This window comes from Lepisosteus oculatus, chromosome 5 (genome assembly GCF_040954835.1).
Source record: "Lepisosteus oculatus isolate fLepOcu1 chromosome 5, fLepOcu1.hap2, whole genome shotgun sequence".
Classification (NCBI taxonomy): domain Eukaryota; kingdom Metazoa; phylum Chordata; class Actinopteri; order Semionotiformes; family Lepisosteidae; genus Lepisosteus; species Lepisosteus oculatus.
Genome location: NC_090700.1, coordinates 36,876,214 through 36,993,700, shown reverse-complemented (window position 1 = coordinate 36,993,700; position 117,487 = coordinate 36,876,214). Strand labels below are relative to the sequence as shown.

Below are 117,487 nucleotides of genomic sequence, written 5' to 3'. Positions count from 1 at the left end.
CCCAGCTCCACTTCCTCCCCCCTCGCCCTCCCGGCTCTGCTCCGAGAGCTCGGAGCTACAAGTGGGATGAGCCGACGACAGCTGCACTTCTTTTTCCTACTTTTCTGCTGCCTCAGGGCCCACAGGCTATTCGGCGGCCCCTGCGCCTCTCTGCCTCCCTGCTCTGCTTACGCTGCCCCATCGCCACCCCACCCACCCCCCACTGCCGAGACATCGCTCACAGTCTATATTTAAACCATGCTGGCCCGGCTCAGGCCGCAGAGGCAACTGCTCCTCCTGCTGCTTTCTGCCTGGTGTAGTTTTACCCTCTGAGAAACCCAGCTCAGCAGAAAGGCACTCCACTCTCCGCTGAGCGAGAGAGAGTGAGAGGGAGAGCAGGCGGAGGCGAGGGGGGGTGTGTGTGTGAGTGTGTGCCTGCTGGTCCCGGGAAGGAAGGAGAAAAATAAAGGAGTGAGGGGGAACAGGCGAACCCGGGCTTACCAGGATTACAGCGGGAAGGATTACTGGGTCCTCGCCTCACACACCGTCACCGTCGGGACACGGCTCTTGGTCTGCCCCCAGGATGGCTACGGCGGAGTCCAACGCGGTGGGACCTGCCGCCTCCATCATCATGGACAGCGAGACCCTGAGGAGAAAGCAGAAGGAGAAACTGAAGAAACTTCAAGCCACCGGCGGCAACCCCCGGCCCCCGCGCTCGCTGTGCTGCCTGACCCTGAAGAACCCCTTCCGCAAAGCCTGCATCAGCATCGTGGAGTGGAAGTATCCTTCGGGGCTCGAGCTCGGCGAGGCGCGTGGACGGCCAGCTCGGGGGCCAGCTGAGCAAAAGAGAGGCCAGCGGCTAAGAGCATGGCCAGCCCTCAAACCGGAATGAAAAGTCAGTAAGTCACTCTGAGGGCAGGAAGCTACAGATTGTTGGTAGTTGGGACTGCTGTCTTTGTCATGTCTTCATTTATGCAACGGGAAACTTTGTGTTTGGCTAGTCAAAGAAAGCAGGGCTGGCTCTCTCTAGCTGTGTTTATGAGGAGCCCTACACCCTTGGATTTAAAAGGGTTGATCAGTTTCTTCACATGGTCATGAGTTGTTTATATGGCGTTGCGCAGATTCAACTTCCCAATAATCTTACAGCAAAGGGCTTTTGTATTAAAGAGAAAAAATAACATGAGACAACGCTGGCTTTTGAATAGTTCATAGTCTATACCTGTATTCCAAGTGCAGTTCATAGACAATTGTTCATATTTTTCCATCTTTAAATGGCTGGATTTGGAACTGTGACCAAAAGAAAGATTCTTCTGTTAAGTAGCTTTTTCCGAAATTTGGTTTGGAAAGTTCGCGATTAATCATGGGACAGGACACCGGCGTTCTCAGTGGAGTTGCTTCTCATTTCTAGATGCAGAGATATTTCTGGATACATTACGACCTACAAGTGTGAGCAGTTTAAAACCAGTCAGGCACAAGGATTATTCATTTGTTAGCACAGGCTTAAGAAAGCAGTTTTGGTTCTGAGAGGTTTTCAGTTTGGCAGTGGGACATGTTTACTGCTTCAAGAGTCTTATGTTAGCGAAGGCGCATAATGTTCCTAAAATGTGAATCGAGACTTGAGACCTTTCTTCTTGTTGGTAAAGATGAAAATTCTAGTTCTTACTCCTGGGTTCACTGATTAATGTCAAAACTTAAAAAAAAAACAATTATATTCACCCTGGGTCAAAGGTTAGGTTAACCCATAGGCACTTCCAGAAACTGAATAATTTTCTAGAAACATCAGAGGAGAGAGCCTTTTGAAAACAGCATTTTTCCAAGATGGGATAATGCGCTTGGCAGCTAGTCAAGGAGCCAAATACGGGAGAAACGTGCTCCCAATGATCGAAGCTGATGATAGAAATTTAGGTGTTTTTTTAATGCATATATATTTAAACGACACAATGATATTCTGGGGCACTGCAGCTGTTGGCTCGCGTCACAGGCTAAAAACAGACACCACTCTCTGCTGGCAGGGGGAATTTTAATTCCAGCACCCCCTTCTGGCTGAAAGGGAGACCAGTTGAGCGGCCCCTGTAGTATGAAAACACTGACACCTGTAGTGGTCCAAATGACTGAGTAACTTGGGAGAGGGCCAAGGTTCCACTACCAAAGCCTTGCAGCGGCAAGGTGTCTTGAACTGTAAATCAGGCGTGATCAAGGTGTCGGCCTCAAAGTGATTCATGGAGCTCCTGCATCCTGCGCATTTGTGCATGTCAGGATGCCTTCAATAGACATCAATTTGGATGGCACAGTTTCACAAAGCATCGTTCCCTATAGTTTACATTGAAATGAAAGTTCAAGACCTTCTGAGTTTGCTTAAGAAAAGCCCCTCTTGTGGCACCGCAGAGATTCGATAGTCATGCCACAAGACAACGACCCATCTCCCCATTACATAATGACTGAAATAGTAGAAATGTCTAAACATCCACCAACAAGAGAACATAAGAAAAGTTACAAATGACGGTTAATCAATTCCACACAATTGACTTAAGAGGTATTGAGTCATAGTCCCACAGACGACAGCACTGCACCAAAGTCAAACACCTTGCAATACAACACAGTAAGCTTGAAGCACCACAGTGATGTGATGGTAAAACCTGCTGCCTCACAGATCTTTGTTCTTTGTTCTTTGTTGGCTTCATTGTTGCCTGGGGGGCTTTTTGTGTGGAGTTCATATGTTCCATCCATGTCCACACAGGTTTTCTCCCACAATCCAAAGCCATGATATTGAGGTTACTATCTCTAACTTTCTCACTTGCTCACATGTGTGTGAGCCTTGCCCCTTGTACCTGCCCTCAGCACAAAGCAGTTACTCATAATGGATGGATAAACTATGTGTCTCAATGCTTAAACTTGTAATGCTATTTAACACTTAACCTCAATGTCTTTAGTAAGTGTTAAGATGTTCTAGAGCTGGGGTCTCAAACTCAATACCTGGAGAGTCTAGTGTCTTCTGGATTTTGTCCCACCCATGTTCTCGGTTACATAATTGGTGTAATTGTTGTATTAGCTACAAAAATGTAATGCTTTTCAACCAGGGTAGGAAGTGTTTTATAAGTAACCTTTAAGCAAAGTGATTGGAGAATTGATAGCTTGCGTAATCAACTGTAAAACACTCTATGAAAAATTTGTATAGGTCCAATTTAGAAATAATTAGGTTAATTGTTTGAATGACTAATTAGATTGGAAAAATCAGAGACCTGAGTTCTAGAGAATCGTCTAGTTTAAGGCAAAAGGCAAACATTTATGTCAGGACACATGACTATCAGCCCTCTAGAAGAGAAAGTGCATCGAGCCTGTTTTGATGTACAAGCTGCCACATCTCGCTGATGTCTGCTTTGTTTTTGTGCTTGGTCTTGTGTCTGTTGCACTAACAGTGTGTGAAAGGTCACTCAGTTGAGCCCTGCTCTCTGAGGCTCTGTGGCATTCTGAGGTTTCCAGGTGGGCTAATTCACACACACATTCCCGCCAAACTTCTGTCGCTCCCAAGCTTTTCCTGAGCTAGCCCCTCCACCACTGCCAGGCCGTTTGAGATCATAATCCTGCTGACGATCTTCGCCAACTGTGTGGCCCTCGCCGTGTTCCTGCCCATGCCCGAAGACGACACGAACTCTGCCAACTCCAGCCTGGTGAGTAACATCTATCCTGCCATCAGGGTGAGAGAGGAGATGAGATGCACACTCAACCGTTCTAAATTAGATGTTCCTGTGGCATGCTCAGAGACTGCCTAGGATTTAGTGGGAAAAGACAAATAACCAGGAAAATGCGCCATTGACACATAATATAGGCTACATGTACAGTACATTATGTTTCAGTGGAACAGAGAAGGTTATCTGACTCAATGCTTAAGAAACACAACTTGCAACCAGGACGTTCCCAAAGTATCCTGCAGCAGCAGTCATTCATGCAAAGTCTCTCTTTGTCATTTATATTTCTGGCACACGGAATTAATTTTATCATTGTCCTGAGAGCTGATTGATAAGACGGGCTCCTTATGTCACTTTCCAAACAAAAAGGAAGTTAGCGGACACAGCTGAACCTGGCACTGACCGTCCTTGTGCTTAGATACACAGCTTGCGGGCTGCGCGTCATTCTCATGGCCAGCAGATTGAGGAGGGTGGAGGCTCTCAGTCTTTTTAGATCACACGCCAGGGGTCCTTAACTGTCTCATCCAGCATCAGCTGTTTATGAAGGCACTAGTTCATCAGTCAAGAGGACTGGGCAAGGTCCAGAGTATAGAACCGAGAACTGAGACAGCAATGCACCCTGAGTCTGAAGAGCACACCAGCCCTCTTTGGCAGCTAGGAGTCCGGTTCTCATACTGTTTCCTGAGGTTTTCGTTAACTGGGCCCAAGCAGACCGCGCAGCAGAAGTGACCCCATGACCCAGATCTATTGACTACTGTGCGGTATAAGTACATTAAAATCTCCAGCTTTGGAGCAGAACATTTAAGAGGTTCCAACGAAGCAACACATTTGTCCAATTAAAGAATTAAGCCCACAGTGCAGAGCAGAGGTACTCAGTCCTGGTCCTGGAGGCTCACACACCTGCTGGTTTTCACCCCAGTCCAGCATCATCACCTAACTGAAGCTGAACTTGAAGTTTGAAGCTGCTTGATTGAAATATTTGCAAATCATATTATTCTACTCGGTTGTTTGGGACATTACTTTACTTATGAAATGTGACCATGAAAAGGTGACCTCCAACATGTTCAAGAGCTGAAAACTGTCAATGTGTTCCAATGAATCCTGTTATTAAGTCAATGAAGGTTTTGGTTGTGCAACCAGACCCTCGGCTGCAACACAACCCCGCAGGTATGTGGGTCTCCAGCACCAGAATAGGGATCCCCTGGTCCAGATCAGGGGTCTTCAGCCCTGGGTTGGAAGCTCCTTGGAAGCCCCAGTCCAGCAGATTCTATTTAGGTCAGCATTAGATCAGCAATTTATAAAGACCTGGAAGAGTTTCAGTGTGATCAATTCAGCAGGTGTTTTGTTCCTTTGAGTACAGAGATCATTTAGGATTAAAAGCTAAGTACCCTTCTGCTCTCAGGGACCGCAGTTCTCTTAATTAATGGGAGGAGTTGCGTAATTCCAGTAGTCAAGAACCTATAGGTATTGACAATCTTTGAAAGCGGGCGACCAGTAAGCCTAACAGGGCCAGCGTTATTAGAGACACCCTGGTCTGGAGCATTCAGGAGACCTCACCTTTCAGAGGCTGTAGGCTGCATTTGTGAAAGTGTGCACGTCATTCTGGATACTTTTATCTACTGACATGCATCCTGATTTTCAAAAGGGGCACAATAAAGGCATAGAACTAGAGGTGATTTCTAAGCCAAATTATTACTTTTCAAATGGTTTATATAAAATGCATTACATGTCTTTTTTAATAACGAGAGACTGTAAAATAAAGCGATTTACTTTAATAAGGCTTAAAAATACCCCTTTGCACATCAAAACTCAGAAAATATTACTGTTTCCTTTAATACACATTTCATTTCAACCACTTGTTAATAAAACCACCTTCATAAACATATAACGGCGAAATTCTGCTCAGATCGGAAAATGTACCTTTAAAGTATTTTAAATTCTTCAATGTCGTTTAAAATCCTACATGTAGATAAGAATCTTAGGGATAACAAACGTCTAAAAAAACTATCATTTTTCTAGTTTTGGTGTCTGAAGAACTCCAAACCTAAGTCTTTTCTTTTTGAAACGCCTTTAAGCTTGTTCTTTTTTTACCTTTGCGTCTCTAACGCAAGGTGACTCGACGTTTTCATTAAATGTATTTCTAATCTGTTTACTTTTATCTATCCCTTGTCACATTTCAAAACTAGTTTTCACAGTGTTTAGTTATTCCAGAAACATGAGAGACATACCTGAGGCTTTTTTCTTCGCTATCAAGTGAAAATGAAAAAGCCCTATGTGAATTGACATTGTTTACTTGGAAAGGTCCCAAGCGTGAAAGGGTACCCCAATATCAGCCTGAAAAATAGTCATTATAAAAATGTTTTGCATCTTTTTTGGCTAGTTGGCAGGTTTTCAAAAATGCAAAATATTTCAATACTTCCTTACACTTCCCCCTTTTAAACACTGAAATTACAGGTTAGACACGTGTACATTTGGGAGACCTCCCTGCCACTCGTTGGGTGTGAAGCGTAAGAGTCTTAAAAATGTACCGTCGCCTTGGTCGTTTTACTTTAGCGCAACAAAAGTTCGTCGACGGAAATTTAGACATGAGCATAAAAGATAATAAAATCAGCGTCGTGTAGGAAATGATTCTGTGTGAAGAATTCTGTGCTCACCAGTAGGATTATGTGTTAAAATCATGGATGCAGCCCTGTTTTCGTACCGTACCTTTGAGCACAAATGCATCGCGCAAATTGCTCCAGTAAAACATACAGATAAATAAATAGCCTCTATTGTACTTCACTTTGTATTATAATGAAGTGACTTGTCGTAACACAAATAAAGAGATCTGAAAAATGCGACCTAGTCACGTTGTTGAAGATGATCTTATAGATATTCCAGACTCTGTCCAAACATGTGAGTCTGAACTAATGGGCTCCTATTGTTTGTAATAATTCTTTTCATGTGATTCAGCATTTTATAATCTACAAAGCTGCATGACATAAAGACTGTGTATTAAATTAAAAAGCTAATACTGTAGTTAACCTTATGATCTTCTGAACCTCGGCGAATGTGGCATGCCCTATATCCCGTTGTTATTGTTGAGCTGAAACGAAAAGGGCATTTTTAAGATACTTCAGGAATTGGAAAAGAGCCTATTTCCCTGCCCGCGAGCTCTTTATTGAGAGGAACTAAATGTAACTGCTGCCGGAGTGACCCGCTTTCAGGTGATGACAGGGGACAGGTGGTCTGGCCTCTTCTGTTTTGCGTTTCAATGGTTTATTTTTAGTCGCTCCCTGGATGTTAGAGTAAATCGGAATTAATGCAAAGTTTGTGTGATGCCACTGCCAGCAAAGTAGGTAATCCACACGCAAGAATGCATGAATCAACAATCCCCCACCTGTTGTTATTGGTAGTTTTTAAAGCTTCTGCGACACTGAAGCTAAACGGTATTTTTACAATTCATAGCTATTGGCTCGGTTGTGGTTGGAAATACTCCCTCTCTGCTAGGTGTTATAACACTGTCTCACTATCGCTGACAACATACATTACGAATATGAACGGCAGAAAAAATGTAGTGTAGGTTTATGGAGCCACTGATTGCCGCCTTAAGAAGAAGCTGAGCAGTGTTATAAACAAGCGCGTTCAACGAACGATGACAATGATAACTGGACACATTTTTTAGTTTGGAATGCAGTTATTGTACTGTCATGTTTCAGATAACGGGGAGCTGATCTTTATCTTTAGAGCTGTCGGCACCCTTACGGACAACTGAAGAAACATCATCATTGTTTTCAAATCATTGATCTTAGATTTGATCTTAGATCTGTAGTGAATTTTTCTCTAATATATGATTCAGGATCTGGACCGCGTACTACACGTTCTGTATGGTTTTCTACTGCTGTGTGGTTTCCACAAACCACTGAGCGATCCGCGCATCCGGAGTCCTGCGTGCGCGCAGTCTCTCTGCTTGAGCCCTGACTCCTGCCCGACACTCCCACCACAGGGACACGCCATTCCCCGCATTCCGACCCCGCTGCGCATCTGAAAGTCGAGCTGACTGTCTTGCTCGCCGGGGTCACCGCTGATCCCAGGCGCGAAGACGGCTGGATCTGTGTGCTCTGACCGTACAGTACATTGCCCCTTAACGGGCAAACACACAGATGTCTTCTGTAAAATCCCGGAACCGCTGGCACCGCGACTGTACCAAGTTTACTTCATATTCTTTGACGGCCTAAGTTTGTTTTACTTAAAAGTACTTGGCATTTTTTGTGACAATTAAACATGGCGCCGTTAAAGTAGCGCTTTAGTCGTAAAAAGATAAAACACTGTCACATAATACAGTCTCCTCCTAATTTATGGAGAGTTACTGAGGATGCTGAAGTGTTTCTGTGTTCAGTTTACACACTGGCAGAGCCGGGAGACCATACATGGTGTTGTTTAGCGCAGTGTGAGGCGCTTCTCTCAGCGACGAAGCTTTTTTACCGAAACTCCAGACAGAGGAGTGCGAAGGGCAAGAAAGACTGATTAGGAAAAATACCGAAAATTCATACCCACCAAGCCCATTGAAAACCAAAACAAAACGTTTTGGAAAAAAAGAGCAGGCTGACGTGGTAAACGGGATCGCATAGAGCGGATGGCATTAAATGTGTCTGTTCTCACTCGTTGTAAATCAATTACACTATTTTTTAGTGTAAATTTTAGTCGTTTCATCAGACGTCCCCTCTGTTTAATGGTATGATACTTAAGGATCACTATAGAGATAATATAGTGAGTTCTGTTTTTGACAAAGCTTACAACTAATAGCTTACAACATCGCTACTGTCGTACTACTGTAGATTATCAATGCAATCATTATAATGTCAGACCTTCTGCTTGTATTGCTCTAAGACTAAATGTAGTGCAATGTTGCTCCCAGTTTTCCATGCTGTTTGAATACCAATTAAACTAAAAAGACCATACTGTAGACAGGAAGGAAATTCTGTACTGTATAGTGAAGGAAATCTTTTAATCTAATGAAGATGATCTTTCCTCACATTTTGTATTTATTCTTTTAAAAACTGCATGTTTACTGCACAAGATTTCTTTCTTTTCCCTAAGGAAGGTACAGCACCTTCTAGCCCTAGCAAGGGCCACCCTGTATGGGTGTGCAAGATTGCCATCCCTCGTGGATGGGCAGGAGTGTAGTTTGCCCCACTTTCAAACTACTGTATGCTTGTTTTCACCATATCTTTCACAGGAGAAAGTTGAGTACATCTTCCTGATCGTATTCACCATCGAGGCATTCCTAAAGATAGTGGCGTATGGTTTTCTGTTCCACCCGGATGCCTATCTACGGAATGGCTGGAACATCTTGGATTTCGTGATTGTGTTTGTTGGGTAAGGAGAGCTGGCTTGCTGGGAGTTCCCACATGAGACAGGATGGCTGGTGGGGTGGGCTGCTTGACATCATAGCAGTTTCTCTTCTGTGTCATCTCTTCAATACTTGGGCTTTCAGGGCCTGTTTGTTAGGCTCCTACAGTACGCCCCAGTGTTTGGAAAGAAAGAAGCAGAAAAACCTGCATACATCTCTACCCATCCATGCATATCTTAATGCAGAAGTCACCTGCCATGATGCTAGCTAGACCCAGTCCAGTTGTTCTTATGGGTCATCTCGGTCAGAAGACAACATCTGTAAGTTACTGGCAAATTAAGAATGTTAACTGTTCAACTAAGAGAACTCTTAGTGGGCGGAGTGGTGACTCTGTGCCTGCGACTGGAAGGTTGCTGGTTCAAATCCCGCAGTCAGCAGAGGAATCCTACTCCGCTGGGCCCCTGAGCAAGGCCCTTAACCCCAACTGCTCCAGGGGAGCTGTACAACGACTGACCCTGCGCTCTGACCCCAAGCTTCTCTCCCTGTCTGTGTCTCATGAAGAGCAGGCTGGGGTATGCAAAAAGTCGAATTCCTAATGCATGAAATTGTATAAGGCTAATAAAGCAACATTACATTACATTAACATTAACTCTGATCCTTGTGAGCTGAAGACTACGAATAGTAAACTCTGCTGGACTGAGGCTCTCCCAGACCAGGGCTGGAGACCTCTGTTTCTTAATGCACACACCTCCTAAGGACTAAGGAACAAGCAATAGGTTTATTCCATGCTCAAGTAACAAGTAACCTATTACTTGTTCCTTTGCAGCCTACACATGCTGATGCAGCTACCCACCTGAACTACTCTCTAAAGGACTATGCAGGTCCCTCAGTCAATGAGCAACCACAGTAGCAAAATGAGCTTAATAGACTCCCCTCTTCTGTATTCTTCTTTGGTTCATACCAGTACCTCTTCCCACAACGACTTTGACTAAAGCCAACCATTCTGTGTCTGAGTCTCTCTGCGGACAGCGACCATGCTGGGGGGCCCCGGGTCTTGACGGTGCCTGTACTCTTCCTTTAGGCTCTTCACTGTTGCCTTGGAGACCATCAACCGCATCGAGGGGATAGAGACCCCAGTGGGGGGGAAGGGGGCGGGCTTTGACGTGAAGGCTCTGCGAGCGTTCCGAGTTCTGCGGCCCCTGCGCCTGGTGTCCGGCGTTCCAAGTACGGCCCTCTGGAGCTGACCGAGAACTGGTGACAGTGGGAGGCGTGACAACATGAAGTGTGCTTTGGCTCTTGTGCAGTGGTGTTGTTGTGAGGTTCAAGAGAGAAAACTAGATATCTGGGGGATTGTATGTTTTTAAAAAAATCTGTAACCAATAGGAGTTAGTTATCAAGGCTGAAAACGTTTATAAAGATTTCAATCATAATTTTGGGGCAGTATATCCTAGTATTATACCTTCCAAATCACTTAAAATATTCTGAGTTTAGATTATTTTAATGTGTAATTGAAATTAAGATGCAGTACCAAAGTTAGAAAGATATACCACTTTCATCCCAAGACATGTTATCGATGACGATCAAGCCATCATGACTCATGGGACTGTTTCTCCTCCAGGCCTGCAGGTGGTGCTGAACTCCATCATCAAGGCCATGGTCCCACTGCTGCACATCGCCCTGCTGGTCCTCTTTATGATCATCATCTACGCCATCATTGGCCTGGAGCTCTTCAAGTGCAAGATGCACAAGACCTGCTACTATACCGGCACACGTCAGTGAGCAGGGGACACATATGCTGATTGTAATATGAGCAAATCAGTCCAGTAGCTAACTATTCAAAAATACATTTCAAACAATTGTTTCCACCCCACTAATATATCACTAGATATAGACTTGTCACATTAGGTGTTATATACACTTTCCTCCCGCAGTCCAGAGACATACTGGTAGTGTAACTGGCTTCTGGGAAAACAGGCCCTGGTGTGAGTGTGTGTCTGCCCTGTGATGGACTGTCCTGCCTTGTGCCCGTTGCTTGCTGGGATAGGCTCCGGCTCCCCTGCAACCCCGTACTGGATAAAGCAGTTTAGAAAATGAACAGTTGATTTTATGATCCCATTGTATGTCTCTGAGGAGAAAATGCATTTTGGACTTTTCATATTCATTAAGTGGTTGTTTCTAAATCACTCCTGCAGGCGGGTCACCTGTTATTTTTGGGTTGGTTTTCACAGCCAGGCACTTGACAGTGTTAGTCAGCACAACAGTATGAACTGCAGTGTTCAGCTGTTCAGCAGGTGACAGACGACCCAGACTGGCCAGGAACACTCGCGTGGTCCTGTAACCGCACAACTGACGTGCTATACAAAAGTCACGCTTGTTTCGCCGTCATGAGTGAGGTGTAAAAAGCAGCGCCTGTATTTGCCCTTCCTCCTCCCCCTCCTCGTCCTCTCCACGCGTCTCACCTCTCCCGTTCCTGTGCAGGCATCGTGGCGATGGTGGAGAACGAGAAGCCGGCGCCCTGTGCGACCGGGGGCCACGGCCGGGAGTGCTCCCTCAACGGCACGGAGTGCAAGAGCGGCTGGGCGGGGCCCAACAACGGCATCACACACTTCGACAACTTCGGCTTCGCCATGCTCACCGTGTACCAGTGCATCACCATGGAGGGCTGGACCGACGTGCTCTACTGGGTAAACTGGGCACGATCGCGGCAGGAAGCAGAAGTAAACCACAGGCTCGTTACAGCGGGACACGTACAATTAAGTTGCCACTAACTAATCAATATCCAAATCTCAGTCAGCTGTTCCTGCAAGGATCATGCTACAGTAGACAGATCTTCAACCGCATGGCAGACCAGAAACCCCTATTCTCACTATAGTTGGAGCCTTCTGCTTCCTCTAGTTTATTCCTGTCGTTTTAATGTTTTGCTTGTAAGCCTGCGTCTTTATTCTTTGTGGAGCTTAAAGGTGAAGTTGTCAACACCTTGAAGGTTGTGGGATGTCACGCTTTGGTAATATAATTTGCAGTTCTTTGACTAATCGGAGCTAGTACCTACAGTAAGGAAGACTGCTTCCGCATGTACAGAATCCAGTGCTGTTCTGTTGCCTTATTCTCTTGCTGACCCCAGCGTGACCCTTCACCCCCAGGTGAATGATGCCATCGGGAACGAATGGCCCTGGATCTACTTCGTCAGCCTCATACTCCTGGGATCCTTCTTTGTGCTCAACCTGGTACTGGGTGTGCTCAGCGGGTACGTTCCCCACTCAGTAAGGACAGCTCCGTTTCACCATTGGATCTTTGGAGAACTAAACCAAGCTGATGATCACTGAAATTATTATTTCCACTGGAATGGAACAGGACTCCATGCACAGGCATTCTGGAACCAGAGCTGATTTTGAAACTAGCACAATTCACAAAGAAGCCCCCCTAGTTTTCTGCTTAAAATGTCTTTTGTCAAACAGTATACCTGGTGCAAAATGTAAGTCATTTCACTTATTAAAGTTTGCTTTGTCCTAAATGTGTCATAGCAATAAAGTGTAGTACAATGAGTTAAGGAAAGGTCAAGCAAACAGCTTTCTTGTACTGGATAGTGCAAACCACTAGAAAGCCAGACAAGTATGTGGCTAGTTGTGGTAAAAACTGTAGGAAAAACAAGTTTCTGTGGTAAACTCTCACACAGTGCTTCTGCACTGAAGTGTAATTGTAGTTTATCGCTTTTCCTATCTTTGTTTCTGTATCTACTTCCTTCTTGCTCCGCCCCCTCCGCTCCCCTTCCGCCGCACAGCGAGTTCACGAAGGAACGAGAGAAGGCCAAGTCTCGGGGGGAGTTTCAGAAGCTGCGGGAGAGGCAGCAGCTGGAGGAGGACCTGAAGGGATACCTGGACTGGATCACACATGCCGAAGTCATGGACAATGACCAGGAGCACCGGGAAGGTATGGGACACACCCTGCCACACACTCAAGCTTCTGGCTTACTTCTTGTTTCCTAACAATCCAGTCATTCCCAGAGTTTGGAAATCTAAACCCACCGGAGCAGGCTGCCTCATGAAAGGCCTGGGATGACCAAGGGTTGGGTAGGGCTGGGCAGTTAGAGTAGTTGAGATGGTCTACCACCCCCCTCTAAGACTTCTGTTGTTTATTTTGTGGAAGTTTGTTTAAATTAGTCAAGCCAGTAACCCATCTGGGCTTTCAAATCCCATCTGTCTTGGGAGCGTTTTATGTGCAAAGGTCCTTAGAGCCACACGAGCCACACAGGCGAGGATCTTTCCTCCACACAATTCAGATTCACTTCCTGAGTCACCCTCACCTCCCTGACTGCAACCCTCAGTCTCCCACAGAGAGAATTAGGCCCTGCTCTGACTCAGCCACTTGACCCGCCCACACGCCACTCTCACCAACTTGCTCACAAACCACACCCGCTGCCCATGCCCACAAGCCCACACTGGCACAAAAACACAGCTTTGCAGTGTGTCTCCTACCCCAATCAGGTCTCTTCAAACTCTTTAGCTTTTTAGCTTTCTTATGTATGTAGTTTGAAAACTGTAGATGCAGTTTAGGTGTTTAGCTTTAAGAGAGTTTCAATATTCAAGCATGATTTTTTAGAATGTTTTACGCTTAGTTTTGTGTCATTTGTCTGCCGCACCTTGTGGTGGTGACACTCCTTGTGAACATACCATTATGAGTAAACTAAAGCAGTTTTGATACAAATGGGTGCCTAGTGCCTTTAATTGGCCTGTAAGGACACTCCCTCTAGCCCATTTTTGTGGCCATGAAAATTAATTCCTGGGTAGCTCCTTTCCAGAGTTTACCACATTCAATTAATATGCTTTTATACCCTGGGTCCCCTTTGCCTTGCTGTTGTTTCCTCCAGTTTTTGTGCTTTGTCATGCACATACTTTAAGATGTGAGTTTACAGTGTTCTGCTCCACTGACAGCTGATGAAAACCTTTGAGGGCTGTTCTGACTCTCTTGTTTGTGGGTGTCAGGACTCCTCCCCTTGGACGAGGGCGGTTCGGACACAGAGAGCCTGTTCGAGATGGAGGGAATGAACCGCTTCATCCTCTTCTTGTGAGTAAGGGAGCCAGGCAGTGCGCTCTCTTTTCTGGCCTGTCAAGTCAGATATGACACAGAGCCTGCCACTTTAAATAATCAAATAAATTAGTTAAATTAACACTTTCATCCAAACTGGCTCACGGTTATCTGCTGTATATTTTACTCACATATCTGTTGTTGCTCATTTATACTGTTGGGTTTGCTGGAACAATGTGTGTAAACTACCTTGTTCAGGGGTACAATAGTCACCATTTGGGATTTGAGCTGATGACCCTCCAGTCATTCAGGAGTCCAGGGTCCTAACCATTACATTGCTAAGCACTGATTACAACAAACAGCTTTGGCTTGAATACGTTGTGCACAGTATGCATATTCAAAACAGAAAAGACCATAGGCCAAGAGCAGTGTCTCGCTGCAGGGACTGACAAAGATGCTCATGTATTTATACATTAGTCAAAACAATGCTATGAACATACCAGACAATTCTGACAGATCTTTTTACTGTGGCATAGTTTGGTGTTGCCATATTTTAATCTATGGATATTTTGTTTGCTAAAAAGTGTGCGTGTGAATAAAGGACGAGGGAAGGAGTCGAGGAGTATAGTGTCTCTCTCGACGGGAGGAGAATAAAACGAGCTTGTTCGCTCTCTCGCCCCTATCTAGCCGTCGCTGGAGACGCTGGAACCGCTGGTTCCGCCGCAAGTGCCGAACCTGGGTGAAGTCCAACTTCTTCTACTGGCTGGTGATCCTGCTGGTGTTCCTCAACACGCTCGCCATCGCCACTGAGCACCACAACCAGGCGGACTGGCTCACCAAGGTGCAAGGTCAGGCTCTCCGGCCAGCCACGTCCATCAGGCGCTGCGGCCACATCTTCTATTCCCACCCACTTTGAACGGTTTTGTACACCTTAATATCATCTTAATTGGTTAAAACCCCTACTTCCCAGGTCCTCGTTAGCTGGTAATTAAACTCACTGGCTTTGGTCACCCCAATGATGCCTGTTAAAGATGACACCGGTCTCATTTCCTGAAGCTTGTGTTTTATAGTTGCATAAAATCTAGGTGTATCTGAAGTGATCAGTGTTTCTTTCTGTTGGTTTTAGTATATTATTCCTTATTTTGCAAAGGGATAATGAGCACAGTGTGGGGCATGCCAAATTGTTTTAGCCTCTAGCTTTCACAGTTACAATAGGTAGAATTATGGGTTTCTTAAATCTTCAAGAAGATGGTACCTTAGTGTAACAGTGCTGGTGCCTAACAGCTCTCGGATCTTGGCATCACTTCTGAGTCAGAGTGCTTTCTGGGTGGAGCTGACGTTCTCCTGTAATGAGCATCCAATTTAGAGTGCAGTTCCTCTTTTTGCCCTGTGTCTGCCAGGTTAGGCTCTGGCTCTCAGTGATACTCTATAAGATGAAAGCAATGAATAATAGATAATCTTCTGGAATCCTCAAATCACAAAAGGCAAAATGACAGAAATCCACAAAGAAATAACCCCAGGACAGGCAGTTTTGGCTCTTTCTTACCTCCATTGTACTGATCTGTACTGAAGAGATTTCAGCATGGATCACTTCTTTGTCATGTTGTGATTTTGTGCTTCTCTCTGCTTCCTTTCCTTGGCACCAGACACTGCGAACAAGGTGCTTCTCTCTCTGTTCACGGCGGAGATGCTCCTCAAGATGTATGCCCTGGGCTTCCAGTCCTACTTCATGTCCTTGTTCAACCGCTTCGACTGCTTCGTGGTGTGCGCAGGCATCATCGAGCTCATCCTGGTGGAGCTCGGCGTGATGTCGCCCCTGGGCATCTCTGTGCTGAGGTGTATCCGCCTGCTCCGTATCTTCAAAATCACCAAGTAAGGAGCACAGGGGAAGGCAGGGGAGGGAGCAGGGGCAAATGAGAAGTAGGAAGCTATAAAAAGCGTGGTATTTTCCGAGCAGTGCGAACTCAAACTGCATAGTCTTTGACTTTGTGGGTCTTTTTAAGGAAACTTCTGCAGCTTGTTGGAGAATTTCATTTTATATCTCACGAGGGAAATGTGCAATATAGGCAGTGAATGTAACGAACAGTTCTTTCCGGACCCTATGCGGATGACACAGTCCGACGGAGTGGGGAAACACTAGGGAAACGTCATGCAGGAAAACGGGGCTGAAGACAAGGGGGCGTGTCCAAGGTGCGCTGGTGCACGGGGGAGGTGTGGCCGAGGCGAACAATCCGAGAGAGTAGTCCTTAGGGAATATCCAAAACACAAGGGTAAGTCCAAAACCAGAAGATCCATCAGAACAGAGAATTAAAAACCACGAAGGCCGTGTCGGAACCGGCGGACAGGGAACAGGAACGGGAACGGGAACGGGAACGGGAACAGAGGTTAAAACCTTAACGGGACCAGGCGCTTCCAGGTCCTGGACTCGCACGATATGGAAATCAGATGCAGAGCCCGGATGAGCGTCAGCGCCTGGCTTTTAAGGTGGGCTGGGAAAGGGAAACAGGTGCACCGAATAAAGTCTTGAGTGAAAGGGCTGGAGCACTCTTAAGGAGGGGGGACTAATATCGTGACAGTGAATTGTACACGTTTATTAGTCCTTTGGAGACAGCTCCTGAAATCCAGGTGCACTTGGATGCCAAGTGGAATGTGGAAAGCCAAGTGCAACGGAGGAGTCCTGTCTCAGGTGTCCACTCTCTCTACCTCCCAGGTACTGGACGTCTCTCAGTAACCTGGTGGCCTCCCTCCTGAACTCCGTGCGCTCCATCGCCTCGCTGCTCCTCCTGCTCTTCCTCTTCATCATCATCTTCTCCCTCTTGGGCATGCAGGTGTTCGGGGGCAAGTACAACTTCCCCGACATGGAAGTGCGGCGCAGCACTTTCGACAACTTCCCCCAGGCCCTCATCAGCGTCTTCCAGGTGCTGTGGGTTTGTCTGTGTTGGTCTCAGTCTCATTCCGAACTAAAGCCTGGGATAATCTCTTGCCCAGAATCAAGACTCCTAGGCTCACAGTCACTACCCTCGCGAGAACTATACTGGAGTCCTGTTTGTTTTAATTTTGAGAAATCACACTGAAAACTCTCTTCATCACTAACATTCAAAAAGATAGGAGTGACCTCTGATTTCAGAACCAATCTGAAACCTCAGTCCTCACATTTCCTTCCTAAGCTCACAATCACTAAATAATTATGCAATCCAATTGTGCATCAGAGAAACTTCTCCAACAGGCTTTAACACTCCTTAGAGGCACTGTTGAGCTTGTAGCACATCCCAGATGAGCAAGTTTAGTCATCTTTCCCACGTGGTACCCAGATTGGAACTGTAAACCTAAGAGGATAAGCAATTGGCAATTCCCAGTGTTACAGCAGTAAAAAATATCTGTCCGTTTCCATTTTTTGAAAAACATAAACAGCAGTAAACTAGAGTAAAAGGGTCTTTCCAGTGACCTCCTTAAAGTGCTATGAAACTGAATGACTGTGGTCATATTTAAAGCAATGTGTGGTCTAGAGGTGCCATTCTCTTCTGTCCACTCAGATCCTCACTGGAGAAGACTGGAACTCTGTCATGTACAATGGCATCATGGCATACGGGGGGCCCTCCTTACCTGGAGTTCTCGTCTGCATCTACTTCATCATTCTTTTCGTCTGTGGCAACTGTATCCCCCTTGACTTCCACTGTGGAGAAGTGCTGTTCCATTTTTTCCTGTGTGGGTGATGGAGAGCACTTTTGATTCGGTTACTGGGGAGCCTGCTGAGAGTTGCTTCCAGTCATATTTAGCATACCAGTGATTTTGTGTATGCCAAAACACTGAGAGGCTGCTTTGTCAGAGAGTACCGGGCTCTGTGTTGATGATTCATGACCTGAGCCCTCCCAGTCATTTAATCCTCTAAGCCAGTACAAGAAATAAGAACGGGAGCAAATGCATTGCCCTACATCACTTTTAGAATATGAAGTATTACAGACCCTTAATTGCACAGAGCTATTCACAAACCTCAGAATTATTGAGAGTAGCTCATGAATGATGGTGTAAAAGGGCTCATTTTGGTGTGAGATTCTTGCATGATATGATGAAACTTTGAAAGGTGTAAATAAACTCACTGGGTCACATAATTGGTCTTTTGGCTCAGTGGATTTGTTCACCTATTGTGGGGGGGTTGTGCAGCTTCTAGGAAGCCAGAGGAGGTGCCTAGACAGAGGGTGTCCAGATCCTGGCTACAACCAAACAACACAAGTGATGCAGTGGGGCCAAAAGTTTCATTAAAAGGATTGCATTGTTGTTACAAGTTCAGACCAAACAGATCCCGTCACATTCACAGTGCCCTCAGTGAGCAGTAAGCATGAGTCTCAGTGGAGTGGGACACTATACCTGTGTTGCCTGTGATGTTCATTTCTAGACAGGATTCAAAGCAATATTTCCCAGGCTCTCCTAAACCACTCTGCATCTGGTGAGCTAGAAGACCAGTCATGTGCCCCAGTGGAAGTCCACAGCTGTTCCTTAAGCCCTCTGTGCAGATATCCTCCTGAATGTTTTCTTGGCCATTGCGGTGGATAACCTGGCAGAGGCAGAAAGCCTGACCTCAGCGCAGAAGGAGAAAGCGGAGGAAAAGAAACGGAAGAAGTTGGCCAGGTAAGAAATCTCAAATCAGAAGCATCTCTTCAAAAGAGAGTTCTCCATCCTGGGTTATGGAGCGACTGATCGATCGATCGCTCAATCGATCAAATTGGTCAGCCGATTAAAACCTCTAATTGACATATACACGTTTTTTAAATGAACAGTTGTCATGAAAACTTAAATGCTCAGGCTGAACACTTTAATGGGTGAAAGTCAGCAAAAACAAATCAAAAACTAAAATATCTTGGATGTATAAGTATGAACCATCCCCCCTCTTCAGAAAGGAAGCAGTTTATTTCCAGAGCACCGTCAGCCACCATCATCAGCTCTCTTTGTCTCCCTCTTATCCCTGGTTCTTGCTGTCTTTAACTCTGTCTCCATCTCTCAGATCAAATAAGCCGGAGAAATCTGAGGAGGAAAAGCTTCTCTTGGCCAAGAAGCTGGAGCAGAAGGCCAAGGGAGAGAGCATCCCTACTACAGCCAAGGTCTGTCTGGGGTCTGGATCAGCTATAGGGCATCACCTGCACCACACAGCAGAACAGAACGCCCGTGAGCCTAGGGGGGTCTTTTAGATTTTGACTTAAAGGGAAACCTAGCGCAGGTAAAGTTCACTCCAGTGGGGCCTGTAGCAATGCAGGGGCCACTGAGCGAGGCACCTCCCTGAGGGACCCCCACCCGCAGCATTGACAAGTTCTTGATTTGGGGAGATAAGAAGCCGTGATACCACACCAATACCACCACCATCACAAAAGAGGAAAACAAGGAGAAGGGGAGGATGCCCACACTTCCTCCCAAGGAGACTGGAAAAGGTTCACAAATCATTCGAGGATCCTGCCATACCCAGTGATATGAAAATATTCATTGCAGAACCTGATGCTGAAACACTCTCCCCAAAAAAACATAGAGCCAGCCCTGCACTACCCCAAGACTCACAAACATCTGTCCCAGTGTAGCACCTCCTGCTCACATCTTGAGAGGGTCTGTAACACTGTAAACATAAGAAAGGGTACAAACAGAGGCCATTTATCACTTCTATCTAGTTTGGTTTCTAGTCTTTAATTGATCTCAGGAATCCCATCCAATGATTTCTTGTAGCAAAGACCACAAAGAAAGGTGGACATTTGGATCTTATAATCTTTTGTTGCTAGAATCTCACTGATCTTTGAAGAATCTCATTGTTCTTGAACACAAGAGATGTCTATGAAAAGGGAATGTTTAAGCCCCAATTTAAGGGGCTCAACATTACTGTTCTATCGTCGCTGGAGTTTTTGGTCGGCAACAACATCCCCTGTCTTTTATTTTCCAGCTCAAAGTGGACGAGTTTGAGTCGAATGTCAATGAAATTAAGGACCCATATCCCTCTGCTGATTTCCCAGGTACTCTGCTCTTACTGTATTTCATTAATGTTTTAGTTACAGTAATTGATTGGCAAGGCTTGAGTCATATTAAACTGAAAAAGACAACATCTAACAATTAAAAAAACAGGAACAAATAGAGGTTAATTCCACACTAAAAAGTAAAAAGCAAGAGTAAAATACAGAGTAAAATATTAACAGTGTCGTCTGCTTCTAACCTCATTAATTAGGGTCAGGTTAATAGCTAGTAAATACATTTGCATGTTCAGTAATATTACAGGTCCCAGTAAATACATATGCCATCACCATAACTGTAAATAATATCAAGAGGAGGTGGTTAGTTTCAGTGCTTTCTTCTTCCTCGTTTATTTAAACTCGACAAGGTGACTTAGTATTACAGAGTGATTTAGAGATTAAAAATAATCTCTTTTTAAACATTTTATTTGTAACTGAAACAGTTTACATAAATTGACATTACCAGTTACACTGCTACATTAGACTAACTTTACACATATCCCTAGAAAATACTAAGAAACTCACACAGTACATCACATACAGTTTATATTATAGTTAAATGAACTGTGAAGATTTTAGAAGAATTTAATGTTATTTACAGCAAATACGTTATTACCAATCTGTAAATAAAGAATACTGAGTGGAAACAGTTAGTTTCAGTGCTTTCATTATCCTTTACCTGCTGACCTTTTCTCTGTTCACTTTCCTTACCGAAAGCTTCCAGTCTCTTGCCACACTGTAGCAAATGAAATGAAGAACTGGGCACAGTCAGCATTACCATACCATGAATCAAGTCTTATCTATCTACACCACTGGCTCCCAGCTCTGGTCTGGAGAAACACTGTCTTCTGGTTTACATTCCAGCTGAGCTCTACATCTCCAGCATAATTGATGACTTAACTGATCGGCTTGCTTGTTTAGACTTTTATTTGCAGTAACTTGTTTCTTTGGATAGTCCTGAGTGTCCCAAATTCAAGGGACAGCTTCAGCATTTAGAACTTTACTCAGCTTGCTAGCTCTTATTTCTGATGGGACAGCTTTTACTAGTGGATGAAGAGCAGACGCAGGTGGGAGTAACAGTGCACCAGACATGCCCACAGGAGATGTGACACTACAACAGGAGGTGTTGCACTGGATCAGACATGCTCACTGGAGATGTGGCACTGGATCAGACACGCCTTGATATGAATTTTGAATCCAATTTGACCATTTAAGAGCTGAAAGCAAATTTACAGATGTGCCCCCAGTAAAACTAAATCCATTAGCCTGTTATGAAGATCTCAATTGGAGCAAAAAACAGAGGACAGAGTGTTTCTTCAGGACCAAGGTTGGGAACCACTGATATACACAAGAGTAAATACACTCCCAAATATGGAACTTTATATTAATGTTGTAACAGAAAGAATAAGGTTCTGGATCCCAAGATGAAGTAAAACAGATGAGTTTATTGCATGCAAGGAACAATAAAGCCGAAGTCTTGTTTCCCGCAAGAAACAACAAAACCGAAGTATTGTTCAATGTGCCGGTACAAACTTTTGGGTTATATAGTGTTTTCTTCTCCGTTTCTGACGTCACTCAGTCTGATTGTAAAGAGGGGGGGTCATGGTATTTGGCCAGTTAAGAGATCCTGGCCAAATGGTCAGTTTAAGATTACACCCAGGGGGGTTCCTAGCTTGCATCTGGAATCCTTATCAGTTAACCCCTTTCCTGCCATAAACTCCAGCTTATGATTTAGAAGTCTAAGCCTCATACAGAAAGGATTTAATTTAAACCCCCGTCTTCACATCTTTCTTCATTAATAAACTGTCTTATTATAGTGGGATAGCACACTAAAAATAATAAATCAACAGACATTGATAATTGGATGATCCTAGACTTAAAATAATAAATAGTAAAATTATCAATGTCTGTTGATACTCACTGCCAGTGCTGAAGCAACCCTTCTGTCTTTAAAGGAAGAGCCACAGTATTTATTATCCTCATGGATCTTCTCCATGTTGTTTCCTAGGAGACGACGAGGAGGAGGAGCCTGAGATCCCACTGAGCCCCAGGCCCCGCCCCCTGGCCGAACTCCAGCTGAAGGAGAAGGCGGTGCCAATGCCCGAGGCCAGCGCTTTCTTCATCTTCGGACCTCAGAACAAGTTGGTACCGTCGTGCCTGTCTGTATCATCTCTGACAGCAATCTATAGGGAACAAATTTCAGGGATCTGTGGAGAGGGGCCAAATCACAAAGAAGGGATGGAGCAAAGTTCTTACATAGCGGAGCTTGAACTTGGGTTTGCTGCCCTGCACATAAGCACATTTCCTCCTTCATGAAATAGGTTAGACCACGCTTGAGTGGGTTTCTGTGTGTTCATTTGTCTCACTTATGCTCCGGCTCAACCTGGTTGTTGCCTTGTTTCACCTGCTGTGGATGTCATGTAACTGTCATGTAGTGTTGTAAAATGTGGGCAGTCTAAGTTAAGGTGTCCCATTGTCGTGTCCTCACAGGATTCGGAAGTTATGCCACCGGATTGTGAATGCCACCACCTTCACCAACTTCATCCTCCTCTTCATCCTCCTCAGCAGTATCTCGCTGGCTGCTGAGGACCCTATTGACCCTGAGTCTTTCAGGAACAAGGTACCCTTCCCTTCCCCCCAGGCAGCTGGCTGGTGACTGATGCCAACTTCATTTTCAGGGCACTAGGTCATTGCCTGCCTGCAAGGCCAGGTTCTGACCACTAGGATCTACTATTGCACATATGAATTAACTCATTATCTGTACTTGGATAATACTCCTACACTCCAAATAAGTACACACACAGACTGCACTTCTGCTAACAGCGCTTGTTTCCTTCCTGTTGTTCTAGATCTTGGGTTACTTTGACATTGTCTTCACAGTGGTCTTCACAGCTGAAATTGTGCTCAAGGTAATTCATACTGGTCATGCTTTAAAAATGGGCATCGCTATAAAAAACTGTGGTGGTTGAAATCCCAGTGCTACAGTATTTAATTGTTGGGTTGCTCTGAAATGGATTCTGAAATCTCAGCCCTGTAGACTTTGATTACTGCAAGGCATCCACCTAAACCTTGCATGGTGGATTCTGTACAGTACAGATGTTCAGTGTTCTCAATAACAGTGACATTACCCAGCTATTGCCTAACTGGTGAAATGAGGACAATGTAGTATACAGTAAGTAAAGGGCTATCATGCTTGACCTAAACCTGCCAAGTTTCAGCTTTTTTGGCATAAAGGAGGATAAGGATAATTCAATGTTTGTTGAATCAGTAGTAAATTATTACAGAATACAGAGCTGACCACATTTTTACCTTAGGATTTACTGTACACAGCTGAGCAAAACTGCAACCTCTTAGCCCTGCACTTCACAGTTTGGAGTGTTGACTGTAGGTCTTTTTTCTGTTCTAGATGACAACATATGGTGCCTTTCTGCACAAGGGCTCCTTCTGTCGGAACTATTTTAACATCCTGGACTTGCTGGTGGTGGGCGTATCCCTCATCTCCTTCGTAATTCAGTGAGTATAGCTCTGACCGGGGCTGCGACGGGACTCCTGGTATTTCCCAATTTTGTTACCCATTGCTGGCTATTTTGTTTTCTTTAAAAACTAATGATCCTAAAATAAAAAACACATACCTACATGCACAAATATGCATGGTTAAAATTTTGCTGATGTGTAGAAAATGTGTATGTTTACAGTATACTATGACAATAACAACTATCTTTCTGTTAAGTTGTCATGAAAGATTAAGTCATGAAAGTACTGTGCACTAGTAAAGACTCTATGTCTCTGAACAAGCATTCAAGGAGATACTGGAAAGTGTTCTACAGTGCTATTAATACCTGCCTGTAAAAGTTTCACAAAACACAAGATTTAATTCAAGTGAGAAACAAAATCTGGTGTTTTGACTGTGGTGGGTTCTCCTCCACAGGTCCAGCGCTATTTCTGTGGTCAAGATTCTGAGGGTGTTGAGGGTCCTCAGACCCCTGCGAGCCATCAACCGAGCAAAAGGCCTTAAGGTAGAGCTGTCCTTCTCTACTCCCATGTCTGTGTGTTCTACCATGTAGATTATGTACTGTTTTATACTGCCATCAACTTACCTTCATAGCAAAGCTAGAGCACAGGGTGCCGTCTGAGCTGTTCTGTCTCTGAGCTCCATGGTTATGTTCTGTTGCAATAGCATGTGGTGCAGTGCGTCTTCGTGGCCATCAAGACCATCGGCAACATCGTCATCGTCACCATGCTGCTGGACTTCATGTTCGCCTGCATAGGAGTCCAGCTCTTCAAGGTGAGATCTTGGCTCCCACCTGTCTTGCTGTGGATTATATGAACGAGCCCTGAGAAGTCGCACAGCAAAAATGGAAGTGAAATAGTGGAAGGACATTAAATGATGTCACACACCTAGTGCGTCTGTGCACTTTGAAAGTTTGCACACAAAAAAAACATGGCTTCTAATGTGACAAACAGTTCAGGTGGCAGGATGGCCAATGCCCCAGAAAGCATGGAAAAGCAATTATTTTTTCATTTTGTATCCCACCCAATTTGAAATCACCAAGTGCAGTTTGAAGTCTCGGTTTTGTCGGCTAGAATCCCCTTCCACACAATAGATAGAATGAGCACTGCGATACACTCCCCCGGACACGCCCACCTCTCGAAGCCATTCCTCTTTCGACTGCTGGCCGCCATACCCAGCGCTGCCAATGAGCACTAGATCATGTTTAAAATAATACACCTGCATATTGTCTATCTGAACGACTGTATATTCATATAGTAATACAATACTGCTATACAGTGGGTGATAGGTGATATAATAATACTGCTGTGTACCTGCTGGAAATCGTGGTCATGTTTGGACAGAAATGTATTACAGAAAACTACATTTATTGCCATATCTTTCTAATGTATCTCACAACCTCCTGAGAGTATCACACACTTGTGGCTTTTCCTTTTGAAGGGCAAATTCCACATGTGTACTGATCCTTCCAAAATGACTGAAGAGGAGTGCAGGTAAGATGTGTGTGTGTGGGGGGGCATTGTCAGAGGGATTGTCAGGACCCTCAATACCTCAGTAAATCTTTTGATGACCTGGGGATCGCTATGTGCATCTAGTTTAGCTGGCAGTGATAACATCAACCAGCATCTATTCAGAAGAATGTGCCAAAGGTTAACATGCAATGGGCTCTCCTGGAACATTTTTAGTGACTGCGGGTATTTCACATATTTTTAACTTTAAACACTGGACTAAAATGGATACATACATTTTTTAAAACAATTTAACCAAATACACGTCCTCACGTCCTCTCAGAAGTAGTCAGGCGGTTGACCATCTCTTTTATGCTTCTTCTATTTCCCCCAGACTCCCATCACCTCTCCCCTCCTCCTTCCCCCTCACCCCCCGGTTTGCTGTGTTTCCAGCTCCCATCCCATCGCACTGCCCTTTCTTCCCATGGTCCAGTCTCACCCTGTTTCCGCCTCTTCCCCCTCTCTCTGTCGCGTCTCAGAGGCGAGTTCTTCCTGTTCAAGGAGAACGACCTTCACGGGTTGGAGGTCCACAAGCGCATATGGGTCAACAGCGACTTCAACTTTGACAACGTGCTGTCAGGCATGATGGCGCTCTTCACCGTCTCCACGTTTGAGGGCTGGCCGCAGTGAGTACCGTACTGTGCATGAGCAGGATACCCTGCCGCGTCGGACTGGGGAAAAAACCCTCCTGCCAGACCTGCAGTATGAAGCTGTTCAGTGTTTTTATTTCCTTTAACTGTTTGTCTGATCTTTTTTCATTCTTCTTTTGTCACTGTGAGAAGGCCCAGTCAAAATGGAGGTTCTGGACCTGCTGCGCTCAGTCACCTGATCAGTTTCGGGAAGACCGTGGGTCATGTGACTGAGGGCAGCAGCTCATTCCCCACAGCATGCTGGGGAGTATTGCTGGGCCACAGGTAAGAGAAGGAGGTTAAAGGAAAAATAATTTCACCTTCAGATCTTAATTAACACTCCACTTACTGGAATTGTTTTCTGCTGTAATGAAATGTTAACAGTCTTTACAACCCCAAAGATGAATCAGCAAATGGACAAAAGCTGAATTTGAGGGAGAAGGAGAACAAAGAAAAAGTCAACCATTGTAGGGATCCGGACAACACAAAACAAAATGTTCCAGTCCATGCAAAAGTATATTCTTTGTAGTGTAGTTTGTCACTTGTGCTTCTGCAGGTGCTGTGTGCCATCCCTCATCTGCAGGTCAGGTGGAGGTGTGAACAGACGGTACACTCTCCCTTCTCTCCCTCTCCGACAGACTGCTGTACAAAGCCATCGACTCGCACACCGAAGACATGGGCCCCATCTACAACAACCGCGTGGAGATCTCCATCTTCTTCATCGTCTACATCATCCTCATCGCCTTCTTCATGATGAACATCTTCGTCGGCTTCGTTATTGTCACCTTCCAGGAGCAGGGCGAGCAGGAGTATAAGAACTGCGAACTGGACAAGAACCAGGTATGGAGCCTGAAGCTCCGGCTCTCTTTCAGGCACAGGACTGTTGAAACCAGGGCTGCGTGATGGCTAGCAGTGCTGCCTCACTTCTCTTGGGGTTTGGAATCAAGTACACCCAAGGGAGCTTTCTAAGCACGTTCTCCCCATGACCGCAGCGCTCTTGTTTCCTTCAACAGCTCCAAAGATGTGCATGTTGAGTTCACAGGGGCTTCTCACCCCTGAAAGGTGAAACATTGGTCGGTTTAAATTGTATGTGTGTATGCACCCTTCAATGGGGCTGGCATCCTGTTCAGGGGTGAACTGAGTGGTGCAGTGAGGGGGGCAGTGCCTCTTGCAGAGAATAAGCAGCATTCAGATAAGGGTTTTTTTATTTTTTGGCCGCAAACATGATTAATTATTAATAGAATTAGTTATTAATGATGACAGTGAAGTAATTCTACTCCCTTGGTGTCATCCTGTTCCCTCTCAGCGCCAGTGCGTGCAGTATGCCCTCAAGGCTCGGCCTCTCAGGCGCTACATTCCCAAGAACCCCTATCAGTACCAGATATGGTACGTGGTGACCTCTTCCTACTTTGAGTACCTGATGTTCATGCTCATCCTGCTCAACACCATCTGCCTGGGCATGCAGGTGAGTGCACTACCCTCTCATAGGAGAATACTGGGGGGCTCATGTATTGCAGCATACAAAATAGACCAAGAGCTGTTTTTTAGCTTTGGTCTGATAAACCCCAAATCCTGTCCTTCGGGGTGCAAAGTTCAGTTTTCAATCCAAACCATAACAAACCAGTGGTTTTCAGATGCTGTTCCTGTGCATACATGCTGTAAAGCTAGTTAGATCCATTGCAATGAAACTAAATGGAAACTGCAGTACACAATTGAAGACTCTGAAGACTGCAAGTCAAATACTCCATAAATACTCCATAACCTATAATGGTTTTAAATAAGGCTTGATAGGAACTGATCTCACCAGTCATTAATTACATTTTTACTAATATATAAAGTTCTGTAAAGTCACCTGGTGAGTAAAATAACTTAATTTGATGTGCTTTTATAAAGTGACATTCGTAGCACTTGAATTATAGTGCTCGTGTGTCTCTATTCCTCTCTCCAGCACTGTGGCCAGTCTGAGGAGCTCAACTCCATCTCAGATATGCTGAATGTGGTCTTTACTGGCCTCTTCACCCTGGAGATGGTCTTGAAACTCATGGCCTTCAAAGCTAAGGTAACCAGCTCCTCCTCTTTCTGCATGCTCTCCATATTTCTGATGTAATTCCATGTGAAATAGTCCAGAATTACCAATGATGTTAATATGACATGCGACAATGCATTTACAGGCTAGTCGTGTGATATCCCCCATTACTCACATGAACAGTCACTGAATGTAAATCATGACCATTATTTAACATTATTTAAGATCTTTTTTTAATGATCTGTGAAACATTCAGTTTTCCTTGTTTGCTTCCAGATCAGCAAGACTCCATATTGTGTCTTTCATAAGATTAGTAGCTGTTGTTAACAATAGGATCCTATCAAAAAGTCTTTTTGACTCTTAAGTCAACAAAATTGCCTGTGACAACGGTCAGGAGGTGCAGTGGAGCAAGAGAAGAGAAACAAATGCATGCAAGTTGGAGAGAATGTTTTTCTTAATGAAAAGGCTTAGACATAAACCTTTATTCAACATACCCCTACCCTGGGGCTTCTACTACCATTTTTGAACCAAGCCATTTCAGACTAGTAGTAATAAGGTACTGTAATATTAACATACCTACTGTACCTCATGTCTACTGCTTCCTGTCACTTCCTGTCCCTGGTTCTGAAACTGCCCTCCACTTCCTGCCTGCAGGGCTACTTCGGAGACCCCTGGAACGTGTTTGACTTCCTCATCGTAATTGGCAGCATCATAGACGTCATCCTAAGTGAGATCGATGTGAGTTCTGACTGGTTTCTCCTTCAAATGCCATTTTTTGTTTGAGATGCACATTTAGCTGAGTACAGATATGGGTTTTACCGATTGGAATCTGAACATATCTTAAAGGCATTTAGAATTAACCAGACATGTACAGTACGAGTAAGAGTCAGTGCTGGCTACGTTATTTAAAAAAGTAAGACATTACAATTGCAGGGGATTACTTTTTAAAATAAATAGCAAGTTAGTGGCTTTTAAGAGGCAATCTGTTACTGTACATAGTAAAAGTATGCATACTAAACAGAGATTTGCAACTATTTATCTTGTAAAATTGTTCCCCCTGATTTAAGAAGAAAATGTAATCACTTATGCAAACAACATGTAACCTAAGTGCATTTTTCCTAAGTATTTTTTCCCAGCACCGACTGATGTCCTGCTTTGGAAACGTCAGGACTTCAGACAAGCACAGGGGTCTCCAGGACAGGAGCTGTCCAGTTTGTGTGTTCTCTCTGTCACTGTACTCTGCTGTTATGCCTTTGTGCATATTCTTGGGGTTTCCCAGTTGTGGTCCTGGTGACCCCTCTGTCTGCTGATTTTGATTCCAGTGGGACTGTCAGCAGTTTAATTAAATCTTAATTGATTTTTTTGCCAGCACTTAGATGTTGGGTTTTCTGCTGAATATTTAGGGGAAATTGGAGAGCTCTGACCATTGCAGATCTGAAATCTGAGTGGAAAAATGTCCAATTGTTAAACGATGAGTTAAATATAGGATTTTCGCTGCCTCTCCTCCCACGTACAACACAAGGCTGCTCACTCGAGACATATTCTTTGAATCCAGTTTTTATACAGTTTTTACTCCTTCTCTTCCCAGAATTTCTGCTTTTCTTTCACCATCCTAAAATCCCTTTCCTTTTACAGATAATCACATTTCTCTCTCTCCTCTACTGGCTCCTCAAGAGTTCCGCCCACTCATACTCCCTCCCCTACACTCCCAAGCCACACCCCTCCATCATTCCCTCAGTCCCCGCCTCCATCTTCCTCCACCCTGCCCCTTCCTCCCTCTCACCCTGTGTCTGACTCTGCTTGTGTCTCTCTCCTCGACAGACCGCTCTTTCTTCCAGTGGCGGACTGTACTGCCTAAGTGGTGGCTGTGCTGTAAATATCTGTCACAGTTGCATGAGGCTTGCTGTGTGACTGCTCTGTGCAGCCAGCGTCTCGTTTTTGTTACCTGCCTTCTTCAGTGACTACGAGATAGATCACTAGCTAAAGAGAAAGTGTACACCAGCTATGACTGGTGTAACAATACTGTAAACTTACTTGGAATGATCATTATAGTTGATTATCTTCACACAGTGGGAACTCGTTCTTGTTATCTTGACCACTTGAATGAGAAGGACAGTTTTAAATTGTAGACTGTAGTACTGGTAAATGGACTGCCTTTCTCACAGTGACAGACTGCAAAGGAAAAGAGAACTAATCATTGCATGCTTAGAAACTAGCACAGTCTTTTACCATTTGCAATGGGCAGTCTGCAACTGAGTTCCTCTTACCAGTAACCCGAGAAGACACACAAAAATGTTATCATTCTCCGAGTGTTAGCCCAAAATTAACAAGGGTCTGTGTTTTGTGTAATAGATCTCTTTCATTTGATTTACAGTCTGTTTCCCAACTTCAGCAGACACAATAGTGGAGAGGTCAAGTTTGCAACCCCAGATCTATGCTCTTTGATCAAAAGAGGTGTCACCCTGACTATACTGTGTAACCCTTTGGATTACAGTAATGGAATCAAGCCATATATAAGTCCATTATTTTATCACCTTATAAAGTGAAGAAGGCAGAGTTTGTCTTGTGTAGCATGCTGTCTGTCTGTGTGCAGTGTTGTAGAGTTCTCATTGTCTTTCTTACCTAACTGATATCCTGGACTGGGAGAATGAGCTCTCTAAACCTACACAGCGCTCCTCTTCGCCCTGCAGCCTGTGATAACCTTCACAATGTCTCCACCCACACTGACAATCGAAGATGCCACACCTCCTTTCTAGGTGTTAGCCGTACATTTGGCTTACTTTTGCAACACATGATGGTATCAAGACAAGGTCTGTAGCAGGGAGAATATTTGATGGGTTCAGCAGGTGAACCCTGGACCATCAAGGTGTTGCTGTTGCAGTGGATGAACGTGACTATCGTGGGCCCCAGTGCAGTTATTTTAGTGAGCCCCTCTTCCTCGCCACCTTCCCCTCCCTTGACACACCCTTCACACTAGAAGCACCATAATAAAACAAAGTACGATTGTCTTGGTCACCCAAGAAAGGCCCAAGGATTTTACAAGGGCTCTTTACTTTTTATCACCCAACAGTCTAATTTATTGTCCAACTGTCATTTTCAGTAAAATGTCTAAAGTCTCCTGACTCCTGCTCTCTGCCCGTGCAGTTTCTGGAGGTCTCTGATGTGGTGAATTCCTTATCATCGCTGTTGCACTGTTTCCTCCCCAACCCCCACAGGAGAGCTGCACAGTGTTACTCTAAAGTGGTGAACCAAAGCTGCTTTATAAACGCTACCGATAATAGAGACTATAAATGTAGCACAGAGCTCTTTGATGAACCGATGCAATGTTGTCTCTTTCCACTGTGCCAGGACTTCAGGCAGCAGCAGCAGCACAGACGCAGTATTTCCAGTGTTCCTTGGGCACTGTCCTGCAGTTCTTATCTTCCTGTTGGATCTCTTGCCCTTTTCTGACATTCCCCTCTTTTTCCCTGACACCCTTCTTTTTGAGGGGGGGCCTGCAGAGCACAGTTTGATTCTGCAGTGAATTGCTCAGAGAACAGCCCAGGGACATAAGCAGAAACACCCTGTCATCTCTTACCTGTTATACCTTCGCATTCTTTGAGCAGAGAATTTTTTTAACGACTTTCAGTGCACGTTACCGGTCCTACATGACAAGCGAACAGCAACGTGAGAATCTAATGAAAGTGACTTTTTACAATTATTTTGATGTTTCAGTTCATAATATTCATTTTCCTATTTCTTGAAGTGCTAAAATACATTTATTCTAAAAAAAAAACATTAAAAGGGTGTCCTGAGTATTTGAGGCGCACCAAGCTGTCAGTAGACATTTCCAGCTCCCAGTAACTAACTATATATTATTACTTTTAGGGGGACAGTAATGACATTCCAGCGGCAGTAAGTTTTATGCAATCCAATACTTTTTTGCTTTTTAAAGTCACCTGTCGTTTACAGTTGTCTTGCAAGTGTCTCCAGAATGAACTTCGCATTTCTGCACATGAGAAAACCACAGGAAAAAAAAACATTAAGGGGAATTATTTTAATTTTGTTTTCCATCCCAGCGGGTATGGTACCTCTCTTTGTTTAACTTTCTCAGGCTACGGAAATCTGATTTGTCTGATATTAACCAAATTATTAAAGCAAAGCCTTTCCATAAACCAAGGCTAAAACAGCAACTAGATCTTTCTCACATTCCTCTTAATATTAATAATTATTAATCAGAGAATGCTGAAACACGGCAGAACATCAGTGACGTTTACAGCTCATTCTGTCCTTCTGTCAGATGAATACGTGACTGAAATTGCTCTTAGTGATGGACATCACTTACAAAATTATATTCCGGCATTCATTTGTTTGTATTTTTTCCCTGTCTGGTTTTTAAAATGAAACTGACTTTTTAATTCTTCCTTAATTTAAAAGCAGAAATTGAAGCAAAGGCCAAAGTTTATTTTGTCACCAACAGGTTCACCAATAATATATTTAACAAATACCTTTGCATTTGAGCCACAGTTGTATCTACTCTCAACTGTGTTGACTGTAGACATCCTGCCAGTAGGACATTCTTCAAGTTACTTGGTCAATTTCCATCTTGTTGAAGGGACTACAGGGATGTACTGGTCATGCTCTCATTAAGCCTGGAGTTGAAAGGGATTAGATATTCACCTGCATTTATGCAGAAGCAATCATTTAGGACATCGGCATTTCTTTGTAAAGTTCAAGGAGAAAACACACATTCACAGGTAGCATAGGAAATGCAACAGCCAGGGAGGATTGAGAATCCCAGGAAGAATGTCTGGAAAAGCCTACGGATGTTCTGTGGTGTTTCTGATCAGTAGGGACTTGTCACAGCTTGGACAGCTCAGCGAGTCCTCCAGGTGGTTCTGAAGTGCAGACGGTCAGCAGATGGCGGTGTCACTCACCACGGCCAGAAAACTGGAACTGTCTTGCATTACAGACCTTAATGCAGAAATTCTCTACTGCTGGAGCACTGGAGAATGAATTGGACATACTGTAGTGAGGTGCTGTACACAACCTTAAAAATATTTAGAAGACAAGAAACGCTTACATTGTAATTGATTGCGGGGCAGTGCCCAAGCTGTGACTTGCCAAGTCAATGCCAATGTCAGTGCTGATCGTTTTTGTACTAATACATTTGGGAGTGAACAGCACTTTTAAAGTTATTTTCCTCTGAAGAATGTCCACAGATTGCCAGTTGTGTCTTTGTGGTAGAATCCTGCACCAATCTTTGATTTCCTTGGGCATCTGTGATAAGTCTGTGAGCTTTGCTGCGAGTTTTCCATTAAGCAGGATGCAGGTCCTGATTGGCAGTGGAAGAGCCACACATGTCCTCAGGATATCTGCTGCAGAACCCCAGTGTTCTCCATTTTCAAGTAATTGACAGCATTACTGGATTTACAACAAAATTCAGTTGGGCTTTCTACAGTTAATTTCCTCCACTGAAAATTCCTAAAATCTTATTCCAAAATAAAATAGCTGTCTCAGAACCCAGCATCAATCACACAGACAATGTGATCCCTCGCCTAATTCACAGACCTGGACAATGCTTACAGGCAAAGGTCAGGCAAGTTAAATATAAAGAGTTTTTTCCATAGTAGTGGACAACATACAAATGGGTTTTGAAAACGCAAGCCAAGAAAATTGGCTTGATTTTTTCTATTGCATTATCATCAATTAGACTGTCTAAATAATAGCAAATAATAAGCAGAAACTCATCTCTGCAGTATTGAACTAGTCACACTCGTGGTGACTTTTTGATGGCTCAGATATCCTAATACAGTACATGCCCGCTCTAACTGGCTCAGGCCTTCCGGTGTGCCTCTGTGTCTCTCTTGATTTATTTTGGCAGGACATGCAGCCCCCTCCCATCCCAATCCACTGCAGGACTTCTTCTTAGCTAGCTCCTAGATTGGCTCAGATTGTGGATGGATCTTCTCTCAAGCTCAATTCAGTAACCAAGGAGCTGAGAGCACACCCAAGTCCTGTACTGGTGGGGACCGGCAGGGGCTGCACGTTGAGAGGTGCTGATCTCAGTTCTGCTGGGTCTTCTCTCCACCTACCCTTCTCCACCCCTCCCCATCCGCAAGGACACGGAGGAGCACGCACGCATCTCCATCACTTTCTTCCGGCTCTTCCGAGTGATGCGTCTGGTGAAGCTGCTGAGCCGCGGAGAGGGTGTGAGGACTCTCCTCTGGACCTTCATCAAGTCTTTCCAGGTGAGCCTGGCCTCCTCCTTCTATCTTTCTCTCCTCCACAGCCCCCCTGAGCTGGTGCTTCATCTCTGGAGCAGAAGGTGCTGTGCGACCATCACAGTGAGATGCGAATCAAGAACAGTATAAAAATATTTGAACGAAGCGAGACTAGACAAAATTATGTTTTAAATAAAAGCCACTGGATAAATGGTGAAGCACGTACAGTGATGCTCACATCCTCTCGAAATCATGATACCTCTCTGAGAGGCAGTAACCCAGGTGGGACTCTGCTGATGTACCCTCGAGCAAGCTAGAAGGCCTAACTCCCCTTGAACCCTGTTCTAACGCAAAATGGAACAAAATGTTGGGATTTAAAAGACCTTTCTATGTACCGAGGAACTTTTGTAAAGAATCCAAAACACTCACTAGGAATATGTGTCACTTATAACAGGCAACAATTAGGAATAAGTTATGAGATCAATTTACCTCAGTAGGTAATTGAGATTTGACTTGGGCCGCGTATCTCTGCTGTTTTCCAGGCCCTACCCTACGTTGCACTTCTCATTGTCATGCTGTTCTTCATCTACGCCGTCATCGGGATGCAGGTAGGCACCTCTCTCTTGGTTTGGTTGGGCTGGGTGGGTGTGACCCGGGCCCTCTTCTAACCGGCTTCCTGAATAATCCCGAGTTTCTGCTCTCCAGGTCTTTGGGAAAATCGCCCTCGTGGACGGCACGCAGATCAACCGCAACAATAACTTCCAGATGTTCCCGCAGGCGGTGCTGTTACTCTTCCGGTAGGTTGGGAGCTTCAGAGGAGCTGAAGCAGCAATCCCAGAGCCCCTTCCTGATCACCTGGCACAGATATCGCGCCCAGGAGAAGATCAGCAGTCTCCACTGGTCCTCGTACTGCTGTGGTCTTGTCCCTGTGCTCGCAGCAAATCCACTCGACAAACACTTTGACCATGAGAACGGAAAGCCGTCTCCCGAGCATTGGAGGATTTCAAGTTACTTATACTGTAGATTCTGATTTTGAGGTTTTGTGTTTTTTTTTCTGGTGTTTGATTGTCTCGGCCCTGCCAGGTGTGCCACGGGAGAGGCCTGGCAGGAGATCATGCTGGCCTGCATGTACGGGAAGCTGTGCGACCCCAACTCGGACTTCCTGCCTGGAGAGGAGTACACCTGCGGCTCCAGCTTCGCTGTCTTTTACTTCATCAGCTTCTACATGCTCTGTGCCTTCCTGGTGCGTACGAGAACTTGGGTTTTATGGAGCTTCTCCTTTCTGTCTTCCAATAGGATTGGATTGTTACATTCTTCTTGTATTCATGTCATTAAGAGACATGCCTCCAAGAGCTCATGTATGATGTAAGCTCATGTAATCTGCATAGAGCAGCAGGTTATTTATTTATCAATGTTCAGTCATATAGAGAAGCACCCTTGTATCACTTTGTGCTAGAATGTAAAAGGAATGGATCCCTCTGACAACAGTTCAATGTTCCCATTAGCTTCTGGATGCAAACAGCACTGTTTGCACTCTGGCCTAAGTGCACAAGAGTGTTGTTTCTTGCCTAGCTGGGGTAACACCTAGGTGCTCTCTCTCCTCAGATCATCAACCTGTTTGTGGCAGTCATCATGGACAACTTTGATTACCTGACTCGTGATTGGTCCATCTTGGGCCCACACCATCTGGATGAATTCAAGAGGATCTGGGCAGAATATGACCCTGAAGCCAAGTGAGCCCACAGCTATTATCTAAATGTCCTATGAGAGCGCTACCAAAGGAACCTAGATCCAAATCCTCCATTACAAAGATCGGGAGGCTTTTGTAAAGTTTTAACAATTCCAGTAGTTTAAACAGTTGAACATTTCAAGGTTTAGCCTTATAATAATTCATTTTGAGTATACACTATATTTATAGATAACAGACTGAGAAAAATGCAAATAGACTGTGAACTGAGAAAAATGCAAATTGCCTCATCTATTTAACCTTGCATATTTCACCTACTCTATTCTGCCATTCTTTGTGAAACTACATGCCTCCGAATGTCTGTGCCAAGGTTCTGAATGTCACAATGATCCTGACAAATACTCTTAGAATCCAAAAGTAATGGCAGTTTATCCTCCTTACCTGCAGGGGGCGCATCAAGCATCTAGATGTAGTGACTCTGCTACGGAGGATTCAGCCGCCTCTGGGTTTTGGCAAATTCTGTCCTCACCGTGTTGCTTGTAAGGTGAGCTCAGCTTTGTAAAGAGTCTGTCTCCAAGAGGACACCTGGTAATTGATAATGACATTTTAGTCTAAAGGAAAAAATACTATACAATAAAGAAACAAATTATATGGTAAAGACATGAGAATAATTTGTGTTATTCTTCAAGGATAAATTCACTGGGGTGTTATTATTAAGTGCCCGCCAGAGGGAGAAAAAACATTTTTATTTTATTATAATTTAACATTTTCAGTTTTGAATAAATAGCACTTAGAGTATACTTCACTGCACAAAGCCAGTAAGACAGTATGATTCCCACTTGGTGAACACCCCCCAAAAAAGGAATATTCCATTGTTTCTTGTACATTCACTTCTTTATCTTGGGAAGGGGGCAACTTTTTATCCATTTTTGAACACAGTTTGGAACTGAAGTTTGTCAAAAAGGGAGTCCAAGAAGGAGTTTGTTTAAACTAAAAGCAGCTGAAGTCAGTCTGTTATGATGCAGGACCCCTGTACAAGACCCTTCAATAAGCATTGTACAATCTTTCCTGAATCCATGTGAGATCCTTGAGATTTGGATAATTTGGATTTCATACCTTGTTTTGTTACATGAGAGCTCATCCACATTCATCAAAATTTCTGGAATTAAGGTAAAGTAAAGTAAAAGTCAGGTAAAGGTTTATTCCGTGCTGAAAAGAGAAGAAAAGAAACATAACGTTTCGGCTGTTAAATAAATCATTGCTGGAATTATTTGGGCAGGTTAACAACCTGTACTAGCTTGTTGAAAGCAAATGTACAATATTGTAAAGCTAAAACCTCTGGTCAGAAAAGAATTATCTTATTGAACTACAGAGAAGATCCAGATAGAAACCAGGCACACAATATATAGTATTTAACCAAAGCGTGAAATTTCTGGGATTAATACATTCATAAATTGATAATAAAGTTTGTATCTGTACACTATTCCCCTGCAGCGCCTGGTGTCTATGAACATGCCCCTCAACAGCGATGGCACGGTCACTTTCAATGCCACCCTGTTTGCCCTGGTGAGGACCGCCCTCAAGATCAAGACAGAAGGTATGAGCACCTGCAAGACGAACCACTACAGAACTTAGCTGAGGATCAGAAGCTACTTTTACAATGTAGCAGATATGAGTGACTGTGCTGCCCTGTCCTCTTGGGAAGCTCTTCAGTGCTTCACTTTATCACCCCAGGATGAGCTGCAGTGAAGAAAACGTGCTGTGGGAGACTTTGCTTTCTCAGCAGAGGGTGGACAATTTGTGTCCACCTCTGAAAATGTTCCTAGCCTTCAGTATAGTCTTCTTTGTCTAGTGAACTTTACTTCTACATTTAGCCTACACTTTTACATTTCAGCCAGCTGTGTCAGCCATGTTTTATGTGACTGCAGAGGGCTGCTGTGCTAACGGGGGCTTCCTGGTGTGTTCTGGGCAGGTAACTTTGAGCAGTCCAATGAGGAGCTGAGAGCCATCATCAAGAAGATCTGGAAACGCACCAGTATGAAGCTGCTAGACCAGGTCATCCCCCCCATTGGTGGTGAGTGCAGAGAGCCATCAAAATGCAGCAGACTACAGACAAGCAGCAATAGAGATGTGCTCAGTGAAGTGCAAGCAAAATTAGACAAGAATGATTACATGCAGCACAGGGAATCTGAGATCCTGGTACAAGGAAGGTTTAATCTTGGTAAAATCAGGGTGAGATCTACATCAGCTATGTCACAACTTCTAAATGTTATAATTTTATTGCATCTCTTAGCAAGATTGTTGGGTCACAAAGTGATTTAGTGTATCACAAATGTATCTAAAGAAACATTCACACTTGTCTCTCCTGGGAAAAACTCAAAGCATAAGCCCAAAGCACTTGCCCACCCAAGTGTAGCCTTGGGTCTTCCGATGACATGTGTCTCTGTGGCTTGCAGATGACGAGGTGACTGTGGGGAAGTTTTACGCCACCTTCCTGATCCAGGATCATTTCCGGAAGTTCATGAAGCGCCAGGAGGAGTACTATGGTTACCGGCCCACCAGGAAGAATGCTGTGGAGATACAGGTGGGAAATACAGAGAGAACCCGACCTTGCAGACCCTCATTTCTGTGGTGCTTTGATATAGTATATGGATGCCGCCTTGATTTTCCAATTTCTCATTTGTGTCTTCTCCCCATTCCCACCACTCTCCCCCTTTCATTCTCTTCCCCTCCTCTCTCCTCTTTCACCTCTGCCCTCCCACTCCCCCCACAATACCCTCCTGCACCCCTCTGTCCTCCCCCAGGCTGGTCTGCGCAGTATTGAGGAGGAGGTGGCCCCAGAGCTCAAGCGGGCCATCTCAGGAGACCTCACAGCTGAAGAGGAAATGGACAGAGCCATGGAGGATGCAGCCATGGAGGAGGGCATCTACAGGGTGAGCACCAGGGAGTGCTGATAAACTACAGGACACTGCTGATTATCTACAGGGCACCTACAGTCCATCTACAGTGTGTATTCTTTGCACAGGGCATTGCTGATAAACTTCATGGCTTCTACAGGGTGAGCCGTGGAATAGACAAGGAAACTCCTACAATTCCACAGACTGTTACAGACAAATCTTACCTGTGCCAGAAATGAAAATGAACAAGTTACTGGTATCAATATTCATTAACCATCGACTGACAGATCATCATACAAACCACAGAAGGACTAGATGCTGTCCACATGATGGCTGTAAGACCTGTGTTTTGGAATTGAGCACAGGGAGGAAGCATGACACCTGTAGACTTACAGTGTAGGGTGAAGCATATTTTACACAACTCTTCTTAAATCGTATCAGCTCACTTATGATTTAAATGTCTTGATGCATTTTCTGGCTATTAATAAAAGTCCACCTTTCCTTAAAGTCTGGTTCCACTCTTAAGAAATCACTTCTTCATGATTGATATCCTAAACAGTTTTTGTCTAATTTTTTATATAGTACCTCATTAGGGTATCATGAAAACTCACGGAAAGCACCATTTTATCAAATAATACTAAAAGATGTGAAAAAAAAGGAAGGAATGGACAAAGCCATTTCCTAACATGGCATGTTAATACTGAAATCCATGAAGTCATTTTAAGTAAACCTCTGCCCTTTGCCCTTTCCTCCAGCGGTCAGGTGGGCTGTTTGGCAACCATGTGGACCACTTTCCCCTAGAGAGGAGCAGCCCGCTCCCTACCAATGTCACCAGCCACCGGCCCCTACAGCTGGCTGACAACCGCCCAGAGGACATCGAGTCACCCCCTGACTCTGTCTTCCTGCCCAACACAGAGTTCTTCCCCCAGGGAAATACCAACAACGCCAACAGCAACACCAACAACAACGCTGCAGAAAAGTGAGTCCTCTGACCCAGCTCCCTTAGAGATATTCTTCCACTACCCGCTGGACTGTAAGGCTCTAAATCCTCTGCAACAATGGCTCTTCACTCACCCTTAGGTTATGTGTCTCTTTGTGTATCCTTTGCACAAAGCACATTATTGAACAAAATGCCTAGGCAAGTCATACACAGACTTGTCAATGTGATTTACAGTAGGTCTTTCCATCCCTTGTATATCCTATGGAAATGTTAGAGAATTAATTGTGTTCAACCTGGACTGCTATGCATCTTTTTATTTTACATTTTACATTAACATTTTACAGCAATGTTAACCAATGTGCCGTTGTGCAGAGAACACATTCCAAAATGCACTTCAGGCAGAACAGTCCAGTGGATTCTGTGATTCCTCCTGCAGGTTTGCGGTCGAGAATGAGATGACCAAGGAGCTCCCTTTGACAGCGGAGACGGACAAGAGTAAAACAGACACCCGACAGAAAAGACAAGCACAACCAGGTCAGCTTTCTGTCAATATTTAAAAATGGAAATCTCATAACCTAAGCATCCTCTACTCCAACAGTTTAAATTGACCTTGGCACTCTGCAATGGGCTTTCCCAGTTCTGTGATTATAGAGTAAGGGCTGCAAGAATCTGGAACAAACTATCCCATCATGCTGCTTGAGGTGATAACCTGATAACCTTGTGAAATCCCTGGATCAATTATTTACAGGTAACCAAGCCAGTAAGGTGGGTCAAATGGCATTCTTTCATTTGTAAATGTTATTGTGTCTCTGTAACTTTATCACCTCATACTGTAGATATTATTCATCAAGCTGGCTATAGTCAAAATACACTGACCATGCTCAGGATCTTTAGGCTGCTTAATATAGCAAACTGTTCCAACTGTGCCAACAGGTCCAGTGAATTAATGCTTTTTAAGCAGCACGTTTTCCTATCATCGGTGTCCAGTATTGTTAAAGTTGTGGTGCCTAATTTGAACTGTGTGGGGAACTGTCGTACTCAATCAGGCTTCATTTTGTATCTGGTGCAGCAAGAGAGCCGAGACTCAAGAGGAGCTGTGCAGACCAACAGGAGGACAAAGACAACCTCTTCTCCCAGATCCCAAAGGAGAGCATCACAGAGCAGGTGCCAACAAACACAGCACTTGTCTCACTGATCCCGAAACACTGCTTCTGCTTACTGGACTGGACCAGACACCCTTCATACAAGTTCATAGTGAACTCTTATGAATACAAGTGTGCTGATCTATATCTCCACCTAGCTCAGCAAAATATATATGTTGGATGCAATAAGACCTACTGTACCAATAAAAGATGTTGTTTCTGTGGACTGACAGAAGGCTGCTAATTGTCATTAAACAAGAGCATTCTGGGGCGCATTGTTACAGTCCATTGATCCATTGTTACAGGTGGATCACTTCCATCCAAAGGTCCACCTGTTATGTACAAAATGCTCTATAGCTGGACTTTCCGAATACATCTGCAAGTAGGTGCTAGTCACACCTATTGACAGAGAGGGTAGGGAGCAATCCTTATATGGAATCAGGTATGGCATCCTATACAGTCCATGGAATCAAGAGAGACAGTACTTCCAGAAAACAATGCAGAAAAGCCAGGATTGTAATATCCTACCTGTATTTCTGTGTGCAGATTCCTCACCATCCTTCAGAGAGCAGGAGCGAGCTCATGTCTGTTGGCACCTGCAGCCGCAGCTCTGAGCATGCAACAGGGGATCGCGGCCGTCCAGTGTCGGCCACTGACCAGCTCATTCAGGAGGTCAGTGCAAAGTTATGCATAGCCGTAAGGGTCACATGACTGAACAGCCAAACAACACTTGCTCTTTAACCGTTACGGTATGTTAACTATCGCATGCTGTTGCATAGCAGATGAGCACTCTCAGGTCGATGAGAATATTAATGCACCTAATGCCACTGTATGAGCTAAGGTGACATTTTGTAAAGGTTTGTTGGGTTTTTCTTGTGTGCAAAGGTTTTATAAAACCAGTTGAACTCAAAAGAGGGAGCCTTAGCCTTTGCCAGAACCTGACCTTTTTCGGTAGGGGTGCAGTGTGAGTATGATGCAAGTTTTTCCATTTTCAGCAGGCACCCTTTGAGTTACCTTGTATGTCCCAACTACAGGTCCTCATTGAGGGAGGCCTGGAGGTCCTTGCGCGAGACCCAAAGTTTGTTGCTGTGACGAAGCGGGAGATGGCAGAGGCCATTCACATCGACTTGGAGGAAATGGAGGGCGCTGCCATGGTGATTCTCAATGGCCGCAGGGGGCGTGTGGTCAAGCACAGAGCCAGCACTACTCCTGCCCTCAAACACCACCGAGAGCCACAGGACACAACCCTGGCTGATAGTTGTCTCTAAGCACCATCACAGCTCTGAATGTGACTTCTCATTGTGGCATCATATTCACTTGCCTTGATGGTGACATCACAGGATTGTAGTACCAGCCAGCACAGCTACAGGAAGTGAGGGGGCTGGTTGCCATGGAAAACAAAATGAGGCCTGATTGTTTGACAGGCAGATCTGCAGTTGGACCCAATTATGGTGGCCGTGACTGTGGTTATTTAAGCAAATCTAAAAAAAAAACAGGCTCCACCATAAACCTCCTGAGAATATATATAATTTTTTCTTTTCCCCCTTAATTTAATCAAATAAAAAAGTAATTAAGAACAAAAAAATGTTTGAAGAGCTTTTGTCTGTTTTGGTTTTCCTGTCAGCCCCAAGTCATGACTAAGAAACAAAATGTGTTGGACAGTACTTACAGTAACTCTCAGAATGAATTGACATCATAGAATAAATCTTATTCTGCTTCTGAAAACACTCTGCTGTGTTCCATTGCAGAGGCAATCACAGCCATACTGTAACTGTGTTTTCACATTGGGAACTTCAAGATGAAATATATGTACGTAATTTCAATCCATACAGAAGAACATAACATTGGGGCTTGAATTCGAGTCAGGGAGAGGTATGTAGAAAAAAAGGCTGATTTTTAAAATATCTGAATGTGATTCAGTGTTTGGGAGCCTTGGTGGAACTAATTTGTCCAGTAAAGTTGGTTCCAAAGCCAGTGAAGTGTGGGTTCAGTCTGAGCACACTGAAACCTCATCTGTGGACACTGGATCTGAAATTGCCTCAAAGGAGGTAAATAAAGGGGCAAGATCTTGTGTTTTTACACTAGCATTATGGTCTGACCTAACTTTAAATTTTTTTGTGACAAGTCTACTGTTAGAACATTTTTTCAATGTCCTTTCTGGAAGTGAGGAGATTCTTGCTGAAGGGCAGTTTATTTAAAAACTGTATATCTTAGGTCTGTATTGGTGTGTTTTCTGCATAGTGTGGAATTTTTTCCAAGATTGCGGGCCTCAGGCCTGGCTGTGCAGATATCTTGTAAGAGTACTGTTTATATATCCTAACAAAGACGCTTTATGTGAACTGATTATGTGGACTAATCAATTTTAGCACCTGTAATCAAGTGGCACGTAGATGTTTGATGCAATCAGTGAATTACGGTGTAGTTTAACTGTTAATTAGCAGACTCAACAGAATAGCTAAGCCACTGGTTGTATTAAAGTACTACAAGAGAGTTGGCTTTGGAAAGGTACATAGATCTGCTATAGGATTTTAAGTTGGCTGAATAGTGTATTTTGGGAGCTCAAAGAAATAAATTGCAACATGCTTGAAAATATCTCCATCAAGATGCTTTTTTTTTCCTGGAATTACAAAAGGATTCCAAACAGCCTTTTAGATAAGAAATGAAAATGAAAAAGACATCTCGAACGGGAAATGCATGTTTGCCGGACGGTCTTCGTCTAGTTTATCCAGGGAGCAGTGTAAATTCAGTGTAGAACAGAGACGTGCTGGGTCACATGTAGCTGCCAGGGTTGACCTGTGAATGGATGGCTTGCTGTCTTAACAACTGAGTAGCACATTATGAATTAGACCCTTTTTATACAAATCAAGTCCTTTCTGCCAGAAGACAAGCTGATGCTGATGTTCTCACTTGAAAACAGGAGGTAGTAGTGCAGGTTGTTTGTTCAGCATGTGGAAGAGTTTTGCTTTTGTCTTTGGCACAGCCATTGTGCTTCAGTTGACCTGATTGGTCTCTGCTTGGGTTAAGCCATCATGCTTTGTGCAACAGCCTGGCCTTGGCAGTTTGACTTGGGCTTTGTCCTGGGGCTCACTGCTTGTTTCTTTTAGCACTGTTATGTCGACTGGATATCAATGTACATTGAATAAAGGTTATGCACTAATGGTTAACATAAATAAAAATATAAAAATTAAAAAAATTAAAGAACATTCTCTGTCTACGAAATCTTGTTCTTAAAGATATGCCTTCACAGATGTAATACAAAGGGGTTCACCATGGATAGAAGAATTAGGTTTTTCAAAGACCCTAAAGGTGACGTAGTACACTGCTAAGGGCTCTGAACAGCTGAACACCTGACCTTGCAACCATATAAAAAGCTGAAAAAAGCTTTAAGAGGAAAGTAGATTGTAAAAAAAATAAGATAGGGAAACTTAAATAAGATTAATAAATAATTCTGGTTAAAACCAGAAGAGGCTCCCTAGGACACTATGTCCAGCACAGATGGGCCAAAGACCTTGCCAAAAAATATTTTTACCAATGATGCCTTCAAGCAGGCATCCTGATAAGACATCTTTGCTCTCCAGGACTCTGTATTGGATACAAACTTGGACTCCACTCAGTGGAAGTCTGAATTTTTACTGGAATATAAAGAACAATAAAATGGCCATTTTCTTAGTCTTTCATTTACCATACCTGTTTGACTGTTTGAAACATTTAATCGTTTAAATAAATTGTACATATTAGCTTCAGTTCCTAAAGAGTACATTTTTGTCTGGTGCACATAGGATTTCTTATTCTTATGACTTATTTTTAACGATATGCCACTTCTTTTAAACTGACCATAAACCACAACACAAAATGCTGTTTATTATAAAACAAGGTAAGCTGCCTTTTCCTTGACATCACAGCCACTGCATGGACTGCCTCACCAGTTAGAGTTTAGAAGTGTCAGCAATCACTTTTTAAATGAGACTAAGAGGACATAGATGGTTGTTGTGTGCAATTAAACGGTACGGCAATGTGTAAAGCAACTATACAGAGGACATCACTCATTTGGGATCTAGGGAACTGTTGGACAGGAAATTTCACAGGCTGGGCAACTCTAACCTAGATACTTTTTATTGTAATGGAGCTTGGAAAGGTATCTTAATGTCTTAGGTAAGGGGGAACTTAATCATGTTTAATGCTTATGACATTTCATGAAGCCAGCAGAATAGGGATGTGGCTAGAGTTCTATCACAGCACCATGATTTTTTATTACTTTTAAATGCCACAGAAAAACCAAACATTGCACCGCCGCACAGTATGTTAAAAATACAATGTGGGTGTTTAAGCTGATAACTCAGAAATCTATAGATGCAAATACAACTTTGCTGTCCAATGACCTTGTCCAAGAGGGAGGGGAAGGGAAACCCACTTTTTGTTTATGATGGCCTCCGTCTCATCTCAACAGAAGTGGTTCTGCAAAATACGAATCCCTCTTCCTCTTGCCAAAAGTTACGTTCTGAGTAAGGCAAGTAGTATTATTTCATTCTTTAAAATCAAACGTATATATTTACACTTTGCCTCAGCTGAAAACTGGAAAGGGGAAATGTTTTTTGCAAAGGCCAAAGCTCAAGACTGCACAGAATATAATTTTGTCATGCCTGAAAGTCACAGTACAGTACGCGTGGTGGAGACTGATCGAGATGTACTGTCTGCTCTATCAATACACTTGGATAAAGTACCCCAGTAAAACTAAGAGCACCTGGCTTGTTCAGCTCATCTTGCTCAGGGAGTCCATCTCCAGACCTGGAGGGTGTATCTGTAGGCTTTCATTCCTGTGCAGCTTTAAATGGCCTTAATCAGCTTGTTACTGGCTAAATTGTACCAATTTGTCAATTTCGTGCAGCTCTTTGGGTGCTGCTGATTTAAAGACACAGGCGCTCTCAGGACTGAAGTGGGATCACCCTCAGCTAGCTCACTGTCAAATAATGAAGGACATGGAAATAAATACAGTAACGGACCAGACAGAAAGAAGTTTGATTAGTTAAGCAATCTAGGCCGTCGACAGAGAGATACCGGGGCAGTCTATACTTTTAGCCACTGAAAAAAGCCTGTGATTGCAAAGGGAAGATTAAATAGTACCAGCTGTGATACATTCAAATTTGATTCAGTAAACATGTCAGCTAAACTTACAAGATTCCACAGGAGCAAGGAATACATCTTTAATATTGTCTAATCAAGCAATTTTGTTGACTTGATATCTCTGCATTTCCAGTTCCCTGTGTTATTAGGGCCCCCGGAGCTTCTGGATCCGTATTTTTTTGCTATTGTTTTTACTGATTTGCTAATCATGCACTAAACAATCACAGGCTCTAGAACTCGCTTGCTGATGTCAGCTAATGAACAAAGGGGTTGAGGAGTTTTTGCAATTTAATGTCTGTCCCCATTTAACAAGCAGAGTCTCTTTTCCTGAAATAATGACTTTGGTCTCAACATCATAGCAACAAATCTCACAAATTGTATGAAAAAAGTATTACATGGCCAAGTTTTAATCAGCATTTGCCCTGACTCAGCATAACTCAAACTTTTTTTCCATCCAAAAGGGACATCACATAGAACTGTCCACCCATCATCAGAAAGCTGTTTACTCCTAGTAAGGAAACCTGGAGAATCAAGCACAAAGCAGGGCTACTCTCTGGATGGGACTCCAGTCCACTGCAGGGCATGGACACACAACCACACAGGGGCAATGCACACAGACAGAATTTCCACGCTCATGCCAAACATATTTGATCGGGTCTCTGAGCAGGTTAGTCATGTAAAGGTTACCAATCCAACAATATGATAAGAGTCAATCAACACATGGTTTTGGAGGTGTGCAGCTTAATCATCCTCTTGCCAGGGCTCCTCACCACTGGCCACTTGGTTGATAATCTCGACCCATCTGTCTCTCTGTTCCTCTGATTCGGCCACAAAGGTAAAGACTTGCTTTGATTGGCTGAGCTGGAAGGTGCACTTGTTGCTGCCTGGCAACTGCTCCTTCACCTGGTATCCCAGCAACGGGATGGTGGTCTGAGCTTTCACGTCCTGAAACAAGAGGAAGGGAATATTTCAGACACTGCAGTGGAAGGGCACTTTTTTTTTTAATTTGGGAAAGGTCAGTTTAGGAAAGAACAATAGGAAGGTTACAAATGTGAGGAGGACATTCAGGACATTGATTTTGAGGTTTTCATGCAGCCAGTTTTTCAGGATGTCCAGGGTATCAGTATTAATATAATGGGCAAATTACTTCCTTTGTGCAGAGAAGTGACTCCTGTTCTCCTTAGTAATAGTTCAATGTTGATCCTGAAAAAGAACCCCTTTATAATTTATGATCTAGGTTCTAGTACAGTTAGGAAACTATTCATGTTAGCAGATTATTTTGAACAGGAGAACTAGTAAATATTTTCCAATTAAAATTATCGTCCAATTAAAATTAGGTGAACACCTGGCATATGACAATGAGATATAGACAAGTGTATATAGTTTAATGCAGGTAACAAGAAAAAACATTAAACAGACAAAACCCGCAAAGACAGACCAAGTCAACCTGACAGACATCTTCAGAATCAACACTGCAACACACACCACAGGGCATGAGTGAACACTAACGGGAAGTGCACTGAAATCTGAGGACAGGAGGTGTTTTACACAAAGGGTTATAGCAATCAGGAACTTTACCCAGCCATGCTAACAAGGCAGTTACCTTGACTTAATCAAAGACATGGTGGATGAGATCCTCTGGTCAATTAATTAGTAGGAGGCTAACAAGCTAGATAACACGAATGGCCTCCTCTTTGCAACCTTTCTCACATTTTTAACTACACTAATTAGCAGTTAATGCCATGGTCCCAGTTTCAGTCAGTGATGTCTGGGCAATCTGAATGAGAAGCTCTACTGTCTGAGCCATTCAGGAGCTGCAATGTGTCTCATTTTGAAAACCCAAAGCAGAAACATGATAAAGCTGAGCTAACTCCGAACCACAAGCTGTTAACCATAAGGGGCAAAAAAAACTCAGATCTTTCTAACAATGACAAATAAGTATGTTTGGGTGCTTCAATATTTGCATGTTCCATTTCCTTTCACATCTGATCTGGTTATGTGGCTTTTCATTTTGCAGCAGGTATCCGGTACCAAAATGTAGATCTAGAGATTATGTTATCTGAGGACTATCACAGGGTCACCTGTTCTCTTTGGGTTTTTAGGCATGTTGGGTGTGATGGTGGTCAGTACTGCTGGCTCACAGTTCCTGGGAACAATTCCTGACACAAGTGTCCATTTGTGCAGAGTTTGCACATTATCCTCATGTTGGCGTGGTCTTTCTCGGGGTGTGCTGGTTTCCTCCCACCTCAGAGAGGCATGCAGAACAGATTAATTGGGTCTTTTAAGAGAAGGCCCCAGTGTTTGATTCCTGATCTCATAAGGAAGGGAGATGGGTATCATCTCAGCCTTGCAATGGACTGATGTCTAATTCAGGCCGTAGTCCTGCCTTGTGCCCTGTGTGTTCAGGATAAGCTCCAGGCTGCTGTGTCCTTCACCAGGGATAAACAATTTGCCAACAATGGATGGGTGAAAGTTCTATATAAAATAACTGGTTTTGTTGGGTTTCAAGGGTTCTGAAGAATAATTCAATTCTCTATGTCAATCAAAACCTTGGAGCATCTGTGTGTGTATGCATGCTCAAGCAACACCATTTGAACAGAAAATAAAATGTGAAAGTAGGGCAGTCCTGGTCTGGAAATGAGAGAATAAATTGTTACCTCCTTTTGAATCAAAAGGAGTTTCTTGTGAATGCAGTTTAGAAATGTAAATTGACATAATACCAATGGGAATGTTGTCCCACATGTGTTTGTGTGCATGTCTTCTCACACATACCTGTGGTGCTGCATACATGTACAGGATCAGAGGCTCATCCCTGGGGATGACGAACCAGCCTCTGGTCCCGCCCTTCCCCTGCCTGTCCATTATCGTCAGGAAGCTGCACATCAGGCTCCGCTCTGACACCTCCGCAGCCTCTTTCTGAGGGAAGGGACAAAAATCCAGAGGTGAAAGCATTGTATTCCTAATATCACCCAGATTATGGCTGCCTGCTTTGAGACATCACCCAGGTATTGCCAACTTACTGAAGCTAAGCAGGTGTGAGTCTGGCCAGTACCTGGATAGGAGATCTCCTGGGAAAAACGAAAGTTGCTGCTGGATGTGGTGTTAGTGAGGCCAGTAGGGGGTGCTCACCCTGTGGTCTGTGTGGGTCCTAATGCTTCACTATACAGGGACACTATACTGTAAAAAGGCGCTGTCCTTCAGATGAGACATAAAACCCTCTGGCCTTTTCCAATCATGGCCTACTAATAATCCCCATCTATGAATTGGCTTCATTACTCTGTTCTCCTCCCCACTAATAGCTGATGTGTGGTGGGCGTTCTGGCGCACTATGGCTGCCGTCGCATCATCCAGGTGGGTGCTGCACATTGGTGGTGGTGAAGGGGAGTCCCCATTACCTGTAAAGCGCTTTGAGTGGAGTGCTATATACAGTAAGTGTAAGGAATTATTATTATGCTTTGTGAAAACACCCAGGTGATGGCAGGCTAAATCTGACTTCATCCAGATGATGACTGGCTAAATTAAATCCCATAATCTCCCCTCTGCATGATAAACAGGTCCAGATAAAAACATTTCTGCCAGTTCCCAATTTGCATCACCTTCACTGTATCCTTTCCAGCACTCTGACCAAGGGTCAAAGGCAACAGTCAGGTTTCTTAGCTTTTCTCTTCAGAGTGGAGATGGGGCAAAGGGGCAAGCTGGCCCACACACAGGTTTTAATGAGTCTTTGCTCCTTTCTTACCTCTAGTATTCCTCGCTTCTTATCTTCTCTCTCTCTGCTGTCAGCCTGGCCTTCCAGGGCGCTGTAGCATTCTCTGCACACCCGGTTCATCCTGTTGGCGTCATACAGAAGTGCTGCCTTGTAGTCTGAGCATTTCCAGCACACCACCTGGCCAGCAGAGAGGGATGCAATGCAAAGAGAGTCAGCATTACATTGGCTGCACTCTAATACTTAAATAATACTTCAACATAGAACAGCATGATGTCATTGTACATGGGTCTGACCTTTGCCAGTAATCTCTTCTTTTTTTATTCCTGTCTTCTTAATGCATAAATGAACAGATCACTTAATTATATCAATTAAATCCTTTTTCTGAGTTCAGATCTGGGGACAGTTGAAAGAGAGCATAATTCTATGGTGACCCCCAACTGAAATTTTGACCAATTTGTTTTCACCTAATAGCTGAGATCCCAAATATATTGACATCCTAATATAACAGATGATATTCAGAACAGACTAATATTCACTGATGTGTAGAGCAAACAGATCACTGTAATCATGAGACATACCTGAAAATGAGATTAGATTTAATTAATTGGGTGGATTAGCCACTATAACACTGCATATTCTTTGCACTCATGTAGTTTACCTTGAGCTGTCATGATCAGGTTTTTGAAGATTCTGATCAATGTGGTTTAACGTGCACTAAATCACAACCTTAGATCACCCAAACTAAACTGAATTAATAGCAGCAATTACAATAGCAAAAAAAACACCAGGGCAGGCTAAAATAAATTGTTGACTCCCATAACGTGAGTTGTAATTTAATATAACTGTATATTAAGATTCTAACACTGGTGCATAGCAGTGTATTGTGTAGAACATCTGCAAGAATGTTTCCTTCAAAATTTATAATATAATCATTCTGCTTATCAGCTTTCCTCCGCCTTACTGCTCATAGTTTGATTGCCATCTGGTCGTGCTCAAGAACTGTTCCTGTAGAGACTGCATTTAAGAGCTTTACAAAGCTGAACGACGGGAAAAGTAGAGAAGTATCAGAGGCGTGACATGCTATGCTCTTTGTGGCGCCACAGTGATATACAGTACTACCCCATGGTTTTCCCTTTCCTCAAGAATATTGTGGATGTGTAGTTAAAACTGAGAACAGGAGGGACTTCCTTTTACAAAGGGAAGGATTATGGAACAAGCTACCCTACCTTGTTCTTGAAGCCAGTATCCTAGGTTCTTTGAAGAGACGGGTGGATGAGACCCAGGGGTCAATTAATAACCAACTGTCAAATGGGCTAGATGGGCCACATGGTCTCCTATCGCTAGTAATTTCCAGTGGTGTCTCAGTGGCATTGGTCTGTGTTTCACAGTTCATTCTGAAGAAATCTGTCGGGTCGACCTCAGCAATGGAATCTGAGTACATTTTGTACATTGGCCAGTAGGGGGCCCTTGCCCTGTGGTCTGTGTGGGTCCTAATGCCTCAGTATATGGGGACACTATACTGTAAAAAGGCACCGTGCTTCGGATGAGATATAAAACCTAGGTCCTGACTCTCTGTGGTCATTAAAAATCCCAGGGCAGTGTTCTCCTCCCCACTGTCAGTTGTATGGTGAGCGTACTGGTACACTATGTCTGTATGTGCGCACATTGGTAGTGGTGGAGGGGAGTTCCCATTGCCTGAAAAGCGCTTTGAGTGAAGTGTCCAGAAAAGTTATACAAGTGTAAGGAATTATTTTTAATAATAAGAATATTACTTGTATCACATCCCCTTGTATTCTTCTCTCTCCAAGGCTAAAAAGGTCAGTTTCTTCAGCCTATCAGTGTGTGATCTTCCCAGAAGTTCCAGACTTAAGTCTCTCAATTGTCCATTTGCCTGTGTGTGGTCTGTGAACGGACTGGTGATCTGTCTGTAGTGTAGTACCACTTTGTTCCTCGTGCCTTCCATCTTCCACCATAAACTTCAGGTTTCCACAACCCTTACCAGGAATTATCATCATTATCATCATTTGCTATGAGATATCACCCCTCCAGCGTGTCCTGCGTCTGCCCTGGGGTCTCTTCCCACTGGGTCTTGCAAGTACACCTTCAACGGGAGGTGCATGGGAGGCATCCTCACCCAATGCCCAAACCACCCAAGCTGGCTCTTCTCAGTCTGCAGGGGCAGTGACTCTACTCCAGGGTGCTCCCTATGCAGTTTTCTAATAACTGATGGATGTCGCAAGACGGTTTTTGGGCTTGTTTCCACTAGGAGGAGCTGTCGAGCACTTACATAGCCACAGGCACGGCAGTGGTGCCGGCGCCTGATGATGGCATTGAAGGGCTCGCTGCAGCGCATGCACATGGACACCAGGTTGTCTCGGATCCACTGGGGGGCACGCTTTCCCAGTTCCTGCCTATCCACCTGGGGGGGGGCAAGGGAACACCCATTTAATACCCACCCTGGAAGAGAGCCCATAGGTGTGTGTAAATGACAGGCTGAAAGTGTTTGCATTAATGATCAGGTTTGTGTATTATTTGCTTCTTTCAGCATACAAAAGCTGCATGAACTTGTTTCGAGGTAAAAATGCACATACTTTTTTTTAAACTCCATAAATGACATGGGAGATTCTTCCTTGAGCAACACTACAATGGCTCTACGTACCGTGAGTTCCTGTAGGTCCTGACTCAGGCTGCTTATGGCATGTTTGAAACTCTCCGTTTTCTTCTCGTTCTGGTCGATGGCCTGCTGACAAGCCTGGGTCATGGAGAGTAAAGAGTTAGATCTTCATCCCACAGCACTAGTCCAACACAGGACCACACAGCACTGGAAAGACTCTCAAAGCTGGACGGAATGCATAACTGTAAAGATCCTGCAAGTCATTTTAAAAATACACAGAACAAAGAAAGATAAATATGAAAAGCATGCCAACGTAAGCACAAAGTCACTTCCACAATTTATTTTTCTACGTCTTAAAAAAAAAGTATGTATATAACATTTAAAAATATGCAAACATGTTGTGTGCTTGCTTGCATTCTCTAAGGCAAGCTTCTCTTTTTCAGAGCGCGAGGTCAACATCTGCCAATGCATAAAATACAGTAAGTGAGCAGAATAATCCTTTTATTTTATAAAGGGGCATGTGAGAATTAGCATTGGTCAACCTGAAAACTGGGAAAGAAATCTGCATTGTCTATGAAACTACTGTACCTTAATCCAGGCCTCCATATCTTCTTGAGATCTGATGTGGGAAAAAATAACTTTTCAGAAAGCAAAGACAACAAAAATCTTAAGAAAACAGCACCAAACAAGAAATGTGTTGATAAAAAAATTAAATATACAATGTTTTGAAGGGACACACTTATAAACCCCTTTTTTCCCTAATATGACCTTTCATGGATCACTTAGAATGAAATGTGAATGAAAACAAGTGCTCTTTGGCTCTTGTGGAAATACAGAATGTCCAAAGAAATGTTAAAAGCCATAATCTGGTCTGCAAATATCTGACGTGAACTCAGGAGGGCCACAGAATATAAGATCACCTTGACATCTCGCAGTAAGCCTTCTGGATAAACAACCTTCCTGTATTGAAAAGCTACCAGATATGGCTAAAACCTACTCTTCTGGCTTTCCTGTAAATAATTACCTTATACAATAACCACATTGGGATGATTATTACTACTTCTTCTTTTTAGCAGTATTTTCACTTCCTGGAAACCAGCCTCTTTTTAACTTTTCTTGACTTTCTGATTAAGTCTGAGGCTTTGCAAACTCTAAAGTTTCTTATGAACTTCATAAATATAGAGTGCTTGGGATTGACAACTGGAACAATTACATTTAGCTGTTTTTTTCATTTTAAGGACTGGGATCAAGTGGATAAAACTTGTAAAACACAAGTTTACAACACAGTGGATTTGACTGTATGTGTATGTGTGTGCGCATTAAACAGAACCCAAAAATAAAAAAACATCAAAATTAACTAGAATTCCAAGTCAACCCTAAAAAACCCACAACAAAAGGATTAATTTAAGTGAACATAATTTGGCAGAGACCTCCCTTCCTGTATTGACTCCCATAATGAATGGATTCTAAGAGCTGCCTTGGGCACACTGCTGCAGTCTCACCTAGCCTGAAACTCCAGGGTGCGTAATTTCCCAGACACCAGGAAGGAGTGAGGGAACTCCACATCGTTCAGCTCCTTCACCTGTGCAGGGAAGGGGAGACAGTGAGGACACCTTCTCTTTCCCTTAGCATTGCCTGACATGTGAAAAAGAAAAACAACTGCTGTATGCAGAAAGAACGGCCCTCCCTCATTTAAACTCCTCTGGAGCGTTGCTCTTTGCCTATTCCCTCTGTAACATCAGGCACACTGCGTATTCTAAAACCCACAGCTACATTTTATTTTCCTCCCTTGTACTTGTAAAACACATGGTTGAGTTTAGTCTGTCAGGGTCATCCTTGGGGCTCCCTGGGCCTCCAAGTGGCTACAGATGGCTGGTAGTGAAGTGAGGGTGAGAGATGTGCCACTCCTCTCCTCGGCGCAGAGTATTGACTTGCATTGAGAAGCTGGCAGTGAGTCAAGTAATAAATTGCATTGCATGTGAACACATCAGATGTGCCCGTCTAACAGTCTCATTTCCTCCTAAAGCTGTGCAGAGAGTACAGGCTTCAAACCACTTCTGAGTCTTTACCGATTGGGTAAAGACTAAAAAATGACAAGACTGTAAGGACTAAGCGTGGGATAATATCTGCACAGTATTTTTGTTTCTCCTTTTTCAAAACTTCGTGGTAAGGGTAGGGTGGTGGTAATAATACGCTAGAGGCCTAGCGGCCCCTGACTCTTTGTGGGCCAGTGTGAAGAGGTGGTCTGTAACAGCCGAGTCACCTGCATGCAATCCATGTCCACCCGCGCCCGAATCATGTACCTGCGATCCCCCAGACTGAATTTGGGAACGCAGTAGAGGAGCATGTTGTTAAACTGCAAGAACACAGACACAATCAAGACGTTAGAGAAGGGACCAGAGGTGGTTCCTGACTTTTGTCTACATTCATACAAAGAGACATTAACAGGTGTTAGACCATGTTGTTGGATGGTGGAGGAAAGGTGCAGCTCTCACCAGGAAGAGGTGGCTATCCTTCAAGGTGTTCCTGCGGAAGGAGATCTTCTGCACAGGACCCTCTTGGAGGAGCTTGTTGGAGGGGTCCACCATTTCCTCATCCATCCCCAGCATCTCATACACCTCCCACAGCTTCTCCAGGCGCTCCTGCCCCAGGCGCGCACACACAGAGGGGAGAGAGTCACAGGCTCCTTCCACAGGATGGCACTGTACCAACCACTTCCAACAACACTGACCGACAGAGGAGCGTGTCTGTGCTGAGCAAGTTGTCACATTACAAGTTATATAATTCAGAGGACTGCCTTTTCCTCTTGGGTTGTATTTTTAAGTTGAGAGCTGACATGAGGCACAGAACAGTCCCTCAAGCTGCAGCAGGAGACGGAGGACCCCCATCAACACATGTGCACACTCACACACACGTATACATGCGCACACACGTAAAGCAGAAGCTCTGATTTCCAATTTCTGACCCAGCTGCAACCTGCTTAGTTCCTTTTTGAGGTGTTTTGGAGGCAGAGTTGAACTTCTGTCGACTTCCCCAAAATGGCCTTTTCTTCACTTTCCATTAATAATCATCGATCACAGAATGACCAACAGATGAATTCCCAGTCTAAATGCTATGTCACGTACAGAGGTTTAAAGATGTCAATACCTTTGTGAGCAAAGAGAATAAATGCATTCAAATACTTAAAAGTACTTTTTCCAAAACACCTTTTCCAGATCAATACTGAAACAAGGGTACAAGTAGAAATTAAGAGATACAAGTAAGAATTAAGAGCGTGTACATTTAGAACTGACAGTGATGGGTGTCCGGAATAAGCTGTATTGGGGAAGCTGATTCCACTGCATGTTTCAAGAATGACTGGGTGAGATCCTCCGCAGAAGTAACTACTGTACTAGTAAATAAGCAAGCTAGGCAGAAAGGCCCCCTCTTATCTGTAGCCTTTACAGTCTTATGTCCAATTCTTCTTGTGTCTTTAAGTCTACTTTCTAAAAACTGTCAATTAACAGAAAGCTGTTTAATCTGATGAAGGTTGTGGCAAGTTAGGTTTTAAATCCTACAAAGACAAACAAATTCTGCTGTTCTTTGCTGTAACATCCAGTGATACTCCAGTGTTCTTTTACAACCACAACTGAGCAATCCTGGGTGTCAATATTTTTTTACAAGATTGCTTCATCATTATATGTTCATAACGGCATGAAAAAGGATTTCAAATATATTTTTCTTCTGTATTAACATTCACAATATAGAACTATAAAGTTCTAGACTTCAGGGTCTAGAAAATCAAAGGTATCTTTTTGTCAAAAAGAAATCAAGACAGAAATCAAAGACAGAAATTGCATTGCTGATATATTCAGCACTTTTCCAAAAAAAGCAGCTGATACTCTAAGAACAGCAGCAAATGCTATGAATTAGGAACTGACTGGGTCTGATGCAAAATGCAAAATACAAAGGTTGCATTGCATATTAACTTATCTAACCTTCAATATTTTATTTAATTCAGGATACCGCAGTTCTGTTGGGGTACAAACAAATGTCTTCCTTTCTTGTAAAAACTTCAGACTTTATTCTCCTACCACACTGATCATGTTAGAGAAGTGGTGCTGGCACTGAACCACTTAATCACGACAGCTGAACGATCATGGGCAAACCTCAGTACCGCTTTCAACCCTGTTGCATAGTAACAAAACACAAATACATTAGCTAAGGGCTTTTTTTAACTGCACAGAAAGTTTCATTATATCCCATGTGGTGGAACGCAGTATGGATAGAGACCCAGAAACCACTTAATAGACATTTCCGAAAGGCAAGAGTGACCAAGAATTACCATGTCGGCAATAGCAGAGTTTGAGTGCTTCGCCGCTTCAAAAATGATTTCCAGGGACTCTGAAAAAAAAAGGGGAGAAGGAGTAGCACCATGACTGCCAAAAAACTGAATTCTTTTTATTTATCCTTTGAAAAGTAGTGTCATCTTATTAGGTATTGAGGAGGTGTAAAATAACACAAAAATAAAAAAAACTGCTTGATCATTAAAACTGGAAAAGCAGGGATTAGAATCAGCATCTGAGACAGAGGATGTGTACACTGTGAACAGCAGTATTTTCCTTTTAGCTGATCAGACCTCAAAATAGTCCCTTATAATCCAATAACATTGTTTTACAGATGTTTAGGGTGTGTAATCTGCCTAAACTGTCCATCATCCTACGAGCAATGCTTGAATATTTGACAACACTAGATCAATGCTACTGCACCTACTTAACACCACTGTGCAACACAACTGTTGTACAGTAATTTGTGGCTTGAACCAATTCTGCCAAGTCTGGAAACCAAGTCTGGATACATTCGAGGTAAATGTGTTATGAGAAATGTTCATTATGGGAGAGGTTTGCACTGAAAATAGAAAATAAATGTGTGCAGATTCACCCTATGGCTGAATGAAAATATGCTCACACGTTATTGCGACATTATTGGCCTTTTTTATCCAGTTGTTCAGACCAATTTTGATAATTGCCTGGGGGTGGTGCGCAATTCCATCGTGAAGCCCGGATCTTGGAAAACCTAGATTTCTGTCTGGATTGCAGCACAAAGCGAGTCTGCATGGTGAAAGGACTGATTACGCTCTGGCTTTGGTATCAGGGCCGAGCAGGGAAGAGAGCGTTAAAGACGATGAAGTGGTGAAGGCCGGGGTGGGCTAGCCACTGGAGCAGATGGCCGCTCTTACTCTCTGCGTCTGCTCTGTCCGGCGACCCCTCGGGCAGTTTCTTCAGGTAGTCCTTGAGCAGCATCTCGTACCGGGGGACCCTCTGCACCGGCTCCAGCATGTGGTGCTGGAGAGCCAGGTTCCCGCTGATCTCCCGCTTCTGCAGGGACAGAGCACAGGACGACCAACCACAGTGTAGGAATCCATCCATCCATTTTCTAACTGCTTCTTCCAATTCAGAGTCACACAATACTTGGAGCTTATTCTTGCAAGCAATGGGCACAAGGTGGGATACATTCTGGTTGGCACGCCAGTCCACTGTAGGGCAGACACACACAGAAATGGACATACTGTATGCGTACCAGGGCCAAATCCCCTAGCAGCATGTCTTTGGACTGTGGGAGGAAATCGGAGCTATGTGGGAACATGCACACTCCACACAGATAGCACCCCAGGTCCAGAACTGAACAGGGCCCCAACACTACAAGGCAGCACTTCTAACTATTGTGCCACTGTGCTGGGTTGTGGAATTCAACACTATTTATAAACATCATTATCACATTAGCAGTATTAACCAAAATAATCTCATTATTGCATGACAAGTACTTTAATTTTATTGTAATATCAGATGGGCAAAGCTGAAAATAGAAAGAGAAATAAGAGTTTGTTCTCAGGAAGCTTATCTGGTTAAGTGGTGATTTGATTTGACAAGTAAAAAGAGGAGAGGGGTTTGTGTAATTTATTTCTGTTTCAAATCCTACACTTTAACTGTTACTAACAGTATGATGATTGATGATGGATCATTATCAATTGTAATCCATCAATCCCTCAGCTAATGTTATAGAGCTACATATTCCATCTGAGCATTATATGACTAACACTTGAATACCTCTGACTCCCTTTTGGGTTTTGAAGGCATTCACAATAAAAATATGTAGATCGTTCACTCTCCCAAAACCATGAGTACGTAAGGTAAATAGGATGTAAATATCACGGATTATAACAACGCAATGATGGGTTTTTTTGGGGGAAAAACCGTAACTTGAAATAAACTGCAATCAAAGGTGGAGTCCGAGTTAAAATATTTTTAGTATTAGGAATGGTGCGTCTGTTTATTGTTCCATTCACAGGATGCCCATCACGTTATGTCAGGCTTCACCACTGGGTGCTTGTGCCTTGTAAAACGCGCAGGAGTGAATCAGTAAGCAGCAGTCGCACACTGATGTTGCTTGTGCCACTCTACCTGTATGTCAAGGATGATCTCTTCGAAACGTGTGCTCTTCTCCATCCAGGTGCTGATGAGGTGCATGGCTTTGTCGAAGGACATGACATACTGGCCGTACATCTTGAGGAAAGGAGCCACTTTCTGCAGCACATCCCCGATCCGGGGATTCTTACACCTGCAAACCCACAGAATTCACAGTCATTGGCATCGCAGCTCACACTGCAGGAGGAAAGGCCATGATAATGAGAGACCTCAGTTTCCCTTGAATGAGGTGTGAAAGGCAGATCGGGAGTATAGATGCAGATGACTAAATTGTAGAAACACATGGAATGATTGCTTTCTAACCCACCCACAAGAGGAGCTATTTGAGCTGATCTAGTTTTATAGCCCAGCGCTCATAAACACAGAGGGGATCACTACAACAGGATGCCATCAGGAAATTTGCAATGCAGGACATTTTCAACAGATCCTAATCAAAACAGACAAGGTAAAAATAATGTAAATGCATAGCACACTATATAAGTGTTAAGCACATCTTATATAATGAACCATTGCTACAGAATGTTATTTTTTTTTTTACCTTTGACCAGAGATGATGCTGGTCAGCATTTCTGTATGGTCATCTAGATAAAGAGTATATACCTTCCTCCTGGATGGGACAGTTGGCCATTGTATATAGATCACCAAAACGTATATTACAAGAAGAATGCTGCAACCTGACCTCAAAAGCCAACAAATCAAACAGGAGGAAAATCAAGGACCTAAATTTATTTTCCAATACTGTGAAAAGACAGGAGTGTCTGAAACATAATTCATTTTCATCCTCAAAAATTAGGCCATTATTATCTAATGTACATGCATAACCCCAGCAACAGTGGAGGCCAAAATATTTTCAAAAACGAAAAATGCTGAACGCAAGTAGTGAGGCCTGACCCCTCGGGGATCAAGGAAGCGAAACGGGACATTAAGGAAACCCTGTCTCACCACTCGTCCATGCGCCTCTGCAGCTCAGGCAGCAGGAAGAGGCCGTGGAACTGGTAGATAGAAGAGATGTTGGAGAAGATCTGCTTCACGACGTCTTCGGGGAAGGAGCCGGCGGTCCTGGCTTCGTTCAGCAGCTCGGCGTAGAACACCTGCAGGACAGCAGACCCTTGAGCCCACGACACTCCTACCACCATGAGCGGTCAGAGTGAAGCTTAGTGGGTAAAGAGCATGCAGGGTCACAATAGAAATTAAAGACATTTAAAACTGGAAATAGGATGTGCTTCTTACACAAAGGGCTTGTAGGTAGCTAAAACGCTGACATCCACACAGTTATCCATCAAAGAAGCAACTAGATAGGATATGGGGAATTGACTAGCTAATAGCAAACCAAACAAGAAAAGTTGGAGACTCTGTTCTATTTTAAGTCTTAATTTGTTTGTATATTTCCATGTCCTACTTTATTACAGAAAGAATGAATTTTTAAAAAAGAAAACTAAACAGTTACTCCATGATTTCTATTAGTTGTGTCTCTCAATCTGGAACACATTTTGGGGTTCATTACAGCAGGGGTTCTAGAGCCCGATCCATAAAAACTGGGAACCCCGATATAGAACTGGGCTTTCAAAGCTGGTCCTGAGGGACCGCTGTGCCTTTTTGTTTTCACGGGGCTCTTACATCTCTGGCGCTAACTGGTGCGTGTTATTGAACTGGTTGTTTGAGGACATTTTTCTTTGGTTTCAAAAATACTCTAAAGTACAATATTTACAACCACAGCACCTGGGTTGGAGCTGTGCACCACTGATACGTAAAGATCTCTTCAGAAACAGCCCAATACCATCTACCGACTCCGACCTGATCTAGCAGATGCAGTCGGCTAACGTAAGCCTCCTCAGTCTCCAAGAGCTCTTTAGCGATCTTGAAGAGCTTCTCCTCATTGGTCTCCTGCCAGGAAGAGAACAGGTTCATCAGTGAAAGTAGACAGCTGTAACAGGTCAGGACAGAGCCTCTGCCGAAACTCTGAGCCCAAAAAGCCCAGAGGATGCTACCTACCCAACTTCATTGCTTGCATCCAAAAACAAATGAACAGAACAGAAATATTTCAAACCCTCACAGTCACATATATGTAAAACACTGTCATATAATTTTACAGAAGGAATAAAAATATCCTGTCATTAGGATAACAAACAAGTGACAAACAATACTTATCCGACTGTTTGTGTTTCTATACTTGGAAGGACTTCCCTTTGACCCTTGTTCCATATCCGTTTACTATTCTTTAATCCAAGACAAAAATGAACTCAACACAGAGGCTGAGATAAATAGTTTGGCTTGTAGATTTCGAAGACGCTGCCATTTGATGTATTCGGTGTAGGAAGAAATGTTACTTCCCCTCCTCACCAGTCTTTACAACATCCTTTTCTCAGGAGTGGCTGTCCTCACACATTTTACACGTTTTCTCGAGCGTAGTAACATCTCGCGCACACACACATGCACACAGAAACCATGGAGGTGTTGCGGGGAGTCTGTGTGCCCCTCTATAGAGTTGTCTGCTTTCTGCTTCCTGTTTTGGGTCTAGGCTGGATGGAAGGGGAGGAGGGCACTCACTCTCTTTCCCTGCTCCGCTGTCTCCTCCGCCAGGGCCGGCGGGCCGCTCCTCTGGATCAGGCGCGTGCTGGGGAGGTGTTTGCGGAAAGACTGCAGTCCCCCCCACCTGTGTCGGGAGCTCGCCGCCGGCTGGCCGTCCCCTGCGGGCAGACTCTCCCCCTTCCTTCTCGGCGCTCCAGGAGACCTGGCCTGCTCCGAGGTGCCACTGTCGGCTGTCCTGAAGTAAGACAGCCCGTTTCAATCTCTACTGTACTTTGTCTTCTGTTCCGTTTTGCAGTTTAGAACAAAACCTAACATACTGTATACGCGGAAGCTGCCTGCCGTATGCATGTAGTTTTTCCACAAAAACTAAACAAAAAAAAAAGACAAAAACAGTGGCTTAGCATTTCAGCCATGCACACCTGAGAGTGACTAACCTAAGGTAACCCCCATTCTCACACTGTGAGAGTATTCCCTTGGTACTTCTTGCATGGGTTATGTACGCGCAATAGGTGTGATGTTTAATGTTTCGGGATGTTTTGACATCTACAGAAGCGCTGTGTGTCCATACAGTACCAATTTTCCCCTAGTGGATAATAAAGTTTATTTTATCTTATCTTCCTACTTCAACAGGCTTAGGACGATTAGTTTTTGATGATCACCAGTGGGATTCCTCTGTACTACAGATTTAGGGCAATGCTGTTGACCTCACTTTTCATTTGAGCATCTATCCATGCTCTTAAACCTGCTTGTCCTGGTCAGGGTAGTGGTAACCTAAATCCCATCACAGGGCGGGAGGGTGGAGCTCACAACTGCCCTTTAAATAAAATTAACCTGAAAAAACTCCAGGAGATTTCTACACATCCAATCCATTGTAGAACCGCAGAGGAAGGGACAAGTTGAAGTAGACAATAAAATCTGGCCAGCATGTCTCAGGGAGGTGGGACACAAACTAAGGTACCAGAGGAAGATCCACACAAACCTCTGGAGAGCATGCAGACTCCACACAGTGTGGTATCATACCCGGTATCGAACCCAGGACCCAGGAGCTGTGAGGCAGCTGCACAAACCACCACGTCACATGCTGCTCAGGAGGGCAATTTTGAAACCACGCTGTCATCCCCTTTCCACGGGGTACCTGCAGCTAGATTCTCACACGCCTCTTTTTCATGAGAACTTCTCTGGGCTATCCAAGTTCAGCAGGGCCACTCTAAAATAGCTACTCTACCCGGAGGTCTTACAAATTGGCGTATATTGTAAAGGAGTCACTTATGCCAACTCAATCCTGCAGGGGCCACATTTCTTGCCTCATCTCTGGACCCATGTATGCTCTTGGTGACTTACTCTTCACTTTAGAAGCGAGTGATTCCCAGGAAAAATGCAGGCTTCTGTAAAATGGATGCAAGATGAAAAATGACGGAGACGAAAAGAGATTAGAAAGGGAGGAAAAATGAGGGCTTGTTTTGACAGAAAATGAAAGCTAACGCAGAAGCCTCCATGGAGGGTTGTCACCATGCATAACAGACTGATATAAGAGATATTTATTACTACTAATAAAAGAGAACTGCAATAAAGAGCAGCTGTCTTTAATCTTCGCAACTTTTTTTTATCAAAAGGTAAATTTGTTTCCTGTTAGTTGTCTTGGGAAGTGGCAGGAACTTTGTAAACACCAGCTAGCTTTTGCACGCACAGTTCTAGTGTGTTAAGTGTGTTTCTAGCACACAGTGAACTGAAACTTTGTTTCACCTCAATCCCCCATGGTTTCAGTCTGCGTACAGACGGGTTTTACTTCAGCTTTCTTCTAAACGGCTCATGGAAATCAAAACAGAGGTCCTCTGTGCTGGAATTAGGGATAGACTGGGGCCAGTTCAATGCCAACTACTCCTCTTATTGAGAATCATTGCACTCATCTTAGTTCCTGGAACCAAGATGGCTCCAGCAGAGCAAAATTCATGACTAACGTTTGAAATCAACTGAGCAAAAAATCTTCTTGTTTCAAAATACAAACGAAAAACAAATGGTTTAGAAAGTGAGCAGTTTCATTATTTTTATTGCACAGTTTGCAGATGATGTCTTGAAGGCTGTTCACTAGATCTTGCAGAGACCCCATTATGAAACAAAGTTTGTCAAGGTCCATCATAACAGCCCTGTTTTATATGTGCAAAGTCATTCAGAAGTTAAGAACACAAAACAGTAGGAACTTGAGAATCATGTACTGTGTTTACTCCTACTGTAAATAAGCACTTGCTTAAATTAATCACTAGCGGGATGCTCGAATTTAAACAGATGGTGCATATTTTCCTCTAGGTTTTTTTTTCTATATTTATAAACATTAACCTCAGAAATTAAAGAGTCCTATTACCACCTCTGTTGAGATCTCGCTTGTGAGTCATCCTTACTTATTGACTTTTCCCTTGCAAAGTGTTAGACAGAAAAACTGAATATCAGTGTTTAAATCCTGGAAGATCTTTTAAAAAATGTTTAACTTCTATATTGGCTAAGGGAAAACACTTGTTAAAATTACTTTTACATTCTATATCTAGCAAAAGGTCTGGCATCTTATCCATATTGTAATCACTGCTGCATGTTAGCAAGTCTTCTTACCGGGAATAAGTGACTTTCTGAAGATTAATAGATTAAAAATCTAATGGTGTATTGTTATTAGTAGGGCTCACACTTGTGCTAATTCAGTATATCTAGTTTTTGCTACTCCTTTTTCTGCACTTCTAGGTCTTCATATGTTATTCTTTATGTTGTATTATACTGTATGAGCACAATTTTCATAATGGCTGGTCAATAAAATCACGCCTGACAGGCTATATAAATGAGCGATTCACAAGACTAAACAACAAAAAAAGGTGCAGTCTATTTATTTGCTTCCAAGTGTAAAATACAAGCATTCAGCCTCAGGTGGAAACTGCAATTAGGGTTCTCCTAAAACTTTGCAGAAATTGATACACACCTCCTGCTCTGCGTTCATCAAATGATTTTTCAAGAGTATCACCGGGGCCAGTGCATACTGTAAGTGCACAAGCTTTGTTTAAAAAAAAACAGCTTTATTTTAGAAAGACAAGTTTTTAGTCATTTACTACGATGCTATACAACGAGTGCTGTAAAAGACTGTCCATGTGTCATTAACGTAAGCAAGTACTGCACCACATACAAATCACGGGAAAGCAGAGAGAAAATCTGTGCCAGTGGTACTCACACAACTTCCATTGCGCACTTGTAAGGTGAGAAGGGCAGACCCTCTCCAGGCTGACGTTTAAGCAGAAACTCTAAAAAGAAATTGAACACGAAAATATCACGCACCTTCCACCTTCAAATTTGGAGACCATATCAATGACGCTAACTTTCCAGGTCTTCTCCATCGTCAGCTTTGAAACCGGCCAACCCAGGGTATATGAATTATTACACGTACAGACAACGTTACAGTACCGGCAAGTAAAACTCTGAAGCTGGCTCTAGTATGGAATCTAGTATATACTGTAGATCCACGTTCTGGGTCTGCGCAGGTGCCCTGTACCAGCAGCTAGAGCGGTGAAGAACTGTGTTGAAAACCCCTGCGAGTCTCTTATCAGCAGATAACTTCCCAACCGAGAAAAGAGGAAGACGACGAGAGGGAGGGTCAGTGCTGACTACTGATGGGGAACGGAGAGTGGGGAAGGTCAAACTAGCTTTAATTCTGTTTTTTGTTTTATAAAAATACTGAATAGGAAGGTCTTGGTTCGACAATTGAAAAGTAATAATATGTTCATTGGCGCTCTGTGCGTGGGGGTTTACTTGTTTAAAATAACACACTTGCATAGGCATATGTATGCAAGTGTGATCTCACACCCGAAGAAGGCTCCACAGCCGAAACGTTGTTTCATTTTAATCAAGCTTTTACGTGTTCCTCTGCGGCCTACGCATGCTGACGCAGCTACAGTACCTACTTGAACTACTTAAGCATATCTTTTGCAGTAACTCTGCATATTGATTAGTATTCACAAATCTAGTTAAGATAACTTTCTTTAGTTTTTAGCCTCCTTTTCTAAGCGCTGTCACGGCTTTATTTAACCTTTGAGCACACCTATGGGGTCCTCATTGTTTATTTTAAGGTTATGTAAGACTTTCGCTTCCCAACTTTACAATGATGCAGTGAGAAGCTTTGAAGCAAATTCAGTAAAATAAATACTTTAGAATAAATGTTAAACTAATAACAAAATTATATTACTACTTGCATGCTTACTAAAAATCACCGTGGGTTGTAATTAAGAATTAATCATACACTTAAAGAAGAAGGGCAAACATTAAACGTCTTTGCTGCGGTTAAGCTCAAATCTTTCACTTGGGCAAAAATTAAAACGTTTGTAGCATGAATTGAATTAAATGCCACTTCCAAAACCGGAAGCTAAACAAAGCTGAAATAATTATTTCTTAGTTTGTTGAGTTTCCGTCGACGTCTCAGAACAGCCTGCAATATTTAAGAAAATACCATTCCAATGCTGACATCTACTCCACCGTAACCGGACGGCTCTTAGGTTTCTCTACAGTTTTAGATATTTTGGCGAAACCACTCACCGTCTGTGGCAGCAAAACTAGGTGCAGTAACACAGCGCCATCTAGCAGTTATTTCTGGCACATGCGTTGTGCAGGTTGCAGATCTGCCTGTAGTAAGGCTGAAGAGCAGCGATCACGTGATCGACCGTCGAGTCCCCTCCTTTCGCCTCATCTGGCGATCACGTGACATGGGTTTGTTTTTCTCCCCACCCCTTTCCCCAAGACAGCCCGGTCGTGGCGATTCGTCTCGGCGTCCACTGGAGATGGTGACCCCTGAGAACTTGACCGGCGCCGGGGGAGTGCGGAGGGACCCCCGGCCCGACCGGGGAGGGAGCGCTGCGGGCATCGGCGGCACCCCAGCCGAGATAGACACGGCGATCGTGTTGCTGGGGGCCGGGGTGACGGCGATCACTCACCCGCTACTATATGTCAAGCTCCTCATTCAGGTACGGCGGGATACGTTTCGGATGTGTATTGTGTTGTTGTTTTTTTTTGTGGTGTCATGGTGTGCAATTGAATCTCGTAAATCAGAATGTCGGATGTCGGAGAAATGGGGGTGTCAGTTTAGGGAGCATTGGGATACCATGGTCAGAAGGCGGAAGGGACCCTACATTGTGCCGCAGTCGGAGCGAGAGATATCGCGCAACCGAGCTGGTGTGGATGAGCTCTTAGCCACCGGGAGGGGAGTCGCAGCGCTCACGTAGTGTACGAAACGTGAAAACGATTTGTGCCATTAGCGCTTTCCAGTCCACAGCACCGAAAACCGGGTCTGCTGATCTTCACAAGAAGTTGTAGAAATGCAGGATCGAGTACTGTGCTCCGTCTGTGGCTGTCACGGAATTGTAGTTAACTGCCTGGTGTTCATAAATAACGTTTTGATTTCTGTCTACGACGTTTTGAAATGTCACGCCGTCAGCTTGTTTCTAACGTAGTGAACATGCAGTTCACGCTGACACCCAAGTACAACAGGGAGTCGATTACGTTCGTGTCGTAGTTCTGTTTTGTCGCTAATTTATAAACGGCTGCGCTTCGGTTGGAGATCTACCCAAATCTGTACATTGAATCTTAATCCACAGCCCTTCTGGATACTGTTTATTTTATAATAACCCAGGAATGTGTCACGCCCGCCCGCCTACGCTAGTTGCTGTTTCTCGTCTTCTTGCGGAGATTACATACAGATGCTGTCAGCGTTCTCGGTCATAAATTGAACGGGCGATAAAGAGAAGAGATTTCCTTTCAGTTTCCCTGATCTTCATGGAGCTCCACAATCCAGCAAGTGTTCTGGGTCTGTAAATCAACAAAAGGCTGACGAACTTTAGAAAGCAATTAATACATGATTATGATATATGATATGATGGTCTAATGAATGAATGAATGATGATTAGCCAAAAGTCAACAAGAGCAGAGGTGGAAGAACAAAATGAGGTGGATTTGTTCACCTCTGTGTCATGCTCTCAGTTCCTATATGACAGTCATGCAGGCTCTAGTGATTTAATGGGGCCTGAGGTCCATAGCTGGTAGAAATGTTCATAAAAGCTAAATGTAAGGGTCACTTTTCAATCCACAAAATATCTGGGCAACAGCAAACCCCCCCCACCCTGGCAGTATGAAGCTGAATTAAGACTCATCATTAAGATTATAGCAGGGGCTGCCAACCTTGGTCCTGGAGAGCAACAGTCCAGCATGATTTACAGATCACCCTGAAGCCATCAAACAGTAAAGACCTGGAACATGTGAGTTTGCAGTTTCCGCAGTCCAGAATGACCAGCTGTAGTCCTTGAGAGCTACAGGGCGTTGGTGTTTTCATTTCACATAACCTGTAAATGGCTTAATTCATCAAATCCCCTGCATTTTCTAAGTGTTTAGAAATCAGTGAAGTTACAGTGACCCTATAAATCCTTTCTGACTGCAGCTTCTCAAGAGCAAGTTAGGACAGTCCTGCTCTACAGTATAATCTGGGAGATTTACCTCGGTCCTGGAGAGCCAAATTATATGGTTGTTTCTTTTCCAGATAGATTGAATAGTTCAGTTGGATTAATTATTTTGCTAATAAGGAGGTGTAACCGGTTTTCTCTGTCCTTCAGTTATTTAAGGCTGCCTGTCTGTAAAATCCAGGTTGGTTAATCCTGTACTAAACAACAGATGGTAATGGTTAGTTTTAAGCCTGTGAAGAACTGCAGTGTGTCTTCTTCAAAGTACAACTGTCCCAGTAACTTCTAATAATAATTAAAACAATGGCTCTTTGATTAGACAAGTTGTTATGACGGGCTATTTTATTAACCTCAGTGTACTGTAGTTGACATATACCATCTGGAACCTTTTTTATAAGCCTCTAAATACATAGCCAGGTGTTATGTGCATGCAATGATACCATTATCACAGGTAACGTAAACTGTAATTTAAAGATACTAAGATTGGTTATTGTGTGATTACAGTACTGGTGTGTTCTTTATTTTTGCCATTGAAAGTAATAGTCTGCACTATCTGCAATTTGTTGTTTTTTTTCTAATTCATAATTTTTGTGTGTTATGATCCTGTGTTATTTTCGTAGTTATATTTCTTCTGAAAAGAAATGTGGCTAGATTGTGGTTTTAGCAGTGCAGAAATGTGGTAAGATACCTTTTCTTATCTTAGAACCGATGACAGTGTGTATGATTTTTTCTTTGTTGATTTTGTTGTTTTATTTCGATTTTGTGTTTTAAAACATAATTAAAATGTTGCTGTTCCCCAGGCATCTTTTCATGAACTGGCGAGTTAGCAGGGAAAATAATGCACAGCAATCCAGAGCACACTGCCCTGACCTAAGTGTTTAAAAAATAAAAAGAAAACAAAAAAGAGAAAATCTTATGGTGATATGAAGTCATGCACTTCATCTTAATTGCGATCTTTCTCATTGCCTCCTCTTCAGGTTGGGCATGAGCCCCAGCCTCCCAAACTAGGAACCAACCTGTTTGGGAGGAAAGTCCTGTATCTTCCAGGATTCTTCTCTTACGGTAGGTCTGCCTTCCCCATTTCTTTCCTGAGAGATGGGAATCTGATCCCACAGGTGCGACAGGTTTCCTGTATGCTTGCACAACCAGAGTGAAAAGGGCATGGAGAGGGGGGAATCATTGCAGGAGTTCAGAGAGGAGAAGCGGGCGTCTGTGTGTTGATGTGCTGTAGAGTAGGCTCTTGTGGACTACACACACTGGAGGAGAACCTCTGTTGTCAGGCCTGTCAGCAGGCAGCCTGATACATCTGACAGCCACGTGTCCTTCCAAGCTGCACTCACATATGTACCATGATTTGAGAATGACAAGCAACTGAATGCAAGATGTCACTTTGCAGTGATCTAGCATGTATTTTAAGTTTCTGTGTTAATGTCATAGCCAGGCACATTGTCCAGGTGGATGGAAAGAGGGGGCTTTTCCGTGGCCTGTGTCCCAGAATTGTGTCCAGCGCTATATCCACCGTGGTCCGCAGTAAAGTCAAACAGGTGAGCCAGGAGGTTTGCTTTGCTGTTTGTTCTTGGGATGGCGGCAGGGGGTAGCAATATACATTTATAAAACGATACAGTAGTTACAGCATGGATAAGTAACCTGATAACCCAGGTTCATCCTGTCCATGTCAATACAAGACTTTGGTCCTCTCAATACATTAATTACTGAATTAATCCTTAATTGTTTAATTGAACCTTTTGTGACAGAGCCGATTGTTGCTGTGTTGAGGTGACCTACAGGTGCACTACAGCGTTGTTGTGGAAAACCAATTACTCTTTTATCCAAACAAGTTCCTAAAGAGCTGCCATGCCCGGGAGAAAAGTAAGAAAAGTTCTGATGACAGCTATCGGTGTTTTGTTTCATTTTATTTCCTTCTCCGGTGCAGGTGATCCCCATAGAAGACATGGAACATGTGTCCAACAAAGACGACATCAAGACGTCCCTCAGGAAAGTGGTCAAAAAGGTGAGCAGTCTCCAGCAATGGGGGTCACGTGACAGCCTGAGGCGCTCCAGATACCTCAGAAGGGCGAATCAGTAATCCGAGTTGCAATGGGCGATCGTCTCTGTAAATGTTGCTTCCTGTGCTTACATAAAAAATGAGGAGAATCTTGCTGGGGTGGGGGGAGTTTCCAGTTTTCATCTTCTCAAAATTGTTCTGCCAGGACTAACCTGCCATGTGCAAATTTCTTTAAAGAGAATATCCCATCCAAAACTAATGCCAGTCTTCAGCAATGGGGGTGTTGTGACATCCTGCAGTGCCCCAGATACCCCTATCAGGCAAATCAGTAATCAGGCCTTGTTAAACTATGCACTATTTTTAAACCCTTGAAGAAAACCTCAGCTACACCCCTGTTCTAAATTTTTATAGTACAGTAATGCATTTTAGTGTGCAGCAATACGCTAGTGACCTATCTGTAAAATGCCTTTTTATCTATCATTTATGGCGACATCTTTGATTCTTTTTCCTAGCACAGACCTAAGAATTAACGCCTCTAAGATTGCTCTCTCTGAAATTCTGGCAGTTTGTCACTTCACTCTTGTACGTAAGTGAGCAGACTAGGTTTGCTGTGCTGAGTTGTGAGCAGGTTGCCTTGGTTCAGTGCTTGGTGCTTAAAGGAAGCAGTTTCCTTGCTTGCCAGCGTAGGGCGATGTTGTGCAAGATAAAGTGGGCTTGAGCACAAGACTGTGTTTCAAGTCTTTTTCTCTTGTGCTTCCAGACCTCACACGAGATGGTGGTCCAGTGTCTGTCGCGGATTGCTACCCATCCATTCCACGGTAAGAAGGATTTTGTGGTCTTGTTTTGGTCTCTTTTTCTCTACTAACTGTATGAGTAATCCAGCCCTTGTGTGCCAGTGGAGGCTCTTGAGAGAAGGTTAATACTCATTAATTCAGGTTTCCAAATATTCCTGTCTTTAAACACCTTACAGGAGGTCACATCTCCTAACAGGAGGGAAAACATTTTTAAAGTATACAATATGATCTGATAATGATCAGTTTATCAAATCACCTTATGCCATTATCGAGTGGATTGACTCTTTCATTTGTATTGTTCAAGCAATAAAATACATACAAAGCTGTCCTGTAATGCATGCAATTACAAATAAAATGTGTTCCAAGTCAAAGTGACTTGTTTAGGTGCCCATAAATTACTGTTTAAATCTTCATATCACTTTTGCTAGAGGCATGGTACTTTTTAACAGCCCTGCTAAAAGCAGCCCTGATCAGCAAATAGGCCACTCGAATGCACAGAACTTGGAGGGGGAGCAGTGAAGGAATAAACTGCCAATCTTCTCTTCTTGCAATTGGAATCTTGTTTGTACTGTAGGTTTCTCCTGCGTTGCACTGTTTCACGTGACTTTAAACACTTTTAATGTGAGAAAGTATAGGACATCCATTTAAAATTGGATTAGTCTGTCCTCACAAGCTGCTCCTGTGGCAAACCTGGCTGAAGAATCAGGTATGGCACAGGTAACAGCCTTTAAATCCACGAGACTTGTGGTATTTCTCAGTTAAGCGCAGGGTGTGCAGTAAGAGACATTAGTCATCACCACCACATTGCTGTCCTGGGTTTTAATGAAGGCTTTGCTTTGTCAGTCATTTCAGTGCGGTGCATGGCTCAGTTTGTGGGAAGAGAGGTAAAGTACAGGTGAGTCCCACAGATCACTCTGTTTTAAAAGATATTTGATTTTTCTCTGAAGGAGGTTTTTTAAATGAATGCTTTTCGCTCTTTTGTGCCTGGCTTCCTTGCTCTCAGCGGTCTGTTCAGCTCCATTATGAAGATCTTTCAAGAGGAGGGCGTGTCGGGATTCTTTGTGTAAGTCCAGTTTCATCCGATAGGCGATCAATCTATTAGCTGTGATAAATCATCCCGGGGCCTTCTTACCTTCAAAGAAACAACAATTATTCTGTGCTCAAAACTTCATTGATTTTTCATACGTATTCAGCACAGTTGCACATTGCAGCAGTTATCTTTAATATTTTATGGTATTTTTTTAACTTATTTTGATTAGTGAAAAGCAATTGTTGTAATTAATATCAATAGCAGAAAGTGTGCCTGCTCGCTTGGAGCCTTTGTGCTCTGGAGCTGCATATCTCATTGCCATGTTTTATGGAGTAAAGATGTGTTCTTAAAGTCTGTGTGAATCAGTGTATGATGTACGTGTCTTTCGTCTTTGTGTTTGCAGCGGGCTGGTCCCCCATGTTCTTGGGGAGGTCATTTTCTTGTGGTGCTGTAACCTGCTGGCTCACTTCATCAACACTTACGCTGTGGATGACAATGTAAGTTTGCGCCTTTGTCCACTAGGGGTCGCCAGATGCCCTATTTCAGCTCTGCTGTGTAAGAGAGGAGGGACTTGCTACTTCGGTTCTCAGACACTCGGTGGCATTGTGTTCTCATTTCCCATAATGTGTGGAATCCAAAATTAATCTGTACTTAGCGTTGCGGTTTGTAATGTTTTTACGTCACAAAAACAGATTTTCACACCAGTTTTCATACTGCAGATTCCTTTTAGATCGTTTTTGTTGGACTTGGTAAAAGCAAGGCGTTGACTCGAAGGTACTGTGTGTGCAGACTACTGTAATTCCTTTTCTCTCATGCAGTGTTTTTCTTTCCCTTATTTCAGTTCAGCCAGGCCCCAGCAGTCAGGAGCTACACCAAGTTTGTGATGGGGGTAAGTGCAGTGTCACAGGCATCCTTTCCCTGTAGGGATTTCAGTTGAATTACTGCATCGTATATCAAGCAGGGGTTTCTGTGGAAAAGGATACACACTACCAAGCAAAATTCATTTTTCTGTGCAGTTGCCAGATGTTGGTGGAAAAATCTAAAAAGGATGTTCACCGCTGCACCAGATACCCTATGTAACAGAATTGATTTATTTTCCTTACTCTTCTTTAACTATAACTTTAATTGTGATGATATGTATTAAAGACATCAAATGCTAACACATATAAGTGAAAGGCCTTGACTGAGATATCGAAAATAATTTCTACAAGTACTCAATGTCCTGAAAGGTCAATCCAGTGAAAGGTCAGTATGGTTGGACATGTGCGGTTATATGCACTAAGAGCAGGAAATTTGTCTTAGTTCAGGTGGGTAGCTGTGTCAGCATCCATAGGCTGCAAAGGAACAAGTAATAGGTTTATTCCATGCTGAAAAAGCAACGTTTCGGCCGTGGAGCCTTCTTCAGGTGTGAGGGTGTCTTTACTCAAATGGTGGTGGGTGCCTGGAACAAATTGCCCAGCCACGTTTTTGAAGCCAGTTCCCTGGGACAGTTTGAGAAATGGCTGGATTTTATCCCCTGGTCAGTAACTTCACAACCAGACGAGCACATCGGGTTAAATGGCCTCTCATCTGCGACGTGTGCACTTTCTTAAAGCGACGGCAGATAAGTGGGAATGGATGGGTGCTGATGTGAGCCCTCTGAGCCCTCTGCCAGGAAAATCTCGCAAGGAAGCCCCTGCCGAGAGTCTCGTGGCCGTGTCTCCGGCCGCCTTCTGTTGACTCGGGAGGCAGCATTTCCTCGCGGGTCTAATGCCCTTTTAATTTGATTAAGAGGGTCTGCGCCAATCCGGCGGAATTAATCCGCTCAGCGTCCTCCCGCTTTCCCTGTGTGGAATGCAGGCCTCGCTGCGAGAGGCAGCGGAAGGTGGAATGTGAGCAATGCTGGCCTCCCAGGGATCGCTGCCCAGACGAATGAAAAACCGCACCCTGCCCTTTCTGGAGCCTGCTGGCACACAATGGTCCCGGACTGCGGTGTTGGATCAGATGAAGTGGCAAAGGAGAGACGTGAAAGCCCTCTCTGCCCTGTCTGCAGACCGCCCTGAATCCAGGAGGCAGCTGGATTCCGCCCGTCGAGTCCTGTACAGACGCTGCTGCAACTGAATTCAGTGTTTTCTCTTGCAAACTTCTCGCTTTGCATTATGTTACGTAGGATCCATTCTTAATACTTCCCATCAAGTAAAAAAAGAGTGCTTGGCTTAGTTGGGAAGTTTTCAGAACAGAGAGAATGACCTGGTTTCCTGTGTGGTTTGCACAGATCTGCGTTTCTTCAGTGGGGCTGCATTGCAGTGTGTGAGCTGCCTGCTGGTCCAGACCAACACTCTCCAGTCCACCTCAGTGTGAACCAGCGGAACAGCCTTTGAACGTGCTTACAGACATCCCCAGTGCGATCCTATAGTGTGAAAAGTAATTGACTTTCTACAGTAATTGAATGTATTGATTTTAAAAGAGAAAAGCAAGCCGCTGTGTTTCTCGGCTTGTGACGCCTGAAGAAATGGCCGGCAAAGGTGGATTCATTCAGCTGCTCAGCTCCGGCACCCCTGCCTTCCCCTTCCTTTGGATCAGTTTAGATAGATACTTTATTGATCCCATGAGGGAAATTGCAGTGCAACAGCAGCTTAACACAGACAACACAGCAACAGTGTAACGAATGATACAATAATAATACAATACGTACAATACAAACAGTACAGTGAGAAGTGCACTAAGAAGAGTAATTGAGCCTGCATTCCTCTTCCCTCCCAGATTGCCGTCAGTGTACTCACATACCCCTTCCTGCTGGTGGCGGACCTGATGGCGGTCAATAACTGCGGGTGAGTGAGCCCCCTCTCTCGTTCAGCACTCATCGCTCATCTCTGTGCGCAGAGCAGGCCACTGTGAAAGAGGAATCGAGAGGGAATGGAAGATCCAGTCCCACTTTCACCAGGAGCCCTAGTAGAGCCAGTGGAAATTTCCTTTCCAGGAATCCCAGTGGAACTAAAGTTTACGTCACTGTCTTGCTTACCTGTAAATACCAGACAGGCTCGAGGGCTCTATTACTGTAATTGATCCTTGTCCTGAAGTGAGGCAGAAGCTACAGTCTGTAGTCAGTCACCTCCCACAGGTACAATTGCAGCACGCTTCCTGTCCCTGTGTGTCGGCCTTGTCATGAGCTGTCGCCATCGCAAACCGACCCCGGCTGGTTATTGCCTCCTTCATTCCTCGCCTAACCTCTGTGGGTTTCGTTTTTTTTATATTATTGTAAGGAAGCAAAAAAAAAATCTTGATCAAACACCAGAGTCCCAAAATAAACCTTTCTTGTTTTCAACCAAATTTGCAAAGTTTGTTTTTGGTCCCTTAATGGTTTCAGAGATGTTTTAAAATCAGTTTTTAGCAGCTGTGTATGAATGTGTTTCCGGGACTGCAGTTGTACATCTGTGTCTCCTGCAGGCTGGCCACTGGACTCCCCCCCAACTCCCCCATCTTCAAATCCTGGGCCCACTGCTGGAGACATCTGAGTGTGCAGGTGAGGGGCAGGCTGGGGCAGCTTCTGTGGAAAATCTCAAGATTTTAAACCAGTATAGAAGCCTTTTCTCTCTGTCTCACTCCCCATGCTTTAAATCTGACAGATAAAAGCCGTTGTATATGTTGTCTTAGGAAATGTAGAAATGTATAGTAGACAACTTTCTGAAAAGATTAGAATGTTGTTATTTTACGTGTCTCACTGTTGCATTTATTGATTGAGTTAATACAAAGTTTAACCTGAGGTAGGGCTTAATGAAAAAGAATTTCATGGAGTCATGTTAGCGGCCGGTAAAGACATACTGTGGTCTGACAGCACTTAAAATGCACAAAGAGCTAGCCGTGGCTCATCTGTGAAGAAGGAGCTGGCTTCCTTGCAGTGCTGGAATCCCACTGAGTCTTTGCATCCTTGATAAATATCCAGGTCACATAAACACATAAACCTAAGCTGTGGCTTCTGTTTCAATAATAAGAAGAAAGAAAATGAATAACACGGGCTTCTGTGTGCAGTGCTCTGCCAGTGGGGCTTCTGACCAGTGTGTCACACTAATTGTCTTCCCCCACCATCCACCCTATATCCTCCTTGAGTTCCACTTTCAAAATTCTATTCAGAAGCTTATCATTGTTAGTGTTATTATATTTGTTTCTTTCCTTAAAATGCCAAATAAGCAAAACTAATAACCTGTTTCTACCAGGCTAAACAAATGGAGAAAGGTAATTAGAAAATTAGCCAAAAGAAAAAAGAGAAAAAAATGAATTGAATGTTAAAAACAAAAGAATGTTAAAACGTTTAGAAATGCAACTTGTAAGAGGTTAGATTGGTGATGGTCACTCCTGGAGCGCCATAGTCCATCAGGATTTGTAGTATTGTGATAATAAGCAATGAGTAAAAACCTGTAACCACTGAAAATGCAGATCAATTAAGTGATACCACCACCCTCCAGGACCAGGAGTGAACATCTGCGGTTTAGATTGTGGCAATGCAAGTAATGCACACCTTCCATTCACCTATCCATTTTCTAACTGCTTCATCCAGTTCATAGGCTCAAGGCAGGATACATCCTGAATGACACGCCTGTTCATCACAGTGCAAACACACTCACACCAGGACCAATTTTCCCTGAAGCTAATTAACCTACCAGAATGTCTTTGGACTGAGTGAGGAAACCAGAGCACCTGAAGGAAACCCACACAAGCTTGGGGAGAACATACAAACTCCACACAGATAGCACCCCAGGAACTGAACCCAGGACCCCAATGCAGAGTGAGCAATACTAACCACTGCGCCACTGTGCCACCCCCTAATACAAACCTTATTCCCTGTAAACAAAGCTGCAGTTGATGTATAATATTCCCAGACCTTCCCAAACATTGTGTTCCCCCTTCTGCAGGGCCAGCTGTTCCGAGGTTCCAGCTTCTTTTTCCGCAGAGTGCCTCTGGAGATGGCGGTCCTGTCTGTAGAGTGAACCCGGCAGAGTTCATCCCCGAACCCGGTACCTCAATCTGTGGCCGGAGGACAGCAGCCAGCCCACGCGCAATCATGGGTCCCTTCCTCTATGTAAAGCACTTTGAGATTCCTGAAACAAAAAACGTGAAACACACGCAAGGAATGATCATTAACAATAAGAATTATTGTTCTTATCTCTAACCCTATTAGTGTTGCCAGTGTTGATGTTGTTCTAACTATTATTTGGGATGTGCCAGAGATTCAGGAATGACAGTGCTTCCCTTTGAAAGACTCCCGGATTGTCTGTAATCTGTGTTCTGGATGCGCTGCAGTCTCCTCGGTGCCTTACAGGAGAGATTCTGCCTGCCGGAGGAGCCGTGTGTCTTAAACTAACACCCCTTCAAGGCTTGATGCTGCCTGTTGCCTTTGAGGGAACAGTGCTTCCCTGCTCGAACACGCCCAGCCACATCGCCAGCCCCCCCCCCCCCGAGCCATCCCAGTCAGATGAGTGCTCATGAAATAGCCTGGGTTTGAGCGAGCTCCCTCTGGGCTGCAGGGCTCAACCTGCTCTCTGTGCAAAGAAAACGTGCTGGCCGTTCTAGAGAGCAGCCCTGATTCTCCTCCTGGAGTGTTGTTAAGGTGCTGATCTTGAGAAAGCGGCTGGGAGCGAGCGTTGTTATTGGTATCTTGATGGGCAGTGCGTCGTTTGTGTTTGAGGGCTGTGAGCTCACCTTGATTGACCACATGCTGAGGTAACATCACTGGAGCTTTTAAAGGGAGCTGGAGCACCGACTGTGACTCAGGGCGAGAACCATCAGTGCTCTCGGGGAGTTTTCTTTACTTGAGGAATATAAATTGGGTAGATTCTATTTCCTTTGTGTCCTTTTAACATTTTCTTTTTAACATTCTTACCTTTTTTAAAGCACCTGCGATTGCTTTTGTATTTTGCGGTAACAAATTCCACCGCGTTCACGCAGCACTAAAGACGTCAGGCCAAACTGCGCAACAGTTTGCGGGTTCTGTGTGTGTGTGAGGGGCAGGTGTAAAACTCCACAGAGCATGTCTTCCTGTAACATAACAGTATAGAAACAGAAAAGGTCTTCTTAAAATCGTAACACCACAATTTAAATACCTTGTGCTCTGCAGGCCTACAATTGACCAAATAGCCCTTTCATTCCAGTTTTATTCTTTTATTTTTATAATTTTTAATTTTTCTTGCTGCAGGAGCTGGACAATGTTATCCTGGCTTGTGAACTCCCTGACTTAGGCGTAAAAGCCAGGAATGCCTGGTTTGGGCTTTGTTTTTTTTCATACATTCTGTTCTGCCTCCATTTTGAGAACTACATAGTAAAACACTGAATGTTAGTGCTGAGCTCTCTGTTTCACTTTTCACCATTATAGCCTGTCCCACTTGCTTGCTGTTGTGTGTGGAGTGTAGTTTTTACTAATTCAGGAAGTCAAGAATGGTTGAAGCCAGATTGAGATTATACATGTGAAGGAGTTCTGGTGTTTCTGAGAGAAGTTTCTTCATGGGCACTGTCACAGAATTTCAAAGCCCTAGACCTACACTCAAGAATCAAGCCTTTCTCATAAGGGCATAATAAATGATAGAAAAGAGAAGGCCCTTTGACCTATCCAGCCTGTTTGGTAGTTTGCAAATATTGATCCAAAAATCTAATCCAGCCATTTCCTGAAAGATTCCAGGGTATGGGCTTTAACAACATGGCTGGGTTGGCTGTTCCATACTCCCACTACCCTTAGGGTAAAGAAGTGCCCCCTTTCCTTGGTCTTAACTACATGTCTATGAAGTTTTGAACTTGTGTCCTCTGTATCATGAATCTCCTGTGTGTTGAGAGAGAGGGGTATTCCAGGATAGAAGGGCTGTGTCCGGAGAGGGAATTTGCTTGGGAGCATCAGCACTCCTGGACCATGGGCTTTCTGAAGCTACCCTTTCTAGACTTCTGACACATTTTAAATTAAGGTATTAACTAATGAGCTCAACAAAGCAAACAGCTTGGGTGTGGAACACTAATAAGAAAATGGGTCTGTCAGTATTGCTATTTCAGGTTTTCTGGTGCAGTGAACAGTATCTCTTTAATATCCTCTCCCTATCCTTGTCCCTCATCGATTGCTGGCAGGTCAGCTATTCTAATTAGGTCATCAGTTCTCTTCGATGAGACATGACAGCTATTTTATGGGTCAGCAAGGAAAGGCCGTTTATTCACATAACTACTCTACGGCCAAAGTACACAAGTGCACTCTTGTCTGCCAGATACAGTACAGGATAAGCCATCATTCAGCACCATTCCATCAGACCTATCCTACTCTGTACTGTAGTAACCGTGTGTAATATAGGATTTTTACTGCCGTTTTGGAAATAAGAGCTTTTTTTGTATGACTACAGGACTGAGAAGTCATTGTTCAAATAGCCTGAGTGGGGTACAGTTACTATTAAAAAGTAATGCAATACAGTGATATACAGAAAACAAATAGTTATGTAAGGGGGAATTACAGTACATGCGTAAATAAGATTTGGGGCAGGGGGAATGATTTTGAGGTAATGGATTATTTACCAATTTCTGTGTTTCCAAATTATTTTTCCCCCAACATGCTGTTAATTTTAAACAGTAAAGACAAGTAGACAAGTAAGTTGTGCCAGTAATGCATTACCTTTTAAAAGTTACGTTCCCCAACACTGGGAGGAGGGGTGTACCCCTTCTTCCTGTAGAAGACGATTTTCTTAGTGACTCTATGCTCTCAACATTTTTTATGCAACAACCAATACAGTTATTTGCAAAGCTGGGTCTGTTAACCCAGCTTTTAAAACAGGGGTCTCTAGCCCTGGACCTGGAGAGTCCCAGTCCAGTTAGTCTTGAAGGATACCTTAAATTACCTCTTTGCTAAAAAACATTAGGATCGCTTGTAAGTAATTTATTGATGAAGCAGGTAATTTGTGCAATTAAAGGAACCGAGCTCCCTGAGGGTGGAAGAGCCTATAGATTATTGTCCCAGATTATCTCTTCTTAATTGAAAAACTCACAGATCACACTTAAATTATTCCAGATCTTTAGAAATGGTTCTGAAAACCTGCTGGACAGGACTTCCCCAGGGCAGGGTTGGTGACTCCTGTTCTGAACACTCCAAGCTCATACATTTTATGCCAATTAAACACCCTAATGAACAATTACAGTGTATTGCACATGTAGAACTAGAACTTCCGAATCATTTTAATTACGTTTTGTATTCCTTAATGAATTACAGTTTGGGGTGGGGAAGTAGGGTATTTTTATTTGGGCTGTATTCAAAGAAGCTAAAAGTGATCAAGAAAAGATACAAAAAGCATGTATTATAAATAGTAATATGACAATTAAAGAAACTTAATAGCTTTGTTTTATGCTGTTTCACAGGTTGAAATATTAGGGAACAGTGTGACGTGTGTTTTTTGGGGATTGCCTGTTTTAAAAAAATATTGTGGCATTTCCTGCCTTGAGAAGGTGTTGATGGATGCAGTTTCGTCAGATTTCCCTGAAGTCTGAGCTTTTCTGCTCTGTTTGGATTTTGCTTCTTTTGTTCTAGTTGTTGAACTGGAACAGCTCAAGTCTCCTTTGTGATCCTGTGAAGGATCGCTAATATATGACCTTTGAAAAAGCACTCAAATCCCCTCCATGGGCAAAATGTTTCTTTTTTCCTCCAGTAATATCAAAATAATGTCATCAAGCGACAAGCCCAGACCTGCGTGCTGGTGTCGGACTGCTCTGTGGGTTCGTTACCGTGAGCTCAGTCTGAAAACACGCTGTGAGCACTAATACGCTGCGCTGTAACCTTTGTCATCGGCTTTTAAATGTTGAGTCGAGTAGTCTTGAAGTTTTAAGAGGGTTTGAAACTGAATTTATGCTTTTTGCCGGAATGAAATCCATCTGCATTTTTTGGAATGCTTGTTACAGGTTTTCAATTTTTTTCCTTTATCCTAGTATTTTACAGTTGTTGTTTACATCTCTGGGTTTCTCTTTATTTTGTCGTGAGTAGCTTAGTTGTTCCACCTCGGAGCCTGGATCAGACAGGGTGTTTCTATCGGGTCAGCCCGTCGCTGGTGTGGGATCCGCCCGCCCTGCGACCGAGCCCGGAAACCCGGAGCCACGCAGAGACCCCGTAGTAAGACAAAACTGGCTTGTATTGTTTGCATTAGTTGACTGTGTGTGAAATGGGGGGAAATAATCTGAATTGTGAATAAAACTTTTTTTTTGCAAACCATTTGAACTGTTTTTGGGGCTCGTGTTTCCTCTGGCTTTGCTTATTTCCCCTTGCTGTATGAAAATGGACACGGCGTGTCTTTCACTCAAATTGGCCAGCACGCTGACAGCCCCTGGCCGGTTAGTATCTCTTCTTTTCCCCTTATCTGCGTTGATATTTAATTCGAGCTCTCTTCCCAGCAGAGCACAAATGAGTCACGGCTCGGATTCAGGAAATATTTCTTGTGTGGCAACTCGGCCACACCCCTCCCACTGGCCCGTGTGTCATTTGCCTTTTTTCTCCCCTCTTTTCGTTTTGATTTTTTGCAGAACCAGTCCTGTGTTGGTTCTTTGATCAGCGTCGCCCACGTGTTGAGAAAAATCGAGCTATTTTCTGGAAGTGGATACACTGACGATTGGACACAGATGTTAATGAGCAGAGCTGAACATATGTTTTCTTGTTTTTGAAATCTCTTAACTTCTGCTGTCCTTTTATAATAATAATAATCGCTTACACTTATATAGCGCTTTTCTGGACACTCCACTCAAAGCGCTTTACAGGTAATGGGGATCCCCTCCACCCCCACCCAGCATCCACCCTGATGATGCAACGGCAGCCATAGTGAGCCAGAACGCTCACCACACATCAGCCATCAGTGGGGAGGGGAACAAAGAAATGAAGCCAGTTCGTAGATGGGGATTATTAGGAGGCCATGATTGGAAAGGGCCAATGGGAAATTTAGCCAGGACACCCCAGGTTACACCCCTACTCTTTTCGAGAAACGTTCTGGGATTTTTAATGACCAGAGAGAGTCAGGACCTCAGTTTTACATCTCATCCAAAGGACGGTGCCTGTTTACAGTATAGTGTCCCTGTCACTATACTGGGGGATTAGGACCCACATGGACCACAGGGTGAGCGCCCCCTGCTGGCCCCACTAACACTTCTTCCAGCAGCAACCTTAGTTTTTCCTAGGAAGTCTCCCATCCACATACTGTACATACCAGGCTCACACCTGCTTAGCTTCAGTAGGCTGCCAGTTGTGAGTTGCAGGGTGATATGGCTGCTGGCATTTAGCTTGTTTTACAGTGTTATCATGTTTATTTAACAAATACGCTTAGCTTGCCCATGATTTCCTTCAATTTTTATAATATCTAACCTCACCTGTCCTTTTTACCTTGATTTCTGTATATACTAGAGAATTAATATATATATATATTAGATTTTAAAAACACAACTAGATTTTAAAAAGACAACTATTGGAAGACATTTTATGTTTTAAAATACAGCTATCACAATACTATTAAAGGTGTGACTAAAACATTAAAAACTTTGTAACAGCAGTCCCAATACTGAGGGTCCGTGGGAACAGTTAAAGTAGGTATCACTCCCGGTGCAACAGCGACCTCTGCGGCGGCCAGGGCTCCTGCAGCCTTCTGGTGACATCATAAGGACGGAACATACCTCTCCTCCAATCAGCGCTGAATCTCCTGTGTGTACTTCCTGATTCTCCCCACATAGGTGGGTGGGTTAGACTTTAACACAAGCGGTCCCAAACTGGGGATTCTTAAATTATTCAAGATAAATCACCTAGACAGTGTAGTTAAGCCACGTCAGTATATTGGGTACAAGTGTAATTTAAGGCGGTAAGGCATCTAACACCACCATTAAATGTGGAGATTCTTTCATCTAGCTTACCATGCGTTATTTAATTTAAAATACTTTATGATTAGCTCCGGTGGTATACTGTACAGACGATGTGTGCAACAGGGTACCCAAATTCTGATCACCTTATTACTGCTTTTAAGATTTAACGAGTACACGGGGGTAAAGGAGTAAGTTATAACTACGGTTCAATTGCAGCTAAACGAATTTGTTGATCATAGATAACGCTTGTATTTAATAACAGAAAATGTAACATTCTTATTTTAATAATTGGATAAACGAATCCTTTTAAGATTGCATACTACCCACGCGCATCAAACGTAGCGTCGCTTTTTAAGAGAAGTGTCCAACTCCCTCTCCACCCCCCAACACACACACATAAATAACCAACAAAAAAGCGAAGACTTAGTTTCATTCCTGCAGCGTAACAAGCGTTAACTGCTCACAATGCAGCAGGGTCACTGCAACAGCGAGCGAGACTGCGGTAGGGAGAGCCTCCTAGGAAAGCTCTTATTTTGGCAGGCGTCGACGAGGTCTATGCTCGGGGGTAGGGGAGGAGAGATCAGACTACGAGCACAGAAGCCACCGACGGCAACAATTCAAATTCCCTAGGCTGTTTTTTTCCTTCTTATTCAATGAGCTGGCCGTTCTTACATTGAGAAACTGCCTGGACGAGGAAGTACCTTTGTTAATCATGCGTTCAGCGGCGAAGACATGAGGCGATCGTAAGTACCAGCAGCATTCATTTTCCATCTCGCTCTCTCCTGGCACTTAGCTAGACAGCATTCAACATGTAGAAAACACACGATTTCAGAGCTTGAGTCTGTGTGTGGGTGGGTGGGGGCTTCTTAGTATTTAATACCTGGTTAATAAAACGCGGTTTGTTAGCGATGTCAAAGCCCTGTTTCAGGAAACGTGAAGCGCCAGTCTTTGGGAAAGCTAAGCCTTGTAACGTAAACGGGATCAGGTGTACGCAGAATCGGAGACTTACAGGTCGCCGGTGCAGTTACAGGGGGGAAAGACGGCAAACTTCAAGCGCTTTATGTTATGAGTTTCATTTATTTAAGCGATGTCAGTCCGTTTTTAAGCTCGTTGTGTGTGTAGGACTCGCCCCACGAAATTTAGGACGACGAGGTAAAGAAAAAATGGTTTACCTACATGACTTAGAACAAAGAAATGTAGACTTTCTGGTAGTACTGGAAGGTAGCTCAGTGGGATGTATCTTCAAACCATCTGCGACCTACTGTAGGTTAGAATTTCAACACTTTTCCCACTTTTGAAACGACTTTTTGGCTTTCCTACATTTTGCTTCTCCACCTGATTTTATGTACTGTCTAGAGAGCCAGAACGGGTCCGAGTGTTATAGTCATTGCTGCAGGAGTTAAAGGAGTTAAAATTCAGTAACAACGAGAGTGCGACACCCACGGAGTTCTAATATACTGTACAGTAAGTTTTTATTTGGGATGGGGGAGCATCCCTCAGGATTGAACTTGCGCGGTTATCAGACGCTGTGTTTAAAAGAATAACGGTGGGAGTCTGTAGACTTTGCAAATATTGCAAACAATTCCTCACTAGGGAAAGAAAACTGGGCCAGATTGGGGAAAATAGGATCCTGGTGGAATTATGAGGCTACTTTGATTTGGAAGTGGAATGTAGCCAGGACCCTGGGATCAGCAGCTCTCCCTCCTTCAAACCTTGCCATGGCCTATTTGTCTGAACCGATGTTCTCAGGTTCTCAGTACAAGTCAGGCGTTATCTAAGAGATGATTCGCATCTGTGTATCCTGCCTTGTGCCCGTTACTTGCTGGGATGGGCTCTGGCTTGCCTGTGGCCCATAACTGGCTGAAGCCGTTAGAGGGTGGATGGATGATCCTGGTATTGTCCCAGTGCACAGACTACTAGATATAGGTTTGAAATGTCTGTCACAAACGGAAGAGCACCACTTACTGGTCCACCAGAACAAAACAAGTGGATTAGATCCTGGAACAAAGTAATTATGAGCAACCGATGAAGCTAAGTGGGGTGAATGACCTTCCTTTATTTGTAACCTTTGTGTGTTTTTTCTCTTTTATGACAAACTTTTATGACTACCCCTAGCAGCAGTGGATGAATCTTAGATTGGTTCGTATATGCACAGAACACTATTCAACTCGAACCCCAGTAGTGGGTTATATTTGTTCTTATTTCACTTCCATGTAGATTCCCCCTCCATCCTCTGGTTTGAGTTTCCCCTGTTATTCAGAAAAAGCCCGCTGGGTTGCCTCTGAGGATTCTGACCGCTGCTGGTACAGCACAGGGTCTCAGTGTCCACTTGTATCAGGTTTAGTTCCTTCAGCCTCTTAGTATAAGATGTTCCCTTGAGCCCTGGAATGTCTCTGGACTGATTGCAGAGCAGCAGTCTCTTCTGTATAATGAGGTACCAACACTGTGCACAGTAGTCTAAACGGAGCCTTACCAGGCTTCATACAACTTTAACAAAGCATCCCTCAATGTTAATTTCTATGTAGTGTATCCTAACATTTTGTTTGCCTTTTTTATTGCTTGCCTGCATTGCCTATACAATGTTTTGATATCAGACACTTTTTCTTAAAGACGTGGTATTGTAACTCATACGGCCACCATTGTGCGAGCCGGCTTACCAGCGCGGTGACGTCCCCGCCCTTCCCTGTGAATGGCAGGGACCGCAGCCACCGGGCTGAGGGGAGATTTCCCTTTAGCTCAACTGGCTGGGTCCCTGTTGAGTGACGCCGGCGGCCCAGGTTCGAGTCCCCAGTGGTGGGGGGGCCGACCTGAGGCGGCAGCCGCGAGGGCGCATACCCACGTGAACCCGAGAGCCCTACAGTATGAAAGCATCAGCCGGCCAGACATGGCTTTAGCCCTTCAGAAAATGTCAGTTGCTGAAAAATCCACAGTGGTTAAAAGTGTAAGCTTTGTGTGTTTCTTTAAGATAAGGGTAATATATTGTAAGGCTGCAGTGGCTGACAGGTGGTTAAGTGTCAGGTAGCACTGGAAGTGGCTAGCGAGTGGATCCCAGCCCTGCACTGACCAGCTCTCTAGTCCCCCTGACGTCCTGTCGCTTTTCCAGCAGAGCAGGAGTCATGGGTCTCTCATGTGCGCCAGTGGTTGGGTACTTTAAAGTGATCAGGCATCTTGCTGCAGTGTTCATTTTATTCACTGCTGCTAACAGTCGGCAGTTTTATCAGGGCCTCCACCTGCAGTGCCCGTCAGCTGTAACCTCACGCTGTCTTACTCTGGCATCCCTCCCTTTTCCTCTGTTTGTCACTGATCCCTTTTTCTTACGTCTGCAGTCTCGTCTAATTAGGATCCAGTGTGCGCCTTCTGAAGGAAAAATTGATCATCCTGTCTTGCGCTTGTCTTGTGCAGAAAAGTCAGCTTTTCTGTACTTTTCGGTTGACAGCCTTCCCCCAGCACACACATTTCCATTCCTTTTTTTTTAAATGAAAATGCAATACTGCTTCCTCATTGTCAGAACTGGCAACAAGGTTCAGTTAAATTGGCCACCTGTGCACGCGTGTCCCGGGAAGTTTCCTTGTCAAAGCCAGGAACAACAGTAGCAGTCTGTTATTTGAGATTCATATCTTATGAAGATCTCTTAAAACTCACATGTAACCCTGAAGGAACCGCAAAGCTTGTGGTATAGGACTACTTGACTGCAAAACATTTTTTCTTTTTTTCTGTTGAAAATAGTGCAGGAGCTCAGAGGATGACAGTAGGTCTTTCATTCCTGAGAGTTTTCCTCCTACTTACCTGGTCACCTAAGCTACTGTATAGGGTTAGCCGTCAGATTCAAATATCCAGTCAGGTTGTAAGCAAACCCATTTCTGTTCGTTTTTTTTAAGTTTCAGATTGTTCTTACACCCTGAAATCCGAGATGCTTACAGATGAAATGAAAAGGATACTCTGTCAAAAGGCTGGAAATAAAACAAGTCTTGGAAAGAACGAGATTTAATAACTAATGAGGCTGTGTGACGGGGCCAGGCAGGAGGGCAGGGTTTTTTTACAAATGAAACCTTTTCCTATTTTTGTTTTTCTGGGCCTTGTTTGGGGACGGGCGGGCTGCCGCATAGTTTCGCAGCTGACTGTCCTCTTTGTCTTTCACCTCTCTCTGCTTCTACTTCACTTATTAAAACTTTCCACTGGGAGGTGCGTCAGAGGGTGAAAGGAGGCAAGAGGAATGAAAAAGCAGGTCAGTTTCAGGTTTCGCCAGAGCGCAAGAGTACAGTAAGGATCTGTAATGGTCCAGACAGAGGCCTGGGCCTGGGGCTGAGAGGCTGGTACGCTGCCCAGGGCCTGAGCCAGCAACAGGGCATTTACTGGGCTCAGTGGGACCCAAACACCACTGCCACACACACACACACACTCTCACATGTACACCTGCGTTCACGCACACTGCTAAATAAATGGAAAAAAAACCAAAAGTATTTTGTAAGCAGGCTATAGAGAGACAGTATTTGGGGTTTCTGTTGTTTGTAATATACGAAGGAGCAGGTAAAACTGACCTTGCTTTGTCACAACATGCTGATTGCATTCCATGCATACTTACACTGAAGCTGAAAATTAGGACCATACTGTTTTTTGTTTTTTACTGAGAAACCCCTGCCCTGCCTTTCTACACTTAGCTGGGAGTATAGATTACCTGCTTCATGGATAGATCAGGATGAATCCTGATCGTTTTATATACAATTCATTAGTTGTTTTGGACATTTTTGTTGTTAATTAGCCTGGATATCTTTGTCATCTTCCTAGAGGCCCCAGTAGTGTGGGTGGTTGTGTACCCCTCTCTCTTCTGAGAAATGAAGTAAGAACCAGGTCAGTGTACTGGAATTTAAAGAATTGTGTTGTATCTTACATACATTTATTTGATTAATTTATCAAGTTGTTAAAAGCAAGAGTTCCCGTTAAATACTGTTGCAATTGTGAGATAAAAAAGCCTGTCTTTGCAAGGTACGGTGGTTTGCTCATTTATGTATTTATAGTATTAGGAATTGTAATAAAAGTATTTTTAGTGCAGGCCTACTGGCCTGATTCAGTCAAGTAGTCTGTTTCGCTGTCTGAATTTTGCTTTGCCGAATGCAAATGGCCACAAAAGCACTAGTGCTAATTGCCAGACTCAATATCGTTATCCCCTGTCCCGCTTCTTCTGCAGATACCAGCCAAGCATTCTCAGCACTGACCCCCAGGTGGCGCTGTCTCGGGGTGGAGGGCAGTGCATCAGAGAAAGGGATCGCTCAGGTGAGTCTAGGTGTTTTCCATCCCTTATCCCCGTTTTATTCCATCCACTGAACCACCATATACCTGGAAAGTCTAAGCCCGTATTTATGTGAAATATTCGTTATCTTTGTCTCAGTTTTCCCCTTTGTAAATCGTTCTTTTTCACAGATCAAACCCACATGTTTCTCGGACAGCCTGAGTTAAAACCATTGCTTCTTAATCTGCATATTTTCATATTTGCACGCACAAGCCAACAACTGAAACGTCCAGCAGCTGGCCATCCTACTATGGGTGCTCCATATCACTTTCGCAAATTGTTCTTCTAAAATAATTTAGAAATGTGCAAAAGTGCTTTGAGGAGTGTGTTTTGAGCCCTATTTTCAAGCCCCAGTGTGGCATTGAGGACTCTCTGAATGTCACTCTTCTTCTTCCGGCCTGTATTGTCCAGTCATGGATGCCAAAGGTGTAAGAGCCTCGCAGGCACTGCCGTGACCTGCCACCTCTTCTTCCCTGGCAGACTCTGCTGGTCCGGGTGGCTCAAAGATGACCGTCGAGTCGGGCAAGGCAGCGGGCACGGGCCAGGCCTCGTCCGAGAGAGTGACGCTGGTGGTTGACAACACCCGTTTTGTGGTGGACACGGCGGTCTTCGTGGCCCACTCAGACACCATGCTGGGCAGGTAGGGTACCTTTCCGGCAGCGGGTGGTTACATTGGGAGCGCCAGAGAGTCGCTTCCACACATGTTTGGGTACAGGGCAAAGTATACACTTTTACTGCCTTTAAATTATTAACAGATATATATTCATGAAATGCATGAGAAAGTTCTGTTTCTGTGGAATGAGCATCTTTCCAATAATGGATATATGGTAGACTCTGACTGAGATTTGGATCATTTGGCATTTTCTTATCCTAATGTAAGAAAAATCATTGAAGAACTAAAATGCTTCACAGAAACCACTGGTTTTCTGTGCCTATGAGTTTGGTGAAAACTACACAACTAAGAAGCACCAAATTTGTGACCTGGAATCCTTGTTGAATGAACAGGCCCTACTAATCTCTGTACCCATCAGTCTTTGCAGTTGTCTGCACAGTGTCCATTTTCTGTTTGGTCTAGGATGTTTGGGCCGGCCCGCCAACACAACTTCACTCGGCCCAATGAGAAGGGGGAGTATGAGGTTGCAGAGGGCATCAGCGCCGCCATCTTCCGGGTTATTCTGGTCAGTACCAGGCTCTGTTTTTTATTTGTGTCATAGTGTATTGAAAGGTTTTGTTTTCGTACGGTGTTAAAAGACATCAGCTGTGTTGACAGCTTTCCTCTTGGAAAGTTTGATTTAACTTGCCTGTCGAAAAAAACCTGGAGAGCTTCAGCTCATCTCTTTATGTGTTGAAATAAAAGCATCGTTCGGGGCACCTTTGGAAATGTATTTGTTCTGAAAAACTCCTATTAGAAGATGGATAAAACATTTTTTAAAACATTGTTTAAAAAATCTATTTTTAAATTATTTAGACCTTGTGTAAAATATAACACAAAAAAGAAAGTTATTTTTGTGTATATATTTGTGTACATAAGGTTGTGGATGACTTCCAAACTCTTGTAGATGAGACATCTTTAATGACAATGGATGGACATCTATAGACTTGCAGATGTATGTATTGACATGAGTCCTTCTGTTAAAGTCAGTTTAACATCATGCATGCTGCTAGATACAAGAAATGAGTGCAGTTAACACTTTTTGGAGGAACTGGTATGATATAATAACACTTATTACATTTAACGTTGCGCATAGACCCGTTTCAGACTCGGGGTGCAAACATTTGTATCTGAAACACATCCTCCTCAGAGAGATGTTGCAGATCTCTCAGAATCATTGAAACTAAAAGACGTGTGACTGATGACGCCCGGAGGCAAACAGCCTGGAACAGTGATACTCTCATGATCTGTCACATGGCTGTCGGCACGTGTCGGGCTAGGAGTGCTTTAGATTTTGTGATGCAGAAGTGTGATTGCTTGATATACAGGAGAGGTAGGGAGTGTTGGGGAAGGTTACCTCTAAAAAGGAATCCATTCCAGGAACAAGTTACTTTTGTAACTTGGAGAGATGACTTTCTTGATGGAACTAGAATTTGTCAGAAATTGTTATCGGTTCCGGTGATCAGTGTAGTGGTACGTGAGTGTACAGTTAAAAAAGAAGTGCGTTAGATCTTGAAAGCAAGATTCCCTGACAACTGAGGTTAGAGCAGCATTAGGAGCAGTCTGAGATGGAGGAGCCTGGCTCTGGCGGATCCGTACTGTCAGGCAGGCAAAGGCTTTTCCCCAGCCCTAGGGTTTTGGAGCAGGAGGGAGTGGGGGTGTGTTACGGTTTTGCTCCGCCTGATCCCAGACCTCGCTCTCTCTGCCAGGATTATTACCGGACGGGGGTGCTGCGCTGTCCGGATGGCGTGTCGGTGGCGGAGCTCCGCGAGGCCTGCGACTACCTGTGTATCAACTTCGACCATGGCACGGTGAAGTGCCGTGACCTCAGTGAGTGCGCCAGCCTCCACCTCCTCTTCCTCCTATTTGGCTTTATTTTTGAGAAAGTTCTGGCAAGTGGAGAAGAGAAAATGCACATACAGAGTCACTCGTAACTAATGTCTAACTGCTGTGGATGTAGAAAGCCAGAAGAGGGGAAGGCGCAGCAGGAGCAAAGACAAGCTGTGCCACGTTTGTGCAGAGGCAGATCTCTTGCCTCTGACTGGCTGCCGTCCTGGGCAAGGGCGAGCAGTGTAAGAGCCGAGCTCCCTCTCTCTTCCTCGGCTAGGTGCCCTGCTCCACGAGCTGTCCAACGACGGCGCGCGGAGGCAGTTCGAGGTCTTCCTGGAGGAGCTGGTGCTGCCGGCCATGGTGTCGAGCGCGCAGGGCGGCGAGCGGGAGTGTCACATCGTTGTGCTGACCGATGAGGACACTGTGGACTGGGACCGGGAGCACCCGCCGCCCATGGGCGAGGAGTACTCGCAGAGTAAGGGGCTTCTGGGACGCTGATCCATCCTCTGACCATCTGTAGCTTCTGTAGTCTGTGCTGTCTAACTGCACTGGGGGCTTAGGATTAGGGCTACAGTTGCCGGGACCCACAGATACTTGGAGAGAGCTGTTAACTTGAGAAATGGAGCAAGTGGGGTTGGGACTGTGGAGCTGAGCAAATTACTTGGCTACATGCTGACCTACACATCTTGTTTGAATTGACATTCCAAACTAAAGAACTTCAGAAACTTGCTAAAAGGTTGATAGATGTTAAAGCAGGGCAGATCACCTGCTCCAAAATGCAACAACAGACTGATCTCGCAGTGTTTTGTACAAATATGTGTAGAACATGCGAACAGTCCAGTTGTAACATTAACCATGATAGCTACATTTGTAAAAGAGTGTTTTTCAACACCAGTGTCTCCTTGTCAGCCTTTAATAAACCGCCTCTCATCCTGGAACATTCTGCAGCTGGAGGGAGGGATCGCCAGCTGTCTGACGCGTGGTGTCCATGTGCTTTTCCATCGTTGCCTCCCTGTTACCTGTGAAGGGGTAGCTTGGACTCGGAAGCAGGGATATGTACGCTGTGGCTTGGATCACCAGCGGAGCTCTGTCAGGGGTTTACTCGGAGCACAACTTTTGTTGGTGTTTTTGTCAAGTTGCCCCCTACAAATAGCACAATGAATCCCACCGCATTTTCATGTGCTCTTTTTGTGCTGTTTTCATTCCCAAGATATAGCGCCTGCTTTCTGCCGGGAGTCTTGCGACCCTTATCGTTCTTGGTGGAGGGCACCGAATGACTCGCATCCCTGGAAAAATAAGCAAATCTCCGGATCAAAAGCAGCACAAGCTATTTTCAACAGCACAAAGAAATTCAGTGGGTTTCACTGTCTGCGGCCAACTTCCCCAAGCTCAGAGAGACAGCATGGGTGTGCTGGCTGGGCGGAACATGTTACCGAGCCATGATGCAGCATGCTGACTCATTCAGATCTCTCGAGAAGCAGCTTGTCTGGGGTTTCACTGTCAACCTGCAATGGGGGTGGAGGAAGGGGAGGACTCTCTGGCCACTTTAAACAGAACTGCAGAAGCCTACAGCTACAAGACTTAATGTGATCACAGTTGGGTAATGCCTTACGGCAGTTAGAGGGTGGGAAAAATGCATCACATACAGCAGGAACTCAGTTGTGTGTTTCATTCTTAAAGCTGAAGCACAGGGAGGTTCAGCAGGTCTCCAAGGCTGACGCGTGTGTGAGTCACTGCTTCAGCTGGTCCTGGAAACTGGGAGCCACCTTTGTAACACTGGATCTTAGACACTAGATCACCTGGAGTTTGAATCCCACATGTGCTAGCTTTTAATAAGGCGTGCCAAGATTGCACACCTGTGTCAGTGATATGTAAAACAAATATTGATCAGTTCCACCTCTTCATATATTAAGACATTCCTCATTTGCAGTCTCAGATTTTTGGCCGAAATGTCTCAGGTTTTTGGTAATGTAGCATTTAACATGTTATGTTGTGAGTATTGAATAGCCAGAAAATAAAGAGCTGTAGTGAGACTGAATGAAGGTTTGGCCTCAGCCATGTTGTCACAAGTGCCTCCTCTCTCTCAGAAGTTCTGTGTGGGGTAGTCTTCACCTGAGAGAGCCACCTGGTGGTGTGTTAGCAGCATGCCTGACCTCTCCTGGTCTCTCTGTCCAGTCCTTTACAGCACCAAGCTGTACCGCTTCTTCAAGTACATTGAGAACAGGGACGTGGCCAAAGCCCTGCTGAAGGAAAGAGGGTTGAAGAACATCCGCATTGGCATCGAGGGTGAGTGGCCCAGTCTCTTCCTACTGTTCTGTGAGCTGCCATAGCTTAGGAATGCCAGCTGAAGAAATGACAAGGTCCCACATGGGCTAGCTCTTAAGTGCCCAGTTCAATAACATTGCCTTCACAGTGACTTTCATCTCAAAAGAGCACAACATCAGTTCAGCAGTTGGGTATAATCGCTCTACTAATTAGCTAATTGTATGACTGCACACCACTAAATTATGAGTTGTGTTTGCACAGTTAATATTTCCAATTCATATCTAGGTTTTCAGTATAAATTGCCCTAGATGAAGATGTTAAAGTAAAAAGCATCGTTTCACCAGCAAGATCTGTATGCTGGAATGCTGCCATCTACTGCCGGGAGTTTGAAAAGTCTACTTTGGAAAAAACAAGGAGTTTGGTTTCACCTCCGGTTTCAGCCTTTGCCTTTATAATAGGTAATTACGACATCTCCTTATTTCCCAGGGTACCCCACGTGCAAGGAGAAGGTGAAGCGCCGGCCAGGTGGGCGGTCAGAGGTCATCTACAACTACGTGCAGCGCCCTTTCATCCAGCTCTCCTGGGAGAAGGAGGAGGGCAAGAGCCGTCACGTGGACTTCCAGTGTGTGCGCAGCAAGAGCGTGCCCAACCTGGTGACCGTGGGCGAGGGGGTCGCCCCGGCCGCCCACCACCCCCTGCCACAGGTGGACGAGCTGGATCGCCTCAACGGGCCCTACCCCCGCCTCCTCTCCTCCCATGTCCCCGACGAGGGCTGAGTCCCGTCACGCCCGCATCCCTACTCCCACCCTCACCCCCAAGCTCCCTCAGCCCTGGGCGAGCACCACCGATTACAGCACTGCTGCTTCATGCACAGATTCAGAGGTTAGGTGCTCACGTCAAGGAATGTTTAGATGAGAGCAACAGTGGTCTGGATTTTTCCAACAGGAATGTCTGTTTTCTTCAATGCCAATGTGCCAACATGCTTCCAAGTGCCAGAGCAGCTGTGTGGTAGCTACTGGTGGGGTGCCTCACCAAGCTGAACCCAAATCGGCATCTGAAAGGAGGCTGTGAAGAGCTGGGAATCTGTTGGCAAAGTGTAAATACTGTATGTGACAACACATGCAAAAAAACAAAGCGCAGACCTCTTGAAGATCGTCTTCTACTGCAGAGCCTTGCCCGTTGCAGAGCTCAGAGGTTTCACTCATGAACTAAAAGTCCAAGACAACTAACTGGTTTGTGAGTGGGGTATTTTTCAAGAGCCTGTTGCCTGACTGGGGACTGAGGAGGAGTTGCTGATTTTTGCTGGAGATGGGTCTCTCAGCAGGAGCCAGCTGGGGCATGACAGGAGTCTCCTCCGCCTGCCACACCCATGCACGGTCTACGAAACGTACCATCTCGTGCAAATTTCAACCGCGTTTGTCTTAACGAGGAGAAGTAGATGAGAAAATGTAAGTGTTTTCGTGCTTGCTGCACCTGGACTTCCTCTTCGGCAGAAACAGGCCGGGCTGTCATGTGGCACGTGTGTGATGGGTGGCATGCTTTTGTGTAGCGCCTTTCGTGATGATTGTACTGTATCTCAAAGAGCTTCAACAAGTAGGAAGTTGTCTTTTTCAGAGTGCGTGAGATATCCAGGCCTGAAAGACTGGCCATTGCCAGAAGTTATATAAAACGGTGTTGCAAATGTACTGCATTCAGAAGTGAATAAGGGTCATAAAGCTTTGAGTTGCTGTTAAAATACAGAAATGATGTTATAGTAAAAAATCTGCATAGAAATTTCTTCCATGGATTTTCCGCAATATCATTACAATCTGCTTTCAGATCCCCTTATTTGTGCCGACACTGTTGCTTCAGCAGTAGGTGTTCAGGAAAGCTTTTACATTTAAGCGTCAAAGTCCTTTTTTTTTTCCACCCAAAGTGAGCAGTTGGATGCTTTACATAAAAAAGGGATTTCTTTTTTCTGAAGCACAATTTTTAAAACTGGAAAATAAAAGGCAAACATTCAGCACACTATTGCAAATGGGTGGAGAGGTATTTGCATTTATATTCTTTCCTGTAGTTCCAGAGGTTTTCCAGGTCTTCTGTGCCAAGACGTGAATGTTTATGATGAAATGTATCATTGACTGACGCAGAATACCTGCATCTTAAACACCACTAAAATATTTATGCAAGAGATTCACTTGGCACCGTTTGCATTTTGGAAAGAAGCCTTTTGCAATTTCTTTCTAAATGTCTGCTTATGATACACAAAATGAGAAGTATGTCTTTCGGTGATCATGATCATACTGCATTGCATCTTTAGTAGAAGCCATTGAAATCCTTTAAAACAAAGCTGAAGGATTCAGAAACATGCATAGTGCACAAGGAGGGCAGGAATTTCTCCTCCCCCACCATGGTCATTGGTTAATTGCAAACTTTGTGTATCGATTAATCAAAATGTTTATTCTGGTTTTGAAAGTATGAAGACTGTAAAGGAAAATGGTGATGCTGAACTGATTATAGTGTACATTTCATTCTCGAGATGTGGTGTATGTTCCCATGGTGACAATACCCCCCTGAAAAAGTGTACATTGTTAGGAAGCAGTAAACGATTAATGCAGCTCTATCCAGCTTGTTTAGTTTTGCTTATGTAACTTTTACTGCTACCAGCTTGCTGTCACTTGTGACAGGGAACTACATAAACTGGGATGAAGCTTGTAGTCTAGGTTTTAGGTTATGAACAGGTACAAGCTTGTGCATTTGTAACATTTATGAGGACAAGTGTAAAGTTACTTTATGCCTCTTGTTGTACGTCACTGCAATACAAAACTTAAGGGGTTGTTTCCAATTTTGCTGAATATGATTTCTTTTCTGGATGTTTCGAGAAAAAAAACAGGAGCAGGCTTAGATCAGCAGGATACATACAAGTTAATGAGCACAAAAACCTTGTCTGCTCAGGCAGAAGATCCTGTTACCTCATTCACTGCTTAAGGCTACTTCATACGAGATGACATTCTTTGATTGAGACCATGGGTGCAGGCAAAACGAGCTCATGAGCTGATAATCGGACAGGAAAAAACATGATAAACAGCACAGTACATTGCAAAATCAACAAATCCCAGGAGCACATTCAGCATGACAGCATGTCTGTACTTTCTGAAAAGGCACATCTTACAGTTTGGAAGTTTTAAGCAATGTAGTCAAGTCAAGATGCATCTTTGTTTACTCTTTATACTACGTGTACTGGCAGTGCATACAGCCTGTCACTAACAAGGATTGCACATGAACAGTAAAATGCAGTAGAAACTATGTACAAGGGTTTATTGACTCATTTTAAACAGCTGGCTGTGGCAGCACTGAATGCTCCTTTCACAAAAACAAGCTTTGCTTTCTGCTGCTGCCAGTAACCAAGCAGGTTAAAACAAAAATGATAGCTAGAAACAAACCTCAGGAGAGGGGAAAAAAATATTTAATCAAACTGCATTTACACGTATAAACCTGTACTATGTAAGGCAGCAATATTTATATATAACTAGCCAAAACTACATGGAGGAGGCTGGGGATGGCAGAGATCCTGTTTCAGCTTAAAATAAAAGCACACACAGGAGGTATCACTGGCATAGAGAGGCTCTGTTCATATTCAAGCACAGCAGAAAATGAAGATTCCCCGTATACAGGGAGAATGTGCACCTCTGAGAAGAATAGATCTATAAACCTCCCAGGTTGCATACCCAGGACTGTGTGCAGGGGTTTAATGGCAGAGCTGGGAGAGAAGGAAGAAGCAGTAGGCTCATGGCTACTGCAGTCAGTAACAGATGGTTGTGAGACTTTATATCCCCTTGCACACTTCAGTCCCCGTGGGCCTTCTGCCCTCACGAAGAGCCCGTGACCTTTAAGACCATGTCACACGGTTTCTTTTTTTAACATCATGAGGTCCTGCCCTGCAAGAGCCATTGATCAGCAGAGAAGATTCCTCCCCTGAACTTTGGAAACTAGTCAAATTGCTCCCAACCCAGAGCAGGAAACGCACTCAACAGAGCATTTGCCAAAGTGAAGCGAAAATAAAAAAACAAAACAAAAAAAAAAACACTTATGTATCCTGCTCCGAGACCCATGTTCTCCTTTTGGAAAATCAGGAACAGGTCAGAGTTGTTGTATAGTTAGTGACATTTTGCAGTGGAGGTGCAGACACTGTCCTATTACTGATCTGACTGTTGAAGTCTTCTGTCTTTACAACACAGTTAAAATCAGACCCATTGCAGGAGATATCCCCACCAGTGAAGAGAACATACAAAATTGTAGCAAACACAAAGATCACTTATTTCACATTAGGGGCTGCCAGCCCCAGATCGGTTTTTGTCAGGCATTCAGCTAGCTAGGTAAATGAAATGGAATGCTTACACATCAGAGTTCCCTGAGCGCTGTTTGATAAAAGCACAGCTCAGTTGCTGTAACTGACAGGAGAATAAGCCGAGCAATACTTCTGTGGTCCCAGGTATTTCAAACCACCACCAAGCCCCCCAGGTCTTTTTTTTACATTTCAAAGCAACAATAAAATTACATGCAAAAAAAAAACCAGACAACACGAAAGAGGGCCACCCCCTTCAAACAGGGAATGCACCGAACAACAGCCGTCTGTCGTTTTCTTTGAGTGACAAAATAAAAATTGTTGAATATCTCACTCGTCACGTTTTTACATTACTTGAAGAATATACAGAAATACATCAATCCCTCAGCACTGAGGACAAGCACAAGAATTTCCTGAATGTTCTGTTTTTAGAATTTCTTGATCTAATTGTGGAGGATAAAAAAAGAGATGGGTGATAAAAGCTGACAAAATATAAAAAGGGTTGTTTTAGAAAAAATACAAAGTATACTGTGTCATCATATAACAACATAAATTACTGCATAAAACCATACATTCTGCACTGTATTATCACAACAGGGATAGCAGGGCCCAGCACCCCACTGCTCACTTTGCCTCAGTGGGGCAAACACAAACCTGTGTCCACAGCGTGCCAATGGTCATAAAGTTCTTTGGCATCTGTACCTTTATGGAAAAAAATACACACGTACATACTGTATATGGAGTAGTTAAAAGCGGGGGAAAAAAAACAATTTTAAGAAAGCGAGCCTTGGTAGCCAGCCATTGTGATGGAATTTCATTTTTACTCAATGACGAACATGTGTTTTTGCCCCTGAGATAAAGGACTTTTAAGTGTTCTATGTGAAATGTAATGCAGTCACTAACACGACTGGTAACGAAAGAAAATGTTCAGATTTTTAAAGCCTGCATCAAGCGACCTTATTTCAGCTGTGGGCATTCCCAGTCTCCTCGGCTCCTGGTGTTCGCAAGGTCCAGGTCATACGCCCTCAGGTTGGCGCTTTGTATCCCAGCAAGCACCTTGCCATGGTTTTCCATTGCAAACATCCAGCGAACACACCTCCAGGGGTGGGGCAGCCTCCCCTCAGTACGGGACTTCCAGCTGACCCTCTATTGTGGGATACTCAAAACCCAGGCTTTAGCCACTTGGGAACAGAACAACAAAACCTTTTTCTTTTACTTTGGTATGGTAACCCAACTTTGCTTGAAAGGATCCCGACGGAGACTTGCAGAAACAGAGATGCCATTATTTGATTTTCAAAATAGAACTTTTTTGCTTTAGTGCATTAGGGCCCCATGCCCTTTTCTTTTGAGAATGCCCTTTTTGTTTGAGATGTGCTCTATTTGTTGATATGCCCTTCATCTCTTGCCTAACGAGGAGAGACGCACCTCTTGTCAATCTCACTGCCTTTCTTCAAGCACCCAAGATCCCACAGAGAGCACCGAGGCAGCAGGAGTCGTCCCAGTCCCGGTCAGCTGGCAACGAAACTCAGTCTCGAACAAATGACATCTGGATCAGAGTTCAACCTGGAAACGAGCATCTTAATAGCGGAGTCACTTAATCGTAAGTAAAAGCCTCTCCCCTTGTTGTTCACCCAGTATGGGACTCGCCACCGATCCTTCACTTCGTTTCAAAGCAAAGACTCACATACTGCACTGCAGGAATGAGGAGGGACTACTCCAACCTTCCCAGCCATCAAGTACCTTATTTTCTGACCCTCTGCGAGCCAGGTTATACTTGACTGAAGGAACAGTGCCGCCCTGCAAGCTTCCAGGTACAAACACCAAAAAAGCTGCAGGACCGCCCCATTTACTCAAGAGCTGAGAAATCCCTGTCCAAGCGATTCCAACTCCAAGACCTGACAGCGCTTCGACAGTCTTGGCCCCCGTCAAACTGCGACACGGCCCAAATTCAAACTCTAGTCTTCTGGCTCAACCCGCGCTCCAAGCAAGCCCCTTTCCTGACTGAGGCATACCTGAGGCCTGTAGGGGATGCTTCTGAACTATACTTTTCAAATGCAGGTTATCTCATCACTCTGTAGCCCACATGCAGAAATCTATTGCCAGCAAACTGATACACAGATTCTGATATCTGATTTACAGATTAAAAGGTCAACAAGGCATTATGCCTTATCTAATAGGGTACGAGCCATATTGTAATCACTCCACTTAGGGAGACTGAAACGGAAATAATTCACAGGCTTTTGCAGTTCAGTCCCAGTGACTGTAAGTGGCAGTGTTTAACAGAAGTGGCAGCAGTGGCCTGGACTTGTGCCTGCAAGGTTGCGGGTTCAAACCCAGCTGAGACATGGTGGTGCTATCCTTGAGCAACGTACTTCACGCCAGTTGCTCGGCTGTATAGATGGGCAGAAATGTAAATCACCTTGGATAAAAGCAACAAATGAATCAACCTCCTTCAGCTTTGGCCTTAACTGCTGACAAAATCTCGTAACTGTCTGAACAAGCAGATTCTAAAACTAGTGTTGCAGGGTAATGCTGTTGACCAGATAGCAAGGTCACCTTCACAAGCAGATAGGTGTAAAATTTCAAGTAAGTCTGAATACTGAGCCCTGTGATTAAAAATACACTAAAACACAAATGTTGTCTTTCAAAACACAGGCGTTCCTATAAGCTTATAAAAAGTCTAGAAGTGCTATATATATGAGGCCTACCACGGAGGTCTGTGGTTCCTGGAATACAAGCGAAATCGGTGAAGTCAGCATGTAGTCTGCTTTCATTAAGTGCATCATGTCATCTATTTAAATACTACTTCCAAAAAAAAGAAAAAGCATCCAGAAACAATTACAAGGCAGAATGCATCTAACATGCCGGTTATTTCAGCAGGCAGACCACTGAAATTATTTTAAACTGCATAGATCCTGCTTGATCTTTGATTTTCAGGAAAGGTTTGTTTGGCTTTTGGGACTGGTTTGCTGCCTGGTGTACCGTGTGCGGATCCTCATTTCCAACCCTGCTAAGGACCGGCTTCGGTCCCGACTCTCCTGCCTCTTTTCCACGGGTGTGACTTTGCTGTGGCCGTGATGCTCATTCACTGCAATGCCCATGCCCGTGACGTCACGGAAAAAACCATCTCTGAGATCCCAGTGCTTCCCATTTTACAAGAAATAATCCTCACATGTATAGGGTAACTGTCAATCCACCTTTGCGATTCCCCAAGCAAAGGTTTTCAAGACATGATATGCCAAGTTTAAGACCCATTGCACAATAATATGGAGAGAATTTTCATCTAATATAAAAAAATGGTCTAATATTGAATGGAGGTGTATTTACTCCCCAGGATCAAGAAGCTAAAACACTTATCTGTTCAAATTACCAAACACTGCCAATGGAATTATACTGCTGCTCTTGCCTTTTCTCACTCCATCATCAGTCTGGCACAACCTGCGTCAGACTTCTGACAGTGAAACCAAATTTCAAATTAAAATACTGTATACTAGGAGCCTCTTAAAGACTTTCCCTTCCCCAAAATTAAAAAGGAAATGCTGTATTTTACACAATTACCTTTTCTACAGTCCTTGGTAAGTCTTTTCAGACTCATAGCTCTAAGCTGTGTGTGTTTTAAGGTGAAGATAATGCTAGTTCTGGAATTTACATTGAAACCAACAAAGATCCACTGTGTAAGACCCTGCAGGTGAAAACTGTAGCTGTTGTTGGTCTTTGGTAACGTACACGCGTTAAACACGCATTGAGACCCAATACTAATTGGACTATACTGTGCAAGACAAAGCACCGATATGGTAGAAAATTTAACAAAAAAAAAGCCAGACTACCACAAGCAGAGAAAACTAAAAAATGTCCAGCACATTTCTGGAATGAGCTATGAAGCCCAGATACTTTAAAAATATTTTTAAAAGATTAAAAAACGATAACCCCAGAAAAAGGGTTAATCTGCCACTTAACAGAAGCAGAAAAAAGGTCCCAAGTACATACAACATTTTGTACATAGTCGCATATGTAAAAAACACTGGCGGAAAGAATAAATAACCCTGGGTTTGAAAAAAGCGCACTGCAGGGGACACCCAGCTGACCTGAAGCACAACGGAGACCTCAGGAGAGATTTCACAGCAGTGGAAAGGACTCGCAAAGAAGAGGAGAAAGAAACTGTAGTAGAGGAGGTGCCGGAAGAGCTCTGCAGGGGGCTCCAGCGCTCCAGTATCCCAGCCCACAGAGCTCCGGGTCCAAGCCCTGCCCTCTCTGGGTCCAGCTCACACCTCTGCCTGCTTCAGAGTTCGACATGAAGAGAATTTACTGTTCTAAAACACTTTTTTTTTTACCAATTGTTTTGCCCTTTTTTCTAGCTATCCTGGACCACCAGGCCGCTCCATGCTTGACTGTGGAAGAGTGTGCCCTGCTCGTGAGCTCCTCTTCCCCACGACCTCAGCGATTCGATATGAGGGCAAAAGGCCTGGAAGGCGGAAAGGCAAGCCCTCACAGTCAGTCTTCTCCGGCAGAACAGGGGCTAATGGCAGACCAGGCTCCTTGCAAAGCTCTTTCAGTGCTGATGTCCCAGAAGAGAGGAGGACGCACCAGCCTCGAACCCGGGTCGGCCCCACTCCTCGGGGGCCTATCTCTTCCCCGTCTTCATGTAGGAAGGTATGGCTCCCCGAGCCGTCAGCCCCTCGAACCGCTTGTAGGTGTAGTTAATGAAGACCCAGTCCTTGTTCTTGTAGTCCGCCTCCGAGTGGTTACTCACCACGGCAGCTAAGACACAAACCACACAGCGAACACTGGATTTATAACAAGCGAAAACCTTCCAGAACACAGGTCACGACTTTGATTGATTCATTTTAGCTTCACTTTTAAAGCCTTCAATTCCAGGCAGCACCTTGCGCAAACAACCTTGTGACTCTTATCTCAGCTTCACACAAGCAACCAGTCCGGCAGTGGTGACAGGGCAGTGTGGGGGCGTGCGGTCGCCTTGATTTGACTATCACGTTATCATGCTGTGGCCGAGACTCTACCTGCAGGCTGTAGGATGTCTGACTCGGGGAACTCATCAAAGTTGGAAGTGTCGTCAATGCTTTTGATTTCGATTGGTATTGCTGCAGGTCTTTCCCTGCCAGAGACAAGAAACACAAGGCTGGGCTGTTCGGAAAAAGAAATGCTTTTCCAAAGAGATTCACTGCTTCACAGGAGGAGGAGATACGGAGTGCTTTGTGTTTAGGAATGACAGCACCTCCTATGGTTTTAACCTGGAGTAAAACCAGTCCTAAAAACTGGTTTCATATCTAATTTACAGAGGCTCAATATATTTAGAGTTTAAGATGGCTAATGTATAGCTTTTACATACAAGACACAGAAATGCATATGTACGCGTGCAGAAAAGCTGCAGCCCCCATGAAGTTGGCTTTCTGTGGGATTTCCTGCAATGAGTATGATGGTGAGGTACCTGATGTGGTCATAATCCACTCCTTCAAAGAAAGGGTTACTTTTAACCTCCTCCACCCCTGCTGCACCAATTCTGTGCTCCCACTCGCAGCAGAACCTGTCCAGCAAGGTAAGAAACATTTTAATTAACTTTAATTGTACTGGGATGAAACAAAAACACAGACACTGACATGTTTCTTAATTATCATTACCAGTATCAGTCTGTACAAATCATCTTTTGCCAAAACCATACAAAAGACGACAGACCATCAAAAACAAAGCAAAATACCTCAACCGAGCCACTTGGAGAAAGCTGCTAAACTTTTTAACCACTCCAGATAGGATTTAGGAATGACATGTCTGTTTCCTGAATTCAAGCCCCCCAGGCTCTGAGGAATCTGAATTCGAGATGGGAGAGCTAGGCAAGAGGCCCGGAGATAGGGGTGGAAATGCAGAGGAACGAGACTCGTACCTGAGGATGAGATCCTTGGCCTTCTCGGAGATGGGCACTTCGGGGGGGAAGGTGAGGGTCTCTCTCCAGTTCATCACTTTCTTGTAGGTCTCCTGCGGGGTCTCGGAACAGAATGGGGGGTACCCTGGAGACAGACAGTTATATTCCTCCTTATATTCCACAGGTAGTTGTGCCAAAAGTACCATTTTTAAAAGTGAGGTGCAGAATTGAACATCAGCTAGATAACTGCAAAGCTACTGTTTTACTAAAAGCTCTTCCTGGGGGCAATTCCTTAGCATTAATTTTAGTGCCCACCCCTGGCAGGGCCCGTTTAGGATTCGAGCACTCGAGACGAAGCAGACAGCCAGATCCGTCTGAAGTCTTACCAATCAGCATCTCGTACATAATGACCCCGAGAGACCACCAGTCGCACAGCTTGTTGTATCCAGTCTGCATGAACACTTCTGGGGCAATATAGTCTGGGGTGCCCACTGTAGAGAAAGCCTACAAAATACAATCATTCATTAGATGTTGCACTGATGCTAATAAACAGAAACAATGAGATAGATTAGACTTTAAAAGCCTCAGGCTCTGGCCTACGCACTTCACTCAGCATGAGCTCAGAGTCTGCTAAAAGAACATTAGGGTGGGAGATTAATGTTGATCATTATTAAGGTCTGAACAGTAAAATATCCTAGAACAAGGGTTTTCAATCAAACGCTTGGGGTGTCCTCGGGGGTCCATGTTCGAAGTGTTCAGAAACAAGGGACGACCCGAACCATGCCAAACACACTCGTACCTGTCAGTGGGATCTGCTCCAAAAGCCCTCACAGTGCTGTCCTGTTTTTTCTTATTTAATAATGAACAGTGGCTTCTTATAATCATATACCTCCGACTCCGTTAAAACTGCGGACTACTTCCAAAAACGGGCTGTCCTAGCCAAAAAAAGACTGAAAACCCTCTTTTGCAAAGACTATTGAGTGAGGTTTAGAAAGATGCACAAAACAAGAAAAACCGAGCGCTGCTCTGGATCAGGAAATCGCAAATCCCCATTATCCCCTGGGAACCGAAATGACAGGTGTGTGAGCAGACAAGCAGTTGAGCTCATCAGTGTGGGAAAGATGCACATGAACTGTGCTGGTGGTCTGGTGTAACACACTGCGTTTCTGTTTTGTTCTGAAGGGACGTAATCCTGTCAGGACGGTGTCTTCCAGTCCTGCCCTCTCGGTGTCCCGGAGCAGCATGGGAATGCGGAGAGAGACCGCCGCTGACACTCACCAGCTGCCGCCTGTTCCTCTTCCAGGTCTCCGCCTTCCTCTTGGAGTTCATGTTCTGAAAGGCTTGGAAGAAGAGCACAATCTGGACGTCAGCACAGAGAGATGTCATCCAAACACTCCTTTGTTATTTCTGACACAAAATGCACCCAGTGGGAAATGGTACATGAAATAAATGTCTAGTTTATATTTCATATATACTGAAAGTGTTGGCATCCTGTATCTGGGACATTGTTATTCACTAATTCTATCAACGTGTTATAAATTGTGCATGAACTGCCAGCGATACCTCTTCTGAGCTTACTAAACACTAATAACTGGTACTTAAGAGGTTTTAGTGAATTGAGATTCAAAAGCCCAACCACATGTCTGAATTTACAGGCACATAAATCTGTATATACAAAACCACACATGAAACAACTTCGAGCAAACACTTCTGAAGACAGGGTAGCCTTATAATGATCCTGAAGGGAGATGCAATGTTTCAGTGAAGATGTCAAAGATGTATAAAGTACAGGCAATGTTGGCTATACTTACTGAAGTCACTGGGCAGGCTGTGGTTCAGATTCCTATAGAACTCTGTCCTGTGTGCTTTCTTTAGACCTGTGCACAGTCCAAAATCCGACAGCTTCACATGGCCCTGAAACAATCCAATTTAAAGTTAGACATAAATAGATCATTAGATGGAGATAAACACCAGGCCATTTCAAAATGTATTAATGTTAAAATCAAGTTCCACAAAGGTGCAGGTCAGTTAATCATCAATAACCTCAGGTCTGTGAACTCTCTTTCATGAGGCTGATGCTCAAAGTAGAACATTCCATGTGGAATCTCATGTCTGGCATTTGCTTCAAAAAACTCAGCGTCACCTTTTGTATAAAAAAAAAACATTTCAAGAACTTTAGAAGCTCTAACACAACATGGCACCTCCACATCGTTATAAAAGCCCTGTTTATAGCACACCTGACACGATAGCCAAGCCTTCAAGAAGCCTGAGTCCACATTGTTCTCCATGTGTGGGCTGCAGCACATAACGTGTACTAAACCAATGTTCACACCAGTCGTTTTTTCACATTGCACAGCTAAGCAGGCCCTCTGTGTTAAGTGGGCATCTCTTGACAAGATGAGTAAGCCAGGCTATACTGAAGTTTCACGCAGGTGTGCATGAATGTTTAAAAAGTGATTTTATACATATTGCGGTATGTGAAAACAGACATGGGCACACACCACTACAGTAGGAGAAAGCTTGATGCAGCTGCATTAAGTGAATCTTTTACATGTTAAGGAAAAGTGTCCTTAGATTCTGATAATGGGTGGATGGACTGGTCCAGCACAATCCATGCAAACATACTTTCCTGTCTAAGAGCCCTTTGTTTACTGCAGCATGAAATCTCTATTATGTAATACTCCAGCCGGAAAGACACGTCAGCAGTTCATCAATGTCACATTACTCCACATCTGAAGCTTTATGGTCACAGAAATATCATCGCTTCAATTTCAGTATTTGTGCTGCCAAGCCCTAGTGAAGGACAATCAATATAAAAGGAGATATTGTGCCAGAAAAAAAAACACCATCAGCAAATAACTGAGAAAAATAACTAATGTCACTCCTACTGGCAACATGTCTTTGTTTTCTTGGTTCTAACTTCCTCAGGAAGTGTAACAAAAGCACCAACACACCGCAATTCCCCACCCAGCTGCAATGAAATACTCTGTCATTTTTTTAACAACATTTTCAGGAAGAGAGGGGCACCTGCAAACTGCAGAGACTTCACCTCATTCCAGTGCCTTGAAGAAATGTAGAATATTATTGATGCATCATTTTTCCAGGTTAGGAAGCTTCTGAAATGACGAAAGGCGAATGGAAAGGAGCTCAACAGCGCTTCTGATTTTCTCTTAATTTGATATGATTTGGGAGCCTGACTGCTCATCTACAATAACAATCTGCACCACTCTACTCCCTCCAGCGACACCCCCAGGGCTTTCCCATCGGGAGTGCCGAGCTCCCAGAAAAGATCTCCAAGTCTCTTACCTTGCTGTCCAGTAGCAGGTTGTCAGGTTTGATGTCCCTGTGGATGAAGCCCAGCTGGTGGATGGAGTCAATGGCCAGCACAGTCTCTGCAATGTAAAACTGCGTCTCCTCCTCGGTCAACGTGTCCTTCTTCATCAGCAAGGTCATCATATCACCTGCATCACATCACTCAGGCAATGAGGAGAGGAAAAGTGGAGAATGCTTCCTTGTACTAGACGATCGGCTAGGGTGACTGGGACAGGGCGTGCAAGAGGAACAAGCAGAGGTTAATTCCATCCTGAAGAGTGGATAGAAAAATTGTTTTGGCTGTCCAAAACTTCCTGTTCAAGAATCAGGCATGCTCGCAGAGGAGGCATTTAACAGAAGCTAACAATTGCTGATCGCAAACATGGGAACTCTAGACATTTTTGCAAAAAAGACCTGTGTGATTCTAGGTGCATTTATTTATTTAGCATTTAACTGTTTCTTGATTAACATCTGAAAATTAATTAGCACTGTACATCTGAAAGCTCTTGGAGGAAGTCTTCCACAAATCCATTCTAGTGCAAGTCTATGGTAAGAAACCGTGACATCACAAACTGTTTTACATTCTTAATACTTTCGGGACAGTTTGTCACAAAGCGCGTCATACAATCTTTACAGAACTGGTAAAGACTGAAACAGATCGAGAGATCCTGTATTTGACTAACCCTAAATTTGTTACACATGGGAGTAAACAGATCTACGTTAATCTCAAGTGCCTGCAGACAAACCACACAGAAAGCTGACAGGTGTCTTCTTACCCCCTGGCAGAAACTCCATAATGAGGTACAGGTTCATCTTGTCCTGGAAGCTGTAGAACATCTTCACCACCCAGAGACTGTCTGCCTCCACCAGAATATCCCTCTCTGCTCGGATGTGCCCCACCTGCCAGTATTATACCAGGAAGACACGGGATCACAGTTCTTACCAATCCCAATGATCTTTTCCCTTTGCATGGAATTCACCTCAGCTTTAACATTCAGCTACCAACTTCCCAATAGACATATGGGCCGAATGGCCTCCTCTCATTTGTAACTTTTGTGCCATTCCACGTTTTACAAGCTGGGGGCTCCTTTACTAAAGGAAAACCACTTTATGTTCATATTAACACATTCTAAACAAAAAAGCTGCAGGTCCTCAGTCCCCCTCAGTGTAAAGCTTAGTCTTAAACTCATCTGGGTCATTATCCAGCAGGTTGTCCCATATCTCTTTACATCATCACCAGCTGAAGACTGTGGAGATAAACCTTAACTGGATCAACTCTTCTCAAAGGTCAAAAAGCCGAGTACAACTCGAGACACCAAAAACCCGCTGGATTCCGGAACATGCGATTCCAGTTTTAAAAAAAGTATGCAGAAATAAAGCTGCTTTTTAAAGGAGATTCTGCAGCTTGTAAAACCAAGAGCGGCTATAAATGCTATGCAACAGGAGTCCAGCTTCCATCACTGATTGAGTAAGGAGGACCTTTTATACACATGGTAGACCCAGTCTGTACATTTTGGTGATTTCAAACAAACACAGAGGCTCGAACTTCAATTTAAGACTATAAGTGAAACCTGAGAATTGCCAATAACCTAATTAAAAGTAAACATACAGCTGGAATTACTTGTTTTTTCAATTTCTATGAGATGCAGTTTCACTATATGCCATTCTGTATTTAACTTCCTCTTTAAAGAGGTTGAAACAAGCTCTTGAGCAACACCCATATAACTGTACTTTACAGGCCCCACCTGCTTTTAACCCCAGGAAGATTTATGCTCTAATGCCTTGATGTTCTAACACAGGACTTGTAAAAGCAATGAAGCAAATCAGTCTTTACTGAGGGTCCTGCAGAAAAGATTTAACAGAATAGCGAGACCAGCAGTTGTCACTACATTATATTCAGACTCTGTTATGCATTGTGTTTTTTCTCCTGGATGAGTGTGGATCTTTAAAATGGGTTTAACTGCTTTAAAGATCCTGGTTGAGCCGCTTTCTGTGAGATCACCGATAGAAGTCAACGGGAAATGATCAGGTATTTTTTTTGAAGCTCCTTGTTTTCCCACAATCTAAACATGGATGACTTTCTTTTCCTTCCAGTCACTAGCGGGGATCTTGTGACAGAAACTTTACCTGCTCCTTTTCCAGCATGTCCGCTTTGCGCAAGATCTTCATGGCATACACATGGCCTGTGTCCTTTTTCTGAACAAGACGCACCTGGGGTGGGGAAGAAGGGACCCATCATTCCTGCCCTGGACTAAATGGAAATTTGTCATCTCGTTTACCAAACCGCGTTATACCATACAGTGTCGCGGGAAGCCAGAGTCTACCCAACAAGCAACGAGTGCAAGGCAGGGTACACTCTGGACAGGGCACCAGTCCATCGCAGGGCAAGTGCAAGCCAATCATACAGGGGGACAATTTGGAGGCCACGGTAAAGGCAGAGGGGGGAAATTTGGCCCGGACACCAGGAACTCCCTACTCTTACCAAGAAATGCCCAGGGATATTTTAATGACCACTGACAGTGGAAATCAACCTTACTTTTCAGCATTGCCTTAACAAATGAACAGGAAAACTATAGATTTATTGGTGCAATATCATAAATCTAAAAAGATCAGTTTATTTAGCTACAACGTTAATCCAGTGTGACTGTGACCACTAATTATTTATTTCACCCTGAGCTGAAAAAGTGCAAATACTTGGATGAAATGGATGCAATAATTACATCAGGAACAATCTGCAGGCCAGAAGGAAAGGCTAGATCCTACAAATATGAAATCCACATTAATTATATATGGTTTATGCGACTAATGCAAACGAAAAAAAACTTAACAATACACACAGCAAGGGTTTGCATGAAACACAGCATGTTCAGTGTTCTTTTGCCAAAGTCACAGTGACCAACCACACTGTCAGCACAGCAGAACACTATTACAGGGCTGGCTGATGAGGCATCGGACCGGAGCACTAACTCATCTGAGGCTGGTGGAGGCAGAAAGGCTCAAGATGGGTTCGCAGATCGATTCTGCAAAGTCACTGCAGTAAAGGGTCAGGAGTGTGAGAAATCAGTAGAGGGGGTGGGGGGGTTCTGAAAGTTACCTCTCCGAATGCTCCACGACCTATGACCTTTAGGGACTCAAAGTCATCTAAACCAAGACGGGTTCTCTTGAGGCGAAGGAATTCCGTCTCCTTCCGGGCATGCTCTGATCGCCTTTGGCGTTTCTGTTGAAGTGCAGGGATGGAAAGCACGAGTTTTTAAAATAATAAGCAAAGTACTACACAACTTAAACCTTCTTCCCATCTCATCATTACACTGTACCCCCCTTCACCAAGTTAGTGAGGCACCACTTTCAGCACATATAATACCTTCATGCCATACACTGTTGAAACCTCTTGCAAAGCCCATGCATTGCCCATCCATTACAAAAGCTACATCTTAGAGTAGTTCAACTACATCTACATCCACAGGTCCACTGCTACAGGACATCGACGGCACAAGACCTCGGGAAGAGGGTTAAATGAGCAACTGCTGGTTGTGACACCAGAAGCAGCTCCATAAAATCAGTGCTGATTTAGGAACTGAAATCAGTCTGGGGAAAAAAAGGGGTCTTATGAAGCAAGAAGTTCAAATAAGCATTTAACCAGAGCACAAAAAAGAAGAAGCTACAAAAATGCAGGAGGTCAGGGTGGCAGTCCACGCAGGACTGTAGCGGGACACGCCCTGAAAGGATCATGACTTGCTCCTTCCTCGGTTCTCCCTCTGGAATGCGCCACCACATGTTCCCTCACCTCCTCGTCCGGCAAGCCTTGTTCATCCATCACCTTTTCCAGTTTCTGCTGCCTGTGAAGAAAAGAGGGCACAAGGTGGATTAGCCATCCAGTTTCATGTTACAAACACAGTATTGTGGCCCAGCTGCTCTTATCAGCCCGGCCTTTTCGACTCTTGCTCTGGAGCAGTCTCAATCAAGACACAGCATTGAAACCCCGCTGTAATCCTACACCTGAAGCCATGAATAATTAGGACCTTGAGTTAGAGGCTGGGTAATAAACCAGAGGTTTCTTCAAGAACAGCAAAGGAAACTGAGACCTGTGTCATAACTACTGGACCAGAACAAAAAAGTATTAAATATCTGCTCGAGAATACATGGGCTCTAGTAGACTTGTCCTTTGATAAAGACAATGCTCAGCCTCACCATCAGCCAGAGAATGTCACACACATTGTTGTAGTTCACACGATAAGATATGGCACTTGAGAGAAAACTAAAAATGAAATTCACCGTCACGTTCACAATGAGAAAAACAGTGTACACATTGGTAAAAGCCAAATACAATATTGGGTGTTTATGCTCCATTATAACTACATAAAGGCAACAGACAATATTCTTTGTCTCTGCTTCCTCTGCCGGTAACCCTGGCTTGCTGCCACTCATGAGCCTCCGTTCAGCGTTTCTCAAGCACAACTTCCTCTTTGGACCTTGGTGACAGGCTGGGGACAAACACGGCCCAGAGCCCTTCAGGTTACACACATTTCACCACAGGGCTTGAAACTACAATCACCAACCTTAAGGAACCTATTGTAGGATGAATGTGTTCTTGAAAAGCAGAAACTGTTATATGGTAGAAAAAACAGAATCTCCTCACAATACTCAATGTCTTATTGAAAGCCCGCACAGTTTTGGGCTGGGTCTATGCTTTGTCAGTCACCCTCAGAAAAGGGGAAACAAGCCTGTGTAATCAAGAGAAGGCGAGGGGCTTCATGCTTGGGCCATAACTCTGCACAGACACGTTTTATCATTCTGTAGAAGACAGTAGTACAAACGTCCAGAACCGCCACAACAAGATGCACAAATGCCAGTGTTTTATAAGTCTATAAACTTAGCACTATCAACCATATCTGCAAAAACATTCCAATCCCTCTATTAAAGGAATCAAAGACAGTCGCTGCAAGCTCTGTCGCAGCTACTGCAGACAGAGGCAAAGTCCAAAGGATATGAGCAGAACACGAGCATTCCAGATTACTTACATTTATCGTGAAAGCATTACTTCCTTATACGCAGTGTATCTTTCCCCATTTACTTCCAACAGAGAAAAGGAGGGGAGAAAAAGACAATGGACTTCTGGGAAAGGTACCTGATTTCCCGCTCCTCGTGCTGGGTGATGAGGTTGCTGTAGAAGTTCTCCAGGGTCACCTTGGCCATGGTCACACGCTCTTTGGTGTGGTTACTCATTGTAGGGTAGGACGTCTGACCTGTCATCGCCATGGTTACCTGCAAACACCAAAGAACAGCAGCCATGCCAGTGATAACGAGACATGCCAAGAGTGGAAAAGCAACGCTAATGCAGCCCCAAGCAGATCAGCACACTTTGTAAGCCTTGTAAAAAAACCCTGGGTAGTTTTCTTCATTGAGAAACCTGTGGAGGTTCATGCCATGCTGAAAAACAAAAAGAGGCTTCACTGCCGAAAACGTTGTTCTCCCTCGTGTTACTTTTTTTGTGTAATTAACCTGTTCCTCTGCAGCTTGCCAGTGTCCCACTCTTTTCCCCACTTAGTTAAGCGTATCTAAACAGCTAGATAAGCCATAAGTCTGCCAATGAGAGGAAGCCATTGGGCCCACCCTGCTCCTTAGGTAGTCTGGCAGTTTAGTAAACCTAATGTCTCAACCAGCCACTTCAGGGAGCTCATAGCTTGTACCTCAGCCACCTGGCTGAAGCCTGTTCCCACCACCCACAGCTCTATGTATTCTATGTAAAGACAAGATAGCTACAGTATACTATGTCCTAAATGCATGACCTTTTTTCTATTGTGAGACCATGTAGTTGTTTTACTACTGAGCCTACAGTAGGTCCCTCACTCCTAAAACCATGGATCTTGCATTACTTCAATTACAATGTCTTTTATTAGCCCTTTCTAGAATTAAGGAATGTTGAATAAACCTGTAAAATAATTCCAAAATAAACAATGTTAGCTGTACCTAAGGATGGGTAGCTTTATTCTACTGACTAGCGCCTAACTATTAATAACCTGAGAAAACCTTTATTGCAGACAAAGGGGGCAAACACCAACATGTGCATGTAGAGACCCCCACTGTTGCACATAGCAACTCACCCAGCTTTTTTCTATTCCAGTTATTTCTTCGATTCTTTGACGCAATCGTAAGCACATATCCCAGTAAACAATTAAGACTACAAAATACCTACAACTAGGAAAACGGGACAGAAAACATTCATAAAAATGAACGACTAACTTTCAGCAAGGTCACTCAAATTGCTCCAGTCAATTCCCTGCTATTCCCGAATGGAAATGTTCTTCTCAATGGGTTTACATAGTAAAATAAAGGCATAACAAATAAACACACAATTCAGCTGAACAAATGATTTGAATAAATTCTGAATGTTATTTGTCTGCCACACCTGGCATCAATATAAAGACACTTCCAAATTACTACATCTGGTTCTGTAAGCACCATAAGACAAAGGTCTCTAGGCAAGCTTTTAGTCATACATAAGGCTAATCAGCCTAAGCCCACAGTATCTAGAGGAACAAACTGATATTGTTTGCATCAGCAGAGACCACACACCCAATGCTGTCCATAGTGCATAAACACAGTAATAATTAATCCACCTCCCCAGGAAATCTCTCAAGCATGATGGGCTTCACAAGAAGTGGTTAATGTTTACTGCAGGGTTTGTGCAGGACCAGTGCCACCTTCTAGTATGAAGGGCTACAAAAGCCCTGAGTAGAATAGCATGGGAAAACGATAAAAATAACCCGTTCACAAAAATGATTTTCAGTTTCACTGATAGAAGATGGTGATGCAGTTAGGAAAACATGCTGCACAAGATCAAAGGTGTGAGGAAAGAGGTACACGCCGTTTCCCCCAAAACTCTAGATTTACCGTGACCTTAACATCACCGTATCTGCAGTCCACTGTAATAGCAGACAACAACATCATTTAACCCCGTTAGTCTCAAGAGGAAACTTGCCAGAGGCAGAATGGCAAACAAACACCAGCTGTAGAAGATTCTGAAAGCCTAAGGGGCTACAATCAGAAGTTCAGAATTTGCCAAACTCCCGGTGGGGGACCAGTAATACATTTAAAACGATAACAGCACTTCATTATACAAAAGGTGGTGGGAGTGTGGAACAGGCTGTCCAGCCTTGCTGTTAAAGTCCATACCTTGGCTTCTTTAAAAAAACAACAACAAGAGGATGAGATCATTAGAGCAATTAGACACTAACTGCCAGACAGGATCGTCTGTAACCTGGACGGTCTGTTGGAAAAGTGTTACGACCGCCCTGCTGAGAAGACCGAAAACAAGTGTGATTCTCAGTTGCAATGCACTCTAGGAAAGAGTTTTAAAAAATTTACACAACACATTTACACAACCCGCTCATAATTACATTAAAAAAACATTTTTGCATTTTATGGCTTGTGGAAAAACTACTCCACGAAAAAACAAGAATCACATACCGGCCACTTATCTTCCAGTCGAATTTGGCGGACAGTAGAAATCTCAAAGGCAAGTACATTTTGCTCCACTTCGCAGGTAAATACATGCTGCGCCTGGAGCTGGGAAGGTTGTGGCTGGATCAGAAGAAAGTGCACTGCTTCTGGCACAGGCCTTTGGTTTGAACTCACTCATGATTTGTGGTCAGTAATGGCTTGGACCATTATCCCCAAATTTAGAACAGGGATTAAAAAAAAAAACTCTTGGAAAGTCCAAGCTCACTCATCCTGCACTAATCAGATTGGAAAAGGAAGCAGGAGGGGATCCGCTAAAAAACCACCTTGTGACACGACACCAAGGAATTGACTCCTGTGTCACTGAAGATCACAGGCACTGCTCGGGAGAACAGGGGCGTCGCCACAGTTTTTTGGTTTGTAGTGAGGCCAGACTGTACATTAGCCCCCGTAATTTAAAAGTATTTTCTCACTCCTCCCCCTGATCTGCTGTGCACTGGGGCTGTTGGTACAGAATGGCCGCTGTGTGTCGCCCAGGTGGGGCAGCTGGTGCAGAAATTAATATGTGCTCTGATAAAGTTTTTCTTTTAATTTCGTGAATATACCTGACATGCATTAATGCGGAGAGAAAAAAAAAGTTTATATTGCTGGACAAATAAGTTTCAATATCATGGGTGACACAAAACAATGAAACTATAAATAAACTAAACAAAAATTAACTCCTCCAGTAACCTATCAGAAATGGAGTGGTGACTGTACCGTCTTTAAACAAGTCTAAAAATACAGTTAAGTGAGACAACGGCGCCCTTTAAAGTTATTTTAAGCATGTGTATGTGTAGTACTGAACCAGAGGAAGATGAGATATTTAATGCAAACGTGGGAAACAAGTTCTGAAGGAGCCGCGGTTATGTTTCGCAACGTTAAGTGTCACGACAAATGAACACTTTCACACGGTCCAGACAAAACCCGCTAGATGCAGTCTGCTTCCAGAGCATGTTCGCTTCATCGTAGTTGCATCAAATAACAAAGATTCGAGAATATCGACTTGCATAAACGTAAATATGCAAGTGAAACTATTAGATCAGGACGCACAGTACAGACCAAAACCTGTCCCGCCAGTTCACGGCGTGATGAGCAGTATTGGGACACAGATGTACCGTTACCGCGCTAACCGGAGGATAAAAAAGCCATATGAATGTTCAATAAATACTAACCGCCAACCTTTCCTGCTCTTTATTCTAATATTTGAAATAACCCTCCAGCTAACACGCGCTATCTAAATTCGTGCAGTTTATGATAAATATAACGTCATTACATAACGGACAACTTGAGTAATTGCTCTCTCCTTTTCCTTCAATTACCAAGTTTAAAACCTACTTTAAGTATATTTAATTGATAGCGCCTCCTCCTCTGAACGCACTGAATCCATTTAACCCATTCCTGCACAAAAGAACTAAAACACTAGGCGTGAGTACTATTCCTCTAAACCCTTCACAGCCTGTCTTCTCGTCTGTGAATTAGACAGACGTCCTACGTACAAATTATATACATACAGTACATGTACAGTCACGTATGCATACAGTATCAGAGAAACGTGTGCGCAGGACAACGTTACTGCAAAGACCTAACAGCCCCCACTTTAAACAAGCTAAAACGAGCCTCTCTGCGAACTCATTTATTAAATTACCACAGCTCTGAGAAACAAAAAAGAGAAAAGAAAATTATGCTCTTTAAAATGCTGGGTGTGGTTGGTGTCAGAAGCATGCATCGCTCAGACGCATTTTTAGGCTAAGTTATAAAACCGAGGCTACGGTTGACGCTACTGCAACACAATCCCCCTTTTGTTGCAACTTATTATCTTTAAACTTATTCAAGCCCATTCAAGCCTTACAGTTAAAGAACACGGAGAAAAGGAAAATATCACATAGACCTCTTTCAAGGACCTCCCGCAGAGACAATAGGATTCATCGACCTACTGCAGTAGCATTTATACACTGTACTTAGTTTTACCTTCTGAGGCTTTACACTATAGGTTGGTCTGTAAATTTACGAATTCATTTACAGTTCGATACTGTCTCGAGTTTAAACCCTTCTTGAACAAAGGCGTCACCTACACCCAAGTAACACCAACACAACAGCGGCGTATTTAAGGCAGGCGCCTGGTCTAAATTGTCAAGTTAGAGGCTAAAAAAAGTTGCACGAACCCACATAAACAACGACAGGGTCAATATTTCCATCCGTGTCAAAGGAGGATAAAAAGCTATAACTGGAAAGGTGCAATACTTAAACGCATGAAGAAAGTGGACGTTTTAAGAAGCTTATTTTAACAAGATTAACAACTTCCTTCACTTTCACATTTGTAAGTATACGTTACACTTACAGTAGCTCACCGTCCTGCAGTATAGTCACCTACTAACAGCCAAGACAGGCGCTTTGTTCTCTCGCCACACCGATCTGTAACTACACCTTCCTAAAACGGCAATTGTATCCATTTTAAAAAGCGTTAATTTAATCAAATAGCTCAGCAGCCCTACGCGCCTTTCCCAAGCACAGGAATAAGCAGCAGTTTCAGTTTTCATTTTTTAACGCTACCCAGGTAGAGCAACTCTCTCTACCACAGACAAACTGGGAGGAAAAAAAAGAGAACACCAGACTTCACTTGGCTAACGGTTACTTGAGAAAAAGTTCTCAAAACGGCCCTTGCAGAAAGAACAAGATCGCCGTTTTAGGTCAGACCGAAGCCGAACTGCCTTAGATAACATCTGTGTGTGTGTAAACCGGGGTATTTGCCCCTTCGGGAGTCAGTTTTTACGGTATTAAGTGCACTCACCTCCGCCTGCTCGGCCCCAGGCTCACGGCTCGCCTCTGTCCGCTTCCCCCTGTGTCGCTACTCGACGTGATGACGTGCAGAGAGCGCTAGGCGTCCTGGCTGGGCTCTTTCTTTAAATGCCTTTTTTATTAAGCAATGCTGTGTACACACTGGGGACCGACAGGACTTTTCAAAACAGGACGGCTCCCTTTGTAAATGAATGAGACATCCCACCACCAGTTAAAAATGAATATCCAATTCTGTTTTTTTTTAATTTATACGAAAAACGGTACGGTTAATAATGAAACTGATGACGGATCTGCGAGTTCAGAGATGCACCGTATGCGCAAATCAGATGAGCTCGACTATGAATGGTTTTACACACAGGTAAATTGGGGGTGACAAGTTACGGACGTTCTCTACGGACTCCAAACGCCTCGATAGCGTTTAGTCGAAGGCACGGGAAAATAGGAGAGATTCAGGCAGGCGTCACATCACAACGTAGTACATTTAGCGGTTAAACTAAACACTTTAAACTTGTATCAATTAATATAAATATTACACGTTTGGTAAAAAGCTGAGAAATCACTGGACTGGTTTTGAAGCCCAATTTGAGATCCCTGCTTTCAAAAGGTTTTAAAAACTAAAGGTTTTAAGGTATCTGTGAAGCATGTTATATACAATTAAATTATTTCAAAGAAGCAGTAATATGATTTTTAAAGTTATCAGATTTCATTCAAACGCAATTTTCACTGCTGTATTGATGAAATTCGCACCTAATTTCGTATGCAGTCACAATCATCCGCGCACATGTAACGCAGTCCTTGCTAGGGGACAGTCTAGCACACACAGCAATGTTGCAGCTAATAATAGCGAGCATTTCAGGAAGTTATTTACCAAACCTGAAAGTTGACGTTTTACAAAGAAAATTGCAACGCAGGAAGACACTCACAAAAACATTCCGAGAAAGTGTTTAGACTAGACTGCAAAGCATTTACAGTACATGCAGTAAAGCATTTAATGTGATTTCTTTACAGAGAGGTTTCTATTATTGTCATCCTGTTGTATCTCTAAGTGTCTAGGGATTATGAGGTCACGTAAAGTCTCTATGCGCTTTATGCGTTTATCAAAATTATGAAAAGGCCAAAAACCAGCCTCTTCAACATTCCGAGTTCTGTTATAACAACATTGCATTGCGTGTCCTTACAGTGACCTCTTGCGGCGGAAGAAGTTAAAGTTAAAGTTATAAAGACGAATAAAATTGAGACTTCCTTGTTTAGCACCACAGACGAATTTCTGCACGTTCTAAACTGTAGGCCTTGCCGGACTGGGTCTCTCCTGGAGCAGAACTAGAAATCCGGATTTTTTCTTCATGAAGGCTTCGCGATTAGCGCCTGAATGATAAGTTCCAGCATTCACTTACTGAACTCCCACTCCAGGTCCTGAAAGTCCACACACCCACTGGCTTCCATTGCCTCCGAAGTTGTAACTTTATTAAACAGACTTAACCGGTTCCTTGATATTAATTTTTGCAATCTTTTTTTCCCCAGTAAAAAGCTTCCAACTTCTGTGTTA

General features: G+C 43.8%; 5 protein-coding genes and 3 long non-coding RNA genes across 14 annotated transcripts; 3 read left to right on the top strand and 5 right to left on the bottom strand.

Annotated features, from left to right (window-relative positions):
* The first annotated feature begins 262 nt into the window (after nt 1–262).
* On the top strand, nt 263–43,748 carry LOC102684448 (voltage-dependent L-type calcium channel subunit alpha-1S). Of its 2 annotated transcripts, none has more exons than XM_015342506.2 (44): nt 263–759; nt 3,542–3,647; nt 8,884–9,023; nt 10,079–10,221; nt 10,616–10,768; nt 11,476–11,681; nt 12,138–12,241; nt 12,776–12,924; nt 13,977–14,058; nt 14,707–14,867; nt 15,666–15,891; nt 16,730–16,937; nt 17,553–17,673; nt 18,531–18,645; nt 19,019–19,115; nt 19,937–20,006; nt 22,009–22,141; nt 22,491–22,620; nt 22,850–22,909; nt 23,407–23,513; nt 23,929–24,016; nt 24,178–24,285; nt 24,952–25,004; nt 25,499–25,645; nt 26,287–26,488; nt 26,955–27,113; nt 27,597–27,707; nt 28,329–28,412; nt 29,496–29,546; nt 33,776–33,904; nt 34,420–34,485; nt 34,583–34,674; nt 34,961–35,120; nt 35,483–35,610; nt 36,012–36,108; nt 37,059–37,161; nt 37,537–37,638; nt 38,021–38,148; nt 38,369–38,497; nt 39,217–39,440; nt 39,838–39,935; nt 40,471–40,565; nt 41,090–41,215; nt 41,578–43,748. In XM_015342506.2, the coding sequence occupies exons 1-44, from the start codon at nt 563–565 to the stop codon at nt 41,809–41,811; spliced, it is 5,622 nt and encodes a 1,873-aa protein (XP_015197992.2). In that variant the 5' UTR covers nt 263–562; the 3' UTR covers nt 41,812–43,748. The 2 variants fall into 2 exon arrangements, with proteins under 2 accessions (XP_015197992.2, XP_015197993.2); XM_015342507.2 differs by lacking the exon at nt 29,496–29,546 and adding an exon at nt 31,542–31,568 and having other exon boundaries at nt 264–759.
* On the bottom strand, nt 22,101–28,391 carry LOC138239206 (uncharacterized). The gene is made up of 3 exons (XR_011189663.1): nt 28,260–28,391; nt 24,098–24,312; nt 22,101–22,183 (listed from the first exon to the last, which is right to left on the bottom strand). It is a non-coding gene; the product is annotated as an uncharacterized lncRNA (long non-coding RNA).
* On the bottom strand, nt 30,713–32,468 carry LOC107076842 (uncharacterized). Its single transcript, XR_001477963.2, has 3 exons — nt 32,162–32,468; nt 31,613–31,662; nt 30,713–31,168 (listed from the first exon to the last, which is right to left on the bottom strand). It is a non-coding gene; the product is annotated as an uncharacterized lncRNA (long non-coding RNA).
* On the bottom strand, nt 32,486–34,191 carry LOC138239207 (uncharacterized). Its single transcript, XR_011189664.1, has 3 exons — nt 34,104–34,191; nt 33,749–33,984; nt 32,486–32,658 (listed from the first exon to the last, which is right to left on the bottom strand). It is a non-coding gene; the product is annotated as an uncharacterized lncRNA (long non-coding RNA).
* A 2,305-nt stretch (nt 43,749–46,053) lies between the features above and the next one.
* Nucleotides 46,054–65,628, bottom strand: LOC102684254 (FYVE, RhoGEF and PH domain-containing protein 2). Of its 5 annotated transcripts, none has more exons than XM_015342510.2 (17): nt 65,541–65,628; nt 64,186–64,255; nt 60,999–61,215; nt 60,171–60,335; nt 59,394–59,542; nt 58,428–58,584; nt 57,206–57,344; nt 56,312–56,370; nt 54,483–54,629; nt 54,251–54,343; nt 53,490–53,569; nt 52,576–52,606; nt 52,033–52,125; nt 51,661–51,792; nt 49,404–49,550; nt 48,437–48,580; nt 46,054–46,609 (listed from the first exon to the last, which is right to left on the bottom strand). In XM_015342510.2, the coding sequence occupies exons 2-17, from the start codon at nt 64,194–64,196 to the stop codon at nt 46,406–46,408; spliced, it is 1,968 nt and encodes a 655-aa protein (XP_015197996.2). In that variant the 5' UTR covers nt 64,197–64,255; nt 65,541–65,628; the 3' UTR covers nt 46,054–46,405. The 5 variants fall into 5 exon arrangements, with proteins under 5 accessions (XP_015197996.2, XP_069046436.1, XP_015197997.2 ...); XM_069190335.1 differs by lacking the exon at nt 65,541–65,628 and adding an exon at nt 64,416–64,563 and having other exon boundaries at nt 60,999–61,210; XM_015342511.2 differs by lacking the exon at nt 65,541–65,628 and adding an exon at nt 64,416–64,438.
* Nucleotides 65,629–65,687: 59 nt separating this feature from the next.
* LOC102684054 (mitochondrial carrier homolog 1) lies at nt 65,688–80,475 on the top strand. Its single transcript, XM_006628524.3, has 12 exons — nt 65,688–65,965; nt 68,428–68,512; nt 68,888–68,994; nt 69,384–69,461; nt 70,216–70,273; nt 71,093–71,144; nt 71,253–71,312; nt 71,683–71,776; nt 72,121–72,168; nt 74,022–74,089; nt 74,706–74,781; nt 76,169–80,475. The coding sequence occupies exons 1-12, from the start codon at nt 65,708–65,710 to the stop codon at nt 76,241–76,243; spliced, it is 1,059 nt and encodes a 352-aa protein (XP_006628587.2). The 5' UTR covers nt 65,688–65,707; the 3' UTR covers nt 76,244–80,475.
* A 2,051-nt stretch (nt 80,476–82,526) lies between these two features.
* kctd20 (potassium channel tetramerization domain containing 20) lies at nt 82,527–94,144 on the top strand. Of its 2 annotated transcripts, XM_015342540.2 has the most exons (9): nt 82,527–82,843; nt 86,886–86,948; nt 87,286–87,371; nt 87,868–88,027; nt 88,463–88,565; nt 89,749–89,869; nt 90,147–90,344; nt 92,045–92,155; nt 92,621–94,144. In XM_015342540.2, the coding sequence occupies exons 1-9, from the start codon at nt 82,833–82,835 to the stop codon at nt 92,908–92,910; spliced, it is 1,143 nt and encodes a 380-aa protein (XP_015198026.2). In that variant the 5' UTR covers nt 82,527–82,832; the 3' UTR covers nt 92,911–94,144. The 2 variants fall into 2 exon arrangements, with proteins under 2 accessions (XP_015198026.2, XP_006628586.3); XM_006628523.3 differs by lacking the exon at nt 86,886–86,948 and having other exon boundaries at nt 82,529–82,843.
* Nucleotides 94,145–95,410: 1,266 nt separating this feature from the next.
* LOC102683436 (serine/threonine-protein kinase 38) lies at nt 95,411–116,041 on the bottom strand. Its single transcript, XM_006628434.3, has 14 exons — nt 115,934–116,041; nt 110,771–110,907; nt 109,430–109,481; nt 108,740–108,862; nt 107,773–107,856; nt 106,422–106,545; nt 105,640–105,794; nt 104,145–104,247; nt 103,612–103,673; nt 102,720–102,837; nt 102,355–102,478; nt 101,905–102,000; nt 101,477–101,571; nt 95,411–101,216 (listed from the first exon to the last, which is right to left on the bottom strand). The coding sequence occupies exons 2-14, from the start codon at nt 110,899–110,901 to the stop codon at nt 101,080–101,082; spliced, it is 1,404 nt and encodes a 467-aa protein (XP_006628497.1). The 5' UTR covers nt 110,902–110,907; nt 115,934–116,041; the 3' UTR covers nt 95,411–101,079.
* Nucleotides 116,042–117,487: the final 1,446 nt, after the last annotated feature.

Bases quoted from the DNA above. Each gene is read 5' to 3' on its own strand.
- LOC102684448 (XM_015342506.2), top strand. From the start codon at position 563: ATGGCTACGGCGGAGTCCAACGCGGTGGGACCTGCCGCCTCCATCATC. The intron at 36,109-37,058 runs GTGAGCTCAGCT...ATTCCCCTGCAG, and splicing joins CTCACCGTGTTGCTTGTAAG to CGCCTGGTGTCTATGAACAT. The intron at 39,936-40,470 runs GTCAGCTTTCTG...TATCTGGTGCAG, and splicing joins GAAAAGACAAGCACAACCAG to CAAGAGAGCCGAGACTCAAG.
- LOC102684254 (XM_015342509.2), bottom strand. From the start codon at position 64,348: ATGGAGAAGACCTGGAAAGTTAGCGTCATTGATATGGTCTCCAAATTT. The intron at 61,216-64,289 runs GTGCGTGATATT...GTCTTACTTCAG, and splicing joins TCCAAATTTGAAGGTGGAAG to GACAGCCGACAGTGGCACCT. The intron at 51,793-52,032 runs GTACGTAGAGCC...GCCCCCCCCCAG, and splicing joins AGGACCTACAGGAACTCACG to GTGGATAGGCAGGAACTGGG.
- LOC102684054 (XM_006628524.3), top strand. From the start codon at position 65,708: ATGGGTTTGTTTTTCTCCCCACCCCTTTCCCCAAGACAGCCCGGTCGT. The intron at 70,274-71,092 runs GTAAGAAGGATT...TTGCTTTGTCAG, and splicing joins TGCTACCCATCCATTCCACG to TCATTTCAGTGCGGTGCATG. The intron at 71,777-72,120 runs GTAAGTTTGCGC...CCCTTATTTCAG, and splicing joins CTTACGCTGTGGATGACAAT to TTCAGCCAGGCCCCAGCAGT.
- kctd20 (XM_015342540.2), top strand. The intron at 87,372-87,867 runs GTGAGTCTAGGT...CTTCCCTGGCAG, and splicing joins CAGAGAAAGGGATCGCTCAG to ACTCTGCTGGTCCGGGTGGC. The intron at 88,028-88,462 runs GTAGGGTACCTT...TGTTTGGTCTAG, and splicing joins TCAGACACCATGCTGGGCAG to GATGTTTGGGCCGGCCCGCC.
- LOC102683436 (XM_006628434.3), bottom strand. From the start codon at position 110,901: ATGGCGATGACAGGTCAGACGTCCTACCCTACAATGAGTAACCACACC. The intron at 105,795-106,421 runs GTAAGAAGACAC...GATGTGATGCAG, and splicing joins TATGGAGTTTCTGCCAGGGG to GTGATATGATGACCTTGCTG. The intron at 103,674-104,144 runs GTAAGTATAGCC...TCTTCTTCCAAG, and splicing joins CAGCCTGCCCAGTGACTTCA to CCTTTCAGAACATGAACTCC.